Source organism: Carassius gibelio, chromosome A13, assembly GCF_023724105.1.
Source record: "Carassius gibelio isolate Cgi1373 ecotype wild population from Czech Republic chromosome A13, carGib1.2-hapl.c, whole genome shotgun sequence".
Taxonomy (NCBI): Eukaryota; Metazoa; Chordata; class Actinopteri; order Cypriniformes; family Cyprinidae; genus Carassius; species Carassius gibelio.
The window spans coordinates 25,416,590-25,560,768 of record NC_068383.1 but is presented as its reverse complement, the minus strand read 5'-3'; the positions used below and the strand labels follow the sequence as shown (position 1 = coordinate 25,560,768).

The 144,179-nt window shown below is 40.6% G+C and overlaps 7 protein-coding genes, 1 long non-coding RNA gene and 1 pseudogene across 16 annotated transcripts; 4 read left to right on the top strand and 5 right to left on the bottom strand.

Annotated features, from left to right (window-relative positions):
- The first annotated feature begins 10,790 nt into the window (after positions 1–10,790).
- Positions 10,791–16,358, top strand: LOC128026526 (uncharacterized). Of its 3 annotated transcripts, none has more exons than XM_052613777.1 (7): positions 10,793–10,890; positions 11,755–11,861; positions 12,314–12,427; positions 14,197–14,253; positions 14,391–14,462; positions 14,749–14,862; positions 15,376–16,358. In XM_052613777.1, exons 1-7 carry the CDS (start codon positions 10,818–10,820, stop codon positions 15,412–15,414), a joined length of 576 nt encoding a protein of 191 aa, XP_052469737.1. In that variant the 5' UTR covers positions 10,793–10,817; the 3' UTR covers positions 15,415–16,358. The 3 variants fall into 3 exon arrangements, with proteins under 3 accessions (XP_052469738.1, XP_052469737.1, XP_052469736.1); XM_052613776.1 differs by having other exon boundaries at positions 10,794–10,890; positions 14,391–14,573; XM_052613778.1 differs by lacking the exon at positions 12,314–12,427 and having other exon boundaries at positions 10,791–10,890; positions 14,391–14,573.
- A 14,385-nt stretch (positions 16,359–30,743) lies between these two features.
- On the top strand, positions 30,744–52,297 carry LOC128026628 (nucleolar RNA helicase 2-like; annotated as a pseudogene).
- A 598-nt stretch (positions 52,298–52,895) lies between these two features.
- On the bottom strand, positions 52,896–56,747 carry LOC128026778 (interferon regulatory factor 1-like). Its single transcript, XM_052614047.1, has 9 exons — positions 56,400–56,747; positions 55,961–56,270; positions 55,643–55,742; positions 54,246–54,425; positions 54,044–54,124; positions 53,866–53,967; positions 53,739–53,791; positions 53,324–53,417; positions 52,896–53,159 (listed from the first exon to the last, which is right to left on the bottom strand). The coding sequence occupies exons 2-9, from the start codon at positions 56,045–56,047 to the stop codon at positions 53,080–53,082; spliced, it is 777 nt and encodes a 258-aa protein (XP_052470007.1). The 5' UTR covers positions 56,048–56,270; positions 56,400–56,747; the 3' UTR covers positions 52,896–53,079.
- A 3,861-nt stretch (positions 56,748–60,608) lies between these two features.
- On the top strand, positions 60,609–73,331 carry LOC128026523 (chitin synthase chs-2-like). The gene is made up of 19 exons (XM_052613770.1): positions 60,609–60,774; positions 61,850–61,985; positions 62,397–62,582; positions 63,465–64,555; positions 64,662–64,763; positions 64,921–65,085; positions 65,336–65,483; positions 65,589–65,654; positions 67,198–67,432; positions 67,807–68,007; positions 69,254–69,538; positions 69,819–69,998; positions 70,096–70,639; positions 70,734–70,867; positions 71,095–71,450; positions 72,296–72,406; positions 72,488–72,705; positions 72,804–72,870; positions 73,006–73,331. The coding sequence occupies exons 1-19, from the start codon at positions 60,728–60,730 to the stop codon at positions 73,072–73,074; spliced, it is 4,341 nt and encodes a 1,446-aa protein (XP_052469730.1). The 5' UTR covers positions 60,609–60,727; the 3' UTR covers positions 73,075–73,331.
- Positions 73,332–73,577: 246 nt separating this feature from the next.
- Positions 73,578–75,589, bottom strand: LOC128026525 (mitochondrial pyruvate carrier 1-like). 2 transcript variants are annotated; one of them, XM_052613773.1, is made up of 4 exons: positions 75,446–75,589; positions 74,141–74,237; positions 73,920–74,052; positions 73,578–73,818 (listed from the first exon to the last, which is right to left on the bottom strand). In XM_052613773.1, exons 1-4 carry the CDS (start codon positions 75,518–75,520, stop codon positions 73,794–73,796), a joined length of 330 nt encoding a protein of 109 aa, XP_052469733.1. In that variant the 5' UTR covers positions 75,521–75,589; the 3' UTR covers positions 73,578–73,793. The 2 variants fall into 2 exon arrangements, with proteins under 2 accessions (XP_052469733.1, XP_052469734.1); XM_052613774.1 differs by lacking the exon at positions 75,446–75,589 and adding an exon at positions 74,315–75,302.
- Positions 75,562–86,530, top strand: slc30a6 (solute carrier family 30 member 6). Of its 2 annotated transcripts, XM_052613772.1 has the most exons (16): positions 75,562–75,701; positions 76,161–76,276; positions 77,129–77,175; positions 77,809–77,895; positions 78,174–78,258; positions 80,520–80,562; positions 81,004–81,069; positions 81,998–82,078; positions 83,238–83,273; positions 83,989–84,083; positions 84,376–84,424; positions 84,499–84,618; positions 84,926–85,028; positions 85,107–85,154; positions 85,238–85,306; positions 85,449–86,530. In XM_052613772.1, the coding sequence occupies exons 2-16, from the start codon at positions 76,240–76,242 to the stop codon at positions 85,992–85,994; spliced, it is 1,512 nt and encodes a 503-aa protein (XP_052469732.1). In that variant the 5' UTR covers positions 75,562–75,701; positions 76,161–76,239; the 3' UTR covers positions 85,995–86,530. The 2 variants fall into 2 exon arrangements, with proteins under 2 accessions (XP_052469732.1, XP_052469731.1); XM_052613771.1 differs by lacking the exon at positions 75,562–75,701 and having other exon boundaries at positions 76,038–76,276.
- Positions 86,531–97,417: 10,887 nt separating this feature from the next.
- Positions 97,418–98,873, bottom strand: LOC128026797 (forkhead box protein G1-like). The gene has a single exon (XM_052614060.1). The coding sequence runs from the start codon at positions 98,817–98,819 to the stop codon at positions 97,950–97,952; it is 870 nt and encodes a 289-aa protein (XP_052470020.1). The 5' UTR covers positions 98,820–98,873; the 3' UTR covers positions 97,418–97,949.
- Positions 98,874–112,370: 13,497 nt separating this feature from the next.
- Positions 112,371–124,524, bottom strand: LOC128026692 (uncharacterized). 5 transcript variants are annotated; one of them, XM_052613949.1, is made up of 11 exons: positions 124,233–124,524; positions 123,583–123,912; positions 123,198–123,479; positions 119,939–119,986; positions 119,771–119,818; positions 115,571–115,609; positions 115,405–115,482; positions 115,082–115,110; positions 114,914–114,988; positions 114,742–114,810; positions 112,371–114,563 (listed from the first exon to the last, which is right to left on the bottom strand). In XM_052613949.1, exons 1-11 carry the CDS (start codon positions 124,288–124,290, stop codon positions 114,471–114,473), a joined length of 1,149 nt encoding a protein of 382 aa, XP_052469909.1. In that variant the 5' UTR covers positions 124,291–124,524; the 3' UTR covers positions 112,371–114,470. The 5 variants fall into 5 exon arrangements, with proteins under 5 accessions (XP_052469909.1, XP_052469910.1, XP_052469913.1 ...); XM_052613950.1 differs by lacking the exon at positions 115,571–115,609; XM_052613953.1 differs by lacking the exon at positions 119,771–119,818 and having other exon boundaries at positions 124,233–124,523.
- A 1,181-nt stretch (positions 124,525–125,705) lies between these two features.
- LOC128026704 (uncharacterized) lies at positions 125,706–127,619 on the bottom strand. Its single transcript, XR_008186481.1, has 2 exons — positions 127,175–127,619; positions 125,706–126,404 (listed from the first exon to the last, which is right to left on the bottom strand). It is a non-coding gene; the product is annotated as an uncharacterized LOC128026704 (long non-coding RNA).
- Between the last annotated feature and the right edge of the window lie 16,560 nt (positions 127,620–144,179).

Here is a 144,179-nt window from a genome sequence, read left to right as displayed (position 1 = left end):
TGGGAGTCCAGCAACTGGTTAATATGGGTTTTTACCAACTCATACTCCGAAGGTGGAATTCGCCTATAGCGCTGTCGGACGGGAACGTCATCAGTTAGTGGGATCTCATGGGACAACAATCTAGTACAGCCCAAATCTCCCTCATGCATTGAAAACACACTCTGATATTCTAGGAGTAGGGCCTTAACTTGTGACTGTTCCTCTGCCGATAACCCCCCTAAATCAACAGATTCAATTTGGTCGAGTACAGGAGTACCTGAAACACCACCAGCAGCAACCTGTGCGACCACTGATGGAACCTCAGCCACTCCAACAGGCAAGTCCGTCACATACACCTCCCTCAACTCACCTATAACTGTGGTGGGATAAAGCACCACATCTGCAATGCCCACATTGATCAGGGGCACATAAACCGTACCTCCGACAACCGGTACCAATGCAGGAGAGGCCAATATGCCCGCAGGAAGACCAGTCTCCGGGGGCTCGAACAACACAGTCTTACCCATATACAACGCAGAACAAGTTGCTGCAACTAGCTTCATGGTGCCCCCTGGAACGCGACACACCTTACGCCCCCGAACCCTTACGTCACCCCCCCGGTTGGAAACTCGAGTTGCCCTTTGGCAGTCCTGAAATGCCTGCGCAATACTAGGGTCTCGTGTCACAAACGGTAATTCAAACAAGGCGGGTCCATGTTGCCCGAAAAGCTCCCTATAGCAGCGACTGAGTACATTCATCCCCAAAATACCAGGAACGTCAGCACCCCAGTCACCAGGAGGATTCCGGACCACCAGCACCCCGCAGTTAGAAAGTACCTTACCACAAAACTCAATGTCCAATTCCATATAACCGATATATGGAATTTCAAGCCCATTAGCCGCTCGGAACTGCAGCCAACGACACGATTGCAAATGATCCTGGCCCCGTGGTTCGAACTGTTGCTAAAAGCAACGCTCTGTAATTGTCGACACCATGGAGCCAGTATCAATTAAACAGGGCACCGGGACTCCCCCAATCTTAACAATGGAATGTGGACATGCGGAAACCAAACGGGCTACCGACTCGTTACCACCTGGAAATTGAGAGCCAAACACACCCCCAACCGAGCTGTGGCTCTGCAGCCCGGTGGGTACTAGTTTCCCGACGGTGGTAATACATGCGACGGCCTTGACTCGGAAGCCGAAGAGACCGCAGAAGACCTAGGTGGAGGGTAAGGGGGACGGCGTTCCCTATTGCACTCCCGAGCAAAATGGCCCGGTTGCTGACAACGCCTGCAAATCAACTGATCTGAACGAGAGTATTGACGGTGGAAACGGGGTGATTGGTTATGGGCAAGGGCTTGAGTGAGCTGATTTATCTGCTGTTGTTGATGCTGCAACAATTCCCGTAGCTCCCTCAACTCAACTGATTGGTTCCCATGACTCGAACCTGAACTAGCCCCCCCTTGTACCCCATACTGAATTCCACCCAATGATGGGACTGAATGACTCCGACCTCGCGCACCGCCTGGCATTCCCTCTCGTTCCCATCGAATTGCCTCCCCCCGAACCTCCAACAATGTCATGGTGGGCTGTCGTCGAATAAGCTGCTTGAGCTCCCTACGAAGAGAATTATCTGACACGTACTCGACAAATTGATCCCGTACAACAACATCAGCGTTGGTAATAGTGTGTGGCGACCGATCTTTCACTTTCTCTAGTAGGCCCATCAGGGCTAACGAAAATTCTAGCAATGTCTTACCAGTCTGCTGCTTCCGAGAAAAAAAGGCTTCCTGTAAAGCAACGTACAACTCTGAACATCCGTACACTTCACGCAATGCTGAAATAATTTTAATAGGATCATTTTTCTCAATTTCCGGCCGATACTTTATCTCTTCACGAGCTTCGCCTTCAAGATGGTCAAACAGAAAGAAAGCTTGATCTGCAAGAGAAAGATTACGTACGCGCATACATGCTTGGGCTTCTTCTACCCACTCATTAATACGGACACCACCGGTACCACTAAATTTAGGATAGCGTCTGTCTCGTGGTATAAACACCAGTCTCTCCGTCACCGCAGCACCAGCACCGTCTAGCTGTGGTAGAATTGGTGGTACCATGCTAGAAGAGGCTGTTCCAGGATCAGATAACCCAACTGGTTGCCGCTCCTGCAACAATCTCTCATTATCGGCCTTCAATTTGGCTATTAAAACCCTCATTACTTGTAACTCGTCCTCCATAATTTAGCAGAGAATTTACTTACCATAAGGGCCCAAGAAAATACTCACGAACCAATCATCACTGTTCTAAAAAAAAAGAAAAATACAAATACAACAACAAACAACTTTACACCCTTGTCTCAACCTTTGACCACACAACCGAAACCCTGCCGACTACGCCAGATGTGGCGACCGAGCTCTTAGAACAGAAACACAATATAAATAGACCAACTACGCCACCCTGGGGGCTTTTTACCAGGGACTCGCCCTTAAGATATTAGGAGCACACAAGGCTCTCAGGTTCGTATCAGCTGGAGTCAGGCATGAGACATGGGTGGGGTACAAACAGTAAAATCACTTTTATTAATTAAAATGATCCAAACAATCATACAGAAAGAAAACCACCATCAACAAAAAAATGATATACAAAATTGGACGCTCCTGGCAACGGAAATTGGGGACGGCAGCCAAATCCTTCAACCCAAGGGGCCCCTCTATTCTCCTAAAAAGAAAGAAACAAAGAAAAACACAAACACACGTGTACTCAGTCACACACCTCCAGGTGGCACAGCAATCACTCCAAAACACCACCACCAAGATGAGGAAGGCTGCCGCCCTTAGTTTCTTTGCCGCCCAGGCCTACAATAAAAAACACACAGACTCAAACACCACAAAATAAAGAAAAAAAAAAAAAGACATACACAAAAACAACTATTTGACCCAAATGCACAATGTTCGTCTCAAACCAGTGTGATAACAAGCATTCTCGTCATAGACAGATACATTACAGATGATCATTACCCCACCACATTGTTGAATTTTACACGTTCACCACTTCAATCAGGGTACTCTCAGGAGAACAATTGGATAACCGGATATCCTAAACAGCCTCAGGAAAATACAGACCAGGTGTTTGTTTGGCCACAAAGACCGCACTTGAGTCAAAAAGATTTAAACAAAACACACATTCACATAATAATAAATAGACAAAAAAAAGGAAGCTTAAATCAAAATAACAATGAACAGTGATGACTACGAATAATGAGCATCAAAAGCCACTTTAAATACAGCCCTCTACATTCTGAGCACCCAAAATCAACTCCCGGGTAATGGAAACATCCACACCAATCATCCTAGAATGAAAGAGAAAAGTTAACGTTCCTGGTGCCGTCGAGGTCGGAGATGTCGAAATGACGTTAGTCAATAAGGCTACACAGTAGAGCAGCACATGGGCTAGTAAGTTTGTGGTCGCTCAGTGTTCGTATATATCCGTGAAGTTAAGCAAAACAGCAGCATGCAGTAAGTTTATGGTCACTCAGCAGTCGTATATCCGTGAAGTTAAGCAAAACAGCAGCATGCAGTATGTTTATGGTCGCTCAATAGTCGTATATCCGTGAAGTTAAGCAAAACAGCAGCATGCAGTAAGTTTATAGTCACCCAGCAGTCGTATATCCGTGAAGTTAAGCAAAACAGCAGCCTGAACAGCACGTCATTAAAGAACCACGAAACTCATCCGCTTCTCTATTCGAGAAGTTCGAACAACAACAAGCGCCGCCGAGTATATGCCGATTAGTTCCGCTGTCCACTCTCCAGCTCTTGCACACCGCACCGGAACAACAACAATGACATGACGTCACGTACAATGCCCTGCCAGGTGACGTACACCAACCGCCTTTATAGTACTCATAACTAGAGCTAAATCACCATCCAGCCGAGCGTTAATTGGCACAACTAATGGATACTGCTACATTAGCTTAGATAATTTATAGGTTTCATCTGGTCTCATTGAGATATATAGCTGAGTATCATCAGCATAACAGTGGAAGCTAATTCCGTATTTTCTAATAATATTACCAAGGGGCAACATGTATATTGAAAATAGAAGGGGACCTAGGACGGATCCTTGTGGCACTCCATATTTTACTGATGATAAATGAGATGACTCCCCATTTAAGTAAACAAAATGGTAGCGATCGGACAGGTAGTATCTAAACCATCTTAGAGCCTGCCCTTGAATACCTGTATAGTTTTGTAATCGATCTATGAGTATGTCATGATCTATGGTGTCGAATGCAGCACTAAAATCAAGTAAGACTAGAAATGAGATGCAGCCTTGATCTGACGCAAGAAGCAGGTAATTTATAATTTTAACAAGTGCAGTTTCTGTGCTATGGTGGGGCCTGAAACCTGACTGAAATGCTTCATACAGATCATTTTTGTGCAGGAAGGTGCTCAATTGAGCAGACACAACTTTTTCAAAGATTTTAGACATAAATGGAAGATTTGAAATGGGCCTATAATTTGCCAGTTCACTAGGATCTAGTTTTGGTTTCTTAATAAGAGGCTTAATAACCGCCAGCTTGAATGGTTTTGGAACGTGACCTAAAGATAACGACGAGTTAATAATATTGAGAAGTGGTTCTTCGGCTACAGGTCAAGTCAATTCAAGTCACCTTTTTTTATATACACTTTAAACAAAATAAATTGCATCAAAGCAACTGAACAACATTCATTAGGAAAACAGTGTGTCAATAATGCAAAATGATAGTTAAAGGCAGTTCATCATCTCTGTTCAGTTAAATAGTGTCTGTGCATTTATTTGCAATCAAGTCAACGCTATCGCTGTAGATGAAGTGACCCCAACTGACCATTAGTTTAATTCCAGGCTGCAGCAAAGTCAGATTGTGCAGAAGAATCCTCTGTTTCCTGTGGTCTTGTCCTGGTGGTCCTCTGAGACAAGGTCTTTACAGGGGATCTGTATCTGGGGCTCTAGTTGTCCTGGTCTCCGCTGTCTTTCAGGGCAGTAGAGGTCCTTTCTAGGTGCTGATCCACCATCTGGTCTGGATACGTACTGGATCCAGGTGACTTCAGTGACCCTCTGATCTGGATACAGACTGGATCTGGTGGCTACGGTGACCTCGGAATAAGAGAGAAACAGACTAATATTAGCATAGATGCCATTCTTCTAATGATGTAGAAGAATGGCAGATTCAATAACTCTTTCAGTAGTTTAGTGGGTACAGGATCTAATAAACATGTTGTTGGTTTAGATACAGTGATAAGTTTATTTAGCTCTTCCTGTCCTATATTTGTAAAGCACTGCAGTTTATCTTTGGGTGTGATGGATGAAACTGAAGTGTTAGATGCTGTAGAATCTACATTCGCTATTGTATTTCTAACGTTATCTATTTTTTCCGTGAAGAAATTCATAAAGTCATTACTATTTAACGTTGGTGGAATATTTGAATCAGGTGGCGTCTGGTAATTTGTTAATTTAGCCACTGTGATAAATAAAAACCTTGGATTGTTTTGGTTATTTTCTATGAGTTTGTGTATATGCTCTGCCCTAGCAGTTTTTAGAGCCTGTCTATAGCTGGACATACTGTTTTTCCATGCAATTCTAAAAACTTCCAAGTTAGTTTTTCTCCATTTGCGTACAAGACTACTAGTTACTTTCTTGAGAGAGTGAGTATTACTGTTATACCATGGCACAGTACGTTTTTCTCTAAACTTTTTCAATTTGAGTGGGGCAACAGCTTCTAATGTATTAGGGAAAATAGTGCCCATGTTTTCAGTCATTTCGTCTAATTCATGTGTATTTTTCGGTACAAATAGCAGTTGAGATAGATCAGGCAGGTTATTTGCGAATCTGTCTTTGGTGACTGGAACAATAGTTATGCCCAGACGGTAACACTGAGACATATAGTTAATATCACTGATATGCAGCATGCATGATACAAGGAAATGGTCTGTAACATCATCACACGATATCTATAGCAGTAAGATCGATTCCATGCAATATAATTAAATCTAGTGTATGATTAAAATGATGAGTGGGCCTGGTGACATTTTGCTTGACTCCAAAAGAGTTTATTAGGTCAGTAAACGCAAGTACTAATGCATCATTTGTATTATCAACGTGAATATTAAAATCTCCCATGATTAGCGCTTTATCAACTGTAACCAGAAAGTCTGAGAAGAAATCTGCAAATTCTTTTAGGAATTCTGTATACGGCCCTGGTGGTCTATACACAGTAGCCAGAGCAAGAGATACATTAGATTTATTTTGCATGTCTGACAGTGTAACATTAAGCAGAAGTATTTCGAATGAGTTAAACCTATATCCCGTTTTCTGGGTAACATTGAGAATATCACTATATATTGTTGCAACACCTCCGCCACGACCAGTCTGACGGGGCTCATGTTTATAGCAGTAGTTTGGTGGAGTAGACTCATTTAGACCAAAATAATCATTTGGTTTTAGTCAGGTTTCAGTCAAGCAGAGTACATCAAAACTATTATCTGTGATCATTTCATTTACAATAACTGCTTTGGGTGTGAGTGATATAATATTTAGGAGCCCAAACTTTAAAGATTGTTTTTGTTCATTTACTTTACATGTTTCTGGTTTAATTACGATAAGATTTTTTCTAGATCCTACATTAAATGTATATTTTGACCTCACTATTCGGGGAACAGACACAGTCTTAATAGTTTTTTCAGCGCAAGTACTTTTATCATTTAAGCGGGTGGAACAAAAGTCATCATAGTAGTTATTAGAGAATTGTCTTACTAGTCACAAGGAGCGAAGTGTCCTGGAGATGTTGTTAGAGATAAGCTCCGCTCCACCTCCGCTGGGGTGCAGACCATCAGCGCGAAACAGCCTAGGACGCTCCCAGAAAAGATTCCAGTTGTTTATAAATAGCAGTTTCTGTTCTTTACACCATGACAACAACCATTCATTTAAAGCAAAAAGTCTACTGAACTTTTCGTGTCCTCGTCGATACATGGGCAGTGGTCCTGACACGATGATCGTCGCCGCGGGCGTAATGCTGCCAACCGTCTCGATCAGGCTGCTGAAGTCCCTCTTCAGCGTCTTCCGTCTGCCGCAGCATGGTGTCGTTAACCCCGGCGTGAAGCACAGCCGCTCTGTGGCTCTCATCAGCCTTCAGGATCGTGGGTATCTGCGCAGAAACATCGAGAACACAAGCACCAGGGAAACAATGAGTGTGCACTTTACCTTCGGATAACGTAGCACGGATGTGTCGGACGATGGAGTCTTCCAATGATCACAGCGTCGTGTCCTGTCTCATGGAGGGGAGCGAAGTGGTTCCGGGTGGAGATCTCAAAGACAGGAGGGGGAGAAATCATCGCCCGGGGCCTGGCTCGCGTCCTCTGCTGTGGATGCACCCAGGGTCTGTGGTGCCAGAGTGAAGGACATCTGGGAAGATTGCATCCTGGGTGCACCGAGCCTGTGCAGAGAAACACACGGAGTAGACGTGGTGGGACTGTTAACAGCATGCTGTATACTTACCCCGGACTTGTGAGCTTCAGCCCGGGATGATTCCAGCGAGGCTCTCCGCTCTCTCAGCTGGGCCTGCCTCACGAATCTGCTTCTTCACGAATCTGCAGCTCGAACGCGTCCTCGCCTGCAATCAAAGGTAGACATTCATCCGCCATTAAAGCAAGTAACAGTGGGTACAGCAATGGTAATGTGTGTGAATATAGTATTAGCAATGTAAGCGCAGTTAGCAGCAACCACGCCGCTGATGCTAACGGGCTATAAGCTAATAGCGGACCCAGGAGATAAAAATACAGTATAAGCAATGTAAGCAATGTAAAACTAGTGATAACGAGGCGCTCTGATTGTTTTTGTTGTAGAATACAATAGAGGATATGTTCACTCGTTTTTATAAAATATTTGCAAGAATCTCATTTTTCATGATATCTTATTAAAAAATATAATTTTCATTATTAAATCATTAACAAACATTATATAATGCTTAACAGATCATTAGTTAATATATATTCAAATGTTGAGATTATGTGCTGGTCAAAACTTATCACATATTCTATAGTAAAACATCAATGCTTTTGGATTTAAATATTTAACAAAGCATGCAAACAAACGGCCATTTTTATCATGTTCGTGTGTGATTGCGCATGTATCAGTGATTTATTTCTTATTGGTTTTCTGATAACTTCTCTTTGTTGGTGAAATAAAGGGGTTTTGTGAGTGACGTTGTTCCTAAAAGGCGTAGTTTTAGTGATGCACAGTGGAGCTTCAGGCCTGACTGTGGAAATGCTGTGCTATTCTGACCTCAGTGCTACTGGCCCGAGGCTATTAGCCCCGCCCGGCCCATTTTAAGCCCTGGCTTGCACTGACCCCACAGTGGAAATTAGTGATGGGAAGTTCTGATCATTTTACCGACTCGGACTTTTGGGTTTCGTTCAGCAAATGAACCAATATTTTTTCGAGTCATTTCGTTTATTTTAGCAAAATGTAATTAAAATGTTATATGTTACTTCCCCAACACATCTAGTACTTACGCATACATTGATCACTACAAACAAAAAAAATTAAAATGCTATAAGATACAGAAAAGATTAATTCATTTTTCACCTGGGTCTTCAGTCTGTGATTAGCTCACCTCACCTCTTGTCTGACAAGTCTTTGGGTTCAAGTCATTCCTTAATCACGTGACACGCTATTTCTGACATTTCTGTCACTGTGGTTTTGTTACTGTTTCTTCAGGATCTGTGGTGTGTTACTATTTTATAAATAAATAAAGCCCTGATATAAATCAAATATTGATTAATTTATCTTTTTGACTTTCTATCAGTAAATACACTAGGTTATATAATAATACAAGCACACAATACAAAGAATTTATAGCCTAGTTTGTTCATTTTTAAACCAATTTTGAGTTTGCTGGTATAATAATTGTTTTTCCTAGGCGAACTTGAAATTTTTGTCTAATATATGTACAAGAAGATTGGTCAAAAAGGACATAATGTAATCATACAACAAGGTCATTTTTGAAGATTAGAATCCACTGTAAAACAAATAAATAAATAAAAATTATCTTCTTTATCAAAGTGATTTCGCCATCATATGGACAAGATTTAAAGCATAACCAATAATTATAATAACAAATAATAATAAGTACTATGCACCAATTTGTAAGGAAGGTTGTAAATTAACTAATTACTCTAGCCAATGTTGTCACGTCACGTGACAAAAGAACGAACAACCCAAAGACTCGAAAGATGAACTAATCAATTCTCTTTCAAGAGTGCATTGACTGACACAGGTGAATTACTACTAGCAGAACAGAACCTATAGAATATTGCACATGCGCGACTGAACGAATGTCACGGTTGGTAAACCGTGATCTCGGGGTGTTTGCACTTTGTGGTGAAGTCTGTGTGTTTCGCATCTGCACTAATTAGTTTGTGGGCGTCTCCGTTAATTGTGATCAGCAACAGCTGTCACTCATTACTCATCCCCTATATATTGGCTTGTCTTAGGTCTTGTGTTTGTGAGATCGTTGTTTAATGTTGGTTACCCTGTTTGTTGGCTCTAGTGTTGTCTGCGTTGGATGTCTGTGTTTTTCCCAGAACCTCATCCACTCTCCGCACATCCACTCAGCCACGGACACTTACCTTCGGCTCTATTCCCCGCAGTTCCTGTGCCATCCTCTCCTACTGCCTACTCACCATCATCATCCGGACTACTTACCTTCTCTCCGCCACCACGGAGTGTCGTCTTCTCAGCCTCATTGTTCCTTTGTGTCATATTGTTCATCTCACTTCATTAAAACCGTTAACTCGCATCTGTTTCCTGACTTTCCTTCACTCCACCGTCACAACGAATCACTCCCCAAGACGACTCGTTCTTCTCGAGTCACATTAAAGATTCATTCAAAATGAACGAAATGTTCAAGAACTACACATCACTATTGGAAATGTGGCCAATGGTTCTCAACTCCGGTCCTAGACACCCAAAAATCTGCACATTAGTTTAACACTCATGCTGCTGCAGTGTGCTTATATGATGCATTCATCAGAATGCCTGCTAGCTGACAGATTCAAATATTGACTGTTTCAGTCTGTTTTTCAAAAAAGCAATCACTAACTTAAAAAAAAATCTGGAATATAGAACACAGATCTTACATTTGTCATTTTAAGGCTGACAGGTGAATTTATGAAGGTGAAATTTACAAGGTATTGCACTAAACGCTGGGAGTCTCACACTTAGAGAGGCCTTGGGAGGCATTCAGCTGTTCTAAAGTAAGATGACCTGTGGGAAGAAGTTGGAAGAAGCATCAGCACAATGGAATGGGGTGCCAGTGATGATAACAGGAATTCTGGGAACTGTCACCATGTCTGACAATGAGAAAACTAAACAATGGATAAAAAAGACACTTTAAATTTTAAAGTAGGCTACTCAAAATCTGAATTTATGGAAATGTAAATGAGACTCACAAACTGGACTTAGTGAAGCAGCGTGAGATACATCTGGATCTGGTTAGTTTGTCATATGGACCATCTGTTATTTTTTGGGAGTTCTCATAAGCTGCTTTCCCATTCAAACCCTTTCTTTCTCTCACCAATCCTCATGTTTCTTTCTTGCCAAAACATACACAATCTTTCAAAGTTAGCCAAGGAATGCCTTACAGCACTGACATGTACTTCAAAGTTCTGCTCTGCTCTTTCTTTCTGTCAATGAAGTTGCCCATTGTTTCTGTTTTCTGAGTATTTGGCACAGATCTGACTTCTTTTCCCAAACATCCTGTAGTGACCACCCCATATTCTTCCCTCCCTCTGTTTTCTTCTCATGTTTCTCTTTCCTGGGCTATTGCACAATTGTGTTGTTTTCATCTCGGTGGTTCTGTCACAGACACATGCAGGTATTTGACAAGCTTTCATGATCTTTTAGTTTTATTACTTGCTTGCTCTTGATCACAACATGCCCATGAATTACACGATTGTCACAGTTACAGTTTGCTGAAATGTAGACTTCTTTTTGAATGAGTATAATGAATAGCTTGGAATTGACTGGAAGACAGAAAAGGCTTTGAGATTGGATACAGTATACAGTCGTGAGGTTTTTAAGGCTTTAAGCACAACAATACTTCGGTGCTTACGCAGCATTGATGACAGAAAGATACAGTATTCTAGCTGGTTCCTAATCGATTGCTAGTGTGTTGAATGTGATTGTTAGCATGTTCAGGGTGGTTGTAAAAGCACTGGTAGGCAGGCGGTCAATAGAAAGACTATTGCTATAGTGTTAAGTGTTTACTGGGGCATACAGACAAGGAGTAGAGTATAGCACACTACGGCAGAAGAATAGTTTTGTCTGTTTATTTTTATAAACATTTATATAATGAAAAATAAGACCTTTAACATTTTAGAACTCCATAGTTTTATAGCCACAATTTCAGAAATCTTGTGCACAATCTCTCGGCTTGTGTGTGCGGGTATTTTCATGTGTGAGAGTGCGACTCACAGAATTCACAGACACAGAGATATGAGCTGTGTGTCATTTGAAGCTTTTAGATCCTGTCTGTTCAATCTTCCACAGGAGAAGGTAAAATAGTTTCGGGCTTACCATTACTAATACCATTATTATTTAATATTTGCCATTTGTCCATCATCTGGTCATGTTTTGAGATTGGCCTATTTCTTTCTTGAATATAAACATTCTAGAAAACACTACCAAAGGCCAAACAAAAATCTTCTTGTAATTGCCATTACTGTGATTTGTGCTGTAGAGATGGAGGATCAGCCAGCAGGAGTTGTATCAGAGGTGATCACCACCGTGACAGGCGGCAGTAAACCTGTGCACCGCTTCCTCAGAGGACAACCCAAGAGTATTGGAGTGAGACACAGAACTTCCTCATCGTCCAGTCTTTCCATTCACAGAAACCAAATTATCCTGGCTTATCCATTGCAGTACTACACTCTTCTGTAATATGCACAGAGTTTAAAGCTGATGTGATGTAGTATAAACCAAGGCTAGTTTTCTCACTTTTACTCCAGTCAATGTTTCTCAGAGGATGTTTAGTTTACATAGTCACTTTCTGCATAGGCATATAGGCATAGGAAAAATTAAAATTTGAAAAAAAGCATTTGTGTACGTTTGACTCAAAGCCTTATAGAGAGACAGACCCGCTCACAATTTCCCCATGTAATAAAATAGCCAGCTTTCACTAGGTTTCTCTAGTCCATTTGAGTTTCCCTTCTGTTATTAAGATTACATAGGTAATTTTATTGATATTGCATATTGATTATTATTTTATGTTTGCCCATATTTCATCCGTCTCGTGTAAGGTTGTGCTGGTGATAATGGGAATAGGTCTATTCATGTTTGGAATTCCTATGACTTCGGAATCATTTATACCAACCTTAGAAGAGCAATTCACCCCATTCTGGATTGGGATCTTGGTATGATGATTTGTACATCTCTTTTGACTATATATGCATGTTTTGCTTTGAAAGGTCTTTAAGATATTTAATGACATCAAAGAAAACTTATAAGCCATTGATCTTCACCTCAGTACAAATAGCTTTATTTTTCTCGACAATAAAATCACTGACAAAAGAATGAGTGAAAAATGCATTGTGTCAATAACCAAATAATTGTCATTAAATTAACTGTAATAATTATAACACTGGTGATGTGAGTAACACTGCAAAACATTACACAGCAGTAAAAAGAAAAATGCAGGTAGAATTTATTAAAACTAATATTGCCTTGCTTGAGCTGCTAACACTGAATACTCGTAAATTGAATTGCTTTCCTAGTAAGTTCATTATCAGCACAGCACTTTCTGTAGATAAATGGTTTTCATTCCTGGTCCTTGGGACCTACAGCTCTGCACATTTTGTTTCTTTTATCTGACACACTCAACCCTTGTTTAGACTCCCAGTCCAATAAAAGCACTAAGCCCCATGAAGCTGTGGTTTACAGTGAATTTAGAAAAGTTAAGGGATGTTGTTAGGCACACCATCACTGGAAACCATGGCCTCACAGGGCTTAATAAACACGGTTACCACAGAATATATATTGAAGTATATATTGAAGGCAAAATATATGTTACTTTATTAAACTTAAATCATCAAATGTCACTTCCACTAGAAAAATATTCCCTGATAGTGACAGTAAAGGGCAACAGAATGGTCCTGTAACATGCCTCATCTGATCCATACTGCAGTCATTATTATTAATAAAAAAGGGGATAGGAAAAATAGAAACACTATAAATAATCATAGCAGCCTTACCTTAATTTTCTCTAGTCTTTCAGCATCCCTTCACCAGCGATTCCTCACCTTCGACCCATTCCGGGGGAGCACTCAGTGTTCAGGCTGATACCGAGCTCTGAGCCCTCTCCCCGGGCAGCACACCGAATACAGTACACATACTGTTCTTCTCGCTTTATTAGTGCAAGGTGAAACTAGTGTCTGTTTCTATAAAGTAGTGCAGTTCCATATTTGCAAGGACAGACTGGCGCTTCACATGTCATCATCATGGTATGGTGAGGTCCGTAACATTTCCTTCACACTCTTGAGGTATTCATCCAGTCACAACACATCGGATAGCTGGCCAATCAGAGCACACCTTGCTTTTCAGAGTGATGGGCTTTGTAAAAAACAAGTTTCAGAAGGCGGGGCATAGAGGAAAAACAATAATATACCTTATGTGGAAAGTAATTAGTTTTTTAACCTTAAACCGCATAAACACATTTCATTACACCAAACACACAAAATAATGTTCTTTTTAGCAACATCATATGACCCCTTTAAGGTCCGATTCTCACTATTAACAAATTTAACTATGACTTAATAGTTAATAAGGTAGTTGTTAAGTGTAGATATTGGAGAGTATTAAGGATGTAGAATATGGTCATTCAGAACATATGCTTTATAAGTATTAAATAAACAGCCAATATGTTAATAATAGGCATGCTAATAAGCAGCTAGTTCATAGTGAGAACTGTTCCCTATGCTAAAGTGTTACTGAATTATCTTTCTAAAAATGCCTGTATTTTTGTGTGAGGGGTAGGTTTAGGGATAGGGTAAGAGGACAGAAAATACAGTTTGTTCAATTTAAAAACCATTACGTCTGTGAAATGTCCCCATAAAACATGGAAAAAAGATGTGTGTTATAAGTATTTAACAGTAGTTGAATACTAAATGTCTTGCCTCTTTTGCAGTTCTTTATCTGTGGCCTGCTTTATATACTGTCCGAACGCAACCCCTCTAAAAAGATAGTAAGTGTCACTGTGAGATACTAATGCATAATTCTGAGAATAATTGTGTCTTAACTACAAAATGATGTCCATAGAATGTTTATTTGCGTGGGATATTATGCTTTTATGTTTGTGTCTTCTGGTTTGATTTCTCACAGATCACAGCCAGCCTTGCTCTGAATATCATCTCAATCATTGGAGTGCTGATTGCTTTGCTGGAATTCTCCAGAGTAATTGTTGAAATCAATTCCATTGTTGAGGGTCACTATGAGGGATACTATGAGGGTCAAATGTATGAGAATCAGACCGGCATGGAGAAACTTTATGCCAGACAACATTATGTGAGGGCTTTTATTATAATTATTAAATGAAAATCATGGTTATTATGAATATAAATTAAGATATGAGGACAATAGAAGGGTGAATTTTCAACCAGTGAGAGTTTATACATGTGCAGCTTTAATAGATTAAACATATATTCCTATACAAACAAAAACTCCCATTTGATTTTCACAGATGTTCGTCAGAGACATGGAGCTGGTGTTCTGCTGTCACAGCGTGATAGGAGGCGTTCTGCTTGTAACCATGTCGTTCTTCGCCAGGGCCGCGTTGAAATCCAGCAGGACTCAGGTAATCTCGCGTCACACAGCCTTGCTCCAGTGAAACCACCAAAGCCTCTATGGCTGGGTTGGGTTTTTTTTTAGATTGGGTTATGCAAAGCAGGAGAAAATGATAATTATGGTAAATTCAAATAACAACAAAAATAATGATAATAAAAAAACACTATTGTGTATTCAATAAACAAACATTTATTTTATTTATAATAAAATATATGACTCTAGAATCACAGCAAACATTGGTTACAGTATAACTAATGGTAACCTTTGTTTCTCACATACTGTAGTTGTGCTCATGTTCTCTCTCTCCTTGGTTTTTACAAATAAGCCAACACAATCATTTGAACACAAATCAATATTTCATCTCCATTTATTTATTTTTAGTAAGTAGTCATGTAAAAATTAAATACTGTATCCTGATAACACTGTTGGTTTTATTCTGCAATAACAACCAGCTGACTGTACATTTTCCTCATTTGTAATGGTGAAGGAGGAATGTTTATGGCTGATTTCCTCATCTCTGCAGGCGTTTTTTGTAATGCGGAACCTGCCATCAGTGGAGTGAACAGACTGAAATCATCTGTCTTAATGAAGAGGAGCTGACATCTGTGAGAGCGCATTAGAAAATGTCACTAATAACTAACTGTGATCTTTAGAATTGCTTATAAACAGTGTATTAAATGGTAACAAAATGAGTAGTAGTTTTCTGTGATATCAATAACAATGTTTTCAACTGAGACCTACAATGAAAATAGCATTCAGAGTGTAGGAACATTTATTATTTGGGTTACACAATATATTACTATATTAAGTGTCTCTAATACCTGTGTACTTACATAGTAACTAAATGTCTTCGCAGTATGTAACCACAGTTTAAGTACACACTGGTATATTGTCTCCACAGGTGTAATATTTCTGTAACTACACACATGTAACAATCCTCAGGATGGTTTGTGTAAGTATAAATGTGTAACAGGACAGACAGTGACTATACCCTTTTTTTTTCTTTTATTTTTTTTTTTACCTCACTAAGTACTCATTTAACAGGAATTATATAACTACATTTTGTAACAGCATGTATATAAGTAATTGGAATCATTTGAAGGGTGAAGATGGGTAGGTTTAGGGATATGTAAAGTAGGAGTTGGATCTCGAGGTGGAGTTGGTGCATTACTGTAATACTAGTGTTTTTACACTGTAAAAAAATCATTTGTTGAGTCAACTAAAAATACTTTGTTACCTATTAGTCTATTTTTTTTTTGTTTTGTTTTGTTTTTTTTTTTGTTATCTTGACAACATATTACTTGTTGAAACAACTTCCCATTAGAGTGGAATTAGTCCAGGTAACAAATGTTTTTAAGTTGACTTGACTATTATTTTCTAGTCCAGTCAACCTAAATCATGTTGTGTCAACTGGGATTATTTTATTTTTTACTTGGATCAATAATTGTAATAAAATGTTACTCCACTGCCTTAAATTTTTAAATAAAGATGACAAAACACTTTTTATTTAAACGTCATTTATTTAATGATAGAGAAAATACTTACATTCACATTTAAATTAAACAAGAAAATTGATGTCAATACATCAACTGACAACTGAAAAAAGAAATTGCAAATTACAAACACACACACACACACACACACACACAAACACGTCTAAAGATCAGAAGTGACACTTAAAAAGTGTGATGCATAATAAATAATATTGGCATGTGATTAAGAAACATAAATGGTTGCATTTCAATTCCTCAGATCAAAACCACAGGGATTATTTTTAATTTCATACCTCAATATGAAAATCAGAAGGTTAGATACTGCATATTGACCCTGCAAAAGTTTACATGCAAGTAATAATGCAAGTTATTGGTCAAAATGAGAAATCAAGATATTATATAATAAAAAAGCAATCACATTTAGTTACAAAAATGAGTGTACTGTACTGTATAATAAAATATGAATGGAATGCACATGGAAGCACAAAGATCTGAACCATCATATTATACATTTCATTGAGCAACATGACAAGACATAAGTGTTGACATCTGAAGGATCTTGAAAGTTTCCAAACTTTCCCCCATTCATGATGCTATTTAGTGGTCATAAAAAAGACAAAAAAAAAAAAAAAAAACACAGAAAAAGGAAAGCAAAAGCACTTGTCAATTCGAAGGAAAATGTGTGCATTACTGTATAGGAAAATGAGACGTGAAACAACATTTGTTTTCATGAGAACATGCATATTCCAACATAGATGAGGGAAGTGGGGGAGCTGCAGCAATCCCTATACATTTTTTTCTGTGGGCAACTGTGTAGCTGTTGCGAAAAAAAAAAAAAAAAAAAAAAATCGGTGTCTATTTTACACAAAAAAGTGCTATGATGGTATTGATGGTAAAATGACGCAATCGACCTGGGTTCGAATCAGCCTTTTGGCAAACTTCTTTTTCTCCTTTTTCAAATTTAAAGTCATATCAGAAAAGCATTTATTTTTAATAAAATTAAAAAAAAAAAAAAAAAAACATCAAAATGTTGAAAATAAAGTATTGGGTAGGGTTAGGGTTGGTTAGGGAGGGCTTTTTCTCACTAAGGTGGGATCCATTTAATAATTTGAATGAAAATGTACACTAAATTTACAGTTACTGGTTTATAATGTATTACAATGCTGAGGTGTAAATAACTGTAACTATTTGCAATAAGTAATTAGCAAAATATCCTGATATTTTCAATCGTACCCCCCCCCCCCCCCCATTGATCAATTTCTTTTACTAAATATTTATTAATTAATAATGTTTTCAACTCAAAAGTAAATATGTATATAATGTAGTTATTTTAATATATTTTACTGTTATTTATTATAAGTAAATTAGTACATAAAATCAAACTTACTAATAGGCTTTCCCAATCTTACTTGCTTAACAAGTTGGCGCATGACGAATCAGCATTTTGGCGGATAATTGCCAATGATTGCCTGCTGCATGTGGTTGCATGACATACATGGATATTCATTGTTTTTTGTTACAACATAAAACATCTGCAGAGGAATCGGTACCTAACCAAAATAAAAAAATATGAAGCTAGATGCCCGACTCCAGACCCCGGCAGCATCATGGTGATCCATTAGATGCTCCCTTAGCAGCTCAGTGTTTTACATTTATTTCAGGAAAAGGACCATTTAGATCCAAATGTAATTTAATGCTCACAGAACATAATCTAGAACTATGTTTCAGAATATAAATGTCACAAGCCGGTCCGGCTCATCATCCACAGTGCACTCCCTCACTCAAGCACTCATCTCCTGCACCTGTACACCTTCCAATCATCTAATCACCAGCACCTGTTCACCATCTATCCATCAGCTCACCTCCACATAAATACACACACCTCAGTCACCCTCATGGTCGGATCGCGTGACTTTCAGTGGATCATTCCTCTGCCAAGTCACTAGTATTGACTCCTGCTATAACGCATCTCTTGTGCTTACCTTCTCTCCAGCGATCCTCCTTCTACTTCCCTTGGCTCCAGCTATTCTTCTGTGCTACATCACTCTGATACCTCCATTACTCACCATCACCGATGTGTGTGCTCCCAACCAGCAACCCTGGTCACCCCATCCAGCAAGAATCCTTCCAGTTTTCAAGTTCTCTCATCCTCCATCCACCTGATACTCTCCCTCTGTCAATTACTTACCGGTTTCAATAAAATTCCAGTATTCCACTAACCCCATGCCTTCAGTCCGTCTTTTACAATAAACTGCTTAATCAGCCATTTACAGTAAGATTTAACCTTACTAAATGTGTTTGTGTGACTGTGCGTTTAACTTGAATAATGTCCAAAAGATATCTGATTTAAAGCAGTGGGTAATTCACTTGTTGATTTGCTTAAGATCTACAGAAATGCTCAAATGTATTTAAAAGTTTGACTGATCAAATCGACTGGTTTGGTTTGCCACCCCCCAAGCTCAAACATCATGTTACGCCTATGTGTATAAATAAAATTAACATCTTGCAGTGTATTTTCACTTAGTGTAAATATGTTGCATCGCGCAAACCTCCTATCCCTGCTCACATGCATGTACAGCACCCCCAACCTAAAACATCTTCCCCTGTATTCCAAGTCAAAGTAACCTTTATTTATATTGCACTTTAAACAAAATACATTGCGTCAAAGCAACTGAACAACATTCATTAGGAAAACAGTGTGTCAATAATGCAAAATGACTGTTAAAGGCAGTTCATCATTGAATTCAGTGATGTCATCTCTGTTCAGTTAAATAGTGTCTGTGCATTTATTTGCAATCAAGTCAATGATACGCTGTAGATGAAGTGACCCCAACTAAGCAAGCCAGAGACAACGGCGGCAAGGAACCGAAACTCCATTGGGGACAGAATGGAGAAAAAAAACCTTGGGAGAAACCAGGCTCAGTTGGGGGGCCAGTTCTCCTCTGATCAGACAGAACCAGTAGTTCAATTCCAGGCTGCAGCAAAGTTAGATTGTGCAGAAGAATCATCTGTTTCCTGTGGTCTTGTCCTGGTGGTCATCTGAGACAAGGTCTTTACAGGGGATCTGTATCTGGGGCTCTAGTTGTCCTGGTCTCTTCTGTCTTTCAGGGCAGTAGAGGTCCTTTCTAGGTGCTGATCCACCATCTGGTCTGGATACGTACTGGATCCGGGTGACTGCAGTGACCCTCTGATCTGGATACAGACTGGATCTCGTGGCCACGGTGACCTCGGAACAAGAGAGAAACAGACTAATATTAGCGTAGATGCCATTCTTCTAATGATGTAGCAAGTACATCGGGTGTTATGGGAAGTGTTCCCATTATGATGTAAAAGATGTAAAAGGAGCTCATTCAAATACTGAAGTCACAACATGATAAACTTTAATCTGCATTCTAAAAACTAGTTAAAGGCTAAAAAGAGCCTAAAGTTCCTTAAAAAAAAAAACTACTTTTCATGAAAGAGCTTGCTGTGGAGCTGATTAACACATCATGAACATTGAAAAGTAAAAGTGAAATTGACATGACATACAGCCAAGTATGGTGACCTATACTCAGAATTCGTGCTCTGTATTTAACCCATCCACACACACTGTGAACACACACCCGGAGCAGTGGACAGTCATTTATGCTTTGGAGCCCGGGGAACAGCTTTGGTTCAGTGCCTTGCTCAAGGGCACCTCAGTCATGGTATTGAAGGAGGGAGAAAGCGGTGTACATTCACAACCCCCACCTACAAATCCTATGTTGGTTATTCCTTGGGAAGCAATTCACATTGCTTCTCCTCAGTTACAATCAGAATGCCCTCGTCAGTTTCTTTCACAGCATTTTTTATTTCACCGGATGGCTGGGAAAACACAAAATATTACATTACTTATTACATTTCTAACAACTGAACACACATATGTACATACACTATTAGAGCTGTGTGTTTTGTTAAAAGGACAGCTACCAATAAATGAAAATTTTCATTCACCCTCAAGTGGAAGATATTTTGAAAAATGTTTGTAACCAAACATGAAAACGGTGCTCCTCAACTGTTTCAGTTACAAATATTCAAAATATCTTCCTGTATTATACTGTTAAAAGCCTGTACAAATTTCTGTGTTCTGCTGAACACAATTACTTTAAAATCCCAATGGGAAAATAAGTGGAAAATACACTTCCGGAACTAACTGGTCTAAAAATAAAAACCTAACACGGCTCCGGGGGGTGAATAAAGTCCTCCTGTAGCAGATCCATTTGTTTTTGAAAGAAAAATACAGAATCCAGACAAAGCAGTCAAGTTAGCTGAAAGAAACTTTGGCATTTCAGGACCAGTGTAAAGGATGTCATCAGACTGAGTCAAGTAAGATCAGAATAATGTGACTGGCGAGCTTTAATCAGCATGGACTCTTTATATGACTGTTTACATGACTCTTGTTGTCATGTTATATTGGGGTGCTCCCATTGTACTCCTTATTACGGAGCTGTGCTGATACGAGTTTTTGGAAGTTTAAGGTTTGATCATTTTTCAAAGTATTTGCTAGGTTTTATTTGATTGTTTATTTTATATAGTTTGTTGTTATATTTTACTTCCTCATTTTATAATTCTGTATTGCACCGCGTGTTCTAGTTAGTCGGTTAGATGACGGGATTAATGTTTATGTTTTGGGGAATATGGGATGGGAGCCTGTTTAAAATCTCAGATATAATTTTTCTGCAGGAAACTCGTCTCAAAGTAGACTCTAAAGACAAATTAAAAGTTAGCTGAATAGGACAGATTTAATTCTGTAGGAGCCGCATATAGTTTTCTTTTATATAGCATTTGAGTAGTACACCTTCTACAGGTGGAGAGGGCGCTATCCTATAAATTGGAGTGTGTAGCGCATGACGGGGAGAAGGCATGCCAGCAGATACAGTCATTGACCTCGGCCTGGATCTGCGTTGCCGGAGCTTTTGGCTTGTAGGAGAAAGCTAAACTCCAAGCGCTACAAATAAATATTTAAAGACATTTAAACCAGTTCGCATTTTTTGTTTTGTACTTTATATTTATTTGCAATAAATACAAACATTCCACGACAACAATCTTGGATTTTCTTGGATTCAGGCTGTGAGTCTGACCCTGTACTCGCTTTCTCCATGTGGTTGGAAACAATATAAGGGGGTTACAGGAAAAACCCAACATTGTTTTTTGCCATTACAAATTCTGTTCAATCTAATTCTCCATTTAAATCTAGGAGGGTTGCTATTTTATTTAGAAAAGGGGTTCCATTTAAACAAAACGCTCTGAAAACAGATAGGAAAGGTCGTTACATTATTCTGTCTTCTGTATTCTGTGAGATTTATAGTTTCCCGATTACGTTAATAAATGTCTATGGTGCAAATAATGACGAACCAGACTTTTTTAGGAAGTTATTTTCTCTTATTCCCAAATTGTCCCAAACTAATTTTGATTTAGGTGGAGACTAATTCAATAAATGTTTTTATGCTTTTGTTAATGATTATAATTTGGTAGACATATGGAGACTTGTGCACCCTACTGAAAGAGATTATACACTTCATTCACATGTACATAATGTATGCACCCGTATTGATTTTTTTTTTTTAGTGGGCAGCAATCTTATTTCCAATATCCTAAACTCTAAAATTCATGATATACTGATTTCAGACCATGCCCCAGTTTCATTTGAAGTTGTTTTTGATCAAACATCTTTTACCCGACCTCTATTGAGGATGGACCCTCAGTGAGCAGATGACCCCAAATTAATTGATTTCATGAGTTTACAACTGGACATTTTTTTCAATAGCAACGATAAGCCAGAGACATCATCAGGATTGCTCTGGGAAACATTAAAAGCATTTATCAGAGATTATGTTATATCATATCAAGGGTCCCGGAATAAATTATACAAAACAAAATTAACTAGTTTATGAAATTCATCAGCTAGACATTGAAAATGCATTAAAAACCTCGTTAGATACTTATAAGAATATTTTACAATTAAGGTTCGAATATAATAATATAGTCTCTACTAAAATCAATAGAACCTTTCATTTCATTAAACAAAAACACTTTGAATTTGGAGATAAGCCCCATGAATTACTAGCCAAATAATTTCGTAAAATAGCTAGTAAAAAGATAATTCTTTCAAATCTAATTTCAACCCCTTGTTGTTTAAGTTACAAAACTGTATACATTACTGGAGGACTTTCCCAGTCTCCCTAATGGGCAGAATAAACGCGATAAAAATTATATTTCTTCCTCAAATATTATATTTATTTCGTAATACTAGATTACACCTAGATTAGATTATTATTCCCTTTCTATAGAATTATAAGAGTCACAGAATCAAAAAAATTCATCTTTGTAAACCCAAACATGAGGGGGGTTTGGCCCATCCAGATTTCCATTCCTTTATTACTGGGTGTCACAGGGCTGACGAGATGTGAGACATGTGGGTCCATGTGCAAGCTTTTATTGAACAAAGACGTGGTCATAACAGGCATGGGTCAAACAATGGCAAACAGGTATATAGAGGACAAGACACAAGAATAATCTAAGGGCAAGCATGGGTCTTCGATGAGCGAACAATATCCAGACAGGGTAATCCAAAGGGTAAATCCAAAAATAAGAATCAAAAACAAGGTAAACAATCCAAGAACAAAACACGATGGCAAGACAAGGCAGGAAACACTTTGTGACCACTATGTACCCATCCTCTGATGGCTACTTCCAGCAGGATAATGCACCATGTCACAAAGCTCAAATCATTTCAAATTGGTTTCTTGAATATGACAATGAGTTCACTGTACTAAAATGGCCCCCACAGTCACCAGATCTCAACCCAATAGATCATATTTGGGGTGGAACGGGAGCTTCGTGCCATGGATGTGCATACCACAAATCTCCATCAACTGCAAGATGCTATCCTATCAATACGGGCCAACATTTCTAAAGAATGCTTTCAGCACCTTGTTGAATCAATGCCACATAGAATTAAGGCAGTTCTGAAGGCGAAAGGGGTCAAACACAGTATTAGTATGGTATTTCTAATAATCCTTTAGGTTAGTGTATATCCACATATATATCATATACAACTCTTACCTACTTACATTAATTAAAAATGAGTACACCTTTGGTTTGTTTTTAACCATTTTTTTAGCCTGTAAGTAAACACTTTAAAGTCCAGTACAGTCTTGATGTCAGATGGTAATGAGTTCCAGAGTTTAGAGCTTTTCACAGAGAAGGTTGTCTGACCAAAGCTGGTCCTGCAGTATGGTATTTTACAGTCATGATTTGTGTTGAGTCAAGTGCTGCTTTGTCTTTCAATAAATGAACTTAGTGGTTCAGGTGCTAAATGATTAATGCACTTGTGAATTAATTTAAGAAAGCAAAATTGCTAAAGCTCTCAAAATTCATGAAATTATATTTCTTAAGGATGGTACAGTGATGGTGGCGTTTTGTTTTTTTATCCATAATTTATATTGCTCGGTTGTATACAGAACCTATGCATTTGGTTGCAATGTGAGTGGCTTGAGCTCATGCTGTCATGCAGTACGATATATGAGAAAAAAAATCATGACATGCATGTACAGCAGGGCTGCCTGGGTTCGGTATGAAGCTTCTAATTAATTTTAAACAGTTTAGATTACTTTGTATTGTTTTTAAAATTGTCTTTATATGCTTGTCAAATTTTAGTTGAAGATCTAAAACCAATCCTTGATATTTGAATTCTGTAACTGGATGTATCTCTTATTTTGTATATTAATATTAAATCTTCCTTTTAAATCAAGTGTTTTTTTTTAATGGAAAAGCACATGGAAATTGTTTTTGAGAAATTTAGAACTCACTGATTTTGGATGAGCCATTGTTGGATGTCAAACATACTAGTAGACAGTACAGCTGCAGCTTGTGCATAAATAACTCATCCGCATAGAGCTGACAACTCTGAGCACTGAAGAGGTAAGTCATTTATAAAAAGACTAAACAACAAGAGGCCAAGTATAGAACCCTGCGGAATGCCCATTTTTATGCTTGAGAGTGATATGTTTTGATCAACTTTAACACTTTAACAACTTTAACTTTAACTTTTAACAACTTTAACACACTGCACTCTAGACTGGGGGGTAATATGTAAACCACAACTCTGTCTCATTTGAGAAATCAAAATTTAACATTTTAGATAGAAGCAGACTATGATTTAGCGTATCAAATGCCTTTTTAAGGTCAATAAATAGAGCTCCCATCACATTACCCTTGTCCAGGGACTTTTTTACATTTTCAGTTAAACAGAAGTTTGCTATTTCTGTTGAATAACCTGGTCTAAAGCAAAACTTGTGATGATGGAGTAGCTGTCTGGCTTCTAAATGGTCACTTAGTTGCACTAGTACAACTTTTTCAATTATTTTAGATAAAACTGGTAAAATCGATAGGGCGATTGTTAGTCTTGGCTACCACTTTTGAACACAGGAATAATTATGGCTTGTTTCTGTGCACTGAGAAATGTACTGGTTCTTATGGAAAGATTAACAAGATGGGTCAATGGTTTGGCAAGGACATCCTTATACTTTTTAAGAAAACAACTATTCATCCTAACAATGTCATCAGACTTTGAATTTAGAAGTTTATTAATTATTTCTACAACTTTTGTATCTGACACCTCTTTAATATCAAAGGAATCTGTTGGGGTTACTCTCAGTGGATGATTGAGAGGATTGACAAACTGGAATTATTTTGTTAATTCTTCAACAGATTGTACAAAATATGAATTTAATTCATCAGCCATAGTGGCACAATCGGTTATACTATTACCATTAATATTAAGTTCTGTAATCTTTTTGTGTTTATTTGATTTATTAGTCAGATTATTTAAATGTCTTCAAAGTGAATTATTCTAGCCTTTAGAATTATCAATTAGATGAGTATAATATGCCACTTTTGCTTTCCGCAGCTCAAATATTTTTGTTTAGACTTTATTTGCTTTGTAAATATTTTCATTAGATTTGTAATAGATGTGGTCATAGAATTACAACACTCCTCTTCATCTTCTAGTGTCATAATTTGTTCCCAGTTTATATTTTTAAGCTGTCTTTCAAATTGCACAATTCTACTTTTAGGAATAATTAATAGTTTTTTCATGAACAGGTTTACCAAAGTAAGCAGGCACTTCTTCGTCAGTTTCCTAACAGTCAAAGTCATGTTGTGGTCCGAGAGTCCAGTAATCAAATTATAAATCTTTGTTTTTCGTTCAGGTCTGTTAGTAAATGCCAAATCAATGAGGGTCTTAGTGTGCCTTGTTATTCTTGTTGGTCCTACAGTCATTTGTCTATAGTTGAATTTTGAAATGTGCCACCTTCGAGAACCGGTCCACTATGGTCAAAACGACCGTCATGCCATTAGAGGGCGGGAGGGCGGTAACAAAATCTAGAGCGATATGGGACCAGGGTCTCGAAGGGACAGACAGCGGTTGAAGAAGCCCATCAGAAGGTCGGTTAGATGACTTACCGCAGGCACAAACTGAGCAAGCCAAAACAAAATCGCGGACATTGCGAGCCATACGTGGCCACCAGAATCGTTGTCTAACCAAACCATTAGTTCTACTTATCCCTGGGTGACAAGCCATGTTAGAACAATGACCCCACTGGACCACTTCGGACCTTAACTACTTCGGCACAAATAAACGGTTCGGTGGGCAACCGGACGGAGGCATTACCCCTTCTAAGGCCGTCTTGACCTTCGACTCGACCACTCGGGAGTAACGGGACGGGCGGAGGGATCAAAAAGACGTGACAAAGAATTGGGTTTTACATTTTTGGAACCCGGGCGGTACGATAGGGTAAATTCAAAACGGCCGAAAAAAAGTGCCCACCGAGCCTGCCTGGAATTGAGTCTTTTGGCAGTTCTGATGTATTCTAAGGTAAGGTAAATGTCCTTACCTTAGGCAGCAGGAGAGGGTGGCACAGGGACTGCGGGGAATAGAGCCGAAGGTAAATGTCCGTGGCTGAGTGAACGTGCGAAGAGTGGATGAGGTTCTAGGGAAACACAGACATCCAAATGCAAACAACACGGAGAGCCAGACAAACAGGGTAAACACGTCAACATTAAACAACGATCTCACAAACACAAGACGTGAGACAAGCCATTATATAGTGGATGAGTAATGAGTGGCAGCTGTTGCTGATACAATTAACGGAGACGCCCACAACTAATCAGTGCAGACGCGGAACACACAGAATTCACCACAAAGTGTAAACATCCCGAGATCACGGTTTACCAACCGTGACATAAGGTTGCTTCATGTATTCTAAATTCTTGTGATCGATCCAAACAATAAAGGGAAGCCCTGAACCCTCTAACCAGTGGCGCCACTCCTCCAACGCTAATTTGACCGCCAACAACTCTCTATTGCCAATGTCATAATTACGTTTGGCAGGAGATAATCGATGTGAAAAAAACGCGCAAGGGTGTACCTTATCGTCTGAAGCAGCACGTTGGGACAACACTGCTCCTACCCCCACCTCTGATGCTCTGATGACATGGATGGGGAGAGACACAGGAAGGACAGGAATGTTCAGGTGATGTGCAAGTGAGGAATTAATGAAATTACCTTCGGCTCCGGAGTCCGGAAGGGCTTGACATTCATGATGTTGATTCCTCCACCGCAGTCTCACCGGAAGGAGGGTCGATGATGTTGGTGAGGACTTCTCAGTGGAGATCCCACGCTCTGGCCGGAAGTGGTCCTGGGGATTCCCCGGGGGAACGGACGGCGCAGGCGGTGCGATGGGCGCAGTGGGAGACGTGAGCTGATGGATCTGCTGGGTGAGCTCGGACACCTGTGCCACCAGCGCTTGGACAGCGCGTCCGGTATTCGAGATGCTCTCCTGCTGCTGATCCATTCTCTAGACACTGTGGTGCATAAAGTCGGTGAGGGTCTTGGTGCTTGCTGCTTCCATGGTGGTAAGATCGTTATGTGACGGGTGGTGAAAGGACAGTCTGGAAGCAGATGCAAGTTTACTGATTTAATGAGAAGATATAGCGTTGGTACATAAACAAACAATGACGATGAGACAGCGATATTCCGAGGGGATGGTGAAGCGGTGAGATGTCCAGCTGATGGTGGAGAGAAGGTGAGTAATCCGAATGACGACGGCGTGAGGCAGCAGGAGAGGGTGGCACAGGAACTGCGGGGAATAGAGCCGAAGGTAAATGTCCGTGGCTGAGTGAACGTGCGAAGAGTGGATGAGGTTCTAGTGACATAAGGTTGCTTCATATTGCAGTTTTGGTTTCACAAGACCATGTGTGAAAACCCTAGAGACAAATAGAAACACAGCCATATTTAAATGTATGGGCTACTGCCAATTTGAAGATCGCCACATTAATTTTAGTGTGGAAGTCACAGATGAGGTCACCCTTAACGCAGCTGTGCTATTCACAAGAGGAGATGTGTGTCACAGTCCCACTGAACTTAAAAGGAGCCCAGTGTGTGCAGATTCACATATATCCATTGGAGAATCTCTGGTAACCAAGCTACCCAGAAGTGTCTATCTAGATTTCATGCAAAAGCTCCCAGAGATGGTGATACAGTTTGGGTGCAGGGATGAAGGACCAACAAAAGAGGTTCTGAAAAACATTGCATGGACCCAAAGACAACTGAAAAGTCTTCATTCACATGAACTTCTAGGTCTCCAAATACTGACTGATCAAAAGAAGGGATCAGACAATGATGTCCAGCAGATGGTCATTATGCACCCAAATAGTATAATGCGATGGTCAAAGAAAACACTGTCAGTGTTTTACAAAAGGTACAAGGAGGACATCTGGATGCAACTGGAATTATAATTAAAAAAGGAAGCTCCACAAGTCCACAATACTATGTTTCTGAATTAGTTGTGCGCAATCCTTTCAAGGGGGCATCTCTTCCAGTTGCAACCATTATAACTTGTGATCACACCACAGCATCTGTCACATACTTCTTGCAGGCTTTTCAAACTGACATGATGAAGCTGTATGGGAAAAAGGCAGTCAAAAGGCCAATTATGATTCATTTGTGATGGCTTCCTTATGCTTATGAAATCTATTTCTTTTACATTATGCAAACTAAATCTGGAGGATCTTCTGCAGAAATACTTTGAAGTCATCACTGGAAACGTTTGATCTTCCCATCCTTCATAGATGCTTAAGCCACATAATAAAGAATGCAAAGGATTGGAGAAATACAGGAAAGTTTGTATTTTTTGAAGGGAGAGCAATTCATAATACATTCTGAAATTAACTTAAGTTTTTTCTTGCTATCATTTTAGCATGCAAAAACATTACAAACTGGAATGCACACATCTTGACTACTTGCACGTTCAACAAATCTGAAGCAGATGGATGAAGTGCTTCTCAATGACACTATCCTGTTTTGTAGTCCCTGCACTGGAGACAATTTGGAAAAGCACTACAACAACTTACTACTGCTCATGCAATAAGAGGGGAAACTGGAAGTTGAGGAAGAAAACATTTTAGCTGAAGACGTCAATGTACTGTAATTAACAAAAGGTGACTTCTATTCATGTAGACTGTTGACAGCACACAGCCTAGGATACAGCAAGGTTCTATGTTGAAATCTCTGAATTGAAATGCTGTTGTTGTTGTTTTACAACTCGACTCAACCATGTGTTTCATCATGTATATGAAGAGAAGACATGAGGGATAAAGACTTCAGGTTATATTTAAGTTTTAAAAGTGGACTAAAAGACTATTTTGTCAGCTAGCATGTGAATGGTGGGCAACAGCCAAACCATTAAAATGAATCACCTGCTTCAAATGTTATCACTCGATTTAATTGATTAACGTTATCAGCAGGGGTGTTGCACAAGATCCCGGGCCCGATGCATAGGCAATCCTGATGCTATTTCCTGGTTTATATTTTCAGGTAAGACTATTTAAATGTTAAAACCCAGCATTTAAACTGTGATTAACTAGTCAATAAGGGAAAACAATACAGAAAATGTGTTTTAAGGTTGCATGCTGTGTCTGCTGTGTCCATTTCGATGACAGGATGAAGAATGCTACAAAGAAGTGGCATTCATGGTCACAGTGCAGTGTTCCAGTCATGGCCACACACTGTTTGTAGTTTTAAAAAGAACATGTGCCTTCACTGCCAGAGTCAAAACACCATTCAAACACCCTGAAGCAATGAATCAGTGTTAGGAAACATGCTGTTTACAGCATTCCAAGATGTATCTTTTAACTTCTTTGAGTTGTTTTTACTGTGTTGAAGGCCTCCACCTTATCCCTACAAACAAACACAAACACATACATATGTCTTTTAAAATGTATTAAGTGCCTTTTCATCTTTTTCATCAAAATATAGAAGCTTCTTCAAGATCACCACAGACAAACCTGCAGGACCTCCTCTGCAACAGGACCAGGTCATAGCTCTTGAGCTACAGTCTTACCTGCAGACAGAGACACTGGATGCTAAGGAAGACCCACTGAAGTGTTGGAGGGAGTCTCAGAGGCTCTACCCATGGCTTTCCAAGCTGAAAATGAAATATCTGTTTATTCCAGCCACAAGTTGTTCTTCAGAGAGGGTCTTTAGCACTGGTGGAAATACTGTCTCCTGCTTGAGTTCATCACTCAAACCAGATCTTGGTGTTTCTGGCTACAAACCTTAAGGGTATATGTGTAACCCTCCCAGCCTTTTGGCCTGAATCACGTTTAGTTAGTCTAAGTTGAAGTTTAACTAGTTTTCTGTTAATTCTAAGCCATTATGGTGGGCCAAACTTAAATGATATTATTATATATTATTGGAGTTACTGACTGAAATCTGATTGTTGATTATGTTTAAAATGTGTAATGTTGTAAAATGCTGTTTAGGACTGTTATGGCATGTAACTTATTTTTGGTATAATTTATTAATTTTGTAATCTGATATTTGTATTGTATTACTTGTTTTTAAGAGATTTTGGAGGTGCACTGTACTGTTGGTCTTATTTGTGGTTTTTTTTTAATGCTATTTATACATTTGAATATAATTTTACATTATTTGTTTTAAGGAGAATTCACTGTTTTTTTACAATAAATTCAATGTATGTCAAAATCTGGCTGCTGCTGCCAAATTTAATTTCTTGCTAAATTAACAATTACATACTAATTTTTGTCCTTCAGCCATCAACACCGGTGTGTCCTTGAGAAAGACTCCTTTCTCCAGGTTTCTCCGGGGGGATTGAGGGTCCCTGTAATAAGTCACTTTGTATAAAAGCAACTGCCAAATGCAGAATTTTTTTTTTTTCTCTTTTTTTTTTCCTTCTGAAAACATCAGTCAATGTAGCCTGAGTTTCAGAAGCTTCAAAAGCATCAATAACATCATGAAGATTCTGTAAGTCAGGGTCCACTGAGCGGCAGGACAAACATGACCAAAATCACATCCTCAATGTCTTTCTCTAGACCACATGAAGACACCACAGCAACATCTGGCCCAGATGAGGCATTAAGGGCAGCTGGAGTGATGGAGGCTCTCATAGCACTGGATCATTTCCAAGATGCAGCTGTGGACTTCTACATCCTCATTGTTCACACCAGTCTGCGGACATTTCAGATCCTAAATAAAATGTGCTTTTACAGCAAAATCACAAATATACTATATTATGTAGCATCTTTACACCTTCAGCAATTCAACAAATGTGATTTTAACACAAGGAACCTTGATTCTGGTTTCTGATACTCACATTTGAAAACACCCTTGTTGCTGTTCTCCGCCCCGTTTGATTATGAACAACTCAAGCAGCGGTCACGCTAGACTTTGAGCATGCAAAATTCTTTCAGCCAGTGCTGCAAAAAGGGGTGGGAGACGGATATGACATCACGGCCCAAGGTTTTCACAGTACACACAACATGAATTCGACATGCTTGTACTGTTAAATGCTGAAAAATGTTACCTTTATATGTAGGTCTATGAATTTAAGTAAGTGCTAAGTTATTTTACATTACATTAATATTATCCATATACTCATTCATTCTAACAAAATCTTAAATTTCATGTGTTTGGCAACTGGTGACTCCTACTACACAATTTCCAAGACTTTCAGGATGGGCAAATCTACTGTTGTTGGAATAGAGCTATCTGTGACCACAGCTGTTTTGGAGAATTTGGTAGGAGAGTACCTGTACCTGTACAATCTGATTGGAGGGTTATTACTGAGGAGTCCTCCAGTAAATGGGCTTTCCCATATTGCCTGGGTGCCATTACGATCAAAGCACCTGCTGATTCTTTGTGCCTTTATCATAACAACAAGGGACAGTGCTTTATCCTTCTGGCTTCTCAGCGTGGTAGACACTGGTGCTTATTGCAAGAGGAAAAAAAAATTGCTCCCTAATTGGTATAAAATCATAATCACAATTATATTGGTCAATACTGAAATCAAGATTCCTTAGCAGTTTTGGTTTCTAAGTCTTGTTTCAAGTCTTTCAAATTGTTAAAACTCCAAAGTGTTAACTCCACACCTGAGCCGCTGTCATCGGAATCCTGCATGTTGCCAGATGTTGAAGGGGTTTTTGGTATCATGTTCCGCAACTAGTGCTCGTTGGCTTTAAAGCAGGGCACTCTCCTGCATTCTTAACACACCCTGAGGTGCACACAAATGCATTTAGAGTGTCTGTAATGAGCCGATTTCATGTATGAGTAAAGAAGCCCTATGACTGCAACTACCATCATTTAAATTTTCATAAAATTCTGAAATTATCGTACATTACGGGATTTTTTTCATTATTGATCGTACATCATACAGAGGTAAAAAAAATAATATTGTACAAATATGATAATTATCGTACGTCTGGCAACACTGAACACAGAGCACTGTCTGACAGAGGCAGGGCGATACACTGATCCTATCTCCTATTGGTCAAATACACTGTGGAAGTGATTTCTGATAGGCTTTAATGCCATAGTGGATTTTTTAATGACCGTATCAGTCGTTTGAGGTTTTAATTTTAATAATTATGATCAGCGTCTAATTCATCTCCTTTTCACATGCACATGTAATTACTTTCTCTCACTATGAGGCAGCTGACTGTCAGGTTCGCTCGAGTGAACGAGCACTTCCTCTCTACGCATGTTGTTTCCTCTTTATTTTTATTTAATTTTTTTATTAGACAATAGAATGAAAAACAATAATTACAACAATAACATGACATCCAAAAAGATAACAATGAACAATATTTGTTTTACATAAATGAATAAGAGACAAATCAAATTAAAACGAATGAGTGAATTAAAAAGAATAAATAAAAAGAAGGGCTATTTATTGTGCAAAATAACTTAAAATGAAATTTGAAACCAATAATTTATGCTACATAAAGAACCATCATATAATAATAATAATTTAATTTGCAATTAGCTTCTATTCTTTAGCAAATACAATTGTATCACTACAATTTTTTATTATCGATACATTGGAGAGACTCAATATATAACTGTAAATCAGCCAAAAAAGCCTTCAAACAAGGTTTGGAATTATTTATTGTTCTTTTGTGAATATGAAATTTACCTAATAAGAACATAAGATTCATCATAAAATTAACAGAAGCAATTTTCGAATCAAAATATATGATAACATCTTTGGCTTTTAATTAACAGTTATAACCAGATTTCTGTTGAAAATGTACAGATCTTCCCAAAAAATGATTGAACGATAACATTCAAAGAAAAGGTGTAGAATTTTTTCAGGCTGATCAGAACAAAAATAACCATTTTCATCAAGATCCATAAATTTTGATAACATATAGCTACTAACATAAATATTCTGAAGTATTTTCAAATGTATTTCTTGATGTTTGTTAAATATACAAAATCTAAAGGGAAGCAACCAAGTCTTTTTCCAGATAATCTCTGGGAAGTAAACATTCCAGATTTTTTTTTTTCTCTAGGCTGAAAAGATCTATTTTTATAAAATATATTCTTAATAAGTTTATTGGTGCACTTTTTACTGTTAATGTCCACCCCATTTAAATAAATATAGGTTCAGTTCTACAAATGCTGAGGGACAACATATGGCTTTTCATTAACATCATTAGACCTGTGGGAATGACTTTTCTCACAGAATGATACTCTCTATATTTAATAGGAAATGCCCACTTATTCATGAAATCTTTACGTTACGTTGGGGGCAGCTGTGGCCTAATGGTTAGAGAGCCGGACTAGTTACCAGAAGGTCACCGGTTCGAGTCTCTGTGTTGGCAGGAGCTGTAGGTGGGAGGGAGTTAATAAACAGCGCTCTCTTCCTCCCTCAATACCCATGACTGAAGTGCTCTTGAGCAAGGCACTGAACCCCCAGTTGCTCCCCGGGTGCTGGATATATAGCTGCCCACTGCTCCGGGTTCACTTCTCACTGCTGTGTGTGTGCACTTGGATGGGTTAAATGCAGAGCACCAATTCCGAATATGGGTTACCATACTTGGCAAATGTCACGACTTTCACTTTCGACTTCCACATTCAAATGAATGGACAAAACTCATGAGAGGATGATCAAATTGTGCATCCCTAGATCACTGATATTTTTGTTATTTTGGTCTGTTGTTTTTCTCCAGAAACAGAAGTTGAAAGAACAGAAGCTGCTGGTGGAGGCAGAAGAGTGTGCTTCAGCGGCTCCTAAACAGAGTAGATGTCCTCCGAGTCTCCAGACGAGAACACAAACACAGAGCCCAACTAATCAATGTAATGGATGTCTTAGACGTCACGCAAACATTCATCTTTATTCTGGAGCACATGTCGTTTAATTCAATCTTCATTCAGTTGAAGAAGAAGAAGGCAAAGAGGAGGTGATGAGTAACTGATAAACTGTTAAGATAAACTGGAGACTGATAAACTGTTCGTGTCGTCTGCCGTGGACACACCGGCTTCATCCACCGAGGACAGTGACAGTGACTGCAAAGAAAGTGTGTTTACTCCTCCACTTCTGCTCATAGTGAGCCGGTCCGCGGGACTCTGATCATGTGATTCATTCCCTAGGAAACTCCGGAGCAGAAAGAAGGAGACTTTTCCAACATCTCCCAGAACACCATCACAGTGCTGCAGGGTAACATGGACACACATCCCAATAAATGACCTCAAGTCGCTGTTTAAGACGAACCTGCCTGATCGTTAATGTGAAATATTTTCCTTTTCAGCCCGTGGCGTTTCGTACCTCTTTGACATCTAATTCAAGACCTCTAGCTCGGTGTATGATGGGAAGAATGTCATCGGTCAGGCGAGGACCAGCACAGGGAAGACCCTCTCGTAGCTCAGTTTAGTTGAGTACTCAAAACACACCGCTTGAAGATGTTTAATAACCCTGTGATTGACTTGTGTCATCAGTGGAAGTGATCCGCAATGGCATCGACGTACTGGTGGGAACGCCGGGTCGCATCCGAGACCATCTGCAGAATAACAAGCTGGATCTGTCTCAGCTGAAGCACGTGGTGCTGGACGAGGTGGAACAGATGCTGGACACTGGCTTCGTCGAGCAGGTGGAGGAGATCCTAACCCTAAACCCTAACCCTAACGTGTCCTACAAGAAGTGTAATCTAATCCCGTCCAGTAATGTTTGTTCAATGAGAAATTAAAAGCTAATCCCTGGCTTGTCATGAAAGTCACTGTGCATCTCTAAAAGCGATTCATGATGTTTTCTCGTGTAGATGCAGAGGAGAAGCCACAGACACTGCTGTTCTCAGCCACGTGTGCGTGTCAGTAAGCAGCTCATTAATACAGAATGACAATTAAAGGCTCTAATGCACACCAGTATATGTGTGTATTGTAAGAGCTAGACGACAAATAATGGCGTGTGACGTCATGGTAGTGGTGTCCCAATCCTTAGGGGAATATTTTCTCCCCTACCCCTTGACACTCTGTTTCAAGGGACAAGGGGAAGGGGTAGACAGAGGGGTAGGAAGGGGTATACAAAAATCTGCAGCGACATCTCTCGCTCCATTTCTCTCTAGAATAGGCGGAATTCCCAATTCTATTTTATACCCCTTCTCCTTCCCCTACCCCTCTGTCTACCCCTTCCCCTTGTCCCTTGAAACAGAGTGTCAAGGGGTAGGTGAGAAAATATTCCCCTAAGAATTGGAACACCACTACTATGCCGTCACACGTCATCATTCGCCATCTAGCTCTTACAATACACACATATACTGGTGTGCTGGTGTGCATTAGAGCCTTTAATCATCGTTCTGTATTAATGAGCTGCTTACTGACACACACACACACAAATCGGAAATCACGCAGCTCACACATCCAGGAGAAAATAAACTTGTCAATGCCGCCCCATGACTTTTATTAAATACAGTTTAAATACGGAATCGCTACTTTATATTTTACAGCGACGAGAGGATACAATCGCTGTTTTTAAGTAAACTCACTCTAAAAAGATAAATGCACAGACGCGAATACATGCCATTTCCCTTTCTCTCTCTCTCTCTCTTTCTCTCTCGAATAAGTAATATTTGAGAAAATCGTTTAGCGATATCTAATTATTGGGCCTAAGTCCCATCATGAGATGTGCAGTCTCTGTCAGGTGAGTTGAGTTTCCTCCTCTAGGCGGCACTGTAACACTCTCAATGCCACAGAAACTCAATGAGCAGAATCTGCATTACACTCAGAGACATTCAGTTTGGTGTTGTGTAATGTGACGAAGGAAAACAAATAAGGGCATAACCTGTTCAGAAGCTGTCAATCAATGAGCTGGGTGTCCTTTCACCAGTTCAGTTCAGGAAGGTAAATCAGAGTTTCTGCTTCACACTACACAAGCTTTTCTGAACAAACGTTTTTTCCATTAACTGTGTGATTTGTGATTATTGGGTAACACACGTCCTCTGTCCCAGGTACTGCTGACATAATTATTATACCACTCAGTTTTAGCTGCTTTTGTTTTGACTGAAATCATCATATCTGTTATCTGATTTGGCTCTGGCCTGCTTGTTTTCTTGCACGCTGCACCTGGCGATTGCATGTCACGTCTCAGCGGGCGTCCGTCATCAGTGATGTGATTCAGGTGTACAGCGGCAGACTTCTGCGAGACTATGAGAGAGGCCACGGAGCTCTCCATGAACACCTCCATCAGACAGGTGCATGACCACAGCTGCTCGTACATCTGCTGCCTGTCACTGAACCATGCTTTACTCTCCTGTCCCGCTCCATGTGGTTCAGAGTGCACAGACGCTGCATGGAGACATTCCTCAGAAACAGAGAGAGATCACCAATGTGGCAGTGCTCTCCTCCAAACCCACATCAGCCTGTCCCAGGCCTGGTTTTGTTCTTTATTACCCCCCATGTTTCTTTTGAAGTATACTGTTTTTCTTAGTATTTCAGCACATGTTTTGTTAACAGTACTCTGCTGTTTAGGGGTGTAACAGTGCATGTATTTGTCCCGATCAGTCACGGTACAGATGTCTCAGTCCAGTTCAGTCAGATGATAAATACAGTCATCTGTGATCAGTGCAGAAGGGGGCGCTCACAGTAATGCATCGCTGACTGTCACAACAGGAAAGAGCAGAAGAAGAGACGCTCTACACTAAACCGAAACAAGAACGGCAAGTTCAGATGACACTCAAGAGCTCAAAGAAGCACCTGCTTGTGTTAAATCAACAGACAGGGAAAGTTTCGGGCTATAAATTGGAACCAGTTGTTAGATTTGTTTTGGCCAATCTCTATTCCAGAATCGCACACGTTTCAATGGCGTTTTCTTTTCCTCTTACTTCCATATTGTTCAGGGATCCTCAAAACCTATTCATGAGGGTCAGTGCCCTGCTCAGACCCAGACCAAACTCTCTCACGGCAGTGACCCTCCAGGGCCAGACTGGAGGAACCCTGATCATGCATATTAAAGTAGTATTCATAAGCGCAGCAGCTTTGTTTACAGGGATAACCAAGTGAAACTCTGTAAACTTTTCGTTCAGCCCTTCTGCTGTTTTTGTTGCCTTTATGTAGCATAATTTCACAAAATCTAATTCCAATCAAAAATAACTCCTGCATGTATGTAGCAATACTGTCTGTTCAATAAATAAAAAAAATGTCCTGTTGTACCAAACTCATATTGAACCATGACCCCAAAACCGATGTATGTATCGAACCGTGACTTCGGTGAACTGTTACACCCCTACACCCCTACAGCTGACAGGATTTTGTAGTTTAATATAGTCTTTAAAAGCCTAAACTTGTGTTGTGAGTGCAGGATGTGGAATCATATATCCACCGATCTGGACAGACCGGCCAAGCCGGAAGAACAGACATCTTCATCTGTTTCTGCCGGCGGAAGGAGGAGAGCCAGCTCAAGGAGCAGAAAGCGATGAGACAGTATTTGGAGCAGCTCTTTGTGTAATGTAGGGTGAATTCATGTAAACTATGACGCTTTTATTCTAACCAATTTCCCAACAGCCCTGAATCAACCCAAAATAATATCATTAGTGTTAAGGATGTTCATTTTAACCATTAACGACCGTTAAGAATTTTGACCGATTTATACAATCAGTTAAACGGTTTAAAAGTCATTTATTTACTTGTTTATTTTCAGCAATTTATAAAAATATTGTAAAAGTTTTGGTGCATGGTTAAAGTTACGCATATAAATAGATTGTCGCTTTTTTATTTAATTTAGAAATAGGCCTATTGCAAACACGTAATGTTTACAAACATTATAATAAACTGTAAACATCGCTAGGATATTTTAGTTCCCCTCACTAAACAAAATCCTTTCAATGAACAGTATTTAGAAAAAAACAAGAATTAAAAATATAAGAAGCTAGCAATATAAATGACAAGCCAAAACAAATTCATTTAGGCTAAAACGAAACAGAAACCAATGCTGGGTCTCTCATTCGACACAAAATCAAATGTTTCCGTATTCGCAGTGTGTTTGAATTAAAAATTATTATTCATTACAGCCTACTTCACTCACGTTCCAGTATCCATGTAAAACTACATGTTTTGCATAACATCACACCGTTACGAACACTTAACAGCACAGATTTTATTACATATTTAAACTGAGCACTGTTTATTTTTCCATTATGTTTGACTGACTGTATTTCATTATATTAAAGAACAGACTGCATTTTCATGGTAGCAAAGCTTAACTGTGCGCACACATGCAGCACCAGCAATCACTTGAAGTTTTTCCTTACAGTGGAAACAACTTCGTTTAGTCATGAAGATAATCTGAAATGTAAACAGTTTGTCTTTATTTGTGTATATTCACAATAAAAATGTGCGTAAAATAAGCCTTAAGAAAATAGGATGCTGCTTTCTGCCTTCCGTTTCCTTTCATACAGCACAAAAATTTTATGAAACTCTGCATTTTTCTTTAATTTTCATAATTTATTATTCAAGTAAACATATATTTTTCATTTAGGCCTATTTATATGCTATATATAGCCTAGCTTTAAGATATTATTCTCCTCTTGCAGAAGCGCTGTAAAATTCATCCCAAGGAAACAAATGTTATTATTTTTAATGGGTTACAGACACTTATCCTTTCTAATTTAATTCAATTCTAATTTAAAATAATCTTGTCGGTTAACGGTTAATAATTGGTTAACGAGCATCAGTTGACGGTTAGGAAAAATAACCAAAATGAACATCCCTAATTAGTGCGAATAAACCAGTGGCAATCATTTGAACAAATGATGGTTGGTTGATTAAGGAACCGTTTCTTGTCTTCTCCTGCTCCAGGAGACAGGTCGGGGTCCCAACAGCCAACAATATCATCCAATCCTCCAGTAAAGACATTGTGAGGTCAGAGAACTTCACAAGTATGATACATACAGCTGTTTCAATTTAATGTATCAGACTGAATGCTGTAGGGAAATATCTTTCTGTTGGCAGGTTTCTGGTTTCTGACTGTGGGGTATTTCCGTGAGGCCACATAGGAACTCATCGAGCAACGTTGGGTGGTGGATGCGCTGGCATCAGCACATCAAACATATGACCTTCCTCAAGGCCAAGAAGGTGCATCTCCATAATGATTTATTGAAGCCAAGCCATTCTTTGGTGCTGTTATTCAGAACCACACACCTTAACAGTCTTGTTTGCTGTGATTTATTTTCAAAACATATGATTAGAAACTAACTACAGCAAATACGACAAAATAGCAAATTTTAAGGAACATTTATATATTTGTATTTGCATGACTGTCACCAAATCTATGTCATCTTTCAAATAAATTTTTTGTAATCAATTACTTTCATTATATAACTACATCATCATATAACTAACAAGTTAATTTCTCATAATTCGGACTTTATTAAAGTCAGAATTGGGAAATATAACCTTGCAATTTGCAAGTTACAAAGTCAGAATTGCGAGTTTTGAAGTCAGAATTGCGTGCTGTAAAGTCAGAATTGTCAGAAACAAATCAAGATTTGAACTTGCAATTTGCAAGGTATAATGTCAGAATTGCGAGGTATAATGTCAGAATTCCAAGGTATAACCTCGAATTACGAGGTATAATGTCAGAATTGCAGGGTATAAGGTCAGAATTGTGAGGTATAATCTCAGAATTGTGGGGCATAAAGTCAGAATTGCTAGGTAAGAAGTCAGAATTGCAGAGTTATAAAGTCAGAATTGCTAGTTTGAACTTGCAATTTGCTGGGTATAAACTCAGAATTGAGAAGTATAATGTCAGAATTGCAAGGGATAAAGTCAGAATTGCGAAGGATGAAGTCAGAATTGCAAGGGATAAAGTCAGAGTTGCGAAGGATAAAGTCAGAATTGCGAAGGATAAAGTCAAAATTGCGAGGCATTAAGTCAGAATTGCGAAGGATAAAGTCAGAATTGCAAGGGATAAAGTCAGAATTGCGAATTGTAAAGTCAGAATTGCGAAGGATAAAGTCAGAATTGCGAAGGATAAAGTCAGAATTGCAAGGGATAAAGTCAGAATTGCGAAGGATAAAGTCAGAATTGCAAGGGATAAAGTCAGAATTGCGAAGGATGAAGTCAGAATTGCAAGGGATAAAGTCAGAGTTGCGAAGGATAAAGTCAGAATTGCGAAGGATAAAGTCAGAATTGCGAAGGATAAAGTCAGAATTGCGAAGGATAAAGTCAGAATTGCAAGGGATAAAGTCAGAATTGCGAGTTATAAAGTCAGAATTGCGATGTATAAAGTCAGAATTGCGAGTTATAAAGTCAGAATTGCGAGTTATAAAGTCAGAATTGCGAGTTATAAAGTCAGAATTGCGAAGGATAAATTCAGAATTGCGAGGGATAAAGTCAGAATTGCAAGGGATGAAGTCAGAATTGCGAGTTATAAAGTCAGAATTGTGAGGTATAAAGTCAGAATTTTCAAGTTATAAAGTCAGAATTACCAAGTATAAAGTCTGAATTGCGAGTTATAAAGTCAAAATTTTCGAGTTATAAAGTCATAATGGCCAGCTATAAAGTCTGAATTTTCATGTTACAAAGTCAGAATTGTGAGTTATAAAGTCAGAATTGCGAAGCATAAAGTCAGAATTGCAAGGGATAAAGTCAGAATTGCGAAGGATAAAGTCAGAATTGCAAGGGATAAAGTCAGAATTGCGAAGGATGAAGTCAGAATTGCAAGGGATAAAGTCAGAGTTGCGAAGGATAAAGTCAGAATTGCGAAGGATAAAGTCAAAATTGCGAGGCATTAAGTCAGAATTGCGAAGGATAAAGTCAGAATTGCAAGGGATAAAGTCAGAATTGTGAATTGTAAAGTCAGAATTGCGAAGGATAAAGTCAGAATTGCGAAGGATAAAGTCAGAATTGCAAGGGATAAAGTCAGAATTGCGAGTTATATAGTCAGAATTGCGATGTATAAAGTCAGAATTGCGAGTTATAAAGTCAGAATTGCGAGTTATAAAGTCAGAATTGCGAAGGATAAATTCAGAATTGCGAGAGATAAAGTCAGAATTGCAAGGGATGAAGTCAGAATTGCGAGTTATAAAGTCAGAATTGTGAGGTATAAAGTCAGAATTTTCAAGTTATAAAGTCAGAATTACCAAGTATAAAGTCTGAATTGCGAGTTATAAAGTCAAAATTTTCGAGTTATAAAGTCATAATGGCCAGCTATAAAGTCTGAATTTTCATGTTACAAAGTCAGAATTGTGAGTTATAAAGTCAGAATTGCGAAGCATAAAGTCAGAATTGCAAGGGATAAAGTCAGAATTGCGAAGGATAAAGTCAGAATTGCAAGGGATAAAGTCAGAATTGCGAAGGATGAAGCCAGAATTGCAAGGGATAAAGTCAGAGTTGCGAAGGATACAGTCAGAATTGTGAAGGATAAATTCAGAATTGCGAGGGATAAAGTCAGAATTGCAAGGGATGAAGTCAGAATTGCGAGTTATAAAGTCAGAATTGTGAGGTATAAAGTCAGAATTTTCAAGTTATAAAGTCAGAATTGCCAAGTATAAAGTCTGAATTGCGAGTTATAAAGTCAAAATTTTCGAGTTATAAAGTCATAATGGCCAGCTATGAAGTCTGAATTTTCATGTTACAAAGTCAGAATTGCGAGTTATAAAGTCAGAATTGCGAAGCATAAAGTCAGAATTGCAAGGGATAAAGTCAGAATTGCGAGGGGTAAAGTCAGAATTGCGAAGGATAAAGTCAGAATTTGCTAGGTTTGAAGTCAGAATTGCCGAGTTATAAAGTCAGAATTGCTGGATTTGAACTTGCAATTTGCTAGGTATAAATTCAGAATTGTGAGTTATAAAGACAGAATTGCGAGGTATGTCAGAATTGCAAGGTATAAAGTCAGAATTGCGAATTGTAAAGTCAGAATTGCGAAGGATAAAGTCAGAATTGCGAAGGATAAAGTCAGAATTGCAAGGGATAAAGTCAGAATTGCGAAGGATAAAGTCAGAATTGCAAGGGATAAAGTCAGAATTGCGAAGGATGAAGTCAGAATTGCAAGGGATAAAGTCAGAGTTGCGAAGGATAAAGTCAGAATTGCGAAGGATAAAGTCAGAATTGCGAAGGATAAAGTCAGAATTGCGAAGGATAAAGTCAGAATTGCAAGGGATAAAGTCAGAATTGCGAGTTATAAAGTCAGAATTGCGATGTATAAAGTCAGAATTGCGAGTTATAAAGTCAGAATTGCGAGTTATAAAGTCAGAATTGCGAGTTATAAAGTCAGAATTGCGAAGGATAAATTCAGAATTGCGAGGGATAAAGTCAGAATTGCAAGGGATGAAGTCAGAATTGCGAGTTATAAAGTCAGAATTGTGAGGTATAAAGTCAGAATTTTCAAGTTATAAAGTCAGAATTACCAAGTATAAAGTCTGAATTGCGAGTTATAAAGTCAAAATTTTCGAGTTATAAAGTCATAATGGCCAGCTATAAAGTCTGAATTTTCATGTTACAAAGTCAGAATTGTGAGTTATAAAGTCAGAATTGCGAAGCATAAAGTCAGAATTGCAAGGGATAAAGTCAGAATTGCGAAGGATAAAGTCAGAATTGCAAGGGATAAAGTCAGAATTGCGAAGGATGAAGTCAGAATTGCAAGGGATAAAGTCAGAGTTGCGAAGGATAAAGTCAGAATTGCGAAGGATAAAGTCAAAATTGCGAGGCATTAAGTCAGAATTGCGAAGGATAAAGTCAGAATTGCAAGGGATAAAGTCAGAATTGTGAATTGTAAAGTCAGAATTGCGAAGGATAAAGTCAGAATTGCGAAGGATAAAGTCAGAATTGCAAGGGATAAAGTCAGAATTGCGAGTTATATAGTCAGAATTGCGATGTATAAAGTCAGAATTGCGAGTTATAAAGTCAGAATTGCGAGTTATAAAGTCAGAATTGCGAAGGATAAATTCAGAATTGCGAGAGATAAAGTCAGAATTGCAAGGGATGAAGTCAGAATTGCGAGTTATAAAGTCAGAATTGTGAGGTATAAAGTCAGAATTTTCAAGTTATAAAGTCAGAATTACCAAGTATAAAGTCTGAATTGCGAGTTATAAAGTCAAAATTTTCGAGTTATAAAGTCATAATGGCCAGCTATAAAGTCTGAATTTTCATGTTACAAAGTCAGAATTGTGAGTTATAAAGTCAGAATTGCGAAGCATAAAGTCAGAATTGCAAGGGATAAAGTCAGAATTGCGAAGGATAAAGTCAGAATTGCAAGGGATAAAGTCAGAATTGCGAAGGATGAAGCCAGAATTGCAAGGGATAAAGTCAGAGTTGCGAAGGATACAGTCAGAATTGTGAAGGATAAATTCAGAATTGCGAGGGATAAAGTCAGAATTGCAAGGGATGAAGTCAGAATTGCGAGTTATAAAGTCAGAATTGTGAGGTATAAAGTCAGAATTTTCAAGTTATAAAGTCAGAATTGCCAAGTATAAAGTCTGAATTGCGAGTTATAAAGTCAAAATTTTCGAGTTATAAAGTCATAATGGCCAGCTATGAAGTCTGAATTTTCATGTTACAAAGTCAGAATTGCGAGTTATAAAGTCAGAATTGCGAAGCATAAAGTCAGAATTGCAAGGGATAAAGTCAGAATTGCGAGGGGTAAAGTCAGAATTGCGAAGGATAAAGTCAGAATTTGCTAGGTTTGAAGTCAGAATTGCCGAGTTATAAAGTCAGAATTGCTGGATTTGAACTTGCAATTTGCTAGGTATAAATTCAGAATTGTGAGTTATAAAGACAGAATTGCGAGGTATGTCAGAATTGCAAGGTATAAAGTCAGAATTGTGAGTTATAAGGTCAGAATTGTGAGTTATAAGGTCAGAATTGCGAGGTATGAAGTCAGAATTGCGAGTTATAAAGTCAGAATTGCGATGGATAAAGTCAGAATTGCGAGGGATAAAGTCAGAATTGCGAGGGGTAAAGTCAGAATTGCAAGGGGTAAAGTCAGAATTGCGAGTTGTAAAGTCAGAATTGTGAAGGATAAAGTCAGAATTGCGAAGGATAGAGTCAGAATTGCGAAAGGATAAAGTCAGAATTGTGAGGGGTAAAGTCAGTATTGCGAGTTATAAAGTCAGAATTTTCATGTTATAAAGTTAGAATTGCGAGGTATAAAGTCAGAATTGCGAGTTATAAAGTCAGAATTGCGAAGGATAAATTCAGAATTGCGAGAGATAAAGTCAGAATTGCAAGGGATGAAGTCAGAATTGCGAGTTATAAAGTCAGAATTGCGAGGTATAAAGTCAGAATTTTCGAGTTATAAAGTCAGAATTTCCAGGTATAAAGTCTGAATTGCGAGTTATAAAGTCAAAATTTTTGAGTTATAAAGTCATAATGGCCAGCTATAAAGTCAGAATTTTCATGTTATAAAGTTAGAATTGCGAGGTATAAAGTCAGAATTGCGAGTTATAAAGTCAGAATTGCGAAGGATAAAGTCTGAATTGCGAGGGATAAAGTCAGAATTGCGAAGGATAAAGTCAGAATTGCAAGGGATAAAAATCAGAATTGCGAATTATAAGGTCAGAATTGCAAGGTATAAAGTCAGAATTGCGAGGTATAAAGTCTGAATTGCAAGGTATAAAGTCTGAATTGTGAGTTATAAAGTCAAAATTTTCGAGTTATAAAGTCATAATAGCCAGGTATAAAATCAGATTTTTCATGTTGTAAAGTTAGAATTGCAAGGTATAGAGTCAGAATTGCGAGTTATAAAGTCATAATTGCAAGGTATAAAGTCAGAATTGCGAGGTATAAAGTCTGAATTGCGAGTTATAAAGTCAAAATTTTCGAGTTATAAAGTCATAATAGCCAGGTATAAAGTCAGAATTTTCATGTTATAAAATTAGAATTGCGAGTTATAAAGTCAGAATTGCGAGGTATAAAGTCAGAATTTTCGAGTTATAAAGTCAGAATTGCCAGGTATAAAGTATGAATTTTCATGTTATAAAGTTAGAATTGCGAGGTATGAAGTCAGAATTGCGAGTTATAAAGTCAGAATTGCGAAGGATAAATTCAGAATTGCGAGGGATAAAGTCAGAATTGCAAGGGATGAAGTCAGAATTGCGAGTTATAAAGTCAGAATTGCAAGGTTTAAAGTCAGAATTTTCGAGTTATAAAGTCATAATGGCCAGGTATAAAGTCACAATTGCGAAGGATAAAGTCTGAATTGCGAGGGATAAAGTCAGAATTGCGAAGGATAAAGTCAGAATTGCAAGGGATAAAAATCAGAATTGCGAATTATAAGGTCAGAATTGCGAGGTATAAAGTCAGAATTGCGAGGTATAAAGTCTGAATTGCAAGGTATAAAGTCTGAATTGTGAGTTATAAAGTCATAATTGCAAGGTATAAAGTCAGAATTGCGAGGTATAAAGTCTGAATTGTGAGTTATAAAGTCATAATAGCCAGGTATAAAGTCAGAATTTTCATGTTATAAAATTAGAATTGCGAGTTATAAAGTCAGAATTGCGAGGTATAAAGTCAGAATTTTCGAGTTATAAAGTCAGAATTGCCAGGTATAAAGTATGAATTTTCATGTTATAAAGTTAGAATTGCGAGGTATGAAGTCAGAATTGCGAGTTATAAAGTCAGAATTGCGAAGGATAAATTCAGAATTGCGAGGGATAAAGTCAGAATTGCAAGGGATGAAGTCAGAATTGCGAGTTATAAAGTCAGAATTGCAAGGTTTAAAGTCAGAATTTTCGAGTTATAAAGTCAGAATTGCCAAGTATAAAGTCTAAATTGCGAGTAATAAAGTCCAAATTTTCGAGTTATAAAGTCATAATGGCCAGGTATAAAGTCAGAATTGCGAAGGATAAAGTCTGAATTGCGAGGGATAAAGTCAGAATTGCGAAGGATAAAGTCAGAATTGCAAGGGATAAAAATCAGAATTGCGAATTATAAGGTCAGAATTGCGAGGTATAAAGTCAGAATTGCGAGGTATAAAGTCTGAATTGCAAGGTATAAAGTCTGAATTGTGAGTTATAAAGTCAAAATTTTCGAGTTATAAAGTCATAATAGCCAGGTATAAAATCAGATTTTTCATGTTATAAAGTTAGAATTGCAAGGTATAGAGTCAGAATTGCGAGTTATAAAGTCATAATTGCAAGGTATAAAGTCAGAATTGCGAGGTATAAAGTCTGAATTGCGAGTTATAAAGTCAAAATTTTCGAGTTATAAAGTCATAATAGCCAGGTATAAAGTCAGAATTTTCATGTTATAAAATTAGAATTGCGAGTTATAAAGTCAGAATTGCGAGGTATAAAGTCAGAATTTTCGAGTTATAAAGTCAGAATTGCCAGGTATAAAGTATGAATTGCAAGTTATAAAGTCAAAATTTTCAAGTTATAAAGTCATAATGGCCAGGTATAAAGTCAGAATTTTCATGTTATAAAGTTAGAATTGCGAGGTATAAAGTCAGAATTGCGAGTTATAAAGTCAGAATTGCGAACGATAAATTCAGAATTGTGAGGGATAAAGTCAGAATTGCAAGGGATGAAGTCAGAATTGCGAGTTATAAAGTCAGAATTGCAAGATTTAAAGTCAGAATTTTCGAGTTATAAAGTCAGAATTGCCAAGTATAAAGTCTAAATTGCGAGTAATAAAGTCCAAATTTTCGAGTTATAAAGTCATAATGGCCAGGTATAAAGTCAGAATTTTCATGTTACAAAGTCAGAATTGCGAAGGATAAAGTCAGAATTGCAAGGGATAAAGTCAGAATTGCGAAGGATAAAGTCAGAATTTCAAGGGATAAAGTCAGAGTTGCGAAGGATAAAGTCAGAATTGCGAAGGATAAAGTCAGAATTGCGAGGCATTAAGTCAGAATTGCGAAGGATAAAGTCAGAATTGGAAGGGATGAAGTCAGAATTGCGAGTTGTAAAGTCAGAATTGCGAAGGATAAAGTCAGAATTGCGAAGGATAAAGTCAGAATTGCAAGGGATAAAGTCAGAATTGCGAGTTATAAAGTCAGAATTGCGATGTATAAAGTCAGAATTGCGAGTAATAAAGTCAGAATTGCGAGTTATAAAGTCAGAATTGCGAGTTATAAAGTCAGAATTGCGAAGGATAAATTCAGAATTGCGAGGGATAAAGTCAGAATTGCAAGGGATGAAGTCAGAATTGCGAGTTATAAAGTCAGAATTGTGAGGTATAAAGTCAGAATTTTCAAGTTATAAAGTCAGAATTACCAAGTATAAAGTCTGAATTGCGAGTTATAAAGTCAAAATTTTCGAGTTATAAAGTCATAATGGCCAGCTATAAAGTCTGAATTTTCATGTTACAAAGTCAGAATTGTGAGTTATAAAGTCAGAATTGCGAAGCATAAAGTCAGAATTGCAAGGGATAAAGTCAGAATTGCGAAGGATAAAGTCAGAATTGTGAGTTATAAAGTCAGAATTGCGAAGCATAAAGTCAGAATTGCAAGGGATAAAGTCAGAATTGCGAAGGATAAAGTCAGAATTGCAAGGGATAAAGTCAGAATTGCGAAGGATGAAGTCAGAATTGCAAGGGATAAAGTCAGAGTTGCGAAGGATAAAGTCAGAATTGCGAAGGATAAAGTCAAAATTGCGAGGCATTAAGTCAGAATTGCGAAGGAAAAAGTCAGAATTGCAAGGGATAAAGTCAGAATTGCGAATTGTAAAGTCAGAATTGCGAAGGATAAAGTCAGAATTGCGAAGGATAAAGTCAGAATTGCAAGGGATAAAGTCAGAATTGCGAGTTATAAAGTCAGAATTGCGATGTATAAAGTCAGAATTGCGAGTTATAAAGTCAGAATTGCGAGTTATAAAGTCAGAATTGCGAGTTATAAAGTCAGAATTGCGAAGGATAAATTCAGAATTGCGAGGGATAAAGTCAGAATTGCAAGGGATGAAGTCAGAATTGCGAGTTATAAAGTCAGAATTGTGAGGTATAAAGTCAGAATTTTCAAGTTATAAAGTCAGAATTACCAAGTATAAAGTCTGAATTGCGAGTTATAAAGTCAAAATTTTCGAGTTATAAAGTCATAATGGCCAGCTATAAAGTCTGAATTTTCATGTTACAAAGTCAGAATTGTGAGTTATAAAGTCAGAATTGCGAAGCATAAAGTCAGAATTGCAAGGGATAAAGTCAGAATTGCGAAGGATAAAGTCAGAATTGCAAGGGATAAAGTCAGAATTGCGAAGGATGAAGTCAGAATTGCAAGGGATAAAGTCAGAGTTGCGAAGGATACAGTCAGAATTGTGAAGGATAAATTCAGAATTGCGAGGGATAAAGTCAGAATTGCAAGGGATGAAGTCAGAATTGCGAGTTATAAAGTCAGAATTGTGAGGTATAAAGTCAGAATTTTCAAGTTATAAAGTCAGAATTGCCAAGTATAAAGTCTGAATTGCGAGTTATAAAGTCAAAATTTTCGAGTTATAAAGTCATAATGGCCAGCTATGAAGTCTGAATTTTCATGTTACAAAGTCAGAATTGCGAGTTATAAAGTCAGAATTGCGAAGCATAAAGTCAGAATTGCAAGGGATAAAGTCAGAATTGCGAAGGATAAAGTCAGAATTGCAAGGGATAAAGTCAGAATTGCAAGGGATAAAGTCAGAATTGCGAAGGATAAAGTCAGAATTGTAAGGGATAAAGTCAGAGTTGCGAAGGATAAAGTCAGAATTGTGAAGGATAAAGTCAGAATTGCGAGGGATTAAGTCAGAATTGTGAAGGATAAAGTCAGATTGCAAGGAATAAAGTCAGAATTGCGAGTTGTAAAGTCAGAATTGCGAAGGATAAAGTCTGAATTGCGAGGGATAAAGTCAGAATTGCGAAGGATAAAGTCAGAATTGCAAGGGATAAAAATCAGAATTGCGAGTTATAAGGTCAGAATTGCGAGGTATAAAGTCAGAATTGCGAGGTATAAAGTCTGAATTGCGAGTTATAAAGTCTGAATTGTGAGTTATAAAGTCAAAATATTCGAGTTATAAAGTCATAATAGCCAGGTATAAAATCAGATTTTTCATGTTATAAAGTTAGAATTGCAAGGTATAGAGTCAGAATTGCGAGTTATAAAGTCATAATTGCAAGGTATAAAGTCAGAATTGCGAGGTATAAAGTCTGAATTGCGAGTTATAAAGTCAAAATTATCGAGTTATAAAGTCATAATAGCCAGGTATAAAGTCAGAATTTTCATGTTATAAAATTAGAATTGCAAGGTATAAAGTCAGAGTTGCGAGTTATAAAGTCAGAATTGCGAAGGATAAATTCAGAATTGCAAGGGATGAAGTCAGAATTGCAAGGGATAAAGTCAGAATTGCAAGGGATAAAGTCAGAATTGCGATTTATAAAGTCAGAATTTTCGAGATATAAAGTCAGAATTGCCAGGTATAAAGTCAGAATTGCGAGTTAAGTCAGAATTTTCATGTTATAAAGTCAGAATTTTCATGCTATAAAGTCAGAATTGCGAGTTAAGTCAGAATTTTAGAGTTATTAAGTCAGAATTGTGTGATGTAAAGTTAGAAATTGTGAGATATGAACTTGCAATTTTCGATTTATGAAGTCAGAATCGTGAGGTATAAAGTCAGAATTGCATGACAATAAACTTGCAATTGCGAGTTACAAAGTCAGAATTGCGAGATACGAACTTGCAATACCAAGTAAAAAACATGAATTTTGATTATAAAGTTGCAATTACCTTGATTTATTTTTTATTTAGTGGCGGAAACGGGCTTCCATAAACTTTTTTTTTTATTTTATTTTTTTACAAAAAGAATATTTTTAATTACTAGATTCTAAATAAATATAAATAAAATAAAGAGTATAAAGTGGACTGGTCTGCAAGAACACACGCACTCCTCTGAACATGGACACCTGCTATTTATCAATGCAATTATAATCCCATTAGAGTGAATTCACATAGAGATATCACTGCTTACAGTATTAGGATTTCAATTAAACATGGACAACTGTAAAGGTGCCTTTAATATATATGATACGTACACATTTTGATGTATGTTTATGTATGTGTGTGTATATATATATATATATACTGTATATATATATATATATATATATATATATATATATATATATATATATATATATATACAGTACATTTCAGGTGTATATAAATTTCTGGCGCAGCACCCCATCACTCTCCCTCTTGGTCAAATAGCCCTTGATGCATTCAGTGTGACTCTACAATTTTCATAGTCATGAAAATAAAGAAAACTCTTTGAATGAGAAGGTGTGTCCAAACTTTTGGTCTGTACTGTATATATATATCGGCTCCAGACTGCAACCACTTTTTCTGCTGGCTTGACCACCGCTATGCCCAACTCATAAGCTTTTCCATTTCTGTTGCATTTGAGAAACACAAATGGAATACACGAAATGAAAGCGAAACTAAACCACGCTATGTTTCAACTGTGCAGCTGGGTCAGTTTATCAGCCTGGGCTGTGACACAAACAAAGTTGTCTGAGCTCAGAACAGCTTTACTCGAGCCAAAGCTGATTTCTCTACACTGTTAATGCAGAGATGCAAGAGTGTTGCGAGATCCAGTGGGAAGCATCTGAATTCACCGCACAATAATAAGGTTGCTGCAAGATTTACTAAGAATCATTCAAATTCTGCACAGAAATCTCTGTTATAAACAGCAATGACATACATCAGGGAACCAGAAGCGTAACACTAACTGTAACCGTGGTGTTGTGGTAGAAATAGTCTAATGCATTACATCATTAATTTCAGGGTTTGTACAGCCTTTTGAGAGAGAAATTCAAGCACTTTTCAATGACTTTCAAGCATTTCACACAACTATTTCCGGCACTTTAAAGCTCTAAGATTATCCAGTTCGAATGTTATTTTTAATTGGATGAACAAAATATACTTTGTAGTAAACAAAAACTATAATATAAAATGTAACAAAAAAAAAATCACAATTATAACCAGTAGACAGCAGCAGAGGAGCATTTATTGGCTTATTAATCATTAATTTCTACCATTTCTCTATTTTTTTGAAATGATAAAGTCACTATTATAAAATATCAAATTATCAAGAAATCAGATTTTGTCAGAATTTTACACTTTTTTTGTGTGTGTGTATATATATATATATATATATATATATATATATGAAGTGAGAAAAGTCTCAAACTTTTCAATTTGCTACGAAGTCACACATAATCACTGAAGTTGGCCAGCACCATATGGAGCACCATCTGCAGAACTTAGTGGCGCTGCTGCCACTGCTCTCAAGTGTTAGTCTCGAGCCCTGTGTGTGTGTGTGTGTGTGTGTGTGTGTGTATGTATGTATATATATATATATATATATATATATATATATATATATATATATATATATATATATATATATATATATATATATATACATGCACTCGGCTAAGGGTGAGTCTTTATGTAAAGTGGAAATACACAATATTTACATTTCAATGTAAGCGTCTCTCAAAGCATCTGTTCTTGCAGTGTCTGTGTTGAATACAGAGATCTCTTCTGCTTTTGGTATCTCTGTGCACCTTTGCATCTGGTTCTGTAAAGAGTTTTTGTGCATAGTACTGTACTGTGTACTGTTGGTCTGGTCAATAAGTTGTCCTAGATTATTATTTATTATTATTATTAATATATGATTATATTGTGTTTTCATACAGTATATCACTGAGACAGAGGATCTCTGTTTTAGGGCTTCATTTCTAATGTGTCCTGACCTTTGTTTGTCTCAGGGTGTGTGTTTCGACGTCCCGGCCAGCAAAGTGAAAGAGATCCAGGTATGACGAAGCGCTTGTGTGTTTGGAGTGGTTTGTAAAGCGATGCTGGAGGGACGTGTCTGTACACACGTCCAGCTGATCGTGAGCGTCTTCTTTCCCAAGCCACTGTGATGTGTTGGAGTCACTCGGGGCTCTCAGGTTTCACGAGCAGACGCTTGTGTTTGCTGACTCGGAGTGTTTCTGGCTCTCTGCAGGACAAATGGCAGGACGGCGAGCGCTGGCATCTGAACGAGACCACAGAGCTCCCTGAGATGTCCATCAGATTCGGCTGTGGACGAGGACACTGCTCATTTGGCTTCAAAGGCAATAACAGTTTGGGAGGTAGAAGAGGACCAGGAGGTCCTCAGAAACAGCTTCAGCCAGTTCTTTAGTTACTGATGTGGACTCTGATGGTCTGGCAGACTGTCTAGTTTTAGTTTTTTTTTACTGCCGTTTCGCTCTTTAATCGGCCATTAAGTACCATGAAATATGCAATTGCTTTAACTTGCAGTTGTGTTATTTATACAACCATTTCCACTGATATTAAAGTGGTCTTTAAACTACACTGTGGCTGTGTTTCATTGCTCATAAGGTGGTTAAACTCACTGGCTCTAGCGTGGGCTGGATTGACAGATTATGATCAGATTATGTGGTGACATGATTCAGATCTGCAGACTTCAAATGCTTCTTACAGTCTCTGAAGAGTGAAAATCCCGTGATTACAGTCAAGGGTGTCCAAGCCTGCTCTGTTCTCATTAAACACACCTCATCCAGCTAATCGAGGTCTTCAGGATCATAAGAAATGCTTGGAACCAGAAATCAGCAGAGCTGTTCCTCACATTACTTTCACTTTCCATGAGTTCACAGTTCACTGCACACATGAGTGATGTTCATTATTCGCCCGCAGCAGAGGCAGGGCTTCTTACTGATGTCTGATTTGGGAATAAAGGTGACACACAGTATACTCTAAACCATTAACTCAATATTTATTGAAAGATTTTGGAAAACAAATAAAATGGCAAGTGTCTTCTCTGGATAATTATTAATATACATAATTTATTATTACTCAAAATCATTTCATTGTCCAGTGATTAAAATGTCCATTAATTAATATTTTTTTCCTTCAGTTGCACTACAACAACAACAACAGATAGAGTAGTGTGAAGCATCGGGTTCAGCTGATCTGGTCGTATTGACCTGATGAGGTATTGCAGTCCGTCTGGAAGGAGTAACCTGAAAAATCCATCGTCTCACCTGAAATCAGAGCCGGTCGTGGATTTTAATTAGCATGACTCTAATAAAAACAAAATGATCAAACCGTTTGTTTAGTAGGACACATTCTTATAATAATAATAATAATAATAATAATAAAATCATTCTGTTGTCCAGTGTTTTACTGGATAGAGCTGTTTTCTTACTCAGACTTCCCATCCACGTTGAGTTGGGTCTCCAGCCTCTGTCGCTCTCGTATGAGGGACTCCAGTGCTCCAGGTTCTTCAGATGATCCACGATCTGCAGGGTGAACACACACGGCCTTCAATCCTGCGTTCAAGATCTAACTAGAAAAGAGCAGCTCAAACAAACTTTGGCGTTGGCTTGACAAAGTTTTAGCTGGAGCTGAAATGAGTTGTCCATGTCTCGTGATGGTGTTTAAAGGACCGTTCACCCAAACATGGAAACGCTGTCATCACTAACCTAACCCTAACCCAAACCTGAACAAGCTTCTCTCTTCTAATGATGACAGAGTTTTCATTTTTGGGTGAACTAAAGTGAGATCAGAGATCAGGATGTGGTTTGTCAGGCCAGTGTAGCTGTGTCCGTCAGAGATCTTACCTTCAGCACGGCTTCAGTTTGCTCATGCTCGTCCGGTCTGTTCAGCTGCAGTCCTGCGGAGGACATTAGTTAGTCACTTTTAAAGCTCTACTGATCTGAACTAATGTCCAGAGACTAGCACCAGTACCCTGTGAGCAGTAGATGGCTGGTCTCTCTTCCTCGAGATCATCTTTTCTCAGCACTTCAGTCGTGGCACTGCCTCGATCATCGGTGAACTTCCAGAAGGCCTCTGTATGCACACGGGAAATATATGATATATATATCCATGACCATGTGGAAGGAAGTCACCTGTCATTGGTCGTTACCTGTAAATCTCTCCAGTGGTATGTTTCTTTGTGTTTGAGGTGGTGAGGCTGCTTTACTGTCAGTATCCAAACACCTTAAAGCTGAAGAGAAACATGCCATCACAAACTCAGTGATACATTATATATCTGTATACAGATGCACTTAATGTCACTACATGTGAAATATTAAATAATATCCCGAAAGGTTTATATGTGCAAGTACCTTTGCGTCTTTTGACTGTTTTGCTGTGTGGAAGGAGAATATAAACTCTGAAAGCGTTGTGGCCTTTCTTGATGCTCTTGTCTTGGAGCTCTTTGACGTCCGTCAGGGAATTGAGGGCACATCGGAAGTTCGCTTTCCATGTCTTGGGATCAGGTTTGTCTACGCCGGGTTTGTATCGCCCTGAAATCCACGAGAGCAGTTTGCATGATCATCCAGCACAGGTTTTCAGCACATTTCAGTCGTACTCCTGGCCAAACTGATCACTGTTGCCATGATTTAACTTCTCCTTTAAACATGTTTGGTACAATTATAAGTGATATAACATTAATCTTAGCTGAGCTGTTTTGGTGCTTCATCTGGATGTTTCAAAGAGTTTAGCCGTCTGAGAGCAGTGACCAGAGAAATGAACTTCATGCCACAATTAAAAAATGTACAGTGTCTTTTGCATTAAATATTAGAATATCAAAAAAGCCACATTTACTTAAAAAAATACAGCACACATTTCAGTTCAGCAAAAGGTCATTAACTCTTTCTGTTTGTCAAATTCTGTGGAAAGTGTTGAAAGTTTTGTGATTCTCTTCACCTCAAGATCACACAGTTCAAAAGAAATCTTTCTGAATTTCTGGGGAAATCATCATATAACTGCCACACTGTTTGATACTTTGTATTTCATTAAAATATTATTATTATTATTGGCATATTATGCCCTTTATTTAGCTAGAACAGTAGGTGGACAGGAAGCAAAGTGAGTGGGAAAGGTCTCCAAGCTGGGGCTTGAACTCAGGACGCCCGAAGCGCGACAGTGCACTGACCATGAGGCCATCGGCGCCGACGTGAAAATACATTTTAAATGACTTCAGTGTCTGGAGGTGTCCAAGTATTTTGAGGCTGCTGAATATGGAATCAGTTTTTGGATGAGTTTTAGTTTGACTCCAACATTAAGCAGAAATTGATACTAGAGCAAATGTGCATTCACTCTTGTTTCTCGTTTCTCATACTAACCAATGCAGATGATACCATTGGGTAACTAATAAACAACACATATGAATATATAACACATATTTGTTAACTGTAACCATCTACTTATTTTGCATCATGATCATTTCCTGACAACTGACAGTCACAAGTTAAAAAATAAATAAAATAAAAACTAAATTTTAAAACTTACAATTTTTTAATTCATAAAAACTGTGATGAAACAGGATGAATGTTTCCACAGATGCCACATAATAGATTTGCATCTATATCAGTGTAATCTCTGAAACACGTGATAGGAAACATTCTTTAAGTCTGCTTCTTTTGTTTTTACCTAGCTACCTGTCTAAATATTTGATGTTTTAATCAAGATGATATCTTTTATTCCCATGTGCTGTAATCAGGGAAATCAGTTGGCGTACCTGTGTGGATCGCCCAGTTTCGAAACAGAGTCGCGTCTTTCTCGATATTCCAGCCGTGCCGGGCCGCGTGTTTCCAAGGAATCTGGAAAACTCTGGCAGACTAGAGTAAGAAAACACAGATGTACTTATGGATACTCACATATCTAGACATGTATAGTCAAGTCACCTTTACAAAACAGTTTGTATCAAAGCAGCTTCACAGTATCGAATAGTTTGTCAGTAATGTATAGCCGTTAAAAGCAAACGCAACATCAGATTAACACAATGTTAAATGAGTCTGGGTGAAATGAAACAGCAGCCGTCTGAACCCGATCTCACCTGGTCCAGCCACACGACTCCAGGGTATCTGCCCGAATCGATCTGTTCCTCCAGCCACGGCCGCAGACGCAGGCGTCCCTGATGCATCTCTGGCTCCGGAGCCTGATGCACAGATCTACCTCCAGATTCCTTCAGTGCTGATTGAGCAGGGCTTCCTCGAGGCTCTAACACAGCTCTGGAGTCAGTGACACGCAGTCACATTAGCAGGACGAAACATCACACCTCAGTCTGTCAGTCAAAACTCAAATCTTGGCCTCCTCATACCTGCACCAACAGGTTTGGAGGGTTTCCTTCACACTGTGGGATGATTCTGTGGTAGTGAGGAACCGAACACAGTCACGCCCACACACATTAATTCGATTTATTCCACTGAATAATCTGCATATACATTAGTTGAGTCACTAATATTAATAAAAGAATAGCTGTAGAAGTTACTCACTGAAGGGAGACACTAGTAATCAGACACCTCCACTCCAGCGGATGAAAGAGTAAGTCTTTAGCTTGCAGAGCGATCCTTTCTGCAGTGTGACTGTAATTGTGGCATACTGAGTGAGTGTAAGAGCTGCACTTCAGATGGTTATCAGCCAGTCGTGTGTTCTCAGTAAACTCTGTGAGTCATTTTTTTGCTTCACTTATTTCCTGTGAATTTCACTGAGCAGTTTATGCATCTCAGGTATTTTCCAATGAAACAATCTGTGGTCTCGCTCTTTTTACAGTGAGTAATTAAACACACACACACTCACACACGCAGAACAAAGTGTAATACTTTAAGGAGTGTGATTAATACACACCTAAAGGCTGTAATTATACAAGATTAACATGTTTGTTGTCGCTGTCGCTAGTCTGACAGATGCATAAAAGACCACAAACGCTTTTGAGGTGAGCAATCATATCAGAAACAAGACATGAAATCTGAAATCAACATATTTTAGGATAAATGTGTGTAATTCTAATGCTGAGTGTTGACAATAGCAGTTTATAGCTGGTGTTTTTTGCTTTCGGTTCCAGATTCCAGTCCATCAGAGGCCACTGACACGGCTCTCTATATATAGTGTGACGCTGCTGATAATACCACAGCAGCAGTCAGCAGTTACACATTAAACCACGCTTGTGTAACGATGCAACACAGAGCGCAGGTGTGGGAAGTGTAACACGCCTGACTCTGACTCTGACGCTCATGATCAGCTGTTGTTATCAGAGCAGGCCACAGTGTCAGGGCTGATGCCCTACTTACACAGACTGATAACAACGTCTTAAAAGATTTAATACACATCTCAACCCTTTCACAGTCGTCTCGCATCACAGTGGTAAAGTAGACTTGAATGAAGATGATCGCTCGGATATTTCTGTCTGAGTTTTTGAAGAAAAGTTATTGAATATTTCAACCTTTGGCTTCACTGCTTCACTGAATGGTTGTTCTCAGTTAATTACATCGTTCAGTCCTATCACAGCCAGCTTTGGACAATCATCATAAAATGAAAATGTGCTTTCACATGACAGACTGACATTTTTCCGGGACTCCCGCGGATCACGCATTAATCACAGGATTGGGACGGGACAGGAAAAAATGTCAGCGGAGTGAACGGGACGGGGAATCATAATAACACTTTAATCCCCAACTTTATACACAAATCCTTTTAAATAAATAAACTATATTTTAATGTTGACCTCAGTTCTACTTTCCTGTCTCTTCATGTTCTCCTACTGTTTGCTTTGGTGTGGCTGGTTAAGTGAATGACCTACACATGACGGACAGATCGTTAACGGCCGGTCTATGTGCTGATACAGTAGTAAGTTAGATGTATGTATTAACAAGTTTACATGGCCGCCCAATCTAATGTTAACCTACAAAAATGTGCACTACTGAAGTGTGTGTGGACACTGAACAGCAGTGCTCACAGTGTGTTCACTTGCTCTTAAAATACTCCGTCATTTTTGGTCATACAGATAAATGTAATTAATCTTTCGAATCCGTAAAGACTCTACATTTATATGTATCCAATCAGAAAAACAACGAATTATTGTGCTTTTGTAAATTAAAGCAAACAAGATGCAGTTTCTGCAATCCCGTTCATGTGAACTTGAGCGAGAAACTTCAAAACTCTGTGTATGAAAAATAAATATATTATTTCAAATAATAATAATAACAAAATAAAATAGAAAATGTGTGTGTTAGCATGGATGATTTACATGAAATATAATGTGTGTGCAGTACACAATGTGCATTGTTTAAGATGGCTTTCAGTTCAATAAAACAAAAAAAATTACATTTTGGATTTTTATTCAACTAAACTAGACATGCTGTGGTCTGTACTGTATTTTATATATATATATATATATATATATTTTTCTTTTTTTTTTTTTTTTTTTTTTTTTTTTACTGTAAATGACAGATTCCAGCCAAAAATAAAAACACAACGAGGGAGTGGGAGGAAACGGGATTTGAAAATCCACTCCGTGTCACCCTCTATTTCACATCAAAGTAGCTGTTTTCCTTATTGTAACCCATTTATTTTGAAAAAAAGCAGCCTATTCCTGGATCATGCCCTAGTGTCCTAGGTGTTCAAAATGAGGTTAAACCCCAATACATTTATAGATTTGTAATGTTTTGTAGGTGAAGCCCTTAATAATTTATCATTTGGATTTTTTTGTTTTGTTTTTTATAAATGTGCTGTCATCTTGCAGCTTACTCTGCTACTGTCAGCGCTCCGCTGGTGTTGTTCACTTGTCCATCACAAGAGGCCCTCAGTGGACTTTTATTATATTATTTTTTGAGTGCCTCTGTTGGTTGGATTGTGGATCTGTGTTTCGGTTCCCTGTGTGTCAGTTATATTGTAAGACCTGTTGTTCTACATCTCTCTGGCCTCTTCATCCTGAAGTGAAAGTTTGTTTCATGGGACTGCTCTGTGCTGATCTGCCTGTGTGTTACACTGTTCTTCCGTGTCCTCCATCCCAGTCATCGGTCGTTCACGCAGTCATCGTCCAGGATCATGAACCCGGTTCTCACTGTACGAGGGCAGCCGGAGGATACCTTCAGGAGTCTGTAAATAAATAAATACATGCATTTTGACAAAAACATACCAGAGTAAAAGTAAAAACAAAAATACAACTTCAAATTTCACTCAAGTATTAAAAAAGTACAAGTACCCTAGGAGATCATATCATATTAATAACTGCTAATGCAAAAAGATACTCAATACACTGACTAACATTCAACAGACTGTACAAAAGAGTCTGGAACAACTGAAGAAACGTATGTAAAGTAAACAAGACAAGGTTAATGTGGTCCTCCAGAAGATGACCAGGAGTCAGATCTTCTCCATCGCTGGCCGATGAGCCACTGCACAAGTCCCCGGTGTACTCCCAAATACTGTGGTGTGGATGTTGAAGAGTTTCCCGGCTGGATCCATGTTGCTGGATGATTTCTGTCACTGACAGGGAAGAGAGCACTGTGAAACAACTGGGTCTGAAGAACCCCTCAAACACGAACAGGACCTGGATACAAATACGGCAGACCAAGGTGCTTGCATCCATAACCTACACACAAGAAATAACAACACAATCACTATTAGTTCAGCAGAGCAGAGTGTTGAGTGAGAGGAGAATATAGGCTGTATCCGAAGACTGAAAGATGCTGTCTTCAGAGGACGCATTAGAAGATAGGAAGTCATCGACACACGTCCGAAATCAGTGTTAGCTTCACTTCCTGTCTCCTGAGACGCCTTCATCTGGACGCTTTCTGAAAACAGCACAGATGTATGCTCGCTGCCTTTGATATCCCACAATCCTGTGCGTTTCATTCTGTGACAAAAAAAGCTATTTTTGTTAAGCCAAAAAATAAAGATGACATCTGAAATGGTCAGTGGTCAGTTTCTGTGTAAATGTATGTTTTTGATCAACGTTTTACACTTTTTATGTCACTTCTAGCAAGAAATTAATATTGTAGCAATGAAATATCCCCTTAGTTATGACCAGAGCTCTCTATATTTAGCTGTAGATCATTAAACCAGTACTGTGCCTCAGAAGCCTGTCCAAAATCAGTTCAAGAGGTGCCTTTGTGTGAAAACACTGCCCGCTAGTCATTGCCTGAGACAGCAGCGATCTCGGATAGATCTGGGATAGTCTTTGACAGTGGGGACAGCTGAGGGCTGAATGAGTGAACAGGGGTATAGAGTTTGGGGAATAGAGTCCTGGAGCAGGAGATGGTGACCTCTGCTGGTGCGAGGGAGAAACACGGGCCCTGACCCTGACACACACTGACCTTGTCTCCTGTTGAAGACACAGATGCTCTGGACAGAAGAACTAGTGCCTGCCCAACACAGAAGAGCACTGAGGAACCGGTCCTAGAACCTCCTAAAGAGAGAGTGTGTCACTCCTGGTCCTGTGATTAATGCAGTACTGAATGAGTGTGACACGTGAAACCTTTTTGGGGTTTACAGGTTAACGAGGTCCTGGAAGCAGCTGAAATGATCAATAGCTGCTATATTAGTTCCTTCAATTCAATATCTGTCAGCTGTTCAAAACATTATATTCTCACTTTAGGATAAACTGAACATTACGATCATGTTAGAAGTACGACTGGACTTTGGTCCGAGTCATAAACACTGTTTCCGAGCAGGGATGTAATAAGGATGTGGAGCTGGGATGAATCTCACAGATCTTTGAACTCTTTTATGGGATTGAATATATATTTTATGAGATTTAAGTGATCTGTGTCTGGTGAGCAGGGCATAACGCAGCAGCGCTTCATGGAGTAAGTGTTTAGAGATGGAGGAACTGAAACAGCGGGGACGCAAGAGAGAAGGCCGTCACAGGTGAAACACACACAGCCGTCCTCCACATCTACTGCGCAAACACGATTACATCTCATTTACTGAGCTCTATACTACAGACATCACGAGTACAAGACTCACGAGCACACACACAACAACACAGTTCACATATCGACTGATTTAGATTTCATTTGATCATTAATCTTGAGGAAGAAGAAGAAGAACAATGCTGAATGACCTGTGTGTGTGTTTTTTTTTTTTTTTTTTTTTTTTTTTTTTTTATAAAATCAGTTAATGTATATGTTACCACATAAAGCATATTTTTTAGGTTATCATTTGTGTTTTTTTGTGTGTGTGTGTGTTGAGCGTGATTTCACCAAGTAAAACATGTTCCTAGATCAACATCTTTGTTATATCTTCAATTTAACTTTTCAGGAAATATATATTTATAGATTATATAAGTTTATTATAATCAGGGTTAGGTGTTTCTCCACTCTTGTTAATCAGCTAGCATTTTCCTCTGATTTCAGGAATAAGTTATGAGTTGGGTTAGGTTTAGGGAAATGCTTGGGTTTAGTCTGTATTGGCAAAATCACAGCGACTGTGTGTGTGTGTGTGTGTGTGTGTGTGTGTGTGTTATAGTTATATGCTACTAATAATATAGATGTAATATGGCAACATTATTAACATTCCCTTTGTCTTTATGTGGTTTGTTTAGGTTCATTTTTTTCCTGTTACAGTTTTTTTAGCATGTTATTGATTTATATAACATATAATTACAACTATTATACTATAGTATAATATTATATATTATATATATTATACTATAGTTAAATTTACACACATTTATATAAATATATCTGCTATATTAGCTGTGCAGTCATATCAAAGCTGCTAATCTAACCCTGACGCTAACATCTATCTGTTCGGTTTCATCTCATGTTTAATATCAAGTTTCTTTGTTTTATTTCTGAATGGTTTGCTCGTCTCAATGATTCGAGGAGTCACGCTCACACACTTTAGTTTTCACACCTCACTGAATGAATATACAGCACTGATTTCACATGTAATGATGAGGAGGACGCACATTCATCCTCCACTATGACTGTCTGTTCAGAGACACCTGGGACCCGTTCCAGCTGAACCCGATCGGAGCCGAGAAGGAGAAGAAGAGAGTATGCTTTCGGATCGGGCAGAACCTGGTGGCTGTTATCGTGGGCCTGCTGGTGCTGGTCAGCGGGGTCATGAGCAAGGTGAACCATCACCAGTACATGCTCAGAAATATTAATATCTGTGTACTGCAGCCCTCTCCATCACCTCTACATTCACAGCAGTTCACCAACATCTGGAGCCGTATTACAATACACATCGGCCTCTGTTCAGCTCATGAAATATACCTCCCTCTTATCATAGTCATGGTTCAGGGATGAATATTATCAGTTCTACCATTCTTAATTAATCAAAGACCAAGCAGGACTGGCTGAAGACACAAATAACCATTATTCACTTTATAAAGACAAAATATAACAACATTTGGGTTGACTGATATTATAGGAGTAGTAGCGTGTAACAGGTGTAACTGCATCACATTAATATAAAGATCCAGTGATTCACAGATGATTCTGTAGTGGTCCGGTGTTTTAGAGCTGTTTCTTGTGTCGTAGGGCTCTCTGCTGGTGTTGACCACCCTGACCAGTCCAGTGTCCTTGAGAAACAGCGTGGACAAACAGTTCTACACGCTCATGTTGATGTGTGTGCTGGTGATGCCAAACCTGCTCATGTTCCTGAAGTCTCTGTGGAAGTGTGTCTTCAAGAGCTATGTGTCCCCTAACCCAAAGACGCTGGGAATCGTGAGTTAACATTTACACACAGATTAACACAGGAGAACACTGCTTTAATGGGAAAAGAATTGAATAAGTCCAACAGGTCCTAATACGTGTGTCTATAAGTGAGTAATGAGGAATGAAGAGAGGGAAGTCACATGCGAGACATTGGCCCACAAATCAAAAAAAGAGTTAAACGCCCCTGCTGTGAAGAAGTGGTTCTCAGTTCCAGTGCTCACGACCCCCCGCTCTACAAAATCTGCATCCTCCGGGTCCTTACCACCACACCTCGTTCTTGTTCTGAGAGGGTCTCGAACCCGGGTCTCCAGCACCAGATCGTTAGAAGAGAGCTCCATCCATGAACTGTGCTCTGATTGATAGGGTCCCTACACAGTGTTCACTGCTCCCTACTCCCTGAGCAATGTGTTGAAGTATACTTTACTTCAGAGTGTTCATTCACGGATTTGCACTACACCACGTCCTGCAGCGTTTTTACACATAGACTAAACTTACTAGAGAAGTGTGATGTAATATACCTCTGTAAATAAATACTATTTAAATTCACGTGTCACACACTTTAATGCTCTCTGAATGGAACACATTCGCTCCCTTCTCACTGGAATCATCCTGTGAAGTTCACTTCGCAGGGCACTTACAGTCGAATACAACAAACGTCTGAGGTGATGAGAGATGTATCCTAAATGTGCAGAGCTAGGGGTCTTGAGGACTGGAGCTGAGAACCAGAAGATCATTTAGTTGACTTCATCTGCTCGTGCTGTTATACACCAATGATGACTCGATGGCAGACGAGTAACTCCTGGAGTAGTTCCTGTATCTCCAACACGCATGAACTGGTGAAATGTGCAGCTTGCATGCAGTGAAATGAAATGATTGTTCATGCTTCTGCAGATGTGTGGGATCGAGAGTCTGGTGGCAGTCGGGACGGCGATACTGGTGCTCATTGTGATGCCGAAGCTGGATGTCCTCACAAACCTCAGCATCCCCGGAGGCATCTGCATCCTGTCAGCCCTGCTTCAGATCGCCTTACGCTTGCAGACGCAGAGCTGGACGATCATCTACCCCATATGCTCCGTCATCCTGGTGCTCAGCGGATACGTTCTGCTGGTGATCGACTACTACGTGAGAGAGTCCTCTTTTGTCCCAGGACAAGCAGACGGTTATTACATATATGTAGGCATTGCGATTTTTGCATCCCTGCTGGTTTCCCTGAACTGGTGGGAGAACCCCTTTCAGGCCAGCACTAGGATTCAGGAAATGCTCACCGAGCTGGAAACGTTCAGAGACAGCGTTTATCTGTTCACCAGCCTCATTCGAATAGCACTGACTCTGGGGGTGTACTTTCTGTACTACTGCCTGATCGCTGAGACCCCCATTGTTTGGGATGATTTCAGCAAAGCCAGTACAGGCACGATAGAGATAGGCATTGGTTTGTTTTGCCTGCAGGCGTTCTGCTCTGCTGCGTGCCACTGGTTCGGAGTCGTGGCCTGCAAGATCCACGCGGTCAGATTCGGTTTCGCTCTCCCCGTGTCATTAACGGGTCCAGCTACACTAATCCTGGGCATTATACTGTTCATGACCCAAGCTAAGGTTTTGGTCCCTTCACCTGATACTAGTATCTTAGAAGTACCCAGCAAAAACTTTACAATTCAGACTCCTTTCTGGCCATTTTGTCATGAACTTGAATCTCTCAAGGACCTGAATAAAACCTTGGCTATAATGTTGGAAATTTCCTATAGTATCTGTAAAACGTCCCTCAACAACCCGAACGCGATGTGGCCTTTCTCCATGCTGGCGCTGGAGGGGGTGTGCATGTGGCTCGGCCTGGTCTCCTGCACGTATTACGTCTGGAAAATAAAGGTGCAGAGGATCGAACGCACGTCACAACTTTTCGTCCGCCGCCTGTATGAATCCGCCTTCATTGACCTCTCTATGCTGCTGAACACGAAAATGAAAGTGGTTCGTACGGCAAACAAGGAGAGGTACTTATAAAATCATGATGTTTATGAAACGATACATGTAATACAGTACAAGTGCGTGAATCTAGTCCAAATCTGAGTGCTTCCTTTCCTTCTTTCTGTGGTGTAGTAACAGTGACAGTGACATGGAAAACTGTGTAATTTACCTGTGTGCAACAATGTGGCATGAGACATACGATGAGATGCTGAAAATCACGACTTCGATGTTCAGGTATTTATGATGGAGGAGTATTATAAATGTATTTGAGCTCAAAGCCCAGTTGGTTGAAACCCCTTAAGCAAAGAAACGCTTGCTAAGTCTTTTCTTCACCCGAGGTGTATTAAATGAACAGTTCTTCATTCGTCTTTTGCTTGTTTGTTGGCTTCAGACTGGACAGATACCGAGGGGATCCGAAGGAGGAACACAAGGACTGCTTTGACTTTGAGTGTCATATTTATGTTGATGATGCCTTCATGTATGAAAACGACACCGAGACAAAGCTTGTCAACACCTACGTCAGTGACCTCATACAAGTAGTCATGGAGGTGTACAGGTAAGTCATGAGCTGGACTCAAAGATCTAAGACTTTTTCTAAGTACACAAAAGGTCTATTTCTCTCAAATTTTGTTCAGAAATCTGTCTAAATCTGTGTTAGTAAGCAATTCTCCTTCGTCAACATAATTCATCCACCTCACAGGTGTGGCACAATAAAAGGCCACTCTAAAATGTGCAGTTTATAATTTTGTTAACTATATATACACACACCCAGCTGCAAACTAAATTTCACTGTTTTTGCCTTCAAGGGTTTTTACAAATAAAGAGCCAGATGAGGTTTCTATCATTGAAACACCATATGGTGGTCGTCTTGTGTTTGTCATGCCAGAGGGAAACATGCTTTACGTCCATCTTAAAGACAAACAACTGATTCGACACAAAAAGAGATGGTCACAGGTGAATCACAAAGTCTTATTCCTTAGTCTGATAAGTAATTCAGTCTTCACAATCTGTTAATGTTGAACGTTTGCCTGACCCAGACTGAGCATGTGTGTGTTTCAGATCATGTACCTCTATTACCTGCTTGGATGGAAAGGATACAATGTCAAAAACCCTCAGAAAATAACAGTAAGTCTTTTGAATTGCTGGATTGGTGAATATAATAGATTCACACAAGGTCACGCACCACGCAAGCAGTGCTTCTGTGAACGGAAAGAAACTGAATAAAACTATATACTTAAAAAATACATTTATCCTGTTAATTGTCACCCCGTCCCGTATACGGGACGCCTACGTTGACTATACTATATTACAATCAAATATAATCTAATCTTGACAAACTATATATCGTTGGAAAGGTCTAAGACTCCCAAATATATATTTTACCAATATTTTTTGTTAAAAATTATGTAGGAAAAGTAATAGATGAATTTATGACAAGAGTGCACCCTCAGAAATCTACATTACAAAAGGAGCTTTGACCTTTGTTTAAAAAAAAGACTTCCTCGTTGCCTTTTTCTCTATCACATTTTAGAAATCATCAGAAGTTATATATCACTTGAAAACATAAAATCTCAAAATTCATCGTTCAAAACCCATTTTAAAATCAGACATTGCATTACCATGTAAATGGCACATCAAAATCATGTTACAAAATGTTTTCAGTCATGAATTATACAAATTTATGTTTGTATCATGCACATTCAAGTCTATCTTCAAAAACGTGAGTGACAGTTAACAGGTTATATGCTTATACAGCAGATATATTTCACTTAAATCATTAACAGATTATAAAGACGAAAGAAAGAAATGTGCCGAGTTTCATTCATTGTGACACGCTCCAACCAAAGTTCACGGAAAGGAAACCGAGATGACTCAAAGTGGCATGAGCTTGTTTTCTTTATTTTGCAAAAGCTTCAAACAGTTTTGATAGATATGATTGATCTGGATGGACATAAATTATGGAGTAACAGTTTCCTCTATTACAAGGGAAAACAGAGTTAAAGAAACATATAAAAAGTAACACTGCTCAATTTAAATAGTGTTCAGCGTGACCACCGCCTCACTGTGTTATTCCCCTTATATTTCACCGCGGGAGTAATCTGTTTTCTGTGAATGTGCAAGACGTCCCGTTCAATGGCCACTGAAGGGAAATAGCCAGAGTAATGACAAAGTGCAGTAAACTGTAAAACTAATTGTGCTATAAACCAGTGTGTGCATGACTAACATTATATATTGAAATAAAATCGTACGATACACCAGTTTGCAGTATCAGGCAGCCCAAAAATAGCTGGAAGTGGATGAGACTGATAATGTGAGTGAAGTACAAAGCCGATAGTTTACATAATAAATCATATTTTACCATCCAGATATGTTGAGCATATGGAAACATTTGCATTTGTGCCGAATGACAGACATTGGCTTCAGTTTTGCCTTAAATAGAAACTTTTAAATATAATTTTTTTACATTTTCTTGAAAAAATATATTTTAAAAGGGTTGACAGTTTTTCCTTTTGTTTAAAATATTGGGCCAAAATGTTGTTATAAAATATTATGCTGTATTGGCTATGACTAGGTGCAAGATGACTCTCTTTGTGAGTAATTTTTAATTATTATTATTTCTAATCCCTGCTGAAAATCTCCTTCTGTTTTTGACACTGTGTTCTTACAGAGACAAAACAACCCGAGTCGTGCCAGTCTCATATCATTAGATGGTGAGAGCTACTTACTACCCTCTTCTGACAACGACAGCAAGAGGAGGCACATCTCTGATGAGAACACGTATATCATGGCTCTGGATGGAGACACAGACTTCCACCCCGCCGCTCTGATTCTGCTGGTCGACCGGCTGAGGATGTACGACACCGTGGGGGCAGCCTGTGGACGCATACACCCCACTGGAATGGGTAAAAACCTCCCGCGTTCACATCATACATAACACTGACAAAACCGGCACATGATTAAAGCAAGAAAGAGGCAGCAGTTTGGATTCTATAGAAGATAATGGTGTGGCCTTTTATAGGCCGGTTTATTTAATTCTGATTAACATACAAAGTCCACTGACATTAACCATTCCTGGCAGTCACTGCATTTTTATATTAACACCAAAGAGTAAAAAAGGGCTATCGAAAAGATCGGATAGCTCAATAAAACATGCAAATCAGCGTTTATAATATGATAACAGTGCTCATATAACCTGAATATAAAAATGCTCACATGCGATATGAGCACGACACTCTTTCCCAATGTTCAATCAGCGGTTCTGTGTGTGGTGTCTCAGGCCCAATGGTGTGGTATCAGAAGTTCGAGTACGCGGTGGGTCACTGGCTTCAGAAGACGGCGGAGCACGTGTTTGGCTCGGTTCTGTGCAGTCCAGGCTGTTTCAGTCTGTTCAGAGGATCTGCACTGATGGACGACAACGTCCTGAAGAGATACACCACCAAAGCCACGCGCGCCTCTGAGTATGTGCAGTACGATCAAGGTAAACCCTTCCTCAGACTCAACCCTTCCTGTTTCTATAGCTCACTAGCATGCTAACCTTCCACCAGAAGTCTGGTTCATGCTTTATAAATTACTTGCAGTGACTTGCATTATTGCATACATTTGTCTTTACTATCTTGTCATCCAATGAGACAGATTTTCTGAATAGCCTTTTCCTGGAATGTATGAAAAAATGTTTAGTACTGCAGTGTTCATAAATCCCCATAATGGGTGAAAATGTGTCTACTTTTGGGATTTATCTCACTCCACTGCAGTGGAATAACTGAAAGAAAAAAACAAAAACAAGACGTACCTGTCAATGCCATGTTACCTGTTTTAGAGTCTACACATGACACGAATAGAATATTTTACATCAATATTCAGCAGCAGCCAGCATTCGTTTATATAGAGTTTCCTTTTCTGTCCCCCACTTTACTCACATATGCACATATAACATTAAAATTAAATTAATGCATTTAGAAGACACTTTTATCCAAAGCGACTTACATTGCATTAAAGCCATAAATTTTTACATATCATGTGTTCCCGGGGAATCGAACCCCAAACCTTGCGCTTGATAGCACAGTGCTCTACCAATTGAGCTAAAGGAGCACACCTCAAGGAAGGATCCATGTTCCTTTAACATGTTCAAGGAAGGATCACGTTGAAATTTACAAGCAAACATGCATGCATTTTCCATATACATGTTCGATCAGTTTTGTTTTAAAATGAGTTAAGAATAATAATTTCCCAAGTCCGACAACACAACTAAATTATCTATATTACAAAATATTAGCTTTTCTTCACACTTGAAACATGGAGCATTTAAAGAACCAAATGTGGTTTAGATTCAAAATAAACTTTTTAGTGAAATTTGATACAGAGAGGTGTTTCCACAGAATTCAAGGGAAACTATGAATGTTTTTCACAGAGCATGATACATAAAAGATTATTTTTGAAGGTAACACAAATAATGTGCTTCTTGTGGTAAAATCTATAGTTAAATGGTCTTATTTAAAGTTGAGTTAAAATGTAATTGAATCAACATTAATAAGGTAATATCATCTTTTGTGTTCGATCACGAGAAACTTTGAAATAACAGTTGCAGGTTAACGCAGCACTTCTGTTCAGTAAAGTAGATGGTTAGTGAGATGTCGATGACTGACAGCATCTGATGCTTCTGTGTAGTTGAGTCTGTATGATGGCCGAGAGTCAGTTCATCATGTTTCTCATCCGCTCACGTGTAGGTGAGGACCGCTGGCTGTGCACTCTTCTCCTGCAGCAGGGCTGGCGCGTGGAGTATAACGCCGCTTCAGATGCGTACACCAACTCACCGCAAGAGTTCAAAGAGTTTTACAACCAGAGGCGTCGATGGGGTCCTTCCACACTGGCCAACACCCTCGACCTGCTCCACCACGGGAAGGAAACAGTCCAGAGAAACTCTTCCATATCCATCCTCTACATCTTATATCAGACCTTCACTGTGGCATCCTCCATCCTGGGACCTGCCTCCGTCACCCTCATGATAGCAGGTTAATATTAAAAAACGTGTTACTGTGGTTCATCTGCCCTGCTGGAAATGTCAGCTAACACCAGCTTCTGATGGGGCTGAGGTTGACCTGGTTGACCATCTGGTCGATCTGTTCAAGGCTTGTGTATTACCTACCTATGCCCCAAGACACAGCTTGGTTTACCAGCTTGGACTTCTTAAGCATGACTTGGTCACAAATATCTCTCTGTGAATATATCATGTATGAAAACTGATGTGAAGTGCAAAGACTAGTGTAATTGACTCTTTCTTTTCCATTTTAGGAGCGTTCCAATTTGTGTTTGGGATTGAAGGCACTCTTTCCATAATAATTGGCGTTATACCTCCAACTGTTTACATGATCATATGTTTTGTGGCCAAACCCAACTTCCAAATCACCATTGCTGCCATTCTCAGTGTCATATACGCATTCCTGATGACTGCATCCTTCTTCTCCATTATTGGTAATCATCTATTTATTATTATTTATTTTTTTGTATGTATAAATTGTGTTGAAAACATGCTTGTTGATATTCAGTTTCATTGGATGTCTTATTTTAGGTGACATGGTTAAACAGGGGACATTCATAACCCCTACTGGACTCTTCCTGGTGTCTGGTGCGATCATGTACATGGTGACAGCCATCCTTCACCCTCAGGAGTGCACTTTGATTATCTACGGTCTGATGTACTTCATCTGCATCCCCAGTGGATATCTCCTCCTCACCATATATTCCCTAGTCAACATGCACAATGTCTCTTGGGGCACTCGAGAAACTAACAAGGCGAAGGAGCAGAAAAAGCAAGTGGGCATTGTGTGCAATCGCGACTGCAAAATGTGCTGTTGGGACGTGAAAATCCAAGTCACTCAGGAGACCGAGAGTCTAGTCCTTCAACAATTTCAGCAAGCCATCAATCCAAACACACCAGCGGCCAAAACTGAGCCAGACGACCTAAAGGCTCAGAGCACCCATGAAGTCCAGAACAGCGAAGATGCCAACAAACACATCCAGGACGACCTCGAGGAGATGATTAATAAGAAGAACAAGTCCAAAGAGAATCTCGACAGGGTCTACGAGGAAATAGACGCTAGTTCTGACAGAAGGTAAAGAATATGAAAGAGTGTGTTGATTACATTTGCAATGCAGCAGAAAAGTTCATAATTATTCCCTAACTGTTGTTTCAAATTGATCTTCCAGTGGGAGTCCCAAAGGTGAGAGAAAAAACGACCAATTTAATGATGAAACAGACTTTGATGATGACGACGACGATGATGATGATGATGACAGTGATTACGATACTCTGGAGCCAAAAGAAGCTGTGCCCGAGAGTGGTAAGAGATGACATCTTTACGATGCATTCCTATAGTTATTGAGTTTATATAGTACACGTGATTCATGAACGTCTTGTCAGTACAGTTTGTAAATGGGTGTCTCAGATTAGTAATAGAATGAGAATATCTGATTCAAAACTGCATACAGTACAATCCTCATCTGGACCCTGTTCTGAGTGTAGAGTTGGTCTCGTTGTTGTTGACGTTGTTCTTATTCAAACGGACAGACTGGGTGGAGCCCGTCAAGAGAGAGTTCCTGAAGAAACTGACGTACGCCAATCTGAAGAGAAACCTTCAGGAGCAGATCCGCTACACACTGAGAAACAAGAACAAGGAGGATCTGTGCGAGGAACTGGTGTCGATCCTCAGCGACACCCTGAACGAGGAGCTGAGGGATAAAGTGGGTCCTGAGGACGTCTTGAGTATGAGTCAGCTGGAGGAACTGCAGTATGCTCTGAACGAAGTCGCCCGGCGCATCGTGAAGTCCAACCGCATCGAGAACGGAGCGCAGAGACTGGAGAGGCGTGTCAAGAGGGCAATCGAAAGGACACTTGTGGCTCCACAGGTTGATAAGCTATCTGAGGTAATGCCTTTTGGATGGTTGATGTTATAATGGCAATTACACAAGTAGGACATGTTCCTGGATGTCCATTCCCATCAATGCATCAAACACAACACTTATCTTGTAAACTACCACCTAGATACCAGGGAGGGACAACTCTGGCCCTCGAGAGTTTAGCTCCAATGAGGAGCCTGTCTGTAGCTGTCCAGGACAGGGGAGGCCAATGGCCCCAATCATTTAGGATGTCTCCTTTATCAGACCCATCCTTTGCAGATATTGGAGTCTCTTTTAATGAGAGCTGATTCAGGTGTGTTTAGGAGGAGTTGAGAAGTGTTTAGAGTCCAGGAACAGGGTTGGGAAACACAGTTTTAGTAACCCTGAAGACCTGGATTAGCTTGTTTTACTATGGTTGGATCTAAACTCTTCAGTTGCCAGCCCTGCCCTAACGCTAACCCTGTAGCTAATCTCTGATTGTGGAGTAGGGACTTTATTCCAGGAACGAGGAAGTTGATCCAAGAACATGTCCAAACTGGTCAAATCACCAGAATACCTTTGAGAGGTATTCAATGCTAGTGTCATGTTAATGATTAAGTGCTAAAGCTAAGGTTAGGGCTTGGAACACCAATCTTAACCATTTATGAGTAGGAATTGTTTTTGGTGTATAAACTTAGGTTGGCTTGAACTGGTTGACAGAAATACCGTTCCAAGACCAACTATAATACAAAATAATGTAGATTAATTTGGGTTAATCAAGCTTCAGTAGATTATCAATGGATAAGTAATGCATTTGGCTAAATTAACTGACCGAATGCACCCAAACTGTGTAGTCTTTTACAAGTATGTTTATGTTTCCCTATTATTACCAGGATGAACATGATTTCTGGAATAAACTGATAGAGCGTTATCTTCTACCCATACAAGATGACAAAGCTCACCTCGAGGAAGTGACACGGGAGCTCAAGTCCCTACGGAACAAGGTAAGCTTGGCAAATGAAGAAGTCCATCTGTCCAGGCCTGTGACTTCATGCACTAAATGAGCACTATTCTGTGTTTTGCAGGCAGTGTTTTTGTACTTCATAGTTAACGTCCTCTGGGTTGTAGCTACGTTCTTCCTTCAGGCCATTGGCACTGATGTTCTGAGCATCAATATTCCCAAGTACTATCCCAACGGTACTGAAGCACCAGACCCCTTGAGAGTGGAGCCCTTGAGCCTGATGTTTCTGCTGTCCTTCGCCGTTCTGCTCATCGTTCAGTTCTTGGCTATGCTTTACCACAGGTAAACCTCACAGCACGCACTGCCACACTGGTACCCAGTCTTTTATATACATGTATGGAGCTTGATTATTTGAGAAACCCTGTTATTTCTCACTACAGAGTGTACACCCTCATCCACGTGGTGTCGTACAGAAGCTCAGAGAAAAACTACAAAGAAAAAGATGAGGTGAGGAGCTGCATGCCGCTATCCATGTGTCAGCCTGTACATTAAGCGTTTTCCTTCTGAAAAGCTGACTGGATTTTTACAATGCTTTAAACTTGATTACTATATTGTTTTTTACAATGGTCTTGTTCATTGCAGGAGGATGAAGATGAGGGATTGATCCTGGGGAATCCCCAAAATCTTACCGTCACCGCTGACGACTTGTGAAACTGTTGCGAAACGCTGATTCTTTTGCTCCTAGTTAGTAAACTTAGTTAAAAATTAATGATTTATCATACATAAAATAATAATAAATGAATCCAGACTTACACCACAGCACTCCACAGCAATAGAAACTGGAGCTGGGATTGGTTTACTGTAGATTACTGCACCCAATAACATTTTTAAGTATTGTTTGAATAATGTTTGATCACCTGCTAGTTTATCTGTGTTACTGTATTTATTTGTCAAATATTAAATGTTCTGTAACAAACTGGTCTGGACAAGTCACTCTCTGTGGAAAGCACATTTGATTCATCATTATTCACCGTGTTCCTCCAGAGCTTTACTCCACTGAACACGATTAATATCCTGGCCATTTTCAACAAAGATTATCTCCATCATGACAACAACATACAAGTTACATAGGTCTTCTGGAGTCTTTTTATAGCCGTATGTGAAGAACAAAATTATAGATAGATAGATAGAGTCAAAAGAAGCAAAACCAAAACTTTGTATTTTTCTCCATATTTATTTGTAACATACACTGATCGCACTATGTATGGAAATAAATTATTCAACTATTTTTACATTACATACAAACTCTAACCAAGGCTGTGTTGTAAGGCTTAAAATGTTAAATGTGTAACCGAGGAAATGTATCAGTGTATATGAATGATTATTATTGTGTTAAAACGGATCAGCCGTTGTGATCTCCTCACACTTCATCATTTGGCCATCTTCTTCTCCATGCTGAGGAACACAGAGAGACAGAGCGCGTGTTAATGTGAGAGCACTGAACACATCTCATCTCATGTGTACAGTAAACACGGGACAGTGTGAGGCGGTCGTACTTGTATTTGATGAGTCTGCTGCCCTGAGTGAGCTGCGCTGCTTCATTGGTGAAGTGACAGGCGAACAGGAGCCAGTTTCTGGGCTGGACCTTGTAGGCGAAGCGCATGAACAGCAGCGAGTAGCAGGTCAGAGCTGGAAAACAAGAGGGAGAACACCTGGATTGACCTCTGACCTCACACTATCGGTCTGTTGCACAAGCTGCTGGTGTTGTGTCACGTACCGAAGGTCATTCTGCCGCTGATGATCTCTGGACTCTTCTTCATGTCACTGATGGCAGCGATGGGCAGACCCCAGTTAGCCACCGGACCCCAGAAGTGCTGGAAAACATGAGAAACCACTGCTGTAACCGCCGGGACACAGACACAGAGAGATCATTCACTAGACACGGACTTACTGTGCTGAGGAGAAGATCCACGGGAGAGCAGAGCCGTCGGGAAAGAAACATCAACGTTACAAGAACAAATACAACACATGACAGGCTCAACAAGATGGTTAATATACAATATCAAGTGTCTGCTGGTTCAAAAATAATGTACTATTACACCAGAACAGCAAGCATTAAATTCAAGGCATTGCCTACAAAACACCACTGGCTCTGCACCCATTTACCTGAATTCATTTCTTCAGACGTATGTGCCCTCTAGAAGCTTGTGTTCTGCAAGTGAACGTCGCTTGATTGTTCATCCCAAAGAAGCACAAAGTTACTTTTACAGACTTTTAAATTAACTGTTTCCAAAACGACCTGCCCAACTATGTATGTTAAAGCAAATGTATGTTAAAGCAAATGTTAAAGCAAAAAAAAAAAAAAAAAGACTAAACAAACAAAAAGGCCTCAAACACTAGCTTGCTCAATTCTTTTTCTATTCCGTTATATTTTTTATTATATAACCTCAAAATAAAAACGTGTAACCTGTGCTGTGTTAAGCTAACTGAGACTTATTATAGCACTTATATCATTGCTCTTTTTGTTGTTTTCGATCGCTTCCACTGTCCTCATCTCTAAGTCTCTTCTGATAAAAGCCTCTTCTAAATGGCTAAATGTAAAGTAAGATGAACAGTCACAAAAACAAATAAATGTTTACTGTGATATTTATACTAAATGTATAATGATTTACAGATGAAAACAATGGTTTTATTGTGTTCTAACAAGAGGAGTCGATAAGACACGCACTGCTGCTGTTAAACCAATCAAATTTAAATATGACTAACGCTGTGAAGACGGTTTTATATCTCCGAGACTCGACTCAGGTGATATAACCATAGACAGTAAAAGATATAACGACAGTAAGCTCAGCTCACTCTACTGTCATGTAATCACAGAGCTCTGGGGTCAGACAGCGCCTCCGGAGGCGGGCAGCGGGACTACAGCTCGTGTCCTTCAGGTGTTCCGCGCTCATTATCTGTTTATATACGGTCTGTGGTTAATCACACACACACACGACCGAGACTCACTTCACGATATTCTGCTCGACACTCCTCACACTCTGCACGGTTTGACTCGTCAGAGATAAACACATTGAAACACTGACCTCATGAGATACTCTCTGAACTCTTTACTGCGGAGATGATCCACGGCCTTACGCGCCAGAGTCCCGGCCATTATCAGTCCGACGACGAGAGAGTCACGACGAGAACCGGTCCGTGAGGAGAGGACACTGAAACAACACTGATCAACAAAGCAAACACTGTACGCGACGACAAACAGAGGACAGAGGAACGCAGGCGGGGTGACGTCACTTCCTGCGCACACACTCACGGCTGTCAGATGTAAAGTCCTCAAGGTGCTGAAAACAAAGTATTATTATTATCATTGTTATTTTTATATTTTTAAAACCAGTTTGCCAGGTTTACGTCATATGTTATTATTGTTACCCTAAAACTGCTTTACACTTATACTGGCAACGCACTCATTCCTCAAAAACGTATTTAAAATTCATTGTAATAACACATAATGCATTGGAAATATTGTTGATTCTTCTCTGTATTTTTATTTTCTCTAGTTATTTATTTGTTTTTGTTTCATAGTTATATTATACAATAAAAACACACAAAAATGTAGTTAACCGAAAGAAAAAGAAAACTATATATATAAACTCTGCGTTGTCATTGGTTGTTGTGGAGCACGTGGTCGGGCCGCGGAGTGTGACGTGGGCGGAAGTAAAGATGGCGCTGGATATTTCGTCCACGTCTGTTATGGCTCATGATAACCCATACCACAGTCATGTTTCTGATTATTATAGCAGGAGTCTGAGCAACAAACCCGATGTAGTTCCGTCTGGAGTCACCGAGAGGAAGGTGTCGCCCTCAGATAGACCTGACATGGTGGAGCTGGACGTGATCGGCATCAAGGAGTCGGGTGAGCGGGGTTCTCTTGTTTGTGTTCGTCTCTGTGTTCTGTGTCTGGTTCTGTGTTCTGTCTCTGTGTTTGTCTCTGTGTTCTATCTCTCTCTCTCTCTCTCTGTGTGTGTGTGTTCTGTCTCTGTTCTGTCTCTGTCTGTGTTCTGTCTCTGTCTGTGTTCGTCTCTGTGTCTGTGTTCTGTCTCTGTGTTCTGTCTCTGTGTCTGTGTTCTGTCTCTGTGTCTGTGTTCGTCTCTGTGTCTGTGTTCTGTGTTCTGTCTCTGTTTTCTGTGTCTGTCTCTGTGTTCTGTCTCTGTGTCTGTGTTCGTCTCTGTGTGTGTGTGTGTGTGTGGTCTGTGTCTGTGTTCGTCTCTGTGTCTGTGTTCTGTGTTCTGTCTCTGTTTTCTGTGTCTGTCTCTGTGTCTGTGTTCGTCTCTGTGTCTGTGTTCGTCTCTGTGTCTGTGTTCGTCTCTGTGTCTGTGTTCGTCTCTGTGTCTGTGTTCTGTCTCTGTGTTCGTCTCTGTGTGTGTGTGTGTGTGTGTGTGTGTTCTGTCTCTGTGTGTGTGTTCTGTCTCTGTGTGTGTGTTCTGTCTCTGTGTCTGTGTCTGTGTTCTGTCTCTGTGTTCTGTCTCTGTGTCTGTGTTCTGTCTCTGTCTCTGTGTCTGTGTTCTGTGTCTGTGTTTGTCTCTGTCTCTGTGTCTGTGTTCTGTCTCTGTGTCTGTGTTCGTCTCTGTCTCTGTGTGTGTGTCTGTGTTCTGTCTCTGTGTTCTCTTTGGTGTGTGTGTGTGTGTGTGTGTGTGTTCTGTGTCTGTATCTGTGTGTGTGGGATCCAGGGCCTGTCAGATGTTAATCTGTGTGTTTTCGTGTCCAGATGCTCCGGTGAACCGGAGGAAGCGTGAGACGGACGTGTATGTTCTGGTAAGACTCCTCTAGTCTCATAAGAAATAGTCTGGGCCAGTGAGATTTATTTACTTATTTTTATTGTTATTATTTTTTATGTTTGCTTGCTTGAAAGAAGTATTTTATATTTGACGAAGCTGTTGTTTATTTGATTAAATTACAGTAATACTGTCAAGTATTTTTTTGTTTTCTATTTAAAATGTGTTTTCTATGTGAATGTAAGATACTGTGATGCTCCGCTCTATTTTCAGCATCATTCCTCCAGTCTTGAGAGTCACATGATCTTCAGAAATCAGAATAATATGATGATTTATTATCAATGTTGAAAACAGTTGTGCTGCACAATATGTTCTTTTTAAACTAGGCTACACTTTATTTTTCAGGATTCACAGATGAATAGAAAGTTCAAAAGAACAGCGTTTATTTGAAATAAAAGTCTTTTGTAACATATAAACATATTCACTGTCACTTTTTACCAGTTTAATGTGTCCTAAACCTTTGAGTGTTAGTGTGTGCTTTGTAGGATGTTTTCCTTACTCCGTTATAGTTCACAGTATCATGGGGGAGTGAGCTCGTGCTGAGCTCATTAGCTGTGAACTCTGACTCTGGGGATTGTGGGTAATGTATACTGATCTCTGTCCATCACTGCAGGGCACGATACATCCCTTCCGCAAGAGTCCTCGCTCGGTCCTGGGGAAGTTTGTGCAGGAGTTTAGTCTGGTGACCTCTGACAGACGGGTAAGTTCACTGATCTGAGCTGCTGATCTCAGACAATACAGTACTGATTTAAAAACACAACGAGACATTAGATTTAATATCTAAGACATAAACTCCATACTGACAAGCGTTTGTTTACGGCTTTTACTGAAATCCAGCCCGACTGGTTTTATGAGGTAAAGTGTTATTAGAACAGCTGACAGCAGGGGGCAGTGTTTGACTGCTACACACACACACACACACACACACACACACACAGACTCTCACAGCCATTTCATGATTGTGTGATTGTGTTTCAGTCGTGGAGGATCCTTCTGTTCGGCATGTTGAACCTGCTCTGCACGGCCTGTCTGCTGATGTGGGGCAGCTCCACCAACAGCATGGGTGAGCTCCCTCAACACACACACACACTGAGATCAGGCACACACTTACATCTGGCACACACTGAGATCCAACCGTGACGCTGGAGGAAGGTTTGTGTCAGTGTGGAGAGCAGTGTGTCGTGAACACACTGTGTATTAAACCCATCTAGCACACTGTGACACACACCTGATGACGTCTGTAGGCCTCACACACAGAGTGTCTTCTGATTATTGTGGACAGATCTCACACAGTGCATCATTCATCATCCTGTACACCTCTCCTGTGCAGCGCTGTGATTGCCCAATCTGAATTGTTCAGACTTCTGTTTGGTCACCTTTTAAAAATAGATTTGATTATCAGAGTGTTTAGACTAATTAAAACAGATGGCACAGAATTAAATAAAACATTTCATAGTGCACTATTATTGGTATAATTAGAACACATTTATTTATTAAACTTTATGAAAGCATTTGCTGAGACAGGCTCTCTGTTATGTGCTGTCTCCTGCTGCTGACTGGTGTGTGTGTGTGTGTGTGTGTGAGAGAGAGAGAGAGAGACAGAGAGAGTGAGTGTGTGTGTGTGTTTGTGTGTGTGTGTGGAGTATCAGTCAGCACCGCTGTGTCTTGAGCAGAGAAAGGTGATAGTCCTGTATTGAGCTCTTCAGTAAGAGGATCTTCACCTCAGTGGTGTGTGTGTGTGTGTGTGTGTGTGTGTGTAAGCTCCTTCAGGAGCAGACTCTGTCTCGGTTCAGTGAGGAAGGACACAAACAGTGATGTGTCATGTGTTGAAGCGTGAGCTCGAGTCTTCAGGAGAGTTCAGGAGAGCAGTTGTTCTCATGCTTGAATCTGGAGCTGAAATCAAGAAGTGCCTCTCAGATGAGCGCTACAGGACCTGAAGGACACCTCCTGAGTGAGCGCAGCGGTGTTGACCTCTGAAGCAGTTCTCACACACCGTCGTGTCTCCTGAAGTTCAGTCTGAACACCCATCCCAGGAAGAGCTCAGCATGAGCGTCTGATCCAAGACTCTTCATTTTATTAAGAAATCTGTGATCAGAACCATTGTATGACCAGTAACACTGACAGCCCGTAGTATACTTGAGTCATTTACACGCACACTAGTGAACGCTCAGCCTTTCAGAGTGTGCTCCGTGTGATCGTGTGTGTGAACACTGTTCACTCTCGATAGACTCAGTGTCTGCTGTACACAGACCAGTACTCAGCCCATCCAGGAGATGAAGAGGAGTGTGTCTTCACCAGATCTGGAGAAACGGATGCTCTGCAGTGAATGGGTGCCGTCAGAATGAGAGTCCAAACAGTAATCCACAGAAGCTGAAACGATTCCTTCACTGAGTCCAGAGCATCTCCTCCTCCAGTGAAACCGTGTCCCGTTGTCTCCAGCACGTTCTTCAGAGGTGTCACTGGAGGAGGAGATGTTCAGGTCTGTCAGCTCTCGTGTGGATGTAGATCTTCATTATGATGTCTGTGACCGTGTGTTTGTCAGCGGAGTGAGCTGTGGTGTTGATCTGAGTCTGCTGTGGTCTGTGTGTGATGGTCAGGGCTGATGGGATGTTTCTGTCCTGCTCTTATTTCTCGCAGCAGCAGCAGTCTTCGGCTGCGTCTCAGTTTACCCTCCGCGTGGACACTTCCTCCCGCCGGGTGTTAGTGTGTAGTTTGTCAATAAAGCTTTTAGTTTACATCTGCTGTTGTTCTGCTGTGGCCAGACACCGGAGCCGAGGCGACTCGTGACAGCTGAGCGTGCAGTTAGTGAATCTGTTACAGCAGAGAAAGATGATCCCCGTCCGGGACTCGGAGCGCTGCGCCTGTGTTTCGGGTAACCGCTGCGCTCCCGAGAGACCTGCAGCGAGACGGATGAAGGTCAGGGTTCCAGCACGATCTGATGTGTTGGGATGCTCGGTCTGGAGATGTTATTAAATATTCAGCTGAAGATCCTGGCTCGGTTTACCACTGCGTCTTCATCTGCATCGACCAGGACTGTAAAAACACACACACACACACACACACACACGTCAGCCTGATCTGCTCCGTGTGTCCCAGTGCTGGAGCGTGTTCATCAGTCTTCAGCACACACACACACACACACACACACACACACACACACACACGTCACCCTGATCTGCTCAGTGTGTCCCAGCGCTGGAGCGTGTTCATCAGTCTTCAGCACACACACACACACACACACAGTCTCCTCAATGTTTTGGTGGATAGTGAAGGTTTTCAGTTGTGTCACTGACTGCTGTTCTGAACATCTGTCTTCTGTTTCAGCTTTAACTGCGTTCACATACCTCACCATCTTCGATCTCTTCAGGTACGTGTCCTCCGTTCACACTTGTGTTTCTGTCTTCAGATGATAATACTCGTCCGTGCTACACAAGCTTACCTTAGACAGTGTTTCTGATGTCAGGATAATCATTACTGGTGCTAGTGTCTGTCATCTGTGTGTGATGTGCAGGATTCACAGTCAAACCACTTTATTTACCGTAGACACCTTCAACATTTCACACATGATCACAGTTTAGAAAAGGATCATTAAATATGACTTGAACTCAGACTCATCTTGATAACGTCAGATATCAGATTTGAAAGGTACTCCACTGTATGAAGAACTTTTGGGCATCTGTAGTATCATGATTAACTGTAGTGTGCTGAAGCCACTAGTAAACACATCAGCAGTTATGTGTGGTAAGTGAACGTTTGGTTCGACTCCTGTGGTCTTTCATCACGGTGTTGTTCTGTCTTTCTCTCTCAGTCTGATCACCTGTTTGCTGAGTTTCTGGGTGACCGTGAAGAAACCCAGTCAAGTGTACTCGTTTGGGTAAGAGCGCTTCATACTTCACATATCAGTGTGTAAACCTGTGTGAGAGCCTCGTCAGTATAGACCTGACTGAATCTCTGACAGGAATAACACACGCCTGTGAGGACAGAAGAGCAGTAGTGCATTCAGATGACAAAACCTCTTCCTAAAAAACATCTTCAGTTGATAAAAGCTCTGTAAAAGCACACAGCATCTTTTTCCAGTGTGTGTGTGTGTGTGTGACACTGGAGGAACTGTCTGTCTGAACACAACAACAACAACAAATTCATAAATAATCAAATAACAGAGCAGCCACTGTCAGGAATATCAGATCCAGAGCTATAACCGCTGTGATCGACTCCTGACCAGCTCTGAGTAATCCCTGTAAAGCCAAATCTACCACATAACTGCCAAACATTAATAATCATCTTCAGAAGATTCACATGATTCAGAAAATCCAGGTGATCCTCGCTCTGATCTAAAGGTGTTCCTCGCTCAGGTCTATCAGATAAACACTACAGGACATAGACCTGAGATGTTACAGGCCAAATAAGAAAGATTTCTACAATTTCCCTTCAGCAAACTTCCAGTTTTTGCCTTTTTATCAGCAGTTTCTCAGCATGAAAATGTCCACGTTCATTTGTATCAGTGGGAACATCCCCAAAAAAGAAATATCCTTCCTTATTTCCCTCATGAGATATTGCATGTCAAATTAGAGAGCTCTGTTTAATGTGTAGTGATGCGTTTCCTGTTCCTGGAGATTAGCTTCTCCTCAGGAAGTAGGCCAGTCTCTGGTATATTTTGGTATGTATTTGGTATCTTTGAACAGTTCTCGCTGGCATCACCCCAGAGCTTCAGGGACACACACCTGTGCTTGCAGTGGTGTGTGTGTTTCTGCTCCGTGTTGATGTGTGTGTGTGTTGATGTGTGTGTGTGTGTGTGCTCTCAGCTTCCAGCGGTTCGAGGTGCTGGCGGTGTTTGCCTCCACTGTGCTGGTTCAGCTGGGCGCTCTCTTCATCCTGAAGGAAAGGTGAGATCCTGTGTGTCTGCAGAACTTGATCCTGTCAGAGATGATGGGTGACCCGACTGACTCACGTTCACCTGACACACACGCACACACACACACTCACAATAAACGCACACACACTCACACTACACACACACACTCATATATACACACATGCACACACACGAGTGGAGCTGCAACAAACCACTGTTTTGATCATCAGTTCATAATTGAATAATTGACTAATCGTTGATTATTTCACTAATTAATCAGTAGACATTTACTGATTATTCAGCTTTTGCAGCTAGTTAAAATATTGAGTTATACATATTATAACAAATAAATTACGGAAAGCACTTTAGCTTTTGAGAGTCATATTCTGTTATTAATACATATTAATTTATACACATGAATATATCTGGGGCACAAATGAGATAACAGAGAAACTTCATTCACCATTTAATTAGTTATATACGAAAGAAGCTGAATGGCAAATAACTCTGCCTGACATCTTTTGTAAGTCATTATTATAAGTCTTTATTTTATAAACTATTCACAACATAATCTGTCTTAAAAGAGAGGGTTATGATAATCAAATCAGTCCTGAGCAAGATCAAGTTTTGATCTCTGCAAGCTGATCTTGTCACTATAATGAAATGACTTTTTCACTAATAAAGATGTTATCATTGTCTAGCTCCACACTGGAGAGCTGCTCTATAACAGAAAATCAAGGTGTAATACTAACTGAAAGTGACACTGACTCTGGGTTTTCATGTTTCATACTGTAAAGCTGCTTGATTTAAGGCTATCTATAGCATAAAGTACTGTATGAATAAACGTGATGAGACTGTACGTAACATTCACTGTAATCAGATGCTTTCTTAACTGCTGCTTTCTCACCCGTCAGTTTTTGTTTTATTTTTCGTATGACTACTCAACAATACAACATTTTTAATAATGTTTGTATTGTTGACATTGTCATTAATGTGGACTGATGATTTCTTCTCTACATATGAGTGAGCCTCTGATATGAGGACGCGTGTGGATCATTTCTTCTGCTGAGGCTGCTTTGGTGTTTCCTGCTCCCTGTAATGATTCAGACTCTCAGAGCGGCTCTGACGTGATGTTATCCAGTATAACCTCTCAGGTGTGTGTGCTAACTGTGTGTTTCCTTCTGTCTCAGTGTGGAGCGCTTCGTGGAGCAGCCCGAGGTGCACACGTGAGTACAGCACACACACACTCACACTCTCACACACTCTCACACACACACACACACACACACACACACACACTCACACACTAAAAGAACCGGTCTACTGTTGGAGGAGGTTTTAAGGCTGACTTCAGAGATCCAGCTGTGTTGTCACCTCACGTCTGTTTGAACACACGGCTCCCACTACAGCTGACTGCAGACTAACACACGTGTTCTGCACCGGTGTGAGAGGAATGATCGTCTACATCAGCAGCTATCATCAGTCTAGAGTCAGCTGTTAAAAAGAGAAACCAGAATACTGACATACACACATATACTAAACATAAACAAAGCAGGGATTGCTTACCATTCTGAATATCAGAAACGCTGATAACTTCCTTCTTCAAGCAGCTCATGCTGTTATAAAAATATTAACATATTGCATTGCTCGGCTAAGATCACGTAACATCAGAAAGTCTCTTTCATCACTTTCACTTTATTTCTCATGCACTGACTCGTTCACTATAATGAACGTGTGATCAGTTCTCTCTCTCAGGGACAGAACTGCTGAAACACTGATATCAACTCAAGCCTGACCAGGGTCAAAGTGTGGAAAACACTGAGAAAAGTAGACCGACAGACGCTTGGCCTGTAGATCTCTGACTGATGTGTTGGAGTAAAAGATTTCAAAGTCATCCGTCTCTAGATGTTGAGAGAGGAAGCTGTATCTGTGTTGTTTCAGGGGCCGTCTGCTGGTGGGGACATTGGTGGCTCTGTTCTTTAACCTCCTGACCCTGCTGTCGGTCAAGAACAAGCCCTTCGTCTTCGTGTCTGAAGGTAAGATCTTGTTTCTGAGTGTGGCTCATCCAACACCAGCTCACTGTCATGACAGCTCAGCACATGGTTTTACACCAGATCACAGGTTCCAGCCAGACACCGTTTCATAATGAACAGAGCATATCATTGCACTTCTCATAATAACAAAAGATCTGTAGCATTGCTTTGCCTGTTGTGTAAGAGATGAAGAGATGTTTTAAACTGTAACTCTGTGGTTGTGTTTGTGTGTCCTTTAAAGAGGTGTAAGTGTGTGTGTGTGACTGAGCTGTGTTTGGTGTTTCTCTGTCTTTAGCTGCGAGCACCAGCTGGCTCCAGGAGCACGTGGCAGACCTGAGCAGAAGGTAGCGTATGTTCCCTCTCTGTTCGCTGTATGGTGGGAAGGCCGTGTAAATGAGCTGTGAATGTTTGTGTGCAGTCTGTGTGGACTCATCCCGGCGCTCAGCAGCGTTCTCCTGCCCAGGATGAACCCGTTTGTGCTGATCAACCTCGCTGGAGCCTTCGCTCTGGGCATCACCTACATGCTCATCGAAATCAAGTGAGGAGAACACACTCGGCCTTACATATGATCACACTAATGCATCTCCTGCAGCAGTTCTAGCAGTGCAATTAACAGGACATTCATTGGGGTCATGGGCTGATGTTAGAGAGTCAACTCATAACCTGTGTGTGTGTGTGTGTGTGTGCTCTTTGAATGTGTTAAATGCAGAGAACGGATTCTGAGTACAGGTCACTATACTTTGGCTGTATGTCATTGCTGATAATTCTTAAGTCTACATCCCTACCACACCGGTCTCTCGTGATGTCACTGAGTCACATGATCTTCTTGTGTTGTTGTTGTGCAGTAACTACAATGCGATGGACACCGCGTCTGCTGTGGCCATCGCCCTCATGATCTTCGGCACCATGTACCCCATGAGTGTGTACAGCGGGAAGGTGCTTCTGCAGGTGTGTGTCACTGGTGTCTGAACTGATGCTGTGTGTGTGTGTGTGTGTGATATCAGAGCTGTTCTCTCTCTCCTGCAGACCACTCCTTCTCATGTCATCGGTCAGCTTGACAAACTGCTCCGAGAGGTCAGGACATCTTCGGTCATCATCGGTCAGGTCTCTGGTGCATGTGCTCTCCTCTCATGTTTGTTTGGCTCTTGATGTTTCAGGTGTCCACGCTGGATGGGGTTCTTGAAGTCAGAAATGAACACTTTTGGACCATAGGCTTCGGCTCGTTGGTGTGTAGATATTCTCTCTTGATGATCTTTGCTGCTGACACACGTGCACTAGCCCTGTTTAAAGGACCTGAGTGTTGTATTAGAGTCCTGATCTCTCCCTGTTCCTCCGGTAGAGATCTGACCTCGCTGTGTTTGTGTGCAGGCCGGCTCTGTTCACGTCCGGATCCGCAGAGATGCTGACGAGCAGATGGTCCTGGCCCATGTGACCAACCGGCTGAACTCGCTGGTGTCCACGCTGACCGTTCAGATCTTCAAAGACGACTGGGCTCGTCACTCTCTGACCTCCAGCTCCCTGCCCACGGGCTCGCTCAGCCTCTCGGAGTACGTGTCTTCGGCTGCCTTCCCTCCGGCGGGGTCCAGACCGCACGAGGAGCCCAGCCCGGCCACGTCTACACCTGCCAAACCCAGCAGCCCTCCGCCCGAGTTCTCCTTCAACACGCCGGGGAAGCACGTGCAGCCCGTGGTGTTCCCCACGGCCCACCAGCACAGGCCCTTCCACGCGCCTCTCTCCTACGGGATGGGCCCGTACTCCAGCGTGCTGAACCCCGGGGACGCTCCCTCCATGAGGCTGGGCTTCGGCGTGGGCACACGGATGCCGTCTGTTCAGGGATACAGGACTCTGAGCGCCGCCCCACACAGATACGGGAGCAGTCTGCCCTCGTCACAGTCCGGCCCACAGAGACCCTGAGCTCATCACATGACCTCCACTATCCTCAGTATTTATGTGTACGGGACCGAGAGCAACAGGTTTTCTTTCTTTTCTTTTTCTCAATGGATGTTTTATCTGTATTCTTCATTTGTATTAAATGGCTATCAGACATCTGTGGAGTCGCATTATTTAGTTTTTACTCCATCTTGATGAAGTTCACACAGAGTTGGATACGCCTATAAGAACCGGACGAGACTCGCTGTCTCCAGTGATTTACTCACTGTCAGTGTGAACAGACTTCAGGAGGGCAGGGTTTCATTGCCTGCTTGTACTAAACCCTGAAAGAATGCTTTTTTGTGAAGAACAGGTACATACTTCTGAGCAGGCTATGTAGCAGAATAGCAGGCAAGCTTTGGGACGAACATCCTGTCACTGTTTAATCTGCTCTGTCACTCATCCTGTCACAGTTAACTGCTTCCACATTTAGCTTAGTTTACTGTATTTTCCTACCGTACTGGAGAGAAATAAAGAGGCATGTTGATCTGCCAGTCGTGGGTCTTTCATGCAGAGAATTATCCTTGTGTGTTTGCATGATGCATGATGTATCTTTTTCAAAGTTTGCAGACTGTAAACAGAAAGCTCTCCTGGCTCAGCCGGGGATTGAACTGGCACCCATCCTGCTGTGAGGGAACTGTGTTAAACCCAGTAATGCAAATCACACACACTAATTCTAGATTATCAACGTAAAAAAGCATTTACTTCATTGTAGACAAACACATTAAAGTGCTTTTACAGTATGAACTGGGAATTTTCCACTGTTTTATCAATGTAAAAACATATTTAAATATTGTTCTTGAACATGACATCAGTGTTGTAAAACTCTAGTTAAAACAAGTTCATCTTTTAAAAACACATCTTGTGACCCTGCATCTGTGAAGAGCCCCTTAGTCTCTGTGAACACCTGCATTCCCTGGGAATCGAACCCGTGGTGTTTGGCGTTGCTACCACGCTCTACTGTGAGAGCTACAGGAACGCTGTCACAATCACTAATGATGACACCCTGTTCAACACCAAGCTGAAGCCAACCCAGGCGTCTCAGGTGGAGAACACATCCTGAACAGATCGTCGAGTCCATTACAGGGCTGCAATCATCTCAATACAATATCTTTCTGGATGTGTCAGCAGTGCACATCCAGGGAAGGTCAGAAACACTGTGGGTACATGCGTGGCCAAAACAGAAGAGCTCTCACAAAAACTAAGACCATACATTATTTTAATGCATTAAAAAGGCAAAAATAATTTGCTATCAGTCGCATCATTTGTAAGTTTAAAATCTATGGTGCCATGGAAATTTTCATTAATGTGAATAAAATGTTTGATCAGAGCAGCTGAGAAAAACCCTCAGTTTACTGCCAATGGCTCGCAAGACAGCTTGATGAAAGGAGAAATTCAGAACATACTACAAGAACAACAAACAAGTGTGAGCTTCCAACAGGACCGTGATCCCAGCATGCATCTGAATCTACCAAAGCTTGTCTCTGGAGTCGATCGGTGATGTTTAGTGGCCTGCTTACTCTCTGGATATAAATCTTTGGTAGGGTTTGAAGAAAGCAGTAGCAGCATAAGTGACCTGGAAGATTCTGCACATGAGGAAGGGATCAAGATTTGTTTAGACAGGGAAAGGAGTCTCTGCAAACCTGTCCAAGAAACTATACATGAATGTGTTTAAAAGTCATGGAAGTTTCCACCACATCTCAAAGCACTGAAGGGTTTTTAGTGTTTGGGTGCTTTGGTTTGATGAGGTCGATCAAGCACCATTCATCACCAAGAATTAGGGACAAAAGGTTTAGTGACACAGTCAAACAGTGTTTTTATATGCATGAGTTTTATTTAAGAATGAAGCCCGATGACAAGCTGGAAATATTACAATGCACTGATTCACAAACAGTAATGAACCAAAACTGTGATTGGCTGAAGTGTGGTGTAAGTGTGTGTCGTCAGTTAGACCACAGCGTTGTGTTTTCAGGACTCTTGTGTTTAGTAGTGAGACCGGTTTGATCCTGAAAGGGCCTGACACATTCACTCAAAGGTCACACAAGGTCAAATCTGTTAAACCGACAAAGGTTGAAGATTTCAGAGCATGAATCTGTAGAGATAAGAGAGGGCATTTCTTATATTTTTACAGACTATATTAATGCTTGTCTTACAGTTAGTCAGCATGATTTTAATGCTTCGAGAGCATAGTGCAGTACTCTCTTCTTCCTCTTGAGAGGTTACATGAGATTCACACTTCATCACGTGTTGCTTCCACATCTGTAGCTCATCTAGTCCCTCTCCTACATCCTCTTCCATTCGTCTTCAGTCTTCTCTTTTACTCTTTAAAGGTATGTTTTAAAGACAAAGACTGGTGGGAGCTGCTGCTGATCTGTCAGAAACATTGACCGTGTGTCCAGCAGATATTAAGATCCCTCTCACCTAAATCATGATTGTTCTGGGATGTGTTGTGAGAAGTGCACCAACAAGTGACTCAAACTTTGCTGTGATGTAGAAAACACTGAATTGCAATTGTAAATCTCAGCTGTCCTCTATGTCATGCTTCCATTGTCAAGCTCTTCTTCTCATCCACACTCAGTAAGTAACCCACAACTGCAGTCTAATAAGAGCGCTCACCATGGACACTATAGAGACTTGAGCTCACACACTCACACATTAGTGTCTCATTCTGGAGGCTACATTTGTTGGCCACGTACATCATCAAGGTTGATTCATTTTAGAAAAATTACCATTATAAAATTGACTTATTTATCATGAGGTGTAAACAATTGTGTAATGATAAACTTCCTAATCATCCGGAAGAAGGAGGCGGGAACCGGCAGACAATCAAATAACATTTTAATAACTCAAAATAAACACAAAACAGCGCACCAGCCCCTCACGGACGACTGGTGCGCACAAAATAAAACGCAAACATAAAATATGGCCCAGGCCTGGTCCTCTCTTGTCCTTCACGGTCGTCGCTCCAGTTTTATATCCTTCCATCTCCTACGTGGGCTCGATACCAGCGATGGGGCGCAGGTGCAGCTCATCTCCAAGGCAGAAATATAATACAATATTATACAATGAAATCATAGCCTTTTGAAGTTTAACTGTCATAGCCATATGGCAATTTTCCTCTTTCCATCCCCACATTCAAGACCTCTTGAAAGCATAATTAAAACTTTCTTGTACCTTGTAAGAATTTTTATGGCTTTAAATTTGATAACTAAATTCAATACTTTTTTAAGGACCCATTCACTTTTCTAATTTTTGAGAATGTCATTAAGTGGTTTCTTGTTTACTGTGGAAGATATTTTTTTTTATTTTTCCTGAAACCTCCACAATCTGTCCACTCCGCTCCAGGACTTACCTGGGGGTCTTCTCCTGTGAATCCATTCATCAGATCTGATTCTTGCCCAAATGTTGTCTCTCTGTACTCTTTGGCATGACCAAGAAGTTTTTCTTGCTCTCAAGTCCCCTGATCCACTGAGCTTCTCCATGGCTCAATTGCTTTCACCCTTAATTCTCCTCCCACATAGCTTGGCTTTTCCGTCTCTATGCCATCTACAAGGTTTCTCTTTCCTCCGGCTGCATCATGTCTGTCTGTGCTGTCGACTGGGGCTGTCTGGGTCTTCTATACCAGCTCCCCCTGGGTCACCTGGGTCACCTGCATCTCTTCCATGGTCTCCTGCTCTTCCAGCTATCCTGAGGTCCTCTGCTTTGCCAGATCCCCGGTGGACGGTTGCTGTGGTGGTCCCTTGCTCCATCCGCTATGTCTTGTGTTGAGTTACTTTAGATTTCACATGTCATTCTCTGCCTTGAACTCAAGAAAGGCCATAGTCAACACATGGATCAACTCCAAATGGCTTTTGCTTGTTTTAATCTTCAATAAACTTGTTTAATTCTTGACTTAGTTTTTAAGTAAGTTTTAAACATCAAGCTTAATTTCAGTTTCCAGCTAGATTCAGGTTTGATTATATATGATGTTTTTAAAGTTTGATTAGGTAATAACCTTAAAGAAAATAGAAAATATCCATTTACAGTCATGTTTCTTCAGTTATACACAGTAGTGTGTGATGCATGTGAACTGCATGCACGTTAATTCAACATTATCATGCATAACACAAACTAACTGACTTCCTTACAGTACAATCTGTTTTATTATAACACAGAATGGTATTGTTCAGATTATAAATCAGTATTCATTAATTTAAAGGCACTTTTGTCCCAGAATCAGTGTCTCAGGTAAACTACTCACTGACGTCTTTTCCTTCTTTCTGTCTTCTTTCATTCAACTCTGCATTGAGTCACTTACTCATGCTCTTTTGCACACAGTTGTGCTCTAAGACTGGTCAGTCTGATGTTTGCCCCTCTCCTGGTTCATTCACTATCTGATTCTCCAGGTCCACCCTGACTTCTCCAAACTCCTGCTCCACTTTGGTTCGGTTCGGCTTCGGCCCATTCTTCTGTTCCTCTGGTTTGGTCATGTAATTCAGTCGTTGTTTAAGGAAAAATCAACAATGATGGGAACAATATATATTTCAAATATATTAATATTTAGATATATTTTATGTCAAGTTTTCCCTCAACAGTGTCCCACTCACCATCCTCAGTCTTCTCACTCTCCAATCATCTCCTCTTCAGGAACTGTTGAAAGCTCACACACAAACACACACTGGTTGTCTGCTATCGTTTACGTTCCTGTGTGTGGGTTACAGACCCTACTTATCTGGACTAATGTACTGATGTCATTGGATCCTCCCTTGTGTTTTTATTAGGGTGTATTTTTATGGTTCTGTGTTTCCAAGTGGCACCTGTTCTCATTTGGGCTCACCTGTGAAAGAATAGCAGACAACAATGAACTAAGCAGGGTTTTCATGTTTCAATCTCAAAGACTGTCTGTGTCAAAATGGGCTCCCTATGGAGGAGTAAGGAGATGAGCTAGATCTCTGCTACGAGTCATGCTGGAACAACGAGGACCTAACATCTTCTGGAGTGAGATGACATCCTTGTCCAGATGCTGCGGTTGAATGAGGGTCTTCATCCACTGACCGTATGTGTATGTGGATCATCATACACCTTCAGTGTGCTAGAAGATCATACCACCAGCTCGGTTTCTCAGCATTAGCCTTCCACAATGTCTATTCTCGAGCGCTGGACGCCACAGAGCCGGTTCCTTGTGTCCACCTCTTCCTCCTCTGCCAGTACCATCTGACTGTCTTGGTGTCCCGGTCCCATTTGGGACATTTGTCCACTTTGGCTCCTCTGTGGACCCTCATCCCTCCCGCTCCACTGAATGCATTTCATTGTTCAATTTTGAAAATGTAATACTAAAAACAGTAGGCACAAATTTACATTGTCATATTTTCTCATCTTCTGTGTAAATTTGATTATTGTGATCACTTATGTAAACGATCAGCTTTGTGGCTGATCTAGCAAACATCTGTCCGAATGTAGAAATGTTCAGCGGAGCAGTGTGTGTGTGCTGACGTGCAGGTCTTCAGTCTGGATCAACAGAAATCATTATCAAGCATCTGCCTCCAGTCTATAAGATGATCTGCACTGAGATCATATTCTCTTAGACAGATAATATGATAGCATTTGATTAAATATCACCATTTGTTGCTTTCTTCAGTCTGTGGTGATGTTCCTGGACCACAGACTCAACCAGAGGAGCACATGACAGTGAACTGTCCTCTGTGAAGGTCTCAGGATCACCTCTTTCTCTCAGGGCATCCTCTATCTGTTTAATTTCCTGACTGTACAGTTCACTGCAGACTCTCCATCGTAAAAACACCGTCGAGATTTCTGTCCTTGGTTTTCCCTAGACTCACTTCTAGACTGTGCGTCTAAATTACCAGAATAAAGAAAAACCATCGATGACCTCATTCTGGTCCAACTAGCCCTCTGATTGGATGTCCAGCCAGCCAATAAGAATTCAGTATTTCTGCACTGCTGTTACACTGTGAACGCTGTAAGATCCCAGAACAGAGAAACACAGTGTAAACCTGATTCAGTCATCTGATCCTGTTCATGCCTGCACACTACAGCCACAACACACTGCACACCGTCTTGTATTGGTTTGTTTTAGTGACTGATTCTTACACTATTACCCACAATCCAGTGTGCTTACAGCCCTGCTGCCAGGGTCAGTAGTTATTTACCACTGCTAACCTAAAGAGCTACATCAAGTCTGGAATATCAATTCTGCACATGTAGAACAGATGTTTGCAGGAAATATCAAATTAATTCTTGAATCCAAATGAAAAAGAGGGTTGTTTTTGTCCTGATACTGTGAAAGTATGTGATTGAAGTCTACACACAGACGTGACGGTGTATGTAAACTAGTATGGTTCTGTACCGAGTTAATGACAGTGTGGTGATGAGTAGACCTGACAGATGGGAAAGCTTACAGGAATGATCATGGAGAGATCATGTGGCCTGCGCTTCCCACTTAACATCTGAAAGACTAGAGAATGATCTCTCACAAGCGGACCATCACAGTGCAGGTGAAGGTAAATATAATGCATTCACACAGGAGGGACATGACTGCAGGAGATGATGAAACCCTCGTATCACCGGCAGAGAAATCTGATGGTCTGAGACCAATGCTTCTCTGAAACATGCCTCTTCAGTTAAATATATGCAACCGTTAGAGATCCGGTTCTGTCATTTTCTCCATCTCTGTCTCCTGTTCCTGAAAGGATGAAATACAGCCACTGTTTGCAGGTGTACATCTGTCAGAAACACAGATACTGGTTAACTCTGTTATAAGAGTCTGTACATCTGCAGGTAACACTGCAGTAAAGCAGGGAGTGATATATAATCAGCTCAAAGATCACAGACTCAGATGTTGTGCCAAATAAAAACACAATACAGTCGAAGGAAAACATTTGCAGATCTTGCCCAATAATTCAGATTTTGTACTGTGGCTGACTCTGGTTGGAGTAGAGTAACTGATCATTACGGTGTGAAAGAATCATTTGGGTACCAGTTTGGAAAAGCACATGCAGAAGCTTATAATGGAGATGTAAGTCTGTTTGTGGTGAACTGGGAAACATCATAAGGCCTGAAGGGATGTATATGGCTAATTATTCCCATGTTACTGCTGGATGAAGCTGCACAGTAATCAATACTCTAATGTTCATGATGGAAACATGTGTTATCTGATCTAAAACAGACCTAGTGATTCAGCGCTCCGACAAACATTCGTTATTCTGCAAAAGTAGTCTTTTGTGTTTAGGAAATGATCCCCTGACTGTAGAACTGAATCTATAGAAATAAAAGGCTTCAGTGGTTTGTCTTTAGTGTGACAGACACGTAACGTTTGCTCTGTGGTTTGACTTTTTTTTATCATCCTAATATTTTTTTAATACATTTTTTTTTAATCAATTTTTTTTGTCATCCTAAATATTATAAATAAAATCAGCAGTGAGGATTAAAGCCATAATTCTAAAACGATCTTTTGTTTGAGAAGAGGATCTCCTGGATTGTGCTCACAGATCTGTGTTCAGGAGAGGATGAAGAGGACAGGACTGAGACGTCTGTGGAGGCTCTGGAGGCCCAGCAGAATCAGATCCACACTATCATATCAATATCTGTTGGTTTTATGATTATAGTTTCACAGTGGTGTGCTTCTGTCCTGTTTGCAGTGATGGCGGGACTCAAACCGTGAATGAGGTGTGTGTAAGACTCTGTTAGCGTTTGTTTAACCTCTTGACTAGCGCTCGGCAGGAGGCAGAGGTCACACACACAGGCCTGTCGTTACCCTGATCACTTCACGATTCGTCAGACACACCAGGACGACTGAGACTGAACACTGACCGCCAGCAGCACAACACAACTCCACTGGAGCAGAGACATGCATCTCCAAAGATCATCCAGAGGAGATCACTCCTCTCAGACGGGCCACAGTAACAGAGACGTGCTCTCATCTGGAGGTAAGGCACAGACCTGACAGAGATATGTGATCTGTTTTAGGATGCACATGAGCTGTACTTGAAGGGCACTTGTTTCACCGAACTCAGGAATAACATCTGAACTCGTCTGCTGTCTCCATCTGGAGTGTGTTATAAAGTCCTTGAGGAAACTGGGATGTGATGTGTGTACAGAGAGGAATGATCTTCAGGTTAGATGATCGATGACCGGTGTTTAAAGGAGAATTGGTCAAAATATTGGTTATATCCATGACATCCTGATGATAAGTCATTGGATAGTACGTTAATTCATCCAGACAATGCTGAAATTATCAGATTTATTGTGCTGCAGTGAGACCTGAGCAGTAAATGTCCCTCAGAAGATCAGGTTCACATCGATGGGATCTATCTGTGTTCCAGTGGAGACCGAAAACAGTGCAGACGTTACTGGATGACATTAATGAAGGTCCTTGAGCTGTTCAGTGAATAGAGGAAATACAGCACAGACTTAACTATCACAGTATGAAGAAGATTTCACTCCTTGTGTCTATGTGACAGTGAATTAAACTGAATCTAATTATTTAAATCTTTGATCCACTTAATATATCATACAACTGCATTTATTAAATACTAGTATATTTTTCCATGTCATATTTATAACAGTATCTCATTGTCCCGTTGTTTTAACACTGAGACACGTTTACAGACCTCCATCTCTCACACATTCAGACACTAGCTCATGAAAACAACTGCTTCATCACTTCAACAACACATTCAGATCTTCAGTCATTAGAGAGCGAGCAAACATAGTTATATTTACATAGATACACCCACAGAACACAGAATCACTTATTGATTACATCTCTAAAGTGTAACATCAATTCTAACATGGTTAAATTAACACATCTCTGTTTAGCTCAAAATCAAAACTTTTCCAAATTTACATCAACATATAAATGAATCTTATAGCCTAACTGTATGAATTATGATAATTTAGGTGTCTGAATGAGTTGTTATGCTCCAGATTGTAACTCGTATGTATTTTTCTGTGTTAGTAAAACCTGTACATGTTGAAGGCAAGCTGTGATCTACAGATGGAGAGATGAAGCATTACACTAACACACTTCTGTTAGTGTTAGAGAAGCACGAGGTGACAGCACTTCACTTTTATAAATCATGGAAGCCTGCTTTTGTGATGTATTTACGTCTTTTTTTCTTGTAAAAGGTTTGCTTTGTCTTGTTTACATCTGCAGTAACGACGCAGTTCTGTTTATTACGTGCGTCTTCGGTTTATTAATTATGATCATCTTAAGAGCGCGCATGAAAACCCAGATCTCAGTCTGCCACTGACTGAAGAGCAGGACTCTCTTCATATCTTTAGAAATTAATAGAGCCTAGATTTAATAACCCTCACGGAAATGAACTAACATGAACCCCCGTTTTTTTTTTTTTTTCTTTTTCTGGGAAACTTGATTTTTTTTTTTTTTTTTATGGTAGCCTAGGCCTATAGTTATAACAACAGTGAAAATTGTTGTGGTTTCTCTACAAATAATAAAACCAGTACTGTAGTAATAAAAAAATATGGCTTCAATACTGTTTTTTAATTTTTTTCTTGTCCCTAAAACATGGAGTAGTGTATGGAAACTCTATCGTTGTTTTCTGTTTCAGCTCTTCACAATGATAATGATCCTCTTTGAAAACAGTGTTATTATAGCCTATTATTATTATTATTATTATTATTATTATTATTATTATTATTATTATTATTATTAGACATGTTGAAGCGGTATTTCCCGCCCGTGCTGTGTGAAGTCCAAGCTGTATTATTTATTTAAAAGTTTTTTTTTTATTATTATTATTAGTAAAATTAAAAATGTCCTTCCTATATAATCACATTACATTATTATATCGGTCTGATATTGTCATGATTCTAATTAGTTTAATTTGTTGAGTTATTTATTTGTTGTGTTGTGATTATCGTGAGACTTGCACGGCAAGAACACCATCAGGGACATATTACGAGGGAAATTAAATTACAGTTATTCTCTATTGGATGATTCCATTTTTTATGAATTAGCAGAGTTTTTTTTTTCCAATATAACTTTATTTAACATTATTATTTTATTGATATTTAATAATGTAAATGTTAGATTAATTTAGATTTTATTTGCAATTGTAGCTACTTTACAAAACGTTATTTTATTGATTGTTTATTTTGGTTCTTCAGTCACCGCGCTCTATCAGGCAAATAAACAAATAAATAAATAAAGCAGGGAAAACAATATAATAGTTTGTTTATATCTTTTTTTTCCCCATACTTTAATTCAATAAATATCAGCAAATATATTTCGATGAATTGTTATATTTTTAGGGCGCAAAACCTGTTTCTAAAACCATAAATCTCGTATCCTTAAATATGGCCCTTACAGAAACATTTGACACCATTTTTGTCTTATTTTTCAGACATGTTTATATTTTGAATAGGTTTGTTCTGGTAAACAGCACAGTACTTTGGCTCGAATCCCTTCACTCTCTCTCTCTCGTCTCACGTGCATCACTCATATCTGCAGGCTTTATTAGACATGAGATCTGTAATACTTACACTAATACATAATTACTCAGACACATTTCGTTTGAATTTCAACCAACAACACACTCATAAAATCATATTTTGTGTTCCGCAGAAAAATTAATAACAGCAACATTATTAGTTCCATATATATTTTGTAATTATTGTCTGTAAAACGATTACAGTTTGTCTATGCAGTGCATTTGTAAAAGCTGTATATCAGAGCTCGTTTGTTTGGTGCAGCTCGTGACCTGACACTGAAGGACTTTACAGTCATCTCTGACCAGTCAACACTTACAGACCTAGAGATTTTTATTAAACAAATAGCACAGCTAAATAACATTTAAAATGATTTATTGTTGAACAACATTCAAGCCGAAAAAGCACAATATAAATAAAATCTTTAAATTATTACTTTGATGATTATTATTATTATTTTGAATTAAACTAGCTCAGACACTGTATAGAGTTTTTTTTTTTTGACAAAAACAAATATTTATTGTTTTGTTGTTTTTTTAGTACGAATTATTGTTTTCTGTAAATACAGATCCGCTCTGTCCCTTCAGTGCTAAACAGTGATCTCAGTATGAATGTGTTAATAATGTCTGCTGAAGCACTATTCCACCTCCACTAACAGTATAGTTAATATTGCTCTGTAATCATCAGTCTGTGTTAGCAGTGTTTTATATTCACGGTGTGTTTCGAGGTGATCCTCAGAGCTGTGTGTGTGTCGAGCTGCTGTAGTGTGCACACACCGATAATACACCGATCTCGATCACGCGCTTTCGCATCATTTACTCGTTTACGCATTACACCATAACCTGCTCATATGATTCATATTTGAATTAAACATTGATTCATAAATAGCTTTTATAGGCTTTCATTACACTGCAGCTAATTCCAGGAGCTAGATTTAGTAGAATGAGGCCTATATGTAATATTTTAACAAGTGTGTCCAGTCATGGTCCGAGATTCTCCTTAATGTTTTATTTATTATAAAAGACAAACAATAAAGACAAAGCCTCGTGCGTGGTATTTGTGTGTGCTACTGAAGAGTTTATTACAGTGATATCATGTGTTTGACATGTGTCTGTGAGCTTCATATTATCACAATAGCGTGTGTGTGTGCGTGTGTGTGTGTGTGTGTGTGTGTGTGTGTGTGTGTGTGAGGGGACCTGAGAGAATGGAAATAAATAAAAGCGTCTCTGACTCTTGTCCTTCTGTCTTCTCCAGTTCAGACATGAACACAATCATTCAGCAGGACTACTGAGGATCGTGGGTGCACATGACAAGAAATAAATTAACTCGACTTCGAAAAGCATATAAATATTCCGTTAAATCGTATTAACTGGCAACTTTTCACCAAAAGGTTCTTGCGCTTTCGAAGCGCACACAAACGAAACCCAGCTCGGTTATGTTCGTTAAACTGCACGGAAGCATTGATTAGATCAACGGAATCCGTCGCCCGTCGGTTCAGAAGGAGTCCGGAGAGACGGTGTGCTGCCGGGACAGAGCAGAGAAGGACACGGTCCGGACGGGGTCACTGAGGAGCCCGGGTGGGACGGGTAACAGCCCCACGGGGGACGAGCTCATCCCGTAAGAGTTCGTCAGACCGAGAGGACCGCCAGAGCTCCCCAGAACGGGCCGAAGCACGTCCCGACCGTCGGGGACCGGACACCCGTAACCGTGCGCCGGACTCAGAAGCGCGTGCGTCGCTCCGGTGTACGGCTGCGGGTGTAATGATAACAGAGGCGAGATGTGCCAGTACAGAGGACTGTTCTCCGTCAGCCCGAGCGCGGGACCGCGCAGTGCTCGTCTGATGGCCAGCTTGCCTCGAGAGCTCGCCGAGCGCCTCCGGAGTTTGCCCGTGCTTCCGCCGATGAACACGTCATCGCTCGAGGGGTCCAGCATCCAGTAGTTACCCTTCCCCGGGTCATCGTAATGTCTGGGCACTTTGACGAAGCATTTATTGAGACTCAGATTGTGTCGGATGGAGTTCTGCCAGCCCTGCTTGTGCTCCCGGTAGAACGGAAAGTTCCTCGTGATGAACTCGTAGATCCCGTTCAGCGTCAGTCTCTTGTCCGGGCTCTGTCTGATCGCCATCATGATCAGCGCGTTGTAGCTGAAGGGTGGCTTGTGGAGCCTCGGGTTCGTGCCGGTTTCCCCTTCAGCATCACGTGTCTCCGCGCGCTCCGGCGTCCCGGGGTCCTCCGGTGACCGTGTCGGATCGGTGCTGCTCTCCGGACGCGTCGAGCCGTGTCTGTCGCTGTTAGACGGAAGCAGCAGACTCGTGATGCTGAACGAGCTCGGTTTGTGCAGCGCTGCTGATTCTGTCTGATCCATGTCTCGGGAAGCGTCTCCGGATCTGTGAGGACATCACACGAGGATGAGAGGATAGGAGAGAGAGAAGAAGAGAAGAGAGAGAGAAGTTCACTCATTAGACAGGATCCTTCACACGATCCTCACCGACAGAGGAGGAGCCACCGGAGATGATCCCGATCTGATGCGCTTCAAGACCTCGGGCTGCGGGATACTGTCCGCCACAGAGTAAACACATTACTGTTTACTGAACCTATTTATCTATTGATTTTGCTATTTCGTTGTTTTAATGCTATTAAAAAAAGAAAGAAAGAAAAAGACTACAGTACACTTTATCTAAAACTCCAGTACACTTCTGTATAGGGCTAGACGATATGAGGAAAAAATTATCTCTCTATTTTTTTTTTTTTTTTTGTCTGATTTGCGGTATATAGCCTATATCTTGGTATTTAGTATCGGATTAAACAAATGAAGGGAATGTAAGCACATAGACAGCAGGTAGCATATAGTAGCTATGTACAAAAACTGTCAGAGCAGCTTTGAACTGAAACTATAGACTAGGAGAGAAATAAAACAGAAATGATTTAAATGCAAAACAAACAACACGCAGCTGTTTACTGACAACGAACAGGAAATAGAAACTTATTTGCTTCATTTTTGATTCATTAATGTCTTGCAGTTTTTTTTCCTTTTCTTTCTTTTCTTTGAACAATTACAGTTTGGGCTAAAGGTGCTGTAAGGCAAGCTTTACTGAACATGTACAGAGTAAAATATAAATTAATTAGTAATGCCTTACACTACTGCTACAGCAAAAAGTAATCTGTTCCTGTAATGCATTACTATAGTAAAGTGTTACTCCCAACACTGCTGATATCTCTCACATCAGACAATGATCCACATGAAAACTGATTATTGATCATCATAACTCATGCTTTTACAAGCTTTTTGAGCAGTGCTTTCTTTGATTTGATCTAAATTATGTTTAGATTATTATTCCAGTGTAAGATCCTTAAGTTGATCCCTCTTTGTGTGGTTTAATTTATTTGATGTGTTCATATCTCTCAGGAGATCAGTGTGTTATACACTCTTCTGACACAAACACTGAGACAGTGCTGATAAATAAAATATATCAATAAATCTGATGATAACTGCTTCGGAAGTGACTTCTGAACACTCAGATTTGCATAACAGGAATAAATAACAATCTTCAATATATTCAGATAGGAAATAATTAAAATAGTAATAATATTGAACAATATTACTCTTTTATTTTCTGTTTCTCCTATTGTAAGCAATTGTGTTATAAGCACAAATGAGCTGGAAATATGTCCCAGTTCACTGATTTTAGTGTCACAAATTATCATCAAAAAATTAAATGTGTGGACATAATATTTACTTGTCGTTTTTACATCTCTGTATTTAACATAGTTAAGGATTGAAGAGACCTGGAACATTAATTCCAAGCGTATTATTACTCAGACTGAATGAATGAATCCACTGCTGTGGGACAGAGGAGACTGTTGAATCATGTGGTTATTTGTGTTTTATGTGCTTATTCTCTTATCTTCTTAACATTACTGTTGAACCTCTGCTGACACATGAACTATTCTAACACAGTCCTCCCTGTCTTCCTGGGTCTTCAGTTCGGTGGTCTGTGCAGGGTCAGAAAACACTCGGGTTAAACACATCTGAACCTGTGTCTGAAGATGAAGAAGGTCTATAACCACATGAGGGAGAGATTAATGATGAAGTGTCATTTCTGGGTGAACTCTCTCTTTAATTGTGTTCAGGCTGTTTGTTTCTTCTGCATCTTCATCTAGAAGAAGAATCCCATCCTGCAGAAACTTGAAATACAATCATATAAACTCATAATTGCAGTGACAAAATACTGATCTGCAAGATATTCAAATAAACTCAAAATTTAAAGAAAAACATGAAATATGCTGAATTGTAATTTCAAGATATGAACTATAAAGGTATTGTGATATAAAAGTCTTAATTACCTTGTAGTAAATAGGCTAACTTAATACATTTTTTATGCCAAGTCAAAAGCTTGATACATACTCTACACTAGGAATAAACTCTCTGTAGAAGTGGGTCATTTCTACATCTACCTCCTCTAGGGTTATTCTATTTTATTTCTTCTGTTTCTATAATTACACTTAAAATGACCCACACATACAGGGCTTTATTATGAAGACAAATCTTAGACAAAATGGTTCATTTGTTTAAATGGAGTGGCAAAGTGTAGCCTTTCTGATATTTGTATTTTTTCCAATAGTGAGGATGTTAATTCCAGATATCTATATTGATTTTATATTTTTATCCGATGCAAGACATCTAGAGTTCAACTGTTGTGAATGTGTGAGAGTGTGTGGTTCTGGACGAGGCCGGTGGTTTGGGCTTACTGCCCCAAATACTGCCTTAAAACAAGCTCAAGATATTTTCATGGTTCTGACATTTATAAAGCCATGTCATGTCAGATTTCACGGCAGATTTGATGTGTGAAATGTGAGCGTGGCGAGCAGTTTGTGGAGATAATAGACAGCAGTTGGTCTAGGATCCCTGAAATACACGAGTGACTCTGACCAAGCGCTGCAGAGAGATGATGAAGAAGATGATGATGATGATGTCAGAGCTGTATAAGTTCAGATGCTCGGACCGAGATCATATAACACACGGTCAGAAACAAGGACAATCGATGGAGTCACTGAAACACGATCTGCAAAGTGTTACCCTGCATCTTTAAAATAAGTTTGCAGCATGATCAGACAGAAGTGACAGACTGCAGCTCCCTCTGGTGGACGAGTGGATCTACTGTGAGGAAGAAGAGAAATGTGTCAGTACATCATTAAACTGATGTGACAGCTGTTATCCACACAGGTTTATAGCTGTGTGAGAGTCTGGATCAGTGGAGCTGCTGTGATCTGAAGATGTTCAGCTTTTTCCATATACATATGTACAGTATATAGTGTTGTAATATGCTGTTTATCCCACTCACACGTGCAGAGGTGGCTTTATGCCCCTATACTGTATGGATCAAAACAAAACAAAAATTAAATGTAGGATTTAATTATTACCAACTGAATGATATTTTAAGTTATATAATGTTTTAATTGTAAATGTTTATATAAATCAGTTTATTTAATCCAAATGACTTGGTTATGACACAGGTATTACAATGAGGAGGTGATTTATGAGGACATTTTCAGTGTCCCCGTATTTTTAAAGGATTATAAATCACTCAGAATGAGTTTTTATTTTTAAATCCAAAAATGCACAAATGTTCCTGTGAGGTGCAGGTTTAGGTGAAGGAAATAGAAAATACAGTTTGTACAGAATGAAAACCATTACCGCTATGGAGAGTCCCCATAAAACCACATATGCCAACGTGTGTGTGTGTGTGTGTGTGTGTGTGTGTGTGTGTGTTGAAGACACATCAAACAGCGTCCTCCTATGGAAATAAGAAGGAATCGCATCACATGATTTAGAGCACTGAACAGATGTTTTGTGAGATCAAACACAAGTCCTGATTTCTGTTTTGTGCAGGCTTTTTTTTGAAAAAATAATATATATTCCTGTTTGCGCACAGCTTCCCTGTCAAACAAATATATTTATTGAAGAATAGTATATCTGAATATCAGGTCAGGAGTTCTGAAGCGCTCTTTGCCAAAGGCAAATATAACTTAGTTAACCTGTGTTCTGCTAGCATGCATGGCTCATGAGCTACTAGACTAGAGCTGTGTAAGGGATAATCGCTATACATTATCCTCCTGCTTATTACATGTCTACATACCAAATAAATAAATAATTTGACACAAAATATTAAAAGGGAGTTTATTGATTTAAACCCGATTGTACTGCTTCCGCTAAAGAAAATAGTACGCTCCGTCTCTACGGTTAGAATCCTGTGAGTCCATAGCAACACTCTGTTTTTCATGGCAACGGTCTGTTATACTCCGCACAGTAGTAGCTAATGTAGCTAATGTCATTCTACATTGGAGATCAACCAAGCCATGTAATAAAATAAGTTAATAAAATAAGAACGTCCCCAGTTAGTTTCTTTAGTTAGAGTCTTTCCCCCTGAAATTTAGAAATCTAAATTGGTGAATCTAGAAGAAATCTACAGATGCAAACAGATGGAGGATAGGCTACACTCTAAACAATGAAGTAAATCTGACATTAATAAATTGTGATGGGTATTGAAGAGAGAGGACTCAAATGCAAGGGCAAAATGACAGTCTTTAATTAAACAAGGGAAAGCCACAGGTAAATCCAACCAAGGAGTACAAACGATGAGAACCGAGGGAGGCCCGAAGGCTGGGTATAAATAACACAGGTGACCTCTGTGGCTGAAACGACCAGCAGGCTGGCGAGGCGGAGGCTAGACCGGGCTCAAGGGAGAACCGGAGATGAGAGCTCGCAGAGCGGGGAGGCCGCAGCGTTGGACAGCAGGTAAGGTTCTGTGGGGTGCAAATGGTGAGCACAGAGAAGTACGGGCAGTGATAGCAGTTAACTAACCCAACAACGATAATACGGGACACGACAGGACAAGACCAACTTCTAGTGAAGATGCCAAAGACAACAGCCTCATACGGAAGTAACAATCTGACAAAGAGACACGAGAACGAGAGGGTAGAAGTAGCCCAAATAACAAGGCAAGATGAGAACCAGGTGGAGGGGGAATTATCTTAATGAGAAGTGAAGTCAGCTGTGACACAGAAGCGAAGAGCGAGGGAGACAGGAGGGGAGAAACCAGCAGGGGGAGACAGAGAGAGACAAAAAGAGAGAGATAGAGACAGGATCATGACAAGACCATGACAGTACCCTCTCCTCAAAGAGCGCCTCCCGGCGCTCCAGCGGGGAAATGCTGGCGAGACCAGAGGAAATCATCAATGAGCGAGGGGTCCAGGATATCCTTAGGGGAGACCCAACTCCTCTCCTCAGGACCATACCCTTCCCAATCGACTAAATATTGGTGACCATGACCCCGACGCCGCCTATCTATGATCCTGCGGACGGTGTAGACCGGGGACTCTTCGATACGAACGGCAGAGAAGGATGTGGGGGGGGGAGCGGGAGACCGGTTTAATGCAGGAGACGTGAAACACCGGGTGAACACGACGAAGATTCTGCGGCAATCTGAGTTTGACGGTGACAGGGTTAACGATCTTGATAATGCGGAACGGTCCGATGAAGCGGGGGGGCAGTTTACGGGAGTCAGACTGGAGGGGTAAATTAGATGTAGAGAGCCAAACCCTCTGACCCGCGACATAGCGAGGACTTTTGACACGCGATCTATTAGCAGCCACGCACATGCGTCTCTTAGAACGACATAGAGCAGATCTCACCCTCTTCCAGTTTCGCTTACAGCGGCTGATAAAGGCCTGAACGGACGGGCAGTGAGAATCGGTCTCTTGGGAAGAAAATAAGGGCGGTTGATAGCCGAGGCAACATTGAAAGGGAGAGATACCAGAGGCCGAGGAAGGGAGGGAGTTATGAGCATACTCAGCCCAGGAAAGCTGTTCGGCCCAAGACGAGGGATTGCGAAAGGCTAGACTGCGGAGCATGCGGGCAACAACCTGATTGGCTCGCTCGGCCTGGCCATTAGTCTGTGGGTGAAAACCCGAGGAAAGGCTAGCAGTGGCACCTATGAGACGGCAAAATTCTCTCCAGAACTGCGAGGCGAATTGCGGACCCCTATCGGACACGACGTCGTTGGGCAACCCATGAAACTTAAACACATTATCAATCATAATCTGGGCCGTCTCCTTAGCAGAGGGCAGTTTGGTAAGGGGAATGAAGTGCGCCGATTTAGAAAAGCGGTCGACTACCGTCAGGATGACCGTCTTGCCGGCCGAGGGAGGGAGACCGGTGATAAAGTCGAGAGCGATATGGGACCACGGGCGAGAGGGAACAGGTAGCGGCCGGAGAAGACCAGCAGGTGGGGAATTGCCCGCCTTGGTCTGGGCACAAACAGAGCAGGCGGCGATAAAACGGCGCGCATCACGTTCTAAAGAGGGCCACCAGAAACGCTGGCGGATAAATGCGATAGTACCTCGAACACCGGGATGAACCGCTAGTCTAGAGGAATGAGCCCATTGAAGAACGGCTAATCGTGTGGGAACTGGGACAAAGAGGCTGTCCCTAGGGCAGTTACGGGGAGTAGCGACGTGAGAGAGTGCGCGCTTAACCTGTTTCTCGATTCCCCAGACCGTAGCCCCCACCACCCGACCGGGAGGAATAATCGCCTCTTGGGGGGTGCGGCCGGTCGAGGGATCGAAAAGTCGAGACAACGCGTCCGGCTTACCGTTCTTAGAGCCCGGACGGTATGAAATGACAAAATCAAAACGCGTAAAGAAAAGTGCCCAACGCGCCTGACGCGAGTTCAATCTCTTGGCGGAGCGAATGTATTCTAAATTGCGATGATCAGTCAAAACAATGAAAGGGACAGAGGAACCCTCTAACCACTGCCGCCACTCACCCAATGCCAAGCGGATGGCGAGGAGCTCACGATTCCCGACATCGTAATTACGTTCCGCGGGGGAGAGGCGGTGTGGGAAGTACGCGCAAGGGTGTATCTTATTATCCGACGCTGACCGCTGGGAAAGAACGTCTCACACCCCTACCTCGGAGGCGTCGACCTCAACGATAAACTGTCTTGAGCTATCTGGAGTGAGGAGGATGGGCGCAGACGTAAAAAGGGTCTTAAGCCGGTCAAACGCCTCCTGCGCAGAACCGGACCAACCGAAACGAGACTTAACCGAAGTGAGGGCGGTGAGTGGCGCGGCCACCTGGCTGTAGTTGCGTATAAAGCGGCGATAGAAATTAGCAAAACCGAGAAAGCGCTGTAGCGAGACACGAGAATCAGGGACGGGCCAATCGAGCACGGCCTGGACCTTGGTGGGATCCATACTGATCCCCTCTGCTGAGATAACAGAGCCTAGGAACGTTATAGACGAAGCATGAAAGGAGCACTTCTCGGCCTTAACAAAGAGTCGATTCTCAAGCAAACGTTGGAGAACGCGGCGAACGTGCTGCACGTGAATCTGGAGAGAGGGCGAAAAAATCAAAATGTCATCGAGATAGACAAAAACGAATAAATTGAGCATATCCCGAAGAACATCATTAATCAGAGCTTGAAAGACAGCGGGAGCGTTAACCAATCCGAAGGGAAGGACTTTATACTCGAAGTGGCCGAGGGGCGTGTTAAAGGCGGTCTTCCACTCGTCCCCCTCCCGAATGTGTACGAGATGGTAAGCGTTACGTAGGTCGAGCTTGGTAAAGACTTTTGCCCCCTGCAGGATATCAAAGGCTGAGGACATCAGCGGCAGTGGGTAACGATTCTTTACAGTGATGTCGTTCAGCCCCCGATAATCTATGCATGGGCGCAAAGAGCTGTCTTTCTTCTTAACAAAAAAGAATCCGGCGCTGGCAGGCGACGAGGAAGGAACGATTGTGCCGGCGCTGAGGGACTCAGATAAATAATTCTCTAAAGCCTCCCGTTCGGGAGCGGAAAGAGAGTAGAGCCTACCCCGAGGGGGCGTGGTCCCCGGGCGGAGATCAATAGCGCAGTCATACGGGCGATGGGGCGGAAGAGACATGGCTCGAGAACGACTGAAAACCCCCCGCAAATCGTGATACTCCTCCGGTACCCCAGTCAGATCTCCTGTCTCCTCCTGCAACACAGAAACAGAAGACACGGGGGGAACAGCCGAGGCTAAACACTTAACATGACATGACAACTTCCAAGACAAAACAGACCCCTTAGCCCAGTCAATGTGTGGATTGTGAAGTTCTAACCAAGGGTGCCCCAGTACTAAAGGAGTAAAAGGTGACTGAAAAATAAAAAAGGAAATTGTCTCTTTATGGTTGCCAGAGACGGTCAGAGTTAATGGGATAGTCTGTTTCTGTACCCTAGGTAGGGCGCTGCCATCAAGGGCAAATAAAAGGGTGGAGTCTCTTAGCGGTGTGAGCGGAATACCTTGTTGGAGCGCCCACTTCTCATCCACAAAGTTTCCCTCTGCCCCAGAATCGATCAAGGCCACACAGGAGGCTGACGACCCCGCCCACTGGAGATGCGCTGGAAGTGTCGTGCAGGAAGTGGAAGGGATAGTCTTAGAGGTAGCGCTCGCCAGTAACCCTCCTCCTACTGGTCGAGCGTTGGCCTTAACCGGACAAGAAGACACACAGTGAGAGGCACTAGCACAGTACATACAGAGGCGGTTATGAATCCTCCTCTGACGCTCCTTAGCTGAGATACGCAGGCCACCCAGCTGCATGGGTTCAGGCTCAGAGTGGGAGGGGCTGACACGGGGCGGCGAGAAAAGACTCTCCTCCAGGCGATGAGCACGACGGCGTTGATCAAACTGTCTCTCCACACGGATGGCCAGGTCGATAAGGTCGTCGAGCCGGGCAGGGATCTCACGGACGAGGACCTCGTCCCGCACCTCTGGAGACAAGCCCTCCAGGTAGCGAGCGGTCAGAGCGGGTTGGTTCCACCCGCAGGTGGTAGCGAGGGTCCGGAACTCAATGGAGAAATCCGGCATGGATCGTCTCCCCTGCCGAAGTGTGGAAAGCCGACGGGAAGCCTCCTCTCCATAGGCGGAGCGGTCGAAGACCCGGATCATCTCCCCCTTAAACCGCTCAAAGCTCGAGATGCACTCCGCCTCAGTCTCCCAGTTGGCCGTTCCCCACTCGCGAGCCCGCCCGTGGAGGAGTGAGAGAACGAAAGCAACCTTGGCCTTCTCCTTAGCATATGTGACGGGCTGGAGCGAGAAGACCACCTCGCACTGAGTAAGGAAAGCGCGGCACTGTGTTGGCTCACCCGAATAGGCCGGAGGATTATTTATGCGAGGCTCCGTCTGAACAGGAGGACAATGAGAGGCGGACGGCTGGAGACGGAGGTTGTGAACCTGGTTGGACAGCTCGGACATCTGGGCGGCCAAAGAACCGACGGCGTGTCGGGTAGCGGAGATGTCCTCCTCATGCTTCCCGAGGAGGGCGCCCTGATGCTCAACGGCGGTCTGGAACGGGCTGCCACTCGCTGAGTCCATCATTTTGGTCAGATTGTTCTGTGATGGGTATTGAGGAGAGAGGACTCAAATGCAAGGGCAAAATGACAGTCTTTAATTAAACAAGGGAAAGCCACAGGTAAATCCAACCAAGGAGTACAAACGATGAGAACCGAGGGAGGCCCGAAGGCTGGGTATAAATAACACAGGTGACCTCTGTGGCTGAAACGACCAGCAGGCTGGCGAGGCGGAGGCTAGACCGGGCTCAAGGGAGAACCGGAGATGAGAGCTCGCAGAGCGGGGAGGCCGCAGCGTTGGACAGCAGGTAAGGTTCTGTGGGGTGCAAATGGTGAGCACAGAGAAGTACGGGCAGTGATAGCAGTTAACTAACCCAACAACGATAATACGGGACACGACAGGACAAGACCAACTTCTAGTGAAGATGCCAAAGACAACAGCCTCATACGGAAGTAACAATCTGACAAAGAGACACGAGAACGAGAGGGTAGAAGTAGCCCAAATAACAAGGCAAGATGAGAACCAGGTGGAGGGGGAATTATCTTAATGAGAAGTGAAGTCAGCTGTGACACAGAAGCGAAGAGCGAGGGAGACAGGAGGGGAGAAACCAGCAGGGGGAGACAGAGAGAGACAAAAAGAGAGAGATAGAGACAGGATCATGACAAGACCATGACATAAATAAAACTGAGTAGAAATAAGTTAACATTAAACATTAAAAATAACAATATTTATAAATTAACTTTTTATTTATGAACTTTTTTTAAATTTCCTCTAAACCTTTATAAAATAGTATTCTATACAACCACAAATACATACATGACATTGGCTATTATTTAATTTTTACTCAATTATTTTGGTAAGTTTAATTCAAACAATCAAGTAAGATTTTCAGAGATTTTATTAAGTTAATTAAGTTAAATATTTACTAAGCCACAGAATATGTTTTGAGTGTAGTAGGTTTAAAACAAACTCCATCTAAATGTGGATTTTGAAGGTTTTATTTGATGATGGTGATGATACAGTCCTCCCTCAAATGTGAAACTAAGTCCTTGTCAGTCACCATCAGTTATTGTGTATGTGTACATGCATAGCAATAATAATATTAATGTATTTGATTAAAACATTAAGGCAATTCGGTATTCTGATGCTTAGTTGTGTGAAGCTAAAAAGTTATTTTGCTTGTGAAACAAAAAGTATTTAAACAATTAATGTTAATCATGCTTGCAGTGCAGGGCCAGGCAGGCAGCATAATGCAAAGTTAACAAAATAGCAGAAACAACCCTCTTCAGTTTAGAGTGAATATTTGTGTTGATTTGATTGAAAGTGTTATGTGTTCTGATAAAACCCAAATAACTAAAATGATGTAGTGCCTTGTGCAAAAAAAATAAACAAATTATTAGTAAAACACACCCCTCTGCTTGATGCAGTTATTTTGTTTATTCTAAATATATACTTGAAGCTAATAGCATAGAAAATGTTTTCAAACATGCACATTGTGGGATGGTTTCCTTTGCTGCTCTATAAACCTAGTGAATACTAAGGAGACCAGGGTTTCTGTGTGAACTGATTATTTTGTAGACATCTTTTGAAAAGTAGAGTTTGAGGAACATAAAATTAATTAACTTTTTTAATTATTTTTTTTAAAAGGAAGTCAGTGTTGCGTTAATATATATACTTTTTTGTTTTAAAAAAAGAAAAAAAAATACATAATTATGAGAAGTGCCCTTTATTTCACTCGAGCCCCTGCCCCTCAAAATGTCTGTGCACGTCCCTGGTTGTGTGTATCTCGTTTTGTGTCTGAACTTTTACACTTTCATTCATAAATTCACCCCATCTGTGTTTGCGAAACGATTGAATCGCGGAATCCAGTCACAAATGAACATTGCTGTATAACACAGAACGTCACGGAATATGGCTATTTTTGAATGAATACATCTACATTAGGGCTGTAAAATGAATCAAATATCGATATGTACATGAATATTAAAGTTAAAAGAGAATTTTAGTCTCTTTTAACTAGAAACGATCCAAATAGCAGTGCAAAGATCCAAATAACAGTTCAAAGGAGCTTGCTAAATATTGGTGGAGACAAATTTGTAATCTCAAATATTGATAGGGACTAGCACCTAGCGTCCCCCCCTAAACCTACGCCCATGTTCCTGGTGTTCTGTTAAATAAAGTTCTGTATAATTAAAATCTCCTATGTTTCAGGCGGCAAGGAACTCGACCGGAAGTTGAAGTGGGCCGCGTGCCGCCATCTTGTAGCAGTACTTCACTTGCGTTAGCATTCCCATTGACTCCCATTCATTTTGGCGTCACTTTGACAGCAAATAACTTTACATCTGAGGCTTTTAAAGACTCCGTTTGTCCATTATTTATTTCTAAAGATACACGACAATGTATAAAGGGCTCCATTACCTTCTGTTACATTATGGCCCCGTATAAACAGTTTTTGTAAAAATAGGCTAACGATTGCGTCATAACCACTCGACTCTCTGTCGCATTACCGTACAGACAGGAGGAGAAGCTCGCAGGCAATTAACTTAATATGGCGTACTGGCGTTACATTTTAAAATACTATACAAAATTAATCAGAATACTTACTCCTGCTCACTCACGCCAAAGAACTCCCCGCTCAAGCTGGCCGTCTCTGCAAGATTAACACAGTTTGCACGCACAGCTACTAGAAGATTTACATCTGTCAGACAGGTTGCTGACGTCGTCAAGCTTCGTTTGAGTCTGCGCGTCAGAAACGGAAGTGCTAAAAAACGCTAAAACTGTTTCGGCTCTCCCTAAAGTTGGTGAAATGTCACTTACGCACTTGTGGTTCTCACACATTGAAACGGTTAATATTTTTACATCTGTTTGTTTCACATTCACACAGTGTGTTATTTTTAACACATCTCTCTTTAGAGAGCAGTAGGGAGGATTCGGCTCTAACAGCGTCTAAAACATTTAAGATCTTGTCACACAGGGAAATAACTAAAAGATAAATAAAACCTGTAGGCCAGAAACGAACACATTTTAGTCAAGCCAGTTCACATACCCTAAAGTCTTTGAAATGAGTAAAACAAAATAAAACAGCAACTGAACATTTCCTCCATTATTGCCCAGAAAAAGAGAGTTCCTTGTTGTCAAAACATATGGGGGTAAGATGTCACAAGAGCAAGCTGATATTAGAAGCAAAACAGCCAGATACATCAGAGATGGGCGCTAGAGTTAGTGACTAGTCTTATTTTAAGACTTTGACTCCAGACTCGACTCGACTCGAGGAAAAGGACTTGTGTATATTTTTAAAGCAACTCAAGTCTAAATCCTTATATAGCCTAAGTGATATTCAAAAGGGGGTCCGCATCCATCGAGACTGTGAGCTGTGACACAGCACCATTTTAAGAGGAAGGGGAAGGGGAAGTCGTGGCCTAATTGTTAGAGGGTTGGACTCCCAATCGTTGTGGGTTCTAGTCTCGGGCCGGACGGAATTGTAGGTGGGGGGTATGCATGTACAGTTCTCTCTCCACCTTCAATACCACGACTTAGGTGCCCTTGAGCAAGGCATTGAACCCCCAACTGCTCCCCGGGCGCCGCAGCATAAATGATGAACACTGCTCCGGGTGTGTGCTCACAGTGTGTGTGTGTGTGTGTGTTCACTGCTCTGTGTGTGTGCATTTCGGATGGGTTAAATGCAGAGCACAAATTCTGAGTATGGGTCACCATACTTGGCTGAATGTCACTTCACTTCACTAAGTGAGCAGAGCGTCAGAACAACGGAGCGCAGCACTATACAGGCTACTTTAGTATTGTTGATCTAAACACAAACGTGTTTTATTCAAGCCCTTTCAGCTCCATGGCTTTCTTTCTCTCGGGATTCGCTCCGGTGTGTGACGTGATTATTTTAACAACAGAAACACTGAGAACAGAGAAATTATAGATTACTTTCATTAAAACACAGCAGAAAAAGCAATGCTGCAAATAGTTATTTTTCTTTTTTGCTATCTATTTATCAATCTATAACTGTTCAAACCAGATGTGGTTAGACGTTTCTGATCTACATTTAGCATTATCAATCTGTAGGCTAAGAACATTTCAAAGATAATCTTGTAATTATAATTGAGTAATTATTGTTAGATAGCTAGGATAGAACTTACACTTTGAAACTCCTGGTTATCTTACTTTCCTCCTCAAGATTTTTATTTTATTTTTTTATATATATTTAATACTTAATGTTTTTAAATAAAATATTAAAATAGTATAGATTTCAGGATGAAAAGCCTGAACAGAAACAGTATTTTTGTCACATGGCCTCAAAACTGATCATAGATCATATATTTTGTCTATAGCATATAAAACAGCTTTGTAGGAAGATCTCAGTACATTAAGATTCTGAATGGGTTTATTTGGTGAGCCATTAAATGACTCGAGACTCGACTCAGACTCCAACTGAAAGAATTGTGAAAATCTCTGAGATACAGTAATGAGACTTTTAGGATTTGACTTCACACACAGTTTTTTAATAAACATAATGAAAAAACAAACAAAAAATCAATCATCTTAATGGGCTTTTTATTTTTATTTTTTGTCTGGAGACATTATCATGAGAAAAACACAAATGAAGATCAAAACTCAAACAGACACGAATGAAGACAAAACACAGCCACATCCAGTGAGGAGAGACACGAAACCACTGGTGAAAATATAAATCATCTCAGCACAAAACATCTTAATCGTCTTCATTGTTTAGATTTTCTTCTGATTTCTGGATGTTGTGGTGTTTCGACGGGAGAATGTGAACGTGACACAATCAAACGTCATTTCAATCATCCTCATCTCATAATACAGTCAATAAACATCAGCTTTCTGACTGGAACAGAAGACACTTTTATTTAAACTCATGACTCTTTATGGTCACACGTGGAAAAAAGAAATAACTGCTATTTAATTTTGTGACATATAGAATAATTTACACAGACACTGATGTAATCTCTCACTACTGTCTGCAAGAAACAGTCTATACATGCTGAAAGAAAGAGTAGTTTCAACTGTATTTGGTTTAAATATCTGAGACATGTTTCATATAATTCTTCCACATACAGTATACAGGTCCTTTGTCCAAAATTTGCATATTGTGATAAAGTTCATTATTTTCCATAATGTAATGATAAAAATTAAACTTTCATATATTTTAGATTCATTGCACACCAACTGCAATATTTCAGGTCTTTTATTGTTTTTATACTGATGATTTTGGCATACAGCTCATGAAAACCCAAAATCCCCATCTCAAAAGAATTAGCATATCATGAAAAGGTTCTCTAAACGAGCTATTATCCTAATCATCTGAATCAACTAATTAACTCTAAACACCTGCAAAAGATTCCTGAGGCTTTTAAAAACTCCCAGCCTGGTTCATTACTCAAAACCGCAATCATGGGTAAGACTGCCGGCCTGACTGCTGTCCAGATTGACACCCTCAAGCGAGAGGGTAAGACACAGAAATACATTTCTGAACGAATAGGCTGTTCCCAGAGTGCTGTATCAATGCACTTCAGTGGGAAGTCTGTGGGAAGGAAAAAGTGTAGGAAAAAACGCTGCACAACGAGAAGAGGATACCGGACCCTGAGGAAGATTGTGGAGAAGGACCGATTCCAGACCTTGGGGAACCTGCGGAAGCAGTGGACGGAGTCAGGAGTAGAAACATCCAGAGCCACCGTGCACAGGCGTGTGCAGGAAATGGGCTACAGAGAAGCAGCACTGGACTGTTGCTCAGTGGTCCAAAGTACTTTTTTCTGGAGGAAGACTGGGGAGAAGGAAATGCCAAAATGCCTGAAGTCCAGTGTCAAGTACCCACAGTCAGTGATGGTCTGGGGTGCCATGTCAGCTGCTGGTGTTGGTCCACTGTGTTTTATCAAGGGCAGGGTCAATGCAGCTAGCTATCAGGAGATTTTGGAGCACTTCATGCTTCCATCTGCTGAAAAGCTTTATGGAGATGAAGGTTTCTTTTTTCAGCACGACCTGGCACCTGCTCACAGTGCCAAAACCACTGGTAAATGGTTTACTGACCATGGTATTACTGTGCTCAATTGGCCTGCCAACTCTCCTGACCTGAACCCCATAGAGAATCTGTGGGATATTGTGAAGAGAAAGTTGAGAGGCGCAAGACCCAACACTCTGGATGAGCTTAAGGCCGCTATCGAAGCATCCTGGGCCTCCATAACACCTCAGCAGTGCCACAGGCTGATTGCCTCCATGCCACGCCGCACTGAAGCAATCATTTCTGCAAAAGGATTCCCGACCAAGTATTGAGTGTATAACTGAACATAATTATTTGAAGGTTGACTTTTTTTGTATTAAAAACACTTTTCTTTTATTGGTCGGATGAAATATGCTAATTTTTTGAGACAGGAATTTTGGGTTTTCATGAGCTGTATGCCAAAATCATCAGTATTAAAACAATAAAAGACCTGAAATATTTCAGTTGGTGTGCAATGAATCTAAAATATATGAAAGTTTAATTTTTATCATTACATTATGGAAAATAATGAACTTTATCACAATATGCTAATTGTTTGAGAAGGACCTGTATGATGAATCTCATCAATCTGCTGCTGATGTGAAGAGCTCATGCACTGATCTGTCTCATGAATCTTTATTTGTTCTTGTTCACAGAGGCGTAAAGTTGACCCAGCGGCTCATTTTGTGTTCCTCTGATGGCAGCGTAAGTCACTGAATCATCTTGATCCTGAAAGAACAGCACAGAGTTTCTCCGTCAGTGTCTGAACCACAGACACATGTTGATAAAGCTTCATTTATCTGAGATTCAGATTCAGAACTACATCTCAGCAGCGTACAGACGAGAGAAGCTGCTGTTTTCTCTGAATAGTGATGAAGAACAAGAGAAGGAGCTGCTGTCTACTCACTTTGACTGATTTGACTGGCTTTTTACTGGAAGAAGAGACTTCAGAGTAAGTCACATCATCTGTCTGCTCCTAAACGTTTAACACACAGAACAGACGTGTGTGTCACTGTAATGTGTCAAATAATATGAGATTACAGACCAGAACTGAACGTCTAATGCTTTATTTGACTCACATTGTCTCTCGCAGCAGCAGGAGTCGACATGTTGATCGTCTCATACGTCACTTTATCTTCATTCTCATCTTTGACCTTCAGACACAAACAGTTCAGACTGAGGATTCACTCTTTATTGAGCTTTAAAGACAGAAATCAGATCTACATCACTGGTTTTACTGAACTCACCGCTGTTTCACCAGTCCCTCTTTTATTACCTGAAAAAACATGCCTCATGATTATTTATAATAAAAGACACGTGCAAACACAGAACATTAACAAAGCTAACGATGTTGAGGCAAGAAGCATTAAATATAATGAATTAAACAATGTTTGATTGACTTGATAACTCTTTGAGACTGACATTACAGGAATAAAGCTGTGTTTGAGGATCTCAGAGTCACATGTTTCTGTGATACACACAATCTGAACATGATGAGCTTGTTTGCTGATCATCACAGTGAGATCTGAACAGTGTTTAATTGTTATAAAGGAGTAAATGTGAAAGTCACCAGCTCTTTTTCTGCAGATCAGCCAGAGAACAGCAGTCAGGAAAACAGCGGCCGCAGCGACAGCAGAAATCAGGATCACTGAAGAAGAGACAGACATAGACAGATCACCATCACAGTCAAAGAGGAAGACAACAGCCATCGAGTCGAGGCTGAGATGACGGTGTACCTGTAGAGTCTGGGCCTGCTGTCTCTGGTTTATCTGGAGCTGTAAAAGATGAATGTTAGTTCAGATGAATCACATCTCCACATCATTTTCTATACTGTATTCCTTTACCAAAAAGTAGTATACTTCTATGTATTTAATTTTATTAAGTATACTTAAGTAAAGTTCAAGTATATTTTTAAGTATACATTATGTAGCCAGTATACAAATATCAGTGTTCTAGTAGTATACTTGTAAGTGTACTGTTTCAATTCTCCTTGGAACTAAATTGGCCCACTTTCTAGTATATAAAAGTATACTTTAAGTATAAATTAGCAAACTTTGAGTACACAACTAGTTTACCTCTATGTTTGTAATTTGAACTGCAGTTATACTAAAAGTGAACTTATTGTTATACTACGGGGCAGTTGAATGCTTGAATCTGATTGGCTGATAAACGCTCGGTGAACATAGTTTCAGGCAGCTCTCTTGACCACATTACAGTTCATATCACTTCACATAGTTAACAGTAATAACGGTCACACAGTTTACACAAACAGCGCTGCTCTGATGATTTCATCAGTTAGTCTATAAAGTGTAGCAACTAACCACACGTGACATTTCTCACTAGCGAGGTAATAACAGCACTTTTTAGAGACGCTGCAGCAGAAGAGTGACACACAGAGAAACCTTAGCCTTATTCACACAAGTTCTCTCTCTCTCTCTCTCTCTCTCTCTCTCTCTCTCTGTCTCTCTCTCTCCCTTTCTTCCTCTCTCAATTTTTAATTAAACTCAATGTTGCTTTATTGGTATGAATGTAAATGATACATCATTGCCAAAGCTTAGTGTACATATACAGTTTAGTAGTTTTATACTGCAAGTATACTGATAAGTTTTCTTTAAGTGAATTTAAAGAGTAACTAAACCCTAAACCAACTTTTTTTTAGTTAATGACCTGTAAGAATGGGGCTTTATTAGTGCTGTTCATTGATTCAAGTAATTTTTTTGACATTTGAGTATAAAGTGTTTTAATTCTACAATATATGGTGTAAAAACGTTTCAGGTTGAACGGTGGCTACTGCAGTTGATTTTTCCTATTGGTTGTTGCGGTGGCAGGTGACGTAAGCAGTTTCCAGCTCACCACGCCCCTTTGGTACGAGCTACCACGCCCTTGGCAGTATAAAACCATCTTGTTCCGTCAAAATCACTGTAGTGAGTCAGGAGTTGGATTTGCTAGTATTGAAAACGACCAGGATAGACTATTATAGCATCTATTTAGCATAGCAATTATAGTTATTGAGATTATTTTTTGTAGCCTATGTAGTTAATTAGCATAGTTGTTAGTGTAACATTATTATTGTTAGAAGCATAGTTAGTTAGTAACATAGTATCGCAGCAGTTAGTATAGCTTCAAGTTAGCGTAGATTTATCTGTATTTAGTTCAGTGGTCAGGATGGTATGTAGGTGTAGTGTTGCTGGTTGTGACAGCACTGCTGGACTGCATAGTTTACCAGCAGACTTTACAATTAGGCGCCAGTGGTTGCATGCACTTGGCCTGGAAGGCCGCAAGTTCCCGCCTAGAGCTGGAGTGTGCAAACTGCATTTTAAACGGGATTGCTTCTCCAACGCAATGGAGGTGGAAATGGGCTTCTCCACACAGCTCGTGCTGAAAAGCGACGCGGTGCGGGAGTTAAGACTGCAGTTTGAGCCAGCGGCTCGAATTGATATGAACAGACACCTCGACATCCTCCACTTCAGTCACTCTCCATTTTAGCGACAGCAGCTGTCAATCAATCCGTCACTGAGGGTCTCAGGTTCACGCCCCACCCGCTCAGCCCCGCCCTCGGTTCGTCCCCTCTGTCTCCGCTGTGATCTGCCCACTTTTCAGCATTTTTCAAATATTGCCAGTGGGTGGAGTCAGGCTCTGACCAGGGGTTTAGTTACCCTTTAACATCATACTGTAAGTATACTACTATGTCCGTATTTAGGTTTTAGTGTGTATATGTTTAGTTATATGAATATCTGAACATAAAAACATCCAAAGAAAGAACAGGGTCTGCTTGGGAAGAAAAAACATTTTATTTTAGCTTCATGCATTATTTTTTAAACACTTTAATGTGTTTCATAAAAATAAAGGAATACAATTTTGAACCAAAAGCTGAAAAAAGACTATGAAGAGATGGGGTCGATCAACTCCCCAAATCTTGACTGTAATTATTACCTCTTCATCGGTCAACATTTTATTTACGTTACGTTACAGTTTTCTTTATTTACTCTCAACAAATGGAAGTGAAATGTGACAACATGCCCACATGACAGCTTAACATATTATCTGATATAATATACACTGTGACCTCTGACCTTTGATTTATGTCCTGTGACTGATTTATTGTCTATTGCTCTTCTTTATGCTGCTGAAATCCAGAGCTTTCTGCTTTAGATCTGAATGATGTTCTTCTGGAATCATCTTCTCTTAATAACATGGGATGCAATGTATATTTATGTGCCCCCCTCCATATAATAAGACACTGACATATTTTATTAATGTTTTTTTGGGATGCAGAACTGTGTGTAGAAGTTACCTGTTGGGAATACAAATGTATTATAAACATACTTCTTGAATTTCAAGTATATTTTTAATGCATTTAATATAGGGCTGTGCGATTGATCAAAATCATAATAAAATCACGATTTGAGTGTGTGTGATTTCTAAATCACTTTATAGCATGATTTTCCGCGGCCCTGACCTCCCGCAGTATACTGTCTGAACCAATCAGAATGCAGCGCTCCTAAGTGGAGTGTGAGAACAGAACAGAACAGAACAGACTGAGCCTAACTCCAGGTTCACACACTCTGTCTGTGATGTGTATTTTTTCGAGCCCATGTTAATGGATCAGAGCATTCACACTGCACACAGTAAAAGATGAGAACAGAAAAGATTAGAAATAGAAAGGTGTGGACAGAATGAATATCTAGCACATGATCATAGAGAGAGTTGTGAGAGCACAGGACACAGGTTGAGACGAGAGGAAACATGTTTTAAGTGTGTGCACTCTCTCCGAGCGAGAGCAGCGTGTATCTGAGCACACGAGTCTGGTTTTGTGACAGAGCAAAGGAAATTTATTTTAATGTGCTTTCGTGTTAAAATAACACACTCTCGCTGCTGCTTCTGCACCACATGAGCCTCTTTCACACTGCACGTCAGACCCGGCATATTGCTGTAACATTGCCAGGTCGCCTTCTGTGTGAAAGCAACCACGTCCCGGGATTGATTACCGCATTGAACCTGGGTCGGGGACCTAGTAACATTGCCGGGTTCGACCCGGGACGAGCGCTGTGTGAACAAAAGCCAGATCTAATGCTGTGTCGAAGTGATGACGCTCGTTATCGCGCGACTCTTTTACCGGCTATTTTGAAGGAACATCAACGTTCGTGACAGAAAAATATGTGCAAACTGTAATGAAGCAGAGATCAGTTTGTTCCTCACTTTCCGCGCTGACGCCGAGATCGTTTGCTTGCTTCAGTGAAAGTATAACGTGCCTAGCGTTGTCGACTCGTACATTACACGTCACGCCCTGATGTCACGTGTCGTTACGGGATCTTCATCACTGGCAGTGTGAAAGTGCCAAATCTAGCGACCAGGGAACAATTGCAGGAACACTTTACCCCTGTATTTGCCGGAATGGCAGTGTGAAAGGTGCTGTACACATACTGTATCACACTGCAGACGGAGAACGTGTGAACCTGTATAATGTATAACAAATCTGTTTCAACACCTGAGACACCGCTACAATGAGCTCTATGAACACACAATGAGCTGCCTGGACACAGGTTTTATTTTATATATTGTTTTTTTGTTTGTTTTTTTCCATTTGTCTAGACATTTTGTTTGACATCTTTACTTAGTGATTATTTTGTCTCATGTCTGTTCTAGAGACGTTACAACTTTTTGATAAAGCTCTCATTGGTTTTCTTTTGGAAATATGTTTCAAATTTATACTGAATGCATGTATTACTGTAAAGCATGTATGTGTGTGTCAGAATTGTGATTAAAATCGAAAACGCAAAACTGATCAAAAAATCATGATAGTTTTTTTTTTTTAGTGCATATCGCACAGCCCTAATATAATACTACATCTTTTCCACAAGAGCAGTTAATACACAAGATAACTCTAGCATGATGCACAGCACTGAATGAGAAAGACTGTGATGATGACAGTGTACCTGTAGTTTCCTGAGAGTCTGGGACTGCTGTCTCTGGTTTATCTGGAGCTGTAAAAGATGAATGTTAGTTCAGATGAATCACACTGTAGAATATGACAAACATATTTTAATCAGTTAATACACAAGATAACTCTAGCACGATGCAGTTCACAGATGAGGACAGTGTACCTGTAGTTTTCTGAGAGTCTGGGACTGCTGTCTCTGGTTTATCTGGAGCTGTAAAAGATGAATGTTAGTTCAGATGATCATACAGTAGATCAGAGATCTCCGTGTCCCCAAATCATTTTCTATACTGTATTTTCCAGTTTCCTTTTTTAAATAATCTAAATGTACTCCTTTACTTCCCAAAGTCACTTGTATAATACACAAAACGGCTAAATAAACCATAGACACTTAAAGTAGGCACTAATAGGTTTTTATAGCAATATTTCTGATGTGTGTGATAGTATTCACTGATGGTTTTGGGATCATGGTGAACATAGTTTTGAGGTTTGATAATCAGATTTTTTTTTGTTTTTGTGACAGTTAACAGTGTCCCTCAGTTAACCCTTCGCTGATTCTTTAAGCAGTCATGACGTATTGTTTTTTTTTTAAATATATGCGGACAACCGTCATTGACAGAAAGAGCATGATGAAATTGTTTGCTTAAAGGTGCAATGTGTAATATATACAATTATCTATTTACAGAAATGCAATATAATATACATAACTAGGTTTTCAGATGTGTATAAAGACCTCACTGAATGAACTGTTATGTTTTTATTACTTTATATTGAGCTCTTATATCTACATACACCGCGGGTCTCCTTACACAGAAGTCACCATCATGTCTCTACAGGAGGCCTAAACAGACAAACTGCTCTACAGAGCGCAATTCATCACTTTGTTGTTCTTGTGAATGAAACACTGACACAATGATGAACAAATACATTGACATTCACAATACCATCGATGTATTGAACAATTAAGTAAATATAATTCCCTTATTTACCTTCATAAATAAATCTTATTGCTCTCTCTGTCTTTAGCGATCACATCTTGACCTGTGTGGGCCACCGTAGCTTCTCTAAAGGGAGGACTGAGCCGCTAGATGCTAATCAACACCTCACGCTAAAATCTACACACTGCACCTTTAAGATTTGCACTGCGGTTGCTGTCAGATGTTAACTGAAGCACATCCTGATTATTACACCACTTATAACAGTGAAGAATATCCTAAAAAAGAATTCTGAACACATTTACAGTTTATCATGGATTCAGTTTTTATAAAGAGCTCTGTGTTTTCTGGATGAGTATTTTGGTGGGGATCGAGCTGCAGCTGAACAGAATTATTTGGTTTTATTTTAATTCATCTGTTGTGCAGTTTGTCGTCTGTGCTGGTCGACAGATATTGAGACGAGAGAAGTAGAGGAGAGCAGATCACAGTGTGACACTTTTGACTTCCTCAGTTTGTGTGAATCCACATCAGCTTCATAGAATAATTATTTTAACCACAGTCATTTACACTTGTCCCGTACAAATACATCGCTCTGTTTCATAATTACACTGTATACATTTTTCTTTATTTACCCTCAAAAATGAAGTTAAATGTGACAACGTCCATATGACAGCTTAAAAGAAGTAGACAAACTACAAGACATACTAAAACATTTTTTTTTTTAATAAAATAAAATTGTTAAATAAAATAATGGTGTTTTATTAAGAATAAAAAATGATCCATGTTTGGGACGGTCCACATAAACGAGCAAAAATGCTTTATATTTCTTATAATAATCCTCTTCTGATCATTAAAGATTGAGTGTCAGTCTTTATTCACCTGTTCTTCCTGGTTTCTCATTAAAACTCATTAAAGTAAACCGTGTAAATGACGTCTCTAATGTCACAGAAGAGCAGACTGTAACAGTGTAACATCGAGCCTCATCTGAACTGATTACTGTCTTCTGATAGATATCAAACCATTCATAAACTGATAAACTGAGAAAGAACAGATCGGAGGGTAACACTTTAGAATAAGGTTCCATTAGTTAATGTTAGTTAACTACTTTCATTAACATGAACTAAGCAAGAGCAATCCTTCTACAGCATTTATTCATCTTAGTTCATGTTAATTTCAACATTTTCTAATGCATTATTTAAATCAAAAGTTGTGCTTGTTAACATTAGTTAATGCACCGTAAATTACCATGAACTAACAATGAATAACTGTATTTTCATTAACTAACATTAACGAAGATGAATAAATACAGTAATAAATGTATTATTCATTGTTTGTTTATGTTAATTAATACATTAACTAACATTAACTAATGGAACCTTATTCTAAAGTGTTACCGATCTGAGATTAAAATAATAGCTGATTTATCTCATTATAAATGAATGCTAAAAACTGAGATGAAAAATGTACTTCTACTATGGTAAAATAAATGTTCAGTGATACCTAAACACAGTAAATGTTGTTCTGCTAGTGTGTGTGTAAATATTAATCATGTGTGTATCATCTAACCCTGTGTTACTGTGTGTCCCGCGCTCCTCTACAAACACTAGATAATAAATAATAGTTCAACAATCAAACTTCACGACTTCACACTGAACCGGAGAAAGAGGCTCAGACTGACTTTAAATAAGATTTGGAGCGGACTGGCATTAAAATAGACTGTGTAAAAGAATTAAATGAGTTTAAAAGCTTCTAAAAAAAAACCTAAATGTGTAATGTATAGCACTACATATAGGTCTATACATTTTTTATCATTATTTTTTATTCATATTTTTACATTTTACTTTTATGAATAGCACTATACATATTTCCCATTTTATTCCTGAACTGAATATCATTAAATGTAAAGGATGTGGAGTGAGGGAAGTAAAATACATCTTTATAAAGTTTGTTAACGTCTGGTTTTATTTTCTGCTAGGACTGTGTTAAATTTCCTCTGAATGTAATAAAATCTGACTTCTACATCGATGAGACTTGTCTGTTTTTGTTGTTTTCTATCAAGTTTGACCAGTTGAGTCTTATTTTCTGGAGAATACAGTATAATATAATGTGGAGCGTTTGTACAATAAAACAAGCACATTATGTTCAACACTCGCACACATTAACTTTAGTCTTAAACTCTGCTGTAATTATCAGGAGCTTCGGGAAGTTTTGGTCCCTGGATCTAAAACATGAGAAAACCCCAGACGCAGAATATGACAATCATATTATAACTTTGATCACATTACATTAAAAGTTAAAAGTTTCAATTCCTTCGTTCCCAGAAGCAGATCTTGAGCTGTTAAACTCAACTACAGTTCATTAGTTTGCAGAAGTGCTTTGAGTTTCTTCTGTCAGACTGAAAGAAGCTTTAGTTCCTCAGTTTTTGGCACAAACAGTCTTTAATGTTAACATTATGAGAGTCTAACACTGATAGAGGAGATGTTTTCTCACCTGATCTCTTGACAGTGAATTTGGCTGAGGCCTTGACTTTATCTCCCTGAGTAACATTACATCTCCACTCTCTGTTGTGATCTTCATTCAGGAGTGTTGTAGTCAGAGAGATGAAACAGGGATCTGATGAGGATGAGCTCGTCGGTTTAACACCATCCGGAATCACCCAGAACAGATGAATTCCCTCAGAACTGATCCATTCATCACAAGAGACTCGAGGATATAAATACAGCCGACAGAAGAGAGTCACAGAGAGATCTGAACTGATCTGAGTCTGTGAGGCTGAAACACAGAATAACACACACATCACACACTCTTCAATCATCAGGAGAGATTAAATGAAGCATTTGTCATTTTTAAATCAATCACATAATCATTAAATTACCATGAAGAACATGCAGATCAACACGAGTGTCATTTCTTAGTCGTGGTCCACCCACACCAGTCCATTGTTGGCAGATGTAAGATCCATAATCTTCTGTTGAGATCTTTGTGATGTTCAGAGAGCAGTCAGACCCCAGACTCAGTCTCTTCTGTCTCTCTGTGTCTTTCTTTATCCCTAAACCAATCAGTTCAACTGCTGCTGAATGACTGAATCTGTTATAGATCCATGTAGTTGAGTTGCAGTCATGAAGAGCACCAGGAAGAGCATTATTACAGGGCAGACAGACATTTTTACCAGATCTGATGAACACATCTTTCACTCCACTGACACCTGAAACACAAGAAGATCTGAGTGATCATTATGATATATATTAATAAATGAATGACAGAAAGCAGAAGGTTCAGATCAGTCTTTTTCAGCAGTTATTACAAACACACTCTCCAGAATAAACTCTTGTTCTTCATCAGAGAGCTGTTCAAATCACAAACACACTCTTCATCAGAGAATAATTGAGAGATGTTTGAGAGTGAATCTGTCTAGTTTGAGTGTGTTCAGGAAGAATCAGTGTGTTCTGTATCAAACACAAGAAGAAACTCTTTCTCAGACTGATTGCACTGAATGTGTTGAAGAGAAAACACAGATGTCTTTACCTGTGAGAAGTGAAGAGAGAGCGATCAGTCCCAGCAGACACAGATGACACTCAGACATTTTCTCTTTCTCTTCATCATTTGCTCTCAACTCTTTCTTTAAATACTCTCAGCTCCTCGTGTGGTTTTAACTTCCTCTGATCTGAGTGTTGAAATTCTTCTAGATCTGCACTATATGTCTGTGCATTATGAAGAAGTGCTGCTTTAGATTGTGTGAAACATGTTCTTCAGTGTGATAAAGTGCATTCTGTCAACCACACATCTGCTCTCAACACAGTTTATAAGCTATTCTCTCCTTTTGCACACAAGTGTTTTACTGATGCTTTTACTTCTGTCTTTGAGCAGTTTCCTGCATGCTGTTAAAATCCAGAAATAACATCATTAATTATTAGTGATAAAACTGGTTTCCATCATGATTCACTTGTAGAAACTGAAGTGTGTGTTGAAATGAAGATCAATAATATGTTGATAAGACGAGCAGTAACTGCACACGAGCGTCAGTAAAGAACACACTGACTGCTGGATATCTGTTCTGTGTCTCGGGGAAAGATGTGCCATCAGCTGCTGTTTAAAGAGCTTCAGAGATGATTTTACAGCGTATAATAGACCTAGAGATGGACAGATGAAGACTTGTGAAGCTTTTGAGACCAAAAAAGATTCAAAGTCTTAAAGACGGACCCTAACAGACATCTAGTGTTCAGCTGCAATTATAGCAGACACTTTCAGATGATTCACACTTCTGCTTGATTCCAGTTTAACAGTTTTATCTTCATTGCCCACACATGAAAGTGTTACAACGGTCTGAAATGTCAATTTACTAATAAACTGTTGAAATATGTTGTTCTCTTACTACTAATAAACACTTTAAACATGATCTGGAAATGACAGGTTTTAGCACATGATTGTAATATAACGCTCATGTCCTGAACACTGAGTCCTGGAGATCCAGCACTAATAGTGTGAGATGAGCTTCACACAACAGGCTTTTCTTCCAGAAGGACAACACCAGACAAACCAACTCTGATAACAAGCATCTCTTTCTCTGAAGCCTGTTTAATAAACTTAAATTAACATATTTGAATTGAATTTGATTTACATTTCTATAAAAGATAGTTAATCTACAGTACGTGTGCACATTACTATATCTTCCACAAGTCCTCCTTTTAAATCTTCTCTTTTATTATGGTCACTAAAATTATATATATTATGTGTGGCACACAATAGTTTATCAAATATCAAATGTCTGAGGGCTGATTAAAGGACTTAACCCTTTAGAACCTAAGGCTAAAATTGGCCGTTTTCACTCATTTTGGTTTATTGAGTATAAAATTATAACATAATGTGGTATCTTCAAGTGTAAGGTGTCATGTTTTTCAGAAAAAAATAGGCTTTCAGGAAATTACAGTTATTGTACATTATTTAGTGTAATGAGTTAGTAAATAGAATTAAAATAGACAAAAAAATTAAAAACGGGAAGAAATTGTACTGGTTTTTATTTAGAAAAAATCTGAAAACTCATGATCGAAAGAATCTAATGCCTCAATCTTGAAAAAGGAACTATAATACATATATACAAGTATTTTTGAGACACTGGATTGCACGGTTTTCACTCAGGAGCCATTTGTGGTACTCCAGTTCTCCAGGCGTTTTTGGATCCTTCAATCCAGTCATTTAAATGTGGGGCTCTCTGAAGCAGTTCCTGTCTACAGGACTGCAAGCATAGTCCCACATCACATTCCTGGCATGTCCATGGGGTGCTCCTTTTGCATCGTATGCAACTTTGTGAAAGGTCTTGAGTATCACTCACAGGAACAGGCAGATGATCGCATCTCTCTCTCAGCCGGCCATCCAGGGGAACATCTGTGAGCGGAGCAGCTAGCAGCTCCTGAAAGTTTTGCCGTGTCATGAGCTTATCATGGTGGATGGCACACAGCTCTTTGTGTAAAATGAAGCTGTTGGTCACTGCAATATCTAGGAAATGCTGGAAAATGGTCACATACGACTTGTTTTATGGGGCACCGACTTTGTTCTGAGCATCTTGTTGGAGGTGTCAAGTCCCCCCATGTACTTATTATACAGCTACAGCTGCGACCACGGCCCCGGCCCCTCTGAGATGGTGTTGTGTTCGATGTAGATGGCCCATTTGCTTCTTCGTAGATAACTGGAGAAGCCACACTAAAAAAAGAAGCAACATGTGTTACAAACTCACTATATATGTACATAAAAATACTTTTTTATTATGAAGCAATTTATTAGTAAGAAAATTTGTAAAAAAAATAAAAATAAATATATAATAAATAACTATAATAATACAATAAAATAATAAAAATAAACCCTGCAGTTACTTACACACATTTGCATACACACAATCACACATACATACATGCACCTACTCACACACACATATACAGATATAGACATAAATGTATGCATGCACAGTCACGCATGCACGTACGTACACACACATCATAGACTGTATAAGACACACACATGCACACATACACAAACAGATACATGTGCACACAGATACACACAAACAGATATACACATAAACAAACACACAGATATACAAATGCACACATTAGCAGTAGCACACACAAACGTATGCACACATGCATGCACACAAACATACATATACACATGCACGCACACATTCGCATACACACACACGCACCTTTACTTACACACACACACACACACACACACACACACACACACACGCACGCACACATACTTGCACACACACACACAGATATGTCCATGCACTTACATACACACAGAAAATTATGTATGCATGCACACGCACCCATAGACATATCGCTAACGGTACATGAGCAAATATGAACGCATGCATGCACATGCGCGCTTACAAATGTTTGCAACGCACATTTTATTCATTTCTCATCGATTAATCAGCAAGAAACAAATAAATAAGCTTCACTTACCAATCCACGACTGGATCAAAGCCAGCAGCATACGCCTCAACATCTGAATACAGACTCCGGGTCCGATGAATCATGTTCAGCCTCTTCCCAGGTGTCATCAGAGATCAAATCAATCGCCTCCTCTCATGTAAAACCTTTTTTCGCCATGTTTTTTGTTCGTTTTTGTTTATATTTCACACTGTCAAACTTTCAAACCTGCTGCGCTCTGTATCTCCCGCTTCAACTCCGCCCTTCCCCCTCTCCCCGAAAGCTGCTGTGATTTGCTGCTGGAAAGCATGCAGTTATCGTATTAAGCTGTATATTGTCTTAAAGCGCAAGATGTCTTCTATCAGACGCAATTTGATTTTTTTTCATAGTGCAAACGGTTGCTGAGTTATGAAAACATTAATACCGCATGGTAAATTGTGTCGGCGCCGACACGTTCGGTTTTAAAGGGTTAAAGGTCTTGTTCTTCGTGATTCCATGTTTTAAACTTTAGTTAGTGTGTAATGTTGTTGTTAGAGTATAAATAATATCTGTAAAATTCTAAAGCTCAAAGTTCAATGCCAAGCGAGATATTTTATTTAACAGAATTCACCTACAACAACGACCCGTTTGGACTACATCCCTCTAGTTCCTGCAGTAATGACGTCACTAAAACAGTTTTTTGACTAACCACGCCCACAGGAATACACAAAAACGGGGCGTGACCTTGTTGCGCTCCGACGGAGAAGAAGGAAGAGCTGCATTTGTGTTTGTGTAAGGAATCCTTAACAGGACTGCTATTTTCCTCCTGGTCGGCAGGTGGCAACCCTCACCAGACTCCTGCTGAACCCTACCACTCATTATGCCTGATGCCTCACACCTGTGTCTTGCCTTATTTAAGTGTGTTTGTGCCATGCCTTATTGTTCAGTCTTGAGCCTATGTTACCTGTTGCAAGCTAAGTCTGCCAAAGTTTAAGTTTAAGTCTTTGGACCCTTGTGTCTATTTTCATTTGTACTGTTTTTTGGAAGCACAGCTTCTCTTGTTTTGTTGCACTTTCCATTAGTAAAGTTTTGTCTTGTTGAAGACCCACGACTCCTGGCCATTTGATCATCCCTGCTCTTGGATTCATTTAGTGGGGAGTTAGCTCAATCCATTAATTCAGTGACTTCGGACCAAACAGACCCGGGTTCAATCCCCACCTAGAACAGCCCCGTTACAGCAAGACTGAACCAGAAAACATGAATCCAGCGGAGGAGAGTCCACCACCATCTAATGTGGATCGCATTCTGTCTGCCATATCAGGCCAAGCGGCTGCCATTCAGCAACATGAGCAGATTCTTCAACGTTTAAATCTTCAGGCTCCAGCTTCTTCGTCACAAGAGCCTCAGCTGTCACATGGTAATCCTTCTCAAGCAGTGGTAGCCGCCCTGTCAGAACCTAAACTACCAGCACCAGAACGATTTGATGGCAGTCCTGAGAAGTGTCGTGGGTTCGTCACTCAATGCACCCTAGTATTTCAGTTACAACCTGGCAGCTTCCCCACAGAGAGTAGCAAAGTTGCTTACATCATAACCCTTCTTACTGGCAAGGCTTTAGACTGGGCCTCGGCTTTGTGGGACCAACAGGGACCACTCACTGCAAACAGTAGCAGCTTCATCTCTGAAATGAAGAAAGTCTTCCACCATCCAGCCAGCACAGGTGATGTGGATTACCGTTTGCTTCGACTCTCTCAAGGCACTCGAAGTGTGGCAGAGTTTGCCATTGAGTTTCGTACCCTAGCTTCAGAGAGTGGCTGGGACCAGCGAGCTTTAAGGGCCACATTCCACCAGGCCTTGTCTCCGGAACTTAAGGATGAGTTGGCTTTTAGAGACCCTTCTCCGGATTTGGAATCTTTAATTGAGGTGGCTATCCGAATAGATCATCGTCTCCGAGAACGACAACAGGAACGACGTCGGGAAACCAGTGTGTATCGTCCTCAGGAATTTTCCAATACTTTTGAACCACTCGGGAAACCCAGTGATCTGGAGGAACCCATGCAGCTGGGTCGAACAAGATTAACCCAGACAGAAAGGGATCGACGGATGAGGGAGCGACGCTGTCTGTACTGTGGAAGGTCTGGCCATTTCCGCTCCAACTGTCCTGAATTGTCGGGAAAAGCCAGTTCTCGTCCAGGAAAGGGGGAACTGGAACGAGAGTAAATATCTTCCCTCATCCTACAACCTCTGGAGTTACTATCCAAGCCACCATCTTCCACAACAACCAGAATCACCAGCTTGGTGCTTTCATCGACTCTGGGGCTGCTGGGAACTTTTTAGATCTTGATGTGGCCAGACGTTTGGGCATTCCTTCCATGCTCCTCCAGAAACCTCTAACCATCACAGCTCTCGACGGCAGACCTCTGGGGTCGGGACAGGTTAGTCACTGCACTTCGTTTATTCAGTTTGAAGTTGGGGGTCACAAGGAACTAATACAGTTTTTTCTTATCCAGTTACCAGAACTCCCCTTAGTTCTTGGATTTCCATGGCTAACTTGTCACAACCCAAATATTGACTGGTCTAGAGGCGTAGTTAAAGGTTGGGGAACTAACTGTTGTGTTTCTGCTCTTTCTTTTTGCCATTCTACTGAGAAACTGGAGGTATACCCAGAGCCAATTTCGAGACTATCCAGGTGCCCTGCCAATCTCAAAACAGACAGGTCTGATACTCAAGAGCTACCTGTATCTCAGTTTAAATCTGCCACCGCGAAGTGCACAGCATTTCACCCTGAGTCGCCTCAAGTTCCCCAGGCCACGGTTGCACTGCAGCTTCCCATTTCAAAAACCCAGAGTATTATGCCTCCTGTGTGTCTCCCTGATCTGTCCAGAGTTCCTCCAGAGTATGCTGACCGAGCCACCTCCCTTCCCCCTCACAGACCATATGACTGTGCTATAGACTTGGTTCCTGGAGCATGCCCACCGCGGGGTAGGCTTTACTCTGTCTCTGCCCCTGAGAGGACCGCTATGGAGAAGTACCTCAAGGAAGCCTTGGATAATGGTTTTATTCGTACTTCAACCTCACCTGCTGGAGCAGGGTTTTTCTTTGTTGAGAAGAAGGATGGTGACCTCAGGCCTTGCATCGACTACAGGGGTCTCAACCGCATCACCATCAAGAATCGCTACCCCCTGCCCCTGATGACCTCTGCATTTGAGATCCTGCAAGGCGCCACCATATTCACCAAATTAGATCTCCGAAATGCCTACCATCTGGTCAGGATTCGAGAAGGGGACGAGTGGAAGACCGCTTTCAACACCCCGACGGGCCATTATGAGTACAGAGTAATGCCCTTTGGCCTGGTCAATGCCCCAGCTGTCTTCCAGGCACTGATTAATGATGTCTTGCGGGAGATGCTGAACAAGTTTGTTTTTGTCTACCTTGACAATATCCTTATTTTCTCACGCAACTACCAAGAACACGTCCAACATGTTCGACAGGTCCTTTCCCAGTTACTTAGACACAGCCTCTTCGTCAAGTTGGAAAAGAGTGAATTTCATGTGTCTTCAACCCCATTTCTTGGCTTCATCATTTCCAAGGGCAACATCCAGATGGACCCTGGCAAGGTGCGAGCAGTGCAGGAATGGCCTCAACCTAATTCCGTGAAGCAGGTACAACGTTTTCTTGGGTTTGCAAACTTTTATAGAAGATTTATTAGAAACTTCAGCTCTGTTGCAGAACCTCTCTCCGCACTCACCAAGAAGTCTGCCCGATCATTCATGTGGACTGAGAAGGCCAATCAAGCTTTTAACAAGCTCAAGAGACTCTTTACATCTGCCCCTATCTTAACCCTTCCAGACCCAGAGTTGCCCTTTGTGGTGGAGGTTGACGCTTCTGATGTAGGGGTAGGGGCAGTCTTGTCCCAGAGAGCCAGGGTCGACAACAGGCTTCACCCATGCGCCTATCTTTCTCGACGACTAACTGCAGCAGAGAAGAATTATGATATTGGAAACCGAGAGCTGTTGGCAGTAAAGGTGGCATTGGAAGAGTGGAGGCATTGGTTGGAAGGGGCCAAGCACCCGTTCCTCATCTGGACCGACCACAGGAACCTAACCTACATTCGGGAGGCCAAGAGACTGAATTCCCGCCAAGCACGCTGGGCACTGTTTTTTAACCGGTTTGACTTTGTTCTTTCTTACCGCCCAGGTTCCAAGAACTCAAAACCAGATGCACTTTCGAGGCAGTTTGACTCCCCAGAAGAGGAGGCCAGACCAGAACCCATCCTTCCCACCACCAAAATAATAGCAGCTATCCAGTGGGGCATTGAGGCAGCCATTAAGAAGGCCCAACGGCATCAGTCGGATCCAGGTAATGGTCCACCAGGACGTCTTTTTGTCCCTAACCGCCTACGTTCTGATGTGTTGCAGTGGGCACATGCATCCCTCCCCTCTGGTCATCCTGGGTCCTCTAGAACTTGCAAGCTCATCCAGAGGAGATTTTGGTGGCCAAAGTTGCAAAGGGACGTCCGTGATTTTGTCGCCGCTTGCACTGTGTGTGCCCAGAACAAGGAGATCAGAACCCACCCTCAAGGACTACTGCATCCTCTACCTATCCCTAAACATCCTTGGTCGCATATTTCTCTGGACTATGTCACAGGTCTGCCTGAATCCCAAGGTAATACTGTCATTCTTGTGGTGGTGGATAGATTTTCTAAAGCCTGTCACCTCCTGCCATTACCCAAACTTCCCACAGCTAGCCAGACTGCAGAGCTCCTAATGCAGCATGTGTTCAGGATTCATGGATTCCCCCAGGATATTGTCTCCGATAGAGGTTCCCAGTTCACCTCCCGGTTCTGGAAGGCTTTTGGTCGTCTCATTGGATCTGACATCAGTCTGTCATCTGGTTTTCACCCCCAGTCTAATGGGCAAACAGAGAGGGTGAATCAGGAGATCGAGAAAACTTTGAGATGTTTGGCAGCAGACAATCAGACCACTTGGAGCTCTCGATTAATCTGGGCAGAGTTTGCACATAATACTCTCTACCATTCTTCCTTAGGCATGTCCCCTTTTGAGTGCCAGTACGGTTTCCCTCCCATTTTGTTTCCTGGTCAGGAGCCAGAGGTATGTGTCCCTGCTGCTGCTCAACTAGTTCGCCGTTGTCAACAGGCTTGGAAGAAGGCCCGGACAGCTTTACTGAAGGCAACTCAACAACAGCGGAGGCATGCAAACCGGCATCGGAGGTTGGGACCAGTGCTTCGTCCGGGTCAGAGGGTGTGGCTCGCAACCAGAGATCTGCCTCTGAGGGTGGAATCTCGCAAGCTGGCTCCACGTTATATTGGTCCTTTTAAGATCCTCAGGAAGATAAATCCAGTAGCTTACCGCCTACAGCTGCCCAGGTCCATGAGGATTCACCCAACGTTTCATGTCTCTCGGCTAAAGCCTGTTGTTTGTTCTTCTCTGTCCCCAGCTCACAAGACCGCCCCAGCTGCCCGGATTGTCGATGGACAACCAGCTTACACTGTGCGTAGGTTGGTGGATTCTCGTCAGGTCAGAGGAAAAGTACAGTATTTGGTCGACTGGGAGGGTTACGGCCCAGAGGAGCGCTCATGGGTGCCTGCTCGAGACATTCTGGACCCTATGCTCATCACGGATTTTCGTCGCACCCAAAGACTCCACCAAGTGAACGTCAGGAGCCGTTCTTAGAGGGGGGACTCCTGTAAGGAATCCTTAACAGGACTGCTATTTTCCTCCTGGTCGGCAGGTGGCAACCCTCACCAGACTCCTGCTGAACCCTACCACTCATTATGCCTGATGCCTCACACCTGTGTCTTGCCTTATTTAAGTGTGTTTGTGCCATGCCTTATTGTTCAGTCTTGAGCCTATGTTACCTGTTGCAAGCTAAGTCTGCCAAAGTTTAAGTTTAAGTCTTTGGACCCTTGTGTCTATTTTCATTTGTACTGTTTTTTGGAAGCACAGCTTCTCTTGTTTTGTTGCACTTTCCATTAGTAAAGTTTTGTCTTGTTGAAGACCCACGACTCCTGGCCATTTGATCATCCCTGCTCTTGGATTCATTTAGTGGGGAGTTAGCTCAATCCATTAATTCAGTGACTTCGGACCAAACAGACCCGGGTTCAATCCCCACCTAGAACAGCCCCGTTACAGTTTGTCGCCATGTCGTTGAAACGCTGTTATTTTCATCTCTGAGCAGGGCTCTGAACCGGTTCAAGGAACGAAAACAAAAACCGGAAACTAATGATATTTTGACAGGAACAGAACCAGAAACAGAAACTAAATTAATTTTTTTAGTTCCGAACAGAATCGAAAATTTGAAATGGACATTAACCGGTTAATAATTGTATTTTATCGTTCCGTTTAATATTTGAAATTTGCTGTCAACCAATCACGATGTCACGGAGACGAACCCCGTGATTCCCGCTACTGGCCAGCAGAGGGCTCCATCTCCTGAATATTGACTCTCACACTCACTTATACTGATTCGCACTACACTACCCATCATCCCCGTGCCCCGGACTCTGATCATCACACAGGTGCAGCTCATTGGCACGGGTATACAGTATTGTTCAAAATAATAGCAGTACAATGTGACTAACCAGAATAATCAAGGTTTTTAGTATATTTTTTATTGCTACGTGGCAAACAAGTTACCAGTAGGTTCAGTAGATTGTCAGAAAACAAACAAGACCCAGCATTCATGATATGCACGCTCTTAAGGCTGTGCAATTGGGCAATTAGTTGAAAGGGGTGTGTTCAAAAAAATAGCAGTGTCTACCTTTGACTGTACAAACTCAAAACTATTTTGTACAAACATTTTTTTTTTCTGGGATTTAGCAATCCTGTGAATCACTAAACTAATATTTAGTTGTATGACCACAGTTTTTTAAAACTGCTTGACATCTGTGTGGCATGGAGTCAACCAACTCGTGGCACCTCTCAGCTGTTATTCCACTCCATGATTCTTTAACAACATTCCACAATTCATTCACATTTCTTGGTTTTGCTTCAGAAACAGCATTTTTGATATCACCCCACAAGTTCTCAATTGGATTAAGGTCTGGAGATTGGGCTGGCCACTCCATAACATTAATTTTGTTGGTTTGGAACCAAGACTTTGCCCGTTTACTAGTGTGTTTTGGGTCATTGTCTTGTTGAAACAACCATTTCAAGGGCATGTCCTCTTCAGCATAGGGCAACATGACCTCTTCAAGTATTTTAACATATGCAAACTGATCCATGATCCCTGGTATGCGATAAATAGGCCCAACACCATAGTAGGAGAAACATGCCCATATCATGATGCTTGCACCTCCATGCTTCACTGTCTTCACTGTGTACTGTGGCTTGAATTCAGAGTTTGGGGGTCGTCTCACAAACTGCCTGTGGCCCTTGGACCCAAAAAGAACAATTTTACTCTCATCAGTCCACAAAATGTTCCTCCATTTCTCTTTAGGCCAGTTGATGTGTTCTTTGGCAAATTGTAACCTCTTCTGCACATGCCTTTTTTTTAACAGAGGGACTTTGCGGGGGATTCTTGAAAATAGATTAGCTTCACACAGACGTCTTCTAACTGTCACAGTACTTACAGGTAACTCCAGACTGTCTTTGATCATCCTGGAGGTGATCATTGGCTGAGCCTTTGCCATTCTGGTTATTCTTCTATCCATTTTGATGGTTGTCTTCCGTTTTCTTCCACGTCTCTCTGGTTTTGCTCTCCATTTTAAGGCATTGGAGATCATTTTAGCTGAACAGCCTATCATTTTTTGCACCTCTTTATAGGTTTTCCCCTCTCTAATCAACTTTTTAATCAAAGTACGCTGTTCTTCTGAACAATGTCTTGAACGACCCATTTTCCTCAGCTTTCAAATGCATGTTCAACAAGTGTTGGCTTCATCCTTAAATAGGGGCCACCTGATTCACACCTGTTTCTTCACAAAATTGATGACCTCAGTGATTGAATGCCACACTGCTATTTTTTGAACACACCCCTTTCAACTAATTCAACTAATTGCCCAATTGCACAGCCTTAAGAGCGTGCATATCATGAATGCTGGGTCTCATTTGTTTTCTGACAATCTACTGAACCTACTGGTAACTTGTTTGCCACGTAGCAATAAAAAAATATTGTGATTAAAAATTATATTGATTATTCTGGTTAGTCACATTGTACTGCTATTATTTTGAACAATACTGTATAAGCTGCACTAATCCTTCAGTCAAACGCGAAGTCTTGTTTTGATCCGGCTGACATTTCCAAGCATTATTTCCCGTGTTTGATTTCCTGTTTACCAGTTCTGTTTGTCTACCGTCTCTTGAACCATTGCTGCCTGCCTCTTGACCTTGGATTGTTTATTGGACTCTGAATATTGCTTGCTACCCCGATCTTTTGCCTGTGTTTGACGACGATTCTGGTTATCTCTACCACTGTGTTTGCTGGTTCTGATCCCTGCCTGTACGACCACGAGTTATTCAATAAAGCCTGCAAAATGGATTCCCCGTCTAGTGATGATTCGTTACACACGAATTCCAGCAGTACAGCATACGCAAATTTGACGATGAAGCAGCGAGTGAAATGTCCGCTCAGCTGTGAACTCAGTCAAGTCATGGAAATGCACTGCCTTCAGGGCCGGATTAAGACCAAATTGGGCCTGATGATGCAGTGCAAAAAGGGCCTATTTTTTCTAGGCGTTGATGCATATTGTTGTGGATGAAATATTAGGATCCTTTACTTAAAATGAACAATCTCAGACACCTTGGTCCACGTATCACTTTTAATTTGTTTTTTTATGTTTCTATACACATCATAGATTAATACAAACGCTAAACAGCAATAATCAACCTGTCCTTTATTCTGCTTGGGAACTAATGTGCGAACTCTCAAGCATTCACCGTGAGACACATGCAATTGACTCTTTTCACACGCTTTCACGCCACACATCAATTTTTTCACGCACAGAAAAACCACGAAGCAAAGAGGACACGGAGACCAAGAGACTAGACAGAGCAGGTTAGTTATGATATAATAAAATGGGTAACGTTAAGTTATAGCTAGCTAATTATCAAACACAGCTACGGTTAGCCATCGCTAACATTAGCACGTTTATCGAACAGCCTTAGATTCATTTCTATGTTATAACTTCCCGAAAACAAATACACAAACATATAAAACAAACTTCTAGCGAAATACTAACAGCATCTAAGGGGGGGTGAAATGCTATTTCATGCATACTGAGTTTTTTACGCTGTTAAAGAGTTGGATTCCCATGCTAAACATGGACAAAGTTTCAAAAATTAAGTTGTACGTTTGAAGGAGTATTTTTGTTCCAAAAAAACCTCTTTCGGTTTGTCACAAGTTTCGGAAAGTTTTTTTTGAGTATGGCTCTGTGTGACGTTAGATGGAGCGGAATTTCCTTATATGGGTCCTAAGTGTGCGCTCTTCTGCCGGAAGAGCGCGCGCTCCCATATAGCAGAGCAGAGAGAGGCTGAGCACAGCCTGATCAGAGCGAGAGCGTCGCGAAAAGTCACAAAAGAAGTGTGTTTTTGGTTGCCAGGGCAAGACAATCCTGCACAGATTACCAAAAGAGAAGCAGCATTAAGGGACCAGTGGATGGAGTTTATTTTTACAGAGCATCAACGGAGTTGTGCAAGTGTTTTTGTTTGTTCCCTGCATTTTGGATTGCACGTCATTTATTTCTTAAGGATAATGCAGCCCCAACGGAAAAGGGTCACGATCGTGTGTTGGAACCGCATGCGGTGAGTAAAACTGCTTCAAATATCTCTGTGTTGTTAACTTAGCTATCAGCGCGTAAGCACATCAAGTAAACAACATGTGATGTTGTCATCAAACTGCACTTTCCACATGTACAGCTTAAAAAAAAAAAAAAAAAAAAAAAAGACGACATAAAGTGGAACTTAGTCATTTTCCAAAACCGCTAAGCAAATATATACAGTTTCAGTACATACCACATAGCATACCGCCTTTGCTGATGCTGCTCTTGTCAAATTTCAGCCTCTGGATCTGTTTCACAGCTTCCACATGCTCTCAACTCAAAAGCTTACTCGCGCTCGTGATTCTTTAGCTCCGCCCACACGTCACGCCTCTAGGCGCTCGTGTTTTTCCGGGAAAAATCGGTACAGACTATCTTTCTCTTATAAATATAATAAAATAAAGACTTTTTGGAGTTATGAAGGATCCAGTACTACTCTATAGGTACTCAAGATTAACAGGATATTGAGTGAAAACGAGCATTTCACCCCCCCTTTAATGTTAGAAATGTTGCAAGTTCGGAGTCGAACCTCATTTCTTTCAGGTCCATCAGTTGTCTCCAGCAATTAAAAGCAGTGCCGATGTTTACACTGGTTCGGCTCCTTTTCTTATCGGATTTGATTCGTGATTCTGAGCGCGGTTGTTTCCCTGTAGCGTGTGGTGGTCTCTTGCCAAGGGCTTGAGCCATCCTTCCTCTCTCTTCCCTGAACTGAAATGAAGTACTGGGCTGTACTTTCCACATGATTGACATCAGGTTCAAGTACACGCTCACAAGCCGCGCGAGTTATTCGTGTATTGCAGGTTGGCTGGTGGTTATGTTGCCCGCATACCACCTCCCATGGCCGAAACTGGTATTACGACACCTGTCGGGCCGGGGCTAATAATGCTAATGCTAATTAAGGTTGATATCTCTGCAGCACTATAACTTAACATTTTTTTAATGACATCATCGCCCTTATTTCTTCTCATTGTTTTGATGCTTGTAGGTCATATTATGGATATTTTTACCTCAATTTTTGCATATGGCACATTTAATGTTTGAGGTAAAGAAGGCATTCTTAAGCAGTAGGCTATAGGCTAATTTTCCTTTGAACATGAAATAAATCCAGGTTTATTATTATTATATAATTCGGTAACACTTTACAATAAGGTTCCATTACTTAACATTAGTTAATGCGTTAACATGAACTAACCATGAATGACACCTCTGTTCAGCATTAGTTAATATTTGTTAACGTTAACTCACACATGTACTAATGCATCTATTCACATTAACAGCACGGTTAGTTAACATTAGTTAATGCATTAGTTAACATGAACTAACCATGAACGACACCTCTGTTCCGCATTAGTTTATATTTGTTAACGTTAACTCACACATGTACTAATGCATCAATTCACATTAACAGCACGGTTAGTTAACATTAGTTAATGCATTAGTTAACATGAACTAACCAAGAATGACACCTCTGTTCCGCATTAAGTTAACGTTAACTCACACATGTAGCCTACTAATGCATCAATTCACATAAATAAGGCATTGATTTGTTGGTAAACATAATTCTACGGCGGAAAAATGTTGTTCATGTTTAGACGGACTTTACTATCATTACTTGCATTCAAATAAGCATTTATTAATGGATTGAGTGAACCTTATTGTAAAGTGCTCACTATTTCAACATTAACTGATGTGTTACTAACATTTGTAGACTCTTTATTGACATGACTTACCATTAATAAAGCATTTACTGATGGAATTTATGAACCTTATTGTAAAGTGTACACTATTTCAACATTAACTGATGTGTTACTAACATTTGTAGACTCTTTATTGACATGACTTACCATAAATAAAGCATTCATTGATGGAATTTATGAACCTTATTGCAAAGTGTTCACTATTTCAACATTAACTGATGTGTTACTAAAATTTGTACTCTTTATTGACATGACTTACCATAAATAAAGCATGTATTGATGGAATTTATGGACCCATTTTATATTAAGTGGCCTTAACTACTATGTACTTACATTTTAATTAATAATTTAGTACAATGTACTTATTGTGTACATACATGTTTTTACATTGTACTTATATTTAAAAAAAAAAAACATGTAATTACATCTGTATTTAATTTCTGTAATTACATTTATAATTACACTGTTGACCCATACTTTACACCTTAACCCACCCTTAAACTTACCCATACATCCAACCCTCTCCCTAACCTTACCCCTATCCCACCTCAATAGCAGCAAAAGTGTTTTACAATACAATATGAACACAGTAAGTACATTGTACTTATTTTTAATGTAAGTACATAGTAGTTAAGGCCACCTAATATAAAGTGGGACCGAATTTATTAACCTTATTGTAAAGTGTTCACTATTTCAAGATTAACTTATGGATTTCTAATATTTGTAGACTCTTTATTAACATGACTTACCATTATTAAAGCATGTATTAATGGAATTTATGAACCTTATTGTAAATAGATGTACTAACATTTGTAGATTTGATACAAAGCAGTGATTATTGACTTTACTGGACCTTAAATGAGTGAAAGTCACACATCACTTGCATTTTCACTTTACTACATTACATAACAATGGTATCAATTAACAATGTATACATATTACAAATTAATAAAAAGATAATTGGAAATTCATTTGTACAACTGTAGTGTTTGAAGCAAGAAAAATCATCTGCAGCAGAATTACAAAATGTACAAAATAAGAAATATATATACTGTTTGTATCAATGAATGGGACTATGGAAGAGGTGTTTCAAAAGAGTAAAAATAAGGATGATCTGGGAGTGAGCCAGCATGGTCAAGTTAGGCTGGAGAAATAATGGGCTTCGGGAGTTATCAGCTTTGTGTTTTAAAGGTGATATTTTCGATGAATATCCTTCAACAGTCTTCCAAGAGGACCATTTTTGTGACGATTTCCAAGCCAGTAAGTCCACTCTATTAGTTTTAGATTTTGTTTTAGTAGGTCCTCTCTCCTATTTCCTCTAAGACGCCATTGTAACGATATGCAAATCTCCATATTCATCGGGAAGAAGGAGGCGGGAACCGGTGCACAATCAAAATATTTTAATAATCCAAAATAAATACAAAACGGCGCACCAGCCCCTCACGGACGACTGGTGCGCACAAATAAAAGCCAAAACATAAAATAATGTCCCAGGCCTGGTCCTCTCTCGTCCTTCACGGTCGTCGCTCCAGTTTTATATCCTTCCATCTCCTACGTGGGACTCAAGACCGGCGGTGGGGCGCAGGTGTAGCTCATCTCCAATCACTACACCTGGCCTCACTCCTCGTTCCCACGCCTCTCGGCCCCGCCCCACTCGCCACATACCCCCATCGCCCCTCGCAGGCCGGGGGGTACCCTCGAGACTGCGCTCTACTCCCCCCCCCCCCTTCCCTCCGGGGGGGACCACTCACGGGGACCTGCAGGAACCTGGGGGTAGGACAGACGAGGCGAGAGAAAAGGAGATGGAAGGAGGAGCGACAAGGACGAGAGAGGGGAGAGAGGAAAAAAAAAAATCCGGTTCCCAGACGCACTGCTGCTCGGCCCTCCACCAGCTGGGTGATCTCCTCCGCGGTGCCTGGCGGTGGCACTGGACGGCCCTCGGCGGACGATGGACGGCGACGGTTCCTCCAGTTTTGGGCAGCCGGCAGGAGTCCCTTGTTCCCTGCCCCTCCGGATTCCTTCGCGGAGGCAGCAGGCTCCGGCCCCCTGGCGAACGGCGCCGACTCCTCCGCTCCCTCACGGACGGCAGCCGCCCCTCCATATCGTGGGCGGCCAGCAGCCGGGGGGATCACCTCTCGCCCTCGCAGCTCACTGACATCGGGCGGTTGCAGTCCGAATTTGCCGACGTGTTTTCGCCTCTGCCGGGTCGTACTAATTTGATTCAGCACCATATTGAGACCGAGCCGGGCGTGGTGGTTCGCAGCCGGCCATATAGATTACCTGAACACAAAAAAAAGGTAGTTCAGGCGGAATTAGAAGCTATGCTAGGGATGGGAGTAATCAAGGAGTCCCACAGTGATTGGGCGAGCCCGATAGTTTTGGTGCCTAAAACGGACGGCTCAGTGCGCTTTTGTGTGGACTATCGCAGGGTGAACGCAGTGTCAAAGTTTGATGCTTATCCAATGCCACGGATTGACGAGTTGCTCGATCGGTTAGGCACGGCTCGTTTTTATTCGACACTGGACTTAACAAAGGGATATTGGCAGATCCCCTTATCTCCCATGTCCAAAGAAAAAACAGCCTTCACCACGCCGTTTGGATTGCACCAATTTGTGACGCTTCCGTTCGGTTTGTTCGGGGCACCGGCTACGTTTCAGCGCCTCATGGATCGGGTGCTAAGACCCCATGCTGCATATGCCGCGGCCTATCTGGATGATATTATCATCTATAGTGGAGACTGGCAGCGGCATATGGAGCATGTGAGGGCCGTACTTGGGGCGCTGAGACGGGCGGGGCTAACGGCCAATCCGAAGAAGTGCGCAGTTGGGCGGGTGGAGGTAAGGTATCTGGGCTTCCACTTGGGTCACGGGCAGGTGCGTCCCCAAATTGACTGCAGTGATTGCAGCCTGCCCCAGGCCCAAGACCAAAAAGGAGGTGAGGCAGTTCCTGGGGCTGGCGGGATATTACAGGAGGTTTATCCCTGACTATTCGGACCTCACCAGCCCGCTGACTGACCTCACTAAAAAGGGGGTACCAGATACGGTCCAGTGGACGGAGCAGTGCCAACAGGCTTTCACCCGGGTTAAGGCTGCCCTGTGTGGCGGACCGCTCCTGCACTCTCCTAACTTTTCTCTCCCCTTTTTTTTGCAGACTGACGCGTCGGACAGGGGGCTGGGCGCAGTCCTGTCCCAGGAGGTGGAGGGGGTGGACCGGCCGGTGCTGTACATTAGTCGAAAGCTCTCAAAGAGAGAGACTAAGTACAGCACCATAGAAAAGGAGTGTTTGGCCATCAGGTGGGCGGTTCTCACCCTTCGCTATTACCTCCTGGGGTGGGAGTTCACCCTCTGCTCGGACCATGCGCCCCTCCAGTGGCTCCACCGCATGAAGGATACCAACGCGCGAATCACTCGTTGGTATCTGGCTCTGCAGCCGTTTAAGTTCAAGGTGATTCACAGGCCGGGGGCGCAGATGGCTGTGGCCGACTTCCTCTCCAGGAATGGGGGGGGGGGGGAGCTGCAGGCCGGATGGCTCCCCGGCCTGAGTCGGGCGGTGGGGGTATGTGGAATCGGCATTTAAGCCGCCCGCGAACCGGCAGAGACCGAGAGAGCTGAGGACTCGTGGGAGGAAGCAGCAGACGTGCGAGAGAGGACCAGGCCTGGGATATTATTTTATGTGTTTGCTTTTTATTTGTGCGCGTCAGTCGCCGTGAGGGGCTGACGCGCTGTTTTGTTTACTTTGAATATTAAAATTATGTTTTGATTGTGCGCCGGTTCCCGCCTCCTTCTTCCCGATGAGTATGGATTTGCATATCGTTACAGCCATATTTTTCCTTTGTAAGTTAACCATGCTTTTTCCAGATTTTGTGTATGGCTGCCTGTTATTGGATCTACAAAACACTGATTATGCTTCACAGGAAAATGGTTATAGCCAAGATCGGTTAGTACCCCTCTGTAAGCACGCCATTCATCACTAAGTATGGAACTTCCAGGATGCACATGTCGTACAATATGTGGGATAAGATGGTTTCGGGACCTTCGATGAACGAGTTTCAGAATAGGCTTGCTATTTCTTGGTGCAACCCCCAGCATCCCAAAGACCCACTTTCTTCTACGCCAACTCTTTGCGAACCTTCCACGTCCATACTGAAAAACAAGTATACAACTATACAATATTTAAAAATACAAAGCTTCCAAATGTATAGAATGCCTCATTTCCACTGAGCCGTACGGCACAGTACAGTTCAGTACGGTACTCAATTTTTGTAGTTTCAAATGTCAGAAGATGTGAATGATACCCTAATTCTGAACCGAACCATACCGTACCACTTTTTTGAGACCCTTTCATTGGGGTACCTAGGACAGTAGTCCGGTACTAAAGGGTGGAGTTAGCAGAACGTTGATTTTTTTGACAGATAATCAACACTTGCGCCTGCTATAAGAGGAATGATAACACAAGAGGAGCCATTTTTAATACAGCTGAAACACAATACCATTTCTTCTTGTGACAAGCAGGACAGCCGAGAATCAAGAACAAGATCTGCTATACTGTATGCACTCCATTGTTATTTTCTGAGTTGTTTTCTACTTTACAAGAATTATATTGTTCGTTTCTTTCAGGCATACACCGCGCCAATCAAGTAAGGGTTGGCCCACTGTTGGTACTGGAAATGCAAGCAGGATCAGGGTTTACCATGACGAATCGTACTGTACTATACTGTACCGCTCGGTGGAAACAAGGCATACATCATTCAAAACAATGCAATCCTTCTATACATTCTAACAGTCATCGGCCTAACAATCAAACACTCTTTGAACTTAACACTTAAAACTCTTGGTAACACTTTACTTGAAGGGGTGTGCATAAGACTGACATGACACCATCATAATCATGACATAACACATGTCATGAATATGAAGGAGGTTTTATGCATGTTTATGACAAATGTCATTAAGTGTCATTCACTCAATTATGACATTTTTAATGCAAACATTACATTGTTTGAGATGTCTTTGTTATGACAACTTGACTTTACTAGGACAACACAACCTGTCATAAATGTGTCATAAACATGACATAGCAGATTCATTATCAAACACTTAGCTTTATGGGTTAACATTTCATTAAACTGTCATGTGGTTGGTTTTGACAATGGCTGTCATGAAGCCATTGTAACATTTTAGTGACAAATTAAATTTGTACCACTGTAGTTGAGGTCAAGAAAAACATTCATGACACAGTTATAATGGCCTCATGACAGCCATTGTCAAAACCAATCACATGACAGTTTAATGTAATGTTAACCCATAAAGCTAGTGGTTTCTTAAAGGGATAGTTCGCCCAGAAATGAAAATTCTGTTCTCATTTACTCACCCTCAAGTTGTTTCAAACCTGTATGAGTTTCTTTTTTCTGCTGAACACAAAAGAAGATATTTTGAAAAATGTCGGTAACCAAACAGTTGATGGACCCCATTGACTTCCATAGTATTTTTTTTTTTTTCCCACTATGGAAGTCAATGGGGTCCATCAACTGTTTGGTTACCGGCATACAACTTCATGGATTCTTTACAAATAGCTCAAACTTTTTTGGCCATGC

Bases quoted from the DNA above. Each gene is read 5' to 3' on its own strand.
- LOC128026526 (XM_052613776.1), top strand. From the start codon at position 10,818: ATGTTTCTCTTTCCTGGGCTATTGCACAATTGTGTTGTTTTCATCTCG. The intron at 10,891-11,754 runs GTATTTGACAAG...TTTGTGCTGTAG, and splicing joins TCTGTCACAGACACATGCAG to AGATGGAGGATCAGCCAGCA. The intron at 14,254-14,390 runs GTAAGTGTCACT...GATTTCTCACAG, and splicing joins GCAACCCCTCTAAAAAGATA to ATCACAGCCAGCCTTGCTCT.
- LOC128026778 (XM_052614047.1), bottom strand. From the start codon at position 56,047: ATGCATCAGGGACGCCTGCGTCTGCGGCCGTGGCTGGAGGAACAGATC. The intron at 54,125-54,245 runs GTACTTGCACAT...GTTTCTCTTCAG, and splicing joins AACAGTCAAAAGACGCAAAG to CTTTAAGGTGTTTGGATACT. The intron at 53,418-53,738 runs GTAAGATCTCTG...TTCACCCTGCAG, and splicing joins AAACTGAAGCCGTGCTGAAG to ATCGTGGATCATCTGAAGAA.
- LOC128026523 (XM_052613770.1), top strand. From the start codon at position 60,728: ATGGAGGAACTGAAACAGCGGGGACGCAAGAGAGAAGGCCGTCACAG. The intron at 69,999-70,095 runs GTAATCATCTAT...GTCTTATTTTAG, and splicing joins ATCCTTCTTCTCCATTATTG to GTGACATGGTTAAACAGGGG. The intron at 71,451-72,295 runs GTAATGCCTTTT...TATTATTACCAG, and splicing joins AGGTTGATAAGCTATCTGAG to GATGAACATGATTTCTGGAA.
- LOC128026525 (XM_052613773.1), bottom strand. From the start codon at position 75,520: ATGGCCGGGACTCTGGCGCGTAAGGCCGTGGATCATCTCCGCAGTAAA. The intron at 74,053-74,140 runs GTACGTGACACA...CTTGTTTTCCAG, and splicing joins CAGCGGCAGAATGACCTTCG to CTCTGACCTGCTACTCGCTG. The intron at 73,819-73,919 runs GTACGACCGCCT...TGTGTTCCTCAG, and splicing joins AGCAGACTCATCAAATACAA to CATGGAGAAGAAGATGGCCA.
- slc30a6 (XM_052613771.1), top strand. From the start codon at position 76,084: ATGGCGCTGGATATTTCGTCCACGTCTGTTATGGCTCATGATAACCCA. The intron at 80,563-81,003 runs GTACGTGTCCTC...TTTCTCTCTCAG, and splicing joins ACCATCTTCGATCTCTTCAG to TCTGATCACCTGTTTGCTGA. The intron at 82,079-83,237 runs GTGAGATCCTGT...CTTCTGTCTCAG, and splicing joins CTCTTCATCCTGAAGGAAAG to TGTGGAGCGCTTCGTGGAGC.
- LOC128026797 (XM_052614060.1), bottom strand. From the start codon at position 98,819: ATGGATCAGACAGAATCAGCAGCGCTGCACAAACCGAGCTCGTTCAGC.
- LOC128026692 (XM_052613949.1), bottom strand. From the start codon at position 124,290: ATGTCTGAGTGTCATCTGTGTCTGCTGGGACTGATCGCTCTCTCTTCA. The intron at 115,610-119,770 runs GTACACTGTCAT...CATCTTTTACAG, and splicing joins AGACTCTCAGGAAACTACAG to CTCCAGATAAACCAGAGACA. The intron at 115,483-115,570 runs GTACACCGTCAT...TCTCTTCTTCAG, and splicing joins AGCAGGCCCAGACTCTACAG to TGATCCTGATTTCTGCTGTC.